The 144,179-nt window shown below is 38.2% G+C and overlaps 2 protein-coding genes across 4 annotated transcripts; both read right to left on the bottom strand.

Moving 5' to 3' along the window:
• Positions 1-9,993: 9,993 nt before the first annotated feature.
• Positions 9,994-19,330, bottom strand: nipal4 (NIPA like domain containing 4). The gene is made up of 6 exons (XM_060891147.1): positions 19,092-19,330; positions 17,355-17,612; positions 15,979-16,035; positions 15,795-15,885; positions 15,327-15,487; positions 9,994-12,139 (listed from the first exon to the last, which is right to left on the bottom strand). Exons 1-6 carry the CDS (start codon positions 19,129-19,131, stop codon positions 11,529-11,531), a joined length of 1,218 nt encoding a protein of 405 aa, XP_060747130.1. The 5' UTR covers positions 19,132-19,330; the 3' UTR covers positions 9,994-11,528.
• Positions 19,331-32,245: 12,915 nt separating this feature from the next.
• gria1b (glutamate receptor, ionotropic, AMPA 1b) lies at positions 32,246-110,619 on the bottom strand. Of its 3 annotated transcripts, none has more exons than XM_060890961.1 (16): positions 110,322-110,619; positions 110,089-110,223; positions 91,416-91,655; positions 77,676-77,860; positions 76,511-76,564; positions 70,765-70,923; positions 69,874-70,041; positions 68,668-68,772; positions 68,157-68,267; positions 66,167-66,373; positions 63,937-64,394; positions 50,160-50,358; positions 47,721-47,962; positions 45,234-45,348; positions 37,957-38,091; positions 32,246-34,011 (listed from the first exon to the last, which is right to left on the bottom strand). In XM_060890961.1, exons 1-16 carry the CDS (start codon positions 110,401-110,403, stop codon positions 33,853-33,855), a joined length of 2,754 nt encoding a protein of 917 aa, XP_060746944.1. In that variant the 5' UTR covers positions 110,404-110,619; the 3' UTR covers positions 32,246-33,852. The 3 variants fall into 3 exon arrangements, with proteins under 3 accessions (XP_060746944.1, XP_060746945.1, XP_060746946.1); XM_060890962.1 differs by lacking the exon at positions 45,234-45,348 and adding an exon at positions 44,618-44,732; XM_060890963.1 differs by lacking the exons at positions 32,246-34,011; positions 37,957-38,091; positions 45,234-45,348 and adding an exon at positions 47,003-47,344.
• Between the last annotated feature and the right edge of the window lie 33,560 nt (positions 110,620-144,179).

Below are 144,179 nucleotides of genomic sequence, written 5' to 3'. Positions count from 1 at the left end.
CTTTATTTTATTTTTATAACTTACCTTAGTGTTAATGAACAATTTTCCTATCAAGGACAGTTGTAAAAAGCATTACACTACATGTAACACTACATGCATGTTGTACTGGGTATATTCAAGATTTTGAATTTGTTTGTGTTTCGTGAGGAGGCACCCCGTCCACAGCATCCCCGGGCTTGTGCCCCAGGCTCTCTACGGCCCTGTGTAGGATAAGTGCTACACAAGTTGGATGGATAGGTGGATAGATGGATGGATGAATGGATAGATGGGTGGGTGTTTGCATGGGTGGGTGGGTGTTTGAATGGGTGGGTGGGTGTTTGGATGGATGAATGGATAGATGGGTGGGTGTTTGCATGGGTGGGTGGGTGTTTGGATGGATGGATGATTAAATATGTAGCTAGGAGATTGTTTTAAAGAGTAAACTCTTTACCACCGATGCTGAAGTAGAGCTTGCTCAGAACAATTCTGATAAATACATTTTGAACATTAATTAGCATATGGATTCTATTTATTCCAAAAAAAACTTGTACATTCATTTTTGCTCTTTCTTTCCTGCTTCTACACTCCACTGAACCCATCACCTCCAACTCTTTAAGCCATTTCCTGTCAATTTACTACCGTCCTTTTGTTTTCACTCTGTTTCTCCATCCTATTTATTCAGCTTGTAATTACAGGTCCACATTTCAAATGATGTCCATAAAATAGAGCCCCTACATCTTGGCTGGCTAAAAGCCCAACAGGGTAGACCTTCATGCTAAGCTGCCCTTAATGACTTTTTAATGGGCCTTTTATGCTTTCGGTTTTAACGATGTACTTACAACAGCTCTAATCATTTTATTGGAAATGATGAATGATTGAGAAAAGGCTAACATTAATTTAATTTACCGCTCAGTCTTCCTGCGTTAAGAGCCTAAGAAAGCATTGTGGAGAGAGAACGGAGGGAAAGACGGTGTGCGTGCTACGCTAGAGAGCGACGGGGTAATTTATGATAGCAGCAGTGTTGTTTTCCCTTATCTCTAATTAGACCCTTTTTGTTGAGCTTCCTGATTTCAGCTTTGAAGCAACAAGCATTGGTTAACAAGACAAGCATGCAGTGGAAACACACAGCCTTCCAGGCTTTCACATCATTCATCATTCACAGGGAAAAAAATAAATAAATAAATCAGTGAATCTTTGGGGACCAGCACATGGCTGTGTTCTAACAGTTTCTGAATGTCCAAATACTTACCAGCCAAGATGCTTAATTATAGACTGTTGATTCATGAGAGAAGTGATTTCCACAACCAGCAATAGCCTGAATGACAACGCAGATTAAGTCATATTTAAAAGAGGATTACAGAAGTCTTTACAAGAACTGTTCGTCTTTGTGCTTAGAAAGGAAGCCATGGAAGGATGATGACACTTTCTGACTACTGTTTGACAAAAGCCTGTAGCATACATTAATTCAATTGGCCAATCAACCAATCATGTTGCATGCAGATGCAGGTCAGGAGCTTCAGGTAATTTTAGCAATATAAAAATTGCATGGCTTGGCTGTTGGTGATTGATGAGCTGCTGTGGATTATGGAATGTTATAGATTTTCACTCACAGCTGTCCCGAGAGTCTGTAGAGTCTCTACACAATGGGGCGAAAAACAACAACACACAAACAAACACACACGAAACAGGTACAAACACCTTGTTTGATGAGAGAGATCTGAAATGAAAGGAGGGTGATGAGTTGTCTTTACAACTGGGTTAAGGGTGTTGCTCAAGGGTTCAGCATTGTCATCTACTGTAGGTGGTGCTCAGATTTGAACTAATAACCTTCTGATACGAAGTCTAATGTATTTACAGTTACATCATTTGACAGATGCTCTTATCCAGAGCAACTTACATTTATCTCATTTATACAACTGAGCAGTTTAGGGTTAAGGTCCCAACAGCAGCAGTTTTGGATTTGAACTACAGTATCGGCTTCCTAGTAACTAGCTCGACGTCTCAACCGCTGAACTCCCACTTTTTACATTTAAAACTCCTTTATTAACCTATTACCTATATCAATAAATATGTCAATACTGGTTTTGTGGGGTCACAGACCAAGGATACAATTAGGCTACAAATGCCTTACTCACTACCTTACTTACTGCTACTTTGAAAGACAGGTGAACTTTACACAGAAGAAGAACACATCAGGTTCTAGTCCTGTCAGGAAAGAACAGGAATCTAAAGCTCCAATGGAAAGGTGGGACTCATTTCATTTGGATAAGGTTAAATTCACTCTCACTCTCATTCATCTTCTACCGCTTATCCGAACTACCTCGGGTCACGGGGAGCCTGTGCCTATCTCAGGCGTCATTGAGCATCAAGGCAGGATACACCCTGGACGGAGTGCCAACCCATCGCAGGGCACACACACACTCTCATTCACTCACGCAATCACACACTACGGACAATTTTCCAGCTTTGCTCACTGTCATGTCCCATAAAATATAATAATATATTTGAATTTAACCTGGGGGGCACGGTGGCTTAGTGGTTAGCACGTTCGCCTCACACCTCCAGGGTTGGGGGTTCGATTCCCGCCTCCGCCTTGTGTGTGTGGAGTTTGCATGTTCTCCACGTGCCTCGGGGATTTCCTCCAGGTATTCCGGTTTCCTCCCCCGGTCCAAAGACATGCATGGTAGGTTGATTGGCATCTCTGGAAAATTGTTCGTAGTGTGTGATTGTGTGAGTGAATGAGAGTGTGTGTGTGTGTGCCCTGCGATGGGTTGGCACTCCGTCCAGGGTGTATCCTGCCTTGATGCCCGATGACGCCTGAGATAGGCACAGGCTCCCCGTGACCCGAGGTAGTTCGGATAAGCGGTAGAAGATGAGTGAGTGAGAGTGAGTGTATATCTCTTTGAATCCATGCAGTGAAAGCTTAAAAACTCCAGAAATCTATTTTATAGATTTATTACGTTTGGTTTATCTATTGTGTATCAGAGCAATTAGAGAGAGGTTTTTGTAGAGGCACACTCTCCTGTGCCAGGTTGGCACATGTCATCACACCTCTGTATCTGACATTTATCTGCTTCCGAGCTATAAAACATATTTTAATTGATCTATACAGTATGTCACTAAAGGTGTTTATTCCATCTTCCATCTTCTACCCACCACTATACCTACAGTAAAAAGACAAACTCCAGACATTGTGCCAGTCTTTTTACGCAGCTCCGTGCTGGATATAAAACACACCACTTCTGGGTATGAAAACAGAAATAATTTGGACCAGATAAACAATTAATCCATAATAAGCTCCTGGTTACAAATCTTACAGATAATAGAAGGTATTCCTGTATGCCATTCAGATGATCTGTGGGTGTAAAAAAGTTTTGAAAGATGTTTTTGTCTTAAAAAGCAAAATAACGTGAGAAAATTCTGTAGAAAGTTGAGTTAGTGGATTTTAAACTCCAGGGCATTTAAATGTGCTTTAAACTTTGTTTTGTTCCAACAGCGATTGCGTGACATCGGCTTGGTGTATTTAGGTGTTTGACCCACCTATGGAAAGGTCTAAGCCAATGATCCATGAACGATGGCCAATGGACTGTTTTGTTTTGTAAGTCTCTCACAGACACAGGAAGTAACAGAGACAATAAGCAGAAGTTTCTTTTAGCGGCAGACAGATTAGATTTTAGAATTTGACTTTATTTTTCTCTTAGTATATAATTTATCATCCTGAAACACCAAAGGTAAGACCAAATTTACTGTCATTGCATGGCAATGTTTTTTTTATTTTTATTTATAATTTTGTGAATGTTGGTCACACAGTGATGATATTTATACGCTGGATTCTGTAAAATCTAAGCTTTTTGAACCAAGGTTGTGTTTGTGTCATGTAATTGATGATCACAGGAGTCAAATTTCATACTTATGAAATGTTTATGAAGTTTTACAGTTTGTCCATTTAATTGCTTGGTGTTGGAATTGTGTTTTATTTAAGTGAAAATAGTGTTTTTAGTCGAAAGGTTGAGTTTTTCCTGTTGTTTCGGTATGCTGCATGTGTACAGTAGATACGTTAAACCTTTATATCGTCGCTGTCGGGCGGAAACCTCGTATGTCCAAATTTGGTCAATTTCATATTTTTTCACATTTCGATGCTATTGGTCAGTCCCCACGTGGGTCTGTTATTTTTACAAGTTATTAACCAATCTAAAGTCTTGAAAATAGCTTGAGCACAAATCTCTTAACTCCATTGGACACTTCAACTGTCCACCTCTTCCTCACTCTGCGGGAGAGATTCGCGGCATATTTCTCCTTAATAAGAGTCGCAACGAATCAACACGTCTTCTGAGGTAAATGTCTTCAAAACACTGGGCTCAAAGAAAAAAAAATCTTGACCCCCGCTAGTTCTGGTGCTCGTCTGAGGACAGGAATTTAGCGCAAGACAATCCACTGCAACACGGACTAAACCCTGTGCACTGCAGATACGGTACGGCGTTTTTTTAATTTCCTGAAAAATAACTGTTTTGGAGATACGAGGGTTCTGCCCGACAGTGACGATATGTTTATGAACCTGATTTAAATATTAAGCTCTCAGGTGAAGGTTGGTGCTTCCAGAAGGGTTGATTGGAGTATTTTAGAAACTGCTCATCTCCTTGGATTTATACTCATTTCCAAAGTTTACACAGAATGGTGCGAAAACCAAAAAAAACATTCTGTGAGTGGAGGATCTGCAGGCAAAAACACCTTGTTGATGAGTGAAGTGTTACAACAGCATGAAACAGATCTCTGAGACTTCTTTAGGTTTTATTCAACTATTATTTAACTACAAGGCCAAAACGAAAGAAAGTTTAGAAACCTCTGTGGGATCGGTAAACGCTTCAGAGGCATCATGCGGCTCTGTAGTGGCATGCCAGGGATTTAACCAGCGTGTAAGTCTAGAGGAAATCATATTCCCCGGAAAGGCCGCCAATCAGCAGATTCACCACCACAGGAGGCAGGGCCAAACACTCAGCAGCAAGCCAGGATTATGCCAAAAATGACTCAAACAACTGCCAAAAGTACACTGGCCAAAACCCAACTGCAGCCAATGGCTGAGCTTTGGGGAAAGACCCTGTAAGGCAGGTACGATGTTGTAGTGGGACTCAAACCTCCAGTATGCTGCACCAGCTGTGACTTCATTTAGATCACTGAGATTAAGTTATTTATACTTGGACTATAACCAGAGTGTCATTTGTAAATCAATTAATTGATACGTACCTTTTCCAATGACACATTCATTACAGGTCATATAAAGTCTACATTCTCCTCTATGAGAATGTGACTTTATTGATGAATACAGAAACAAGAAATCTTTTCTCATTTTGCCCCAGTAAATTTAGTAACGTTGTGGTGTTGCCTGAGTAACAGGTTTGAAGTTTCTCAGCCATGAGCTAATCCATAAAAAGTGGTTAGCTTGCATCTACACTAACAACATGACCGAAACACTCTTTCATTTTAAAGTTTGGAGAATTGACATGACAGGTGCACCTGTCTGCAGGTCACCCCAGCCTCCCACACACCCCTATCTCCATCACCATCACCACCACCTCCACCGTCATTGCACCCCTGCCCCTGAGTGGTAAGTAATAATTCAAGAGAGCAGAGAAAGAAAAGTGAGAGGCCTATTCATTAAAGACCGATGTCACATCTAATGCATTTTGCACTTCAGACCTTGGCGGGAAGTCCATTACGTTCCTCCTACCAGGATATTGCATGCTGGGTAGGACAGAAATTCATTATTCTACAACATGACTACATTAGCTTCATAGTAACCACCTGCACAGTCTTCCTCTCCAATAACAGCAGGATAGCTCCTTCACTTTCTCATCTCTCTAATTTAAGCTCTTGACTCTGCCACCCTTCACATTTTTTTTTTTTTTTTTTTTTTTTTTTTTTGGTTGTCCATGCTTCCACTTCTTCCATCTCTTTTTTTTTTGTATTTCTTCTCTCTCTCGTGTTGGGTTTTAGTGACTGGACAAAGAGGCGTGTGATTGAAACAAACACTTGACATTTATCACAAATGCCATGGCTGTTAATTAGGAGGCTGAAAGCTCTTTAGAAATCTAATCATTACACAAGCAGACCACTGAGCTGACTGGTTTACAAGAAGTCAGGCTATCAGATGGAGACATCAACATGGAAAAATCACTCTATGCTTTCTGATATGTGAACGATGCGAGAAGATTAATCGCTATATTATCCTCAGTGAGGATAGTATAGCATTCAGAATAGGAAAACAGTATTCAAAAAGACGCCTAGTATTTCCAAATGATGCAATTTTCTTGCATTGTGATTACGAGAGAAAAAAAAACAAAAGCTTCGTTCTGCACTGAAGTTCAGCAATGAATATTTCATGACTTAACCTTTGCGATTCAAAGCACTCCTGGCTGGACTTGAACAAAAAAAAAAAGCAATTAAAGGACAATATGTTCCTCTAAAGCAAAGAAGCATCACTTGTAACGGATGAAAGAAAGTACCTTAACCGTGAATTGATTTCGTATTGATTATGCATAGTACTGCAAAATGGAAAAGGTTGAAGGCTGCAACGCCTTTCACTTTCTACTTCATCAACTCTCTAAAATCCCTAAACATGTCTTGCTGTTCTCTATTACTGCAGTTCAACCACACAAGGATATTAAGCACATGGCCTTTTTTCTGAAATGAATGGAACGGCACCGGCACATGTGCAGAATTTGTATGAAGACGCTGACACCTAGTGGTCGCAATAGGAATGACAGTTTTGTAGTATTTCGCTTGCACCTTTACTATGTGAAAAGGTTAATATTGTAACTTACAAACTAATCTGGTGTCCATAAGTGGACCATAAGCACCACTGTTATAGTTTTAATAAGTATATAATGTACATATTCAAGTATAATATACAAGTATAAGTCTAGATTTAAAAGTACTCACAAAAGTACTCACTAATTGTGGAATTAGCAATGAAAACAATGCTAGCTAGCAAATAAGAACCTCATGTTACCTGAGAGGCAAAAGAAACTGTGTAATAATATCTGGTGACTCCAGTAAAAGAAAACTTTGACTTGAAAACTTTCTGCTGTAACTTATATAACCTTCTTAAATCAAAAAATAAATAAAAATAAAAACAAAAACAAACAAAACAAAATGAAAAACTGTTAGTAATCTTTTTCCCCGTGAGAACATTTGTGTTCACAGAGAAACACAATCTGAAGAACCATTAAAGAAGTATATTAATCTTAAAACAAACATTTGCTCTTAAAAGCTGATAAAGAGCAAATGTTTACTATTAATGTATACTATTTTTGTTGATTAATAGTTTCCTACATTACCCACAATGCTATTCGGCTTCCTGCTGATAGTGGCCTACCTTGTGAGTAGCCCCGGCTTAAACTGTTCTAAATAAATCAAATGAAATTTATAAATTTTTTTTTTTCAAAGTATCTTTAAAGAACATAAAAAATATAATACAAAAAGTTAAAGATTAATATTAGACTTATATATAAATATATTTGTATTTATTCCTAATAAATAAGAGTAGTGTGTTCACACAGAAATATTCAAGAAGACATTCAACCGGATGATTCAATGAAGGAAAAAAAAGGGATGTTGTTGACATTTCCATTACCCCATCTTGCACCATTTATTTATGAAAATTTTACAAATGACAAGGTCGAAGATCTTAATGAAGGAGTTACAGTACATGAAGCGATTCGGGTTGATCGGAGTCGAGCAGAATGCAGAAAAAATCCTGCTCGAACATGTTATACTGTTTTTCTTATTTGTAGTTTAAATGGGGTTTTGCTTTAAATGTAAATTGAGTGTAAGAACTAAGTATCTCCCAAACAGCTGGTAGTCTAGCCAGATGTCTTTAAATGCTAATCATGATCGTGTACACCTTGGCTTGGTATCTTTACAGTTGTTATCCCCACCAAAAAGCTGGTTTAAATGGTAATCACGGTCACATCCTTGATGTACAGGTAGTTCCCAGAATATAAATGTATACTAAAGGCGATAGTGCGTTTTCATATTTAGTCTTAAACTTTGGAATATCCTTCCTGACAGTGTTTGGGGCTCAGACACATTCTCCCAGTTTAAAGGTGGATTAAAGACATATCTCTTTAGCCAGGCATAGATGTCATACATAATACATCCTAAAACCGTGTGCTCCAAGTTGATACATTATATTATCTAGTTCTGGTTAATATTATCAACAGCAGCTACGCTAATTCCTCTCCACTAGCTTCTCTTTTTCTACACATCCCGATGTATCCAGAGATTGCGCCAGCTCCAGTTATGTTCCGCTTCATTAAAAATTCTGACCTTCAATGAGAGGAGGCCAACTCTGTGAGGATCCTGAGGTATCTAGAGATGTTCATGAGAATTCAATGAGAAGATGCCAACTCCATGTGATCTTTGAGGATAAATACCTCCTAATCAATACACAACTGTCAGATTATATATAACTGTAGAAATGACATTATTCATAATAAATATTCATAATCATTTATAATCACACCCTCCGGTGTCACCCAAATGAGGATGAGGTTCACTTTTGAGTCTCCTCAGTCACCTCAGGCTTGTTCATTGGGGATAAATACAAACACATTTAAATATAAGTCTAATATTAATTGTATAATTTTTTTTTTGTACTTTTTGTTGTATTTCTTATGTTCTGTAAAGCTGCTTTGAGACTATGTCCATTGTTAAATAACAATGAACATTGAACGTCCTGATGCCACTCCCATACTAACAATTTATCAAGGTTTTTCATTTAGCGTTCTAATCATATTGCTTTTTATAATATTAAGCTTTTTAGGAATGAGCTCTTCTTGCCATGTATGTTGGGGTGAAATCTGGGTGCATGTATGTATGTATGTATGAATGTATGTATGTATGTATGTATGTATGTATGTTCCTTTTCAGCTTATTATAAGGAGCTTTGCAAGAATCAGAAGTTGATATAATAAGGATGTGTTTGCGTATGTAATCCTTTCATCACTATCTACCATGAGCATGTTGCAGCAGCGCTTTAGTACTTTCTGTCCTGCTCTTTCATCTCAACTGTACGCTCTGCCTGAACATCAGTTTCCAAACTTCATCTTTCATGCTAATACTCCACCACCGCTCCCTGAACTTCTACACCTCTAACTAGCCGACTCTATGGCTATAACTCGACACACCTGAGTTGTATTGCAGCGCTGCATTCTGGACCTTTGAGTCCATCATTAGCACCAGGTTCTCCGCCAATATACAGTACATTTAAAACCTCATTATTACTCACTCTCACTCACTCATTTTCTACCGCTTATCTGAACTACCTCAGGTCACGGGGAGCCTGTGCCTATCTCAGGCATCACTAAGCCACCATGGCCCCCAACCTCATTATTACTTTATACCTCATTGTAAACCTTACGTTTATTATTTATGGTTGATATTGTTGAAATTTTTTTCCTATTAAACACTATTGTAGCAGACGATCCATACCTCATGACAGGACCCACTTCTACTGTATTTACACTGTACAGAGCTGATGAATCTATTATTATTATTATTATTATTATTATTATTATTATTATTATTATATATTTAGGAATTTATAACTAAAATAATATAATTTATACATCTGTTTCCTGAGGATGTTTACAGTGCAGTCTAGTGGCACATAGTGTGTATGACAACATTGCATCGCCGAAAGCATTTAAGCATTATAATGACTCAAACAGCTTATTTGACTCGTCATGCCGTGACTTGTCTATTAGAAACAAACAACATATAAGTCACATGACTCTAGTGAGTGTAGCCACATTTGCTTAAAGATTAGGTTATGATACGTATTTGTTCAAGGTGTTACTTGTATTCTTGGTCTATTATTTTTTGTGTTGTGTATAGATCCGGTAAGGATAATGTGAGAATGACATTATTGTGTTCTGTCATGTGCTGTAGCATACTCATAGGAGGAAACATGACTGTTAAGGATATAGTTCAATATAAATAAAAAACAAACGTTGGTTATTGTTTGCATATGGTTTAATAGACATATATTTGCATGGGTGCATGACAGTCATCAGCCTCAGCCACATTCAACTGCTGATGCCATCGTGTCTTTAGCTACTTTACATAATTTTCACAGTTTCTTATACCTTCCCCCCCATTTAAAAAAAAAATCAGACATCTTGCATTGCACTTGTATAAATCCTGCACAAAAAAGGCAATATTACGTAAAGTATTTCATAAAATTTAACAGCTTTTAAGAAAAGTTGTTCAAAATACGAGTAGAGAAATGTACTACTTCTGATATGTTCATGCTCTTCAGTTTCAATAGCTTCATGTAACCTTCAGAAATGCTTTTGACCTGAAACTTTGCACTTTGCTTCCAGGAAGATTTCCTTACATGCAAGTGTGTAGAGCAGAGCAGCAGCTGAGATTTGCATCAAATTGCTTTGACAAATGTGCTTTTTGGACAAGTCGCCCAAAGTGCATGTCTTTTCAAGGCCTTGTGCAAAGTTTTGTGATCACCTGTCTTTATTATCTAATCCATGTGTAGAAAAAGATGATTAAAACCAGCATTATATATTTAAATGCGACATTTAATTAAAGTTGCTTAATAGTTCTAAAAGATGTTAGTAAAATTCCTGAAAAAAAATATTGTATCCAAAATGAAATCTACTGTATATATCATGTGCTTCTGCTTCATCAAGGCTGATCCTCAACAAGAGCTGAATCACAATTTGCCTCCATCACAGAACATAGCACTGATATTGCTAGAGTTTTAAAAGTGTAAGAAAGTTTTAGTAAAAAAAAAAAAAATAAATCAAATTTACAGTTTAACAAAAATATGATATCAGCCACGATCAGCCAAAATGTTTAGCGTTGTTTGTTTAGTGTTTGCTTCTGCAGTTTTGTACTAGAGCTAAGAGTCTAGAGTTCATCACAAGTAATAAAAATAAATCTTTTCTGTTAATTATGATTATAATATAATATAATTATAATATTAGTTATTACACAATTGTACAAGACAAGATGTCATGCTTCAGGACACGGTGTGACCTTGTGTTCTACAGCCATGAATAAAACCTCACTGCGAGCGGTGTGAGCGGCCATCTTGGACAAGCTTGGTTATATGGGGTGATATTTGTAAGCAGTCTGTCCCAAAGCTTTCAAAGTCTCCAAAGGCTGAAAGAAGAAGCTACAGTAGGTTTGAAGCATGTCAAGATAGGTTCCTTTTAGGTTCTCTGGTTTCTTCCCAGCAACAAAAAAACATGTCGGTAAGAGGATTGGCTAGTCTAAACTGGAAGTTGGTATGAAGGAGTCTGTGTAATGGACTGGTGTACTCTTTAGGGTGTGTTCCTGTTTCAGGCCCAGCATTCCAAGGATAGAAAGTCGACGATAATGTCTCCTACATCTAGTAAGCTTCATTAACCTCCTAAAATTAGTGCAGAAATAACTAGAATACACTGAACATTCCTTGGCTGATAATGATGATGTAATTTAGATACGTTTTACCCCACCTAGCTCCTTTAAGCCGTTTTAAAATGACCTCCCGCTCAGCTGATGATGAAGACTCTGGGGCCTTCCTCTCTCATTGGAGGCAGGGTGTCTACGTTCTCGATGAGAATGTGCTTGTCCTCCCTCTTTCCTGGGCTGCCCAGGGCCTGAGGCTGGCAGAGATTACTCCTCAGCTCATCACAAGTCACACGCAGATCTTTGAAAAGATGAAGCATACTCACACCAAACACGATAACCAGGAATCCTCCGATGGTGCCCACGACGTCCACGGCTGACATGGAGCCCCACTCTTTGAACAGGATGATGGAGGTGGTGAGCACAACGCTGGTGAAGAACACGTAGTAGATAGGGTAAACGAGCAGCGTGTTAAATGTGTCCAGAGACTTGTTCAGGTAGTTGATCTGGATTATGACGGAAGCTACTAAAGTCAGCAGGAGGATCCAGGTGAGAGGATTACTCAAGACCGAGGGCTCCATGACAACCGTACGGAGGAAGATACCCAGACCTTTCACTGAAGACACGGTGAAGGCCCCGAGCAGCGAGCAGATGCTTATGTAGATTAATATGTTGGTATGTCCAATGCGAGGAGCAAAGTAAAAGACCATAACCAAACAGGCTATGAGAAGGATGCTGGCAAACACTAGGAAACCTTGAGGAGACAGAAAAATAGCATTTGTTTTTTTTTTTTTCCTTTATTTTCAAAGGTTTAAAGGTTTTTCTTAACTTATAAGCATCATATACAGTACTATCATTGAAAGAACTGAAAGTTAGCGTTCCCCGGTTCCATCAACAGCAAGCCACTAGTATTTTTCCATTGTTTTTTGGATTACTACAAATACTAAACCCTGTGACTAACAACAGTATATGATTCCAACACATTTTGTTCAGTAAGATAATCTTCACAGATGAATCTCTTTTACTTTTATGAATTATGAAGTTCAAAAACAAACGGCAAAAGCAAAAAAGCAATAATTAAGCTACCAACAATCTCCACCACTGTCACATGACTTCGTGTCTGCTTAGCCATTTGTTATATACAGCCTTTTTTTTTTAAGAAAATGCTTTAAAAAAAAAATCACTTGAGCACTTGACAATATCTTGAGCTTATGTTAAACACAGACATTATATCAGGTATTTAACCCAAAACCTATTAAAAAAAACCATTGATTTTGGGACAATGGAACCAGGGATGGTTTAGAGAAACCAGGGCTAGAACATACTTGCGCAATTGTACTTTATTATTATATTTAAGTATTATTTGGAAATATTTGTAACATTTTTCTTTTTTTTTTTTTACTTAATAAAAGATTACTTAATACAAATCTCGAAGGCCTCTTCTTCTCTCATCTAGCCAATAACTTTACAAATCTGAATGAGCGCCCACTCATTTTACTTCCATTTTGGTTCAAAACGTTTATTGGTATCAAAATCCAAGCCAGTTCATCATCTGCCTTCTCTGACCTTCTCAGAGCTATAGCTATGTGTGCAGTGTTGATCTTGGGCATGAGCGCCGCTGGAGTGAAATGTTACTTCAGTTGGTTAAATGAGGCGTCTGAGGCGGTTTAGACATAAACGTCTTCTAGTCTAATTTGAAGAAGCATGTTAAGGCAAGTTTTGCTAACACTGACTGGCTATATTTAATACATATTTAAATTTAATCTGTATTCTTTGCATATTGTAATCAAGGTTTAGCAAGACTAGCATCAATTCCAGTAGCTAACACTACTAGTGCTGGCTAGGCTGCAAGTCACATTGTAGCTAATGATAAATTTTGTTTATTTCCAGTAAATTTTTATAATCGAATTCATTAGCAAAGGCTTTAGCATGAGCGATGTACGTGAGCAGCAAACGTTGGATAACATAAAAGATTAAAAACATTAAAACTCATTTGCTTTTTCATATAAGTACATTTAAAAAGAACAAATTTATGCGAGAACATTTTTGGCTGCAACTTGACACATTATCTATATGTGTATCTAGATAAACCTCCAGATAAATTTGTCAGTATTTTTCCATTTCATTTCAGGTTTCTGTCTACATGTTTTCCTGTCCAGAAATTAGCCGCACCCTGAGCTCAGCTTTGCCTGTTTTTCACAACAGGAAGCACAAGAGTTTATAGTTTCAACAGAGAAGGTGGTGTCTTATGAATTCAATTCACTCACTCACTCATTCATTCATCTTCTACCGCTTATCCGAACTACCTCGGGTCACGGGGAGCCTGTGCCTATCTCAGGCGTCATCGTGCATCAAGGCAGGATACACCCTGGACGGAGTGCCAACCCATTGCAGGGCACACACACACACTCTCATTCACTCTCATTCAATCACACACTACGGACAATTTTCCAGAGATTCCAATCAACCTACCATGCATGTCTTTAGACCGGGGGAGGAAACCGGAAACCGGAGTACCCGAAGGAAACCCCCGAGGCATGGGGAGAACATGCAAACTCCACACACACAAGGCGGAGGCGGGAATCGAACCCCCAACCCTGGAGGTGTGAAGCGAACGTGCTAACCACTAAGCCACCGTGCCCCCCTGAATTCAATTCAATTCAATTCAATTCTATCTTATTTATAAAGTACTTTATATACTTCACAGATACTTTAACATTTACACTTTACATATTTCCAGATATAGATATTAGATATAGATTTCAGAGAAACAGAATTCCATTGTAAATGAAGTCTGTTTCCAGCAGCACACACTAACTCTATTCCCTCCCTGATTACTAACACCTTTATCAGTCTCGATTTACTTCATGAGTCCTAGTTATTATTGTTTCTTATTCAGCCCTTGGCTAGATCTTTCCTAGTGTAATCTCATCTCTAGACTTAGTGTATAAGCTATTACACCTTGTCTTTGTTTGTTTTTGAAGCCTGGTTTTTATGATTAGCTCCTTAGATCTATTATTTTACCTTATAGCATTATTCTTTTTCCTTTTTTCTTTGTTTAGTTGCTTTACAATGTCGTGTACTGAAATGTATAACGCAGCAGTGCTGAATTCCTGATTCTTATTGGTCAGAAGGTGTTGATTCATTTTATATGACAGTAGCTGCCTGGTTTTCTTTTCCATAGTAACAGATAAAGTCTAATAATAAAAATGAGAAATTATATGAATAAAGGAATATCGAATATTGAACAAAATATTCAGTATTCAATTAAATGATTTGTTTTATTTGTTCAATATTAGACAAATAATAAATAAATACTGAATAGACAAAAGTGCTGACATTGAAAACAGATACGATGGTGTTTGTCTATCAATACTACAAGACATTTATTTATTTCTCCAGTTTTGTCGATTTGTAACAAACAAAAGTAAACCGTTGTAAATTCCGATAAAACTTATTTTAATAAAACATATTATCTCCTTTAAAACTGTTACAGGCGTCATGTCAGACTTTGTCACATTTATGTTCCTTATTCCTGTATTAGTTTATTAGTTTTTCATTGTGGTCAGTTTACTGTTTAGTTCCACTTCCACATTAGCGGTTAGCTTCATTCGGGTTTGTTTGTCTGCTTACTTCGGCTTTATATTTTTTTCTATTGTCTGTCTAGTCCTCGAGTAAATAAATCCTCACATGCACTGATACCTGTACACGTATGGGTTTAAGTTACGTTGCTATTATAAAGCTGAATACACCACGTGCTCCCTAATTCAATAAATAAATAAATAAATATAAATATTCAGTCCTAGAAATAAACAAACAGCAGAAACTGAGTTTATATAATATGCACGATTATGCTATGAAGAGGAACAGTAACATTGTGTATAGAAGCATAAAAAGGTGAAAAGGAAGTGTGCTTACGGAAGTCTGTTAGAAACACTCACCTGGGTCCAGCAGTTTGTGTGTCATCTCATTCAGCGTTGTCACAGCTTCCTCTTCTGGTGCATGGATTACCATTATAGTGCTTCCTAAAAGGCTTAGCATGCAACCGAGCTTTCCTAACAGGTTCATCGTTTCCCCGAAGAGGTGAGAGGACAACACGGCGCTGGAGAGAGAGAGAGAGAGAGAGAGAGAGAGAGAGAGAGAGAGAGAGAGAGACTTAAACATAGTGAAACATAAAAATAAGGTATTACTGAAAAGCCTTTAAGCTTTGAGCTTTTCACACTGATTATGAAATAGGATAAGAGTATGTTAAGAGTTCATTCATGAATTAAATATTGAGCAGCTTTGCAAGTTACGCAGCCGCATCATCAGTGTTGTTATTAGTATTGAGCTCTTGATGACTTTACTGAGCAGATAAAACAAGACATGTGTATCATTTCTTCATAATAGAGTGAAGATCAAGTCTTTACCTGAAAAGTACACTTAGCGCTCCGAGAGGGGTGACGACGGTGGCTGGAGCGAACATGTAGGCTGCAAAGTTTGCTGCTTCACCTCCTCCCACTATTATCAAATGGGACAAATAAAATCACATTATTTATTATCATATTTAAAGTTAGAATAGTTAGGTCTGGATTCATAATACAATAAACTTACTGGTCAGCAGTCCACCCCACCACAGCCAGTCCTTCAGGTAGCCATGTCCTCCTTCACCTGTAAAAGATAAAGATATCACATTACATTAAAGCTATCAGACTTTACATTTCATCCCTGCATCATTTATCTGCTCACATTTTTTATTTATTGCAAAATACATACATAACTATGCTATAACTACAGTATTAATGCTGCTCGATATGCAATCAGGTTTAAACTGAGCTACGTTCTTATGAGCACATCAGCGTTTATTTTGACAGCACGGACATCATAGTGGCTTTCGTTTATAGGAAAATAATCAACAGCAAAGTGTCCACAGTTGATTACATCCTAAATTCATGATCTGGAGAGTTTTATTCCACTTATACAACAGCAACTTGCCAATGAGTGCATTTTTATCCAACGATTGGCACATAGAACTTTTGTGAAACTTTAGGCTTCTCCAGCAGTGCACTGTGGCTTTTCCACCTGCTTTGATGGCTCAACAACAACAACTTCTCTCTCCAAACTCCTGTCACCTGTCCTGATTTTTTTATTTTTTTTTTTTTTTTGTGAAAAAGTTTCTGTTGGAATTTACGCAACAGCAGCTATAAATTAATTCCATCATTTTCAATTGAAGTTAATAAGATGTAAAATGTAAACAAACAAAGAAACAAATAAATAAAAACAACCTGTTTTGTTCTGAAAACTTTTATAGCTTTACTTTTTCTAACTCGGTAACTTGTTAACACGTTAAGTGCTTAAACTCCTTTTTTTTTTATAAACATAAAATAAAAGTCTCCTTAATAGAAGGCTTCACCGAAACTCTTTATTATTAGACACAGATTACCAATCAGATTTGAGAACTGAACAGATCAGCGTTTTCAGCTCTGTTGCAACTAACAGCAACGTAATTTTAGCTTACTAATAAATAGCCTAAAATAAATACATTTATTAAACAAAGCCCAATAGTTGTTGATCGGGTGAAACGTGTGATGTTTGATCAGTTGGATTCTACTGTATGTAACTTATTTTGTTCGGAAAGATCTAAAGTTCAGGAAGTGAAGAGGTAGATATATGGATAGATGGATAGATAGACAAAAAGAGACAGACAGAAAGAAGGAAAGATAGATGTACTGAAAGAAAGAAAGAAAGAAAGAAAGAAAGAAAGAAAGAAAGAAAGAAAGAAAGAGAGAGCGAGATAGATAGATAGATAGATAGATAGATAGATAGATAGATAGATAGATACAGTAGATAGATAGATAGATAGATAGATAGATAGATAGATAGATAGATAGATAGATAGATAGATAGATAGCATTCAGTAGTAACATACAGATAAATAATAATAAGTTGTATTGGTTGTTTCCAGTCATAGACCAGTGTGATGTACTGACCTGCCCTGGTTTTCCCGTTTGCAGCCAAACGCAGCAGTGCCTTCTTTTTCAGGATGACGCTTCCTCCAATGAGAACAGCTGAGAGCACTGCTAGCGTCAGACCGATCCAAAAGTCACATTTACTCCATTTGTCCGAAGAAAGAGACGGCACCACAGCAGTGGAGTTGTATTCGCTGATTAAAGTCCAATTGCTGCCTTTTTCTGAGTCAATCACGCAGTCAGACGTGGACGATGGACAAACCAGTTTGATCACTGTCTCTATAACATATAAAAGCACAGCAGTTTAAAGATGTTTGACACTCAGTCAATTCTAACAGTGTTGGCACTACAGGAAGAACGAATAAAACAAATTGAATAAAACATGCAACGATATGATTTTTGAGCTTCACCTCACAGAAACCCTGTTTAGTTTTAGCCCAAATTTCTAAACGATTAGCTTCCTGATATTAGCTTTCTCTGGGGGGTATAAAAGCAGTAGAGCACTTCCTGTTGTGGGGGATGTGGTAAAGTGGTTAAGTTGTTGGATTACCAACCAGAAGGTTATGAGTTTGAATCCCAACTCTCAGTTGCTCAGTTGTATAAAATGTGATATAAAACACGAAGTCACTCTGAATAAGGGGATCTGCCAAATGCTGTAAATGTCTAACTTGTTTGCTTTGTGATTGGAAATATAACTTGCAAAATTATTTTGTGCTGCAATTCTTTATCTGTTTCGATATATTTTGAAGTCGTTCTTCCAGATTTGACAGACAACGATACTTTTATTAGGTTTATCACAATGATATTTTAAAAGAAAGGCAAGTAGTTTCTCTAATCGTTTAAATGGAAATTTTGATTCATTTGGATTAGTGTTTATATTAAACACTCACTTCCTCATGTTTACGTTTGTGACATTAGGCATGGATTTGACTCTAACAAGTGAACACTGTTTCTGTAAAAAAAAAAAAAAAAGAGAAAGTTTGCACTTCCTCAGTAATGAGGTGATGTATTTAAAACCCGTCTAACAGGTTTTGGGGGTCTGAGTTTACCAAGAACAAATTTGGTTGCAGGGTTTGGAGCAGGTTTACGGGCCAAAAAACAAGTAGGAAATTACAAGACAACATTATTTACATGTGTAATATACACTGCGGTTAGGAAGGTTCAATATGAAAACACCTTTAAAAGTCCTGAACATTTTATACACCACTTCAAATATACAAAAAAAAACACACACACAAAAAAAAAAACAACATACTGTATGGCCTTTAAACTGACATAGAAACAGAACAACAGGATAGAAATGGAATTGTGTGAATGTTTTTTAAAATTAACACCTAAAATAAACCTAAAACACACACACACACACACACACACACACACACACACACAAAAGAATCCCCAGTGTGTAAAGTGTGTAAGGTTTTTGTCCATCTGCACATGCTAAGTGGGTATTTATTCTGTACACACACACACACACACACACACAAACACACACACACTTTTTTCTTTTTGTACTATCTCTCACCACTGACATAATTATTAAGATCAAAATTTCATTACTTCACACACAAAGTAAATAAATAAATAAAAAGATAAATAGATAAATAAACTCTATGAGTGCGCGCCGCTCTAATGCGCGTGCACGCGAACCTCAACACAAACACACAACGTCCTTCTTTTTCCCCCTGCAGGTGTGTTATATAATAAAAAAGTAATGATTAAGTAATGATGATTATATATAATGTTCAATTCTCTTACCGTTCCCTTCTGAATCGGACGTTAGGCGAATCACCAGCATGCTGTCTGCTTAAAGTAATCAACACTTAATCAACACGCAGATTAGTTTAATCCATACGACACGATTTCCGTTTATCACCCATGAGCGTGGGTTTTAATTAATGTTCACTTCAGTGTCTAGTTTTACTTAATCTTGTTGCCATCAGACATCACATCCGCACAGAGCTTCAGATGAGTCAGTGTCGGGCGCAACAAGTGTGTGTGTGTGTGTGTGTGTGTGTGTGTGTGTGTGTGTGTGTGTGTGTGTGTGTGTGTGTGTGTGTTTAGTGAGGCTACCGGCACCGCCCAAGCTCACCTGAGTACATCATGAACCTTCCTTCCTGAAGCAGAAACCAAACAACGCAGTGCTCTAAGTCTATTTGAATTCTATTTTATTTTTTTTTTTCTTCCCTTCTAACCAAATTCAAACTAAAACGATATGTATATATATTTATATATATATATATATATATACTTAAAGTTTTAATTTTCTATATTGATTCAGATGTAGAAACTGTTTTATGTTTAACTGTGTTATGACGTCACGACATTATGACGTGGTATGTCCATGCTCCAGTTACCCATATGTAAAGGGAGCTGTCTCGCCTGGAGGAAGTGAATAGATAGGTGAGCCTAGGTCTTAACTATTTAGATTCAAGAGGAACGTGAAACTCCTAGGTGTGGCAGTGAAACTATGCATAAGTCATGGTGTCATGGTGTCATGCCCCGTTAATCCAAAGCATGGCGTAACGGAAAGACTTCGTTATGTAGAGTTCACTGTGACACATAGGGCCTCGATTTTACGCAGTAAAAATCCTCAAAGCATCTCTCATTTAACGTAAAATCACGATCTGTCCATGGATTAAAGATTCTGGAGTGTAAATCCGCAAACATTTCCACATAAGGGACATGAAAACTGACGCCTTAATTAGCCACTGAATATTGCTTACGTTTCATTTTTACACATTTAGCAGGAAACATGTTTTACAGAAACACAACCTTTTTTTTTTTCCTGAGCATTTAAAAAGTCACGGAACAGAAAAACAATTCTTCATTGATTTATTCATTTATTCTGACTGATTTATCTTGAGCAAGGTTGTTGGTGGGTCCAGAATCTGTCCCAGGAATACTGGGCACGAGGTATTCAATTTGATGCAGATGGGATAGTATTTTATTTAAACACACACAAACACGCACACGCATACACACACAAACACGCACACGCATACACACAGACACACACACACACATACACTTAAACCTAGGAGCAATCTATCATAGCCAATTTGCCAACCTGCATGTTTTTGGACGGTGGGAGGAAAACAGAAAACCCAGAGGAAACGGAGTGGGAGGCAATGCAACTGTGCTGCCCAGGATTTTTAACAAAAAAACATTTCTTTATTCTCAGATCAGCCATATTTAACCATTAAATAAAATCTGGAAATATGAAGACAAATATCACACCAATTTATTCATTTCAGAAGTCATTATAAATATTACAAATTGTTATATATATTATATAACAAGACACATGCTTATTATAAGCAGTGAATGAATTCTCCACAATCACAGTGAAAGCAAATCTTAATGTTTTTAAGTCTGCTCTGTACAGAACCTGTGCACCAAACATAATGATTTGTCAGGTTGTGTCAATTGTGTCAATGACATGTCCTTTAGCCACTGGGAATTTCTGCCTATTCAACCATAAGAAGATTTGTGAGGTCGGATATTATTGTCAGGCAAGAAGGCTTGGTGCACAGTCTGCATTCTAGTTCATCCCAAAGGTGTTCTGTATGGTTGTGGTCAGGACTCTGTGTAAGATACTCGAGTTCGTACACTTCCGTCTTGGCAAATACAGTATGTGTTGCTTTGTGCATGTCAGCATTGTCATGCTGGAGCAGGTTTTGGGTCATTAATTCCAGTGAAAGAGATATTCCAGTGATGCAAAAACATCCTAGACAATTGTTTGATTTGAACTTTTGGCTATACTGTACAGTACATACTGTATAGTGGGTAATGTCCTGAACTAGGCCATGACTAAAATTTGTAGCATCATGTAATTTGTACATGTCTTGAATCCATGATGTTATATTGCCTACACCAGCAGTGTCCCCCCGAGAACCAGACTGTCAGGGATCAGCGCGGACTTTTGGACACGTGCTAATGTTTTTGTTATTGTCACGTGTCTGCCCCGCCTTCGTCTGCTCCTCCCTGTCTCCTCACCTGTTCCCCATCGTGTGATTGACTTGTGTGTGTATATATGTGAGCCGCGTTGCCGATGGCAGCGCGGATTCATTAGTTTAGTTACGTTAGTTCCCCGTGTCGTGTGGATATGTTTGTCTGTTTTCCTTATGTATTAAACCCCTTTCATTTGAAGCTATCCTGCGTATGGGTCTGTCTCCATCCTTCCGTATCCGGGGGCCTGACACAGACAGTCCAAAAAATATTTTTATTCATCCAAGACAAAGCATTAGCATTCCCATTCTTAGAACCTAGTACATAAGAAATTTTGAAATTAAATCAACAATAGAAGGCCCATGTGTCTTTTCATGGATTAAGTCTCTTGGCAAGTGGAACAAATAGATGTGGTGCACCATCCAGACAATGTTTCCACTCTTTCAGCACCAATAGGATTGGTAGGAGCTTGTAGAAGGCATTTTGTGAAAAATAAGCACAAGGGAAAGGCTTTGGTTGATTACATTATGACTGGGATTAGACAGTTCTCCCATAAAATCCCATTCATTTTATTCCATAAAGGATGGACATGTCTATCCTTCTTTTATTTTCCATTATTTTTCTTTCATTTTTTTATACGATTACCCATTTGTCTCGTATGTCAGAGAAAACTGTGATAAAAGACCAGAGCACCTGTGCATTGTTGACTAAGCCATATGGCATTATTACATATTCATTGTACCCCCTAGTGGTGGAGACAGTTTGCTATATGTTGTCCTCCTTTATCCTAATTATAGGTACTTTTCAGATCTAACTGAATAATTACTTTCTACTGTACTGTTCTGGGATAATTTGTTGGAGGTTCAGCCAGTTTTTTTTTTTTCCATAAGAGATTATGTTCCCATGGGAGTGGGTTTTGGCATTACAGCCAGAAATTCCCAAGGACCATTCAATATATAGGGAGTTAGTGATGAAAAGGATATTTTCTTATGCTCTAATTATTTAATTTACCATTTCTAGCAGTTTCTCACTGTACGAGTCTAGCAGAGCTGGAAAGAAATGAGAGAGAGAGTGATCATGGCAGTGAATTGTCATCTCAACATGTGAGCCGGTGACAGGAGTTGGGAGAGAGAAGTTGTTGTTGTTGAGCCATCAAAGCAGGTGGAAAAGCTACAGTGCACTGCTGGAGAAACCTATAGTTGATCAGAGGCAAAACAATTCTTGCTGATTATCTCTCAGCAGTTTACCTTCCTTTGAGGCTGCTTTGTAGAGTCTGAGTCATTCGTCCTGTCTGTGTTGCAATACATCGCAGAACAAGCCGTGACGTCTTTGAGACAAAAGCAATGGGGTACAGTCATAAATGGTTTATCAAACAGATCTAAATTTGGAAAGAATTTTAATAATGAAGCTCTGGGTGTGACACATTTACCAGTTGGTTAGGGATGGATGATGGCTCATCATTTTAGACATTGGATTACTGATGAGAAGGTTATGTGTCCAAACCCCAGCACTGCCAAGCTGCCACTTCTCAGCTGTCTTGTCTTTTAGCAGCTCTAAATTAACAGCATTTTGGAAACATAACATCTTGTCCGTGCTTCTAAAGGGCTTAAAAACTTATGAGAACAAGCGGCTGAATAAAAAAACTACAGCAAAAGCGCACATGGGGAACAAATATACCTGTTTTCTCAATCAAGACTGGACTAGCTTTGAAATGAAAGTCTGACATTTTTATGTTATGGGTCATTAAATGAGAGAAAAACAAAAACCTGTTTAAAGGAGCAGATCTTTGTACAGATAAAAAGAAACCTCCCTGTTTATCAGCTCAAGAGAGGAGAATATCAGCTATTACTTTATAATGGAATGTAACTGAAAAGTCGGTTTAAAGGAAAAGGAATAGTCCAGCATTTATTTTTTTAACCTAACCTTAATCCTTGCATCTGTTGAACCCACCAAACATCATAACTCTGGTGCATTTACCTGTACTGGAAATAGCTCATGAATCCTGTTTACTCAAAACTCATGAATAAAAGATTTACTAATGAATTCTACAAAAGGAGTCCTACACAAAAGAAGAATGTTTTACTCTTTGCTTCAAGACCTTTATTGTAATCATGTCTGCAGATAATAAATTGAAAAATCCTGTTAATATTTTTTAAAGATAATAGTAGTAGTAGTAGTAGACATCTCTAGTGGAGAATTTTAAAAGCCCCAGAAGACACATCCTGTTAGTTTGCACTTTAATTAAAAGCTGTAGTAGTTATAAACAGAATGATTCTCAACAGGACTCGCTTCACTTCTATCCAATTCACCACTATTTTTCATTTCACTTTTCATTTAAGTGTCGTATTAGATTCTATGGCAGAATATAATATAAGTGTGGCAGACCATAAAGCGTATATAATGGTATATAAACAGATTGAACTCCATTCAGAAACATTATAAGACAAACAGGTTTTCCACCTTTCTAAGAAGAAACGCAGGCTTTGGCAATGTCAACAAAAGAAGGTGTCAAGTGTCTGGGTTTCGGGCCATTCTCATCATAGGTGGTGCAGACTAATTACACCGAGCTGCTTATCTTGCAGGTCTGTGTGTGGAGAAGTCGAGCCTGGAGACCAGTAACCTAGTGCACGAGCACACGCTAACCTGGAGAGGGAGTATCGAGTATCCCACAGATCCATAGTCTCATGGTGTTGTCCTCCAGACCAGAGAATCCTCTGAGATTTGCTGTACGAGTGCTTGCTTTAAAAGGTTTAAAAGGTATAATATATATACCTTAAGATAAAAATAAAATATTATGTGCACAGTGCACAGTCCAAAATGAACCAATCACATTCAAGTATATGAACATCAAGAAATCCCCATTAACCCCTTAAAAGGTCAGCTGTTTCTGGATCAGGATGTTTCTTGACATCTCCTTGGTTTTATCTGACTGCTGAAGCCGTGGTCCTCAAAAAAAGCTTACGAAGCATGTAGAGGATCTCATTGCTGAAGTACATTGATGAATATTTTTCCAAATTCAGAGCAAGGCCATCTTTAACGAGTGGAGAAAATGAGGCACACCAAGGAATACTGGCATAAAACTGCCAAAATGAAGATGTGCTAAGTTGGTATTCTCTGTATCACATGCTGCATAACAAGGAAAATGTGTTTTAAAGAAAGAGTGGACATTTATACAAGAAGATTAATGTTTTTATTCATCATGATAAATAAAGCAGTCAAAAAATGACATAAAAATATGTACTTTATGTAACCCAACTACTTTACCTGACCTGAATTAAATTCTCTTTTTTGTGATTTGATTTTTGTGTTATTTATCTGATCCAAAAACTCAATCTATATCATTCTAATGCATCGAAGTCGTGTTATTTTATGAACTATTTAATTTTTTTTATTAAAAAAATATTGCAAATATTTTTCATAAAAGGTAGCGGCATCAAATCTTATTTGCAGGTGTTCCTAATAAAATGCTCAGTGAGTATTAGAGGCATTGTGAATGGTGAGATATAAAACCATCAATTTCACTTATTACAATATTAAATTAAAAATCAAATCCAATCCTTAAGTCAATGCATTTCCATAAATATCCTAAAGATGGCAGCACATCACATTATATTAAAATGACCACGTGCATCCTATCATTATATCAAGATATCAAGTCTCTCTCTCTCTCTCTCTCTCTCTCTCTCTCTCTCTCTCTCTCTCTCTCTCTCTCTCTCTTACACTGATTAATAGAAATTAATAAGAGCTGTCCCTCTAATTTCAACCAGAGCAGGAGCAATTTCTTGCCACTAAACCTTACTTGACCAGCTTCAGCTTAATAATAACAGTAGTTTACATAAATTAATTGGAAACACCACCTCAAGACAACCTGAAGGTTGCTTTTGATTAAAGTATTTCACCATATTAAAGCACAACACAGTTAAAAAAAAGACTATATGTTAGGTCCCGAAAATCAATTTTCACTTGGACTTGTTGTTCAGCCAGTGTCTTTGTATCCAAAACAACATGGACGTGTCTAACTCAATGTCCTTCCTCTGATATGTGTTCACTAGAATGAGAAAAGTGTTGCATTCAAACCACAGAGTAATCCAGAGATGCCTTTTGTTCAGAGTGTGTGTTGCACTAATTACAATGATCATTCAGAGCCAAGTCGCGCTCATGCTCATCACCTCCCACACACACACTAAAAAAAAAAAACAATCCACACACTGCCACAAGGGCAGTCTGTATGGTGGCATCATTCCTCAGTTCTCTTTCCACTTGATCTAATGATCTAGAAAGCAGTAAGCAACCAAACCCTGTCATAATTGCCCCAAGTTTTCAAAGTCAATCTAAATGGCTACGCTAATCAATCTTCATCACTGTCTTCAATGACTCGAATGACACCCAGATGAGGACTGGTTTAATTATTGCTGCTATTAGCTTTGAATAATGTACTAAATTCTTTGTATTTGATGTGGGCTCATTATGCACTAATTTTGCTTGAAGTATTGAGTTTCTGAATTCTCAAACCTGATTGGTCAGAAGGGGTTTCATTTTCTATTACAGCATCTCTTTGTCACTGTGGTTTCTATAGTAACAACGCATTCACACAGCCATGTATGGTGGTGCTACACATGATCGAAGACTAATCATAAATAGATTAAAAAATGTCCAAGTGTAAAGATAAGAAATGTATCAGTGTCCATGTGGCCAAGGTTAACGTTTAACATGGAAGGAAGGAGTCTCCAGTGTCAGGCCTTTGTAACAACCCGGAAGTCTTCAAGTTTTTATTTATTTATTTTTATTTATTTATTTCAGTGGATCAATTTTGAGGTAACTTAGTGGTGAAGGCACTGGTTACTGATCAGAAGGTTGGGGGTCAACCCTCTAAACTGCCAAGCTATCAACGTTGGGTCCCTGAGCAAGGCCCTTAGCCCCTCCTGCTCCTGGGGCACCGCACCATGGCTGACCCTGTGCTCTGAAAATAGCTTGATAATAAACTGGGATATTCAAAAACCAATTGAATTTCCCCCGGGATCAATAAGGTATCTAGCTATCTGTCTTATTTTCAAGAGAAAGAAAAAAAAAGAGGCTTAGAATTGAATGTTTGTACGAGATAACTGGAAGTAGTGTGTCTAATGGATCTTCCTCAAGATTAGATACGTTTAGCTGTATTTTTTTCCATCAAGAAAGAGATAAAATGAGGCTGGCAAGCATATATCTGTTTCTAGCTGCTCTAACATAAGTGCCACAAGCATTAATTTGTCTCAACATTAAAGGTAACTTTAATGGACCATGATCATTATCACCTCGGCTCATTTGCTTATGTTCTTCTTAAGTCCTTCATCAACTCAGTCTGTGGTGAAAACACTAGCACGGAGATTAAAATCCAGCCGTCTGACTGTGGACACACTGAGTGATCATGGTTGAACAGATGCCTTAAAAGCGCAGCTGTTTCCTGACCAGCATGAATGGACTGCAGTACAGCTGCCCTGTTTTAGCTAACAGGAAGCTCGAGATGCGCCACTGCAGCACTCCAAAGTTAAAGGCAAAGCAGTGTAATGGCTGGGGTTGGCATGGCAACCGTTTTGGGAGAACTGAAAAGAAAAAAAAAAAGAGCGCAAATGGGAGGACGGGAGTTCTGCTTTCGGAAACGGCGAAGTTGGCGGCAAATTGGGAGGGCAGCTAAAGAGCAGCGTCTCCTTTGAGCTCAGCAGCTGTACAGAGAGCAAAGAGAGCTTCACGTCGAGCATCCGACCTGCTGGAAGCACTGCATTGAAAAAAAACCTTTAAGAGAAGCCTTCACAATATTGTGCAGTGACTCAATGGTGACAGAAGGAGTGGAGCAGAAAGATGATGTTGTTGCACTTTGCTCATGTCTCTGTAAGGGTAGAAGAGAAATAAGCTTTCACACAGACGGCCGACGATCTGCCCACAGATGGGAACAGGAGCTTTGACTTTGTGTGAAACCTTTTTTTTGGGGGGATGTGTGAAATAAATCCCCTGTATGCAGGACTGGAAAAAAAATACCAGAAGAGAGACTTGTGGAGAGAATTGTAGATGTGACGCCTGTGATCGTGTCTGTGTAAAATGAGATAAGTCAGAGAAGAATGTCCAGATCAGCTGGTTGAAGTCCATTCATTAATTTTCTACCGCTTATCTGAACTACCTCGGGTCACAGGGAGCCTGTGCCTATCTCAGGCATCATTGGGCATCAAGGCAGGATACACCCTGGACGGAGTGCCAACCCATTGCAGGGCACACACACACACACACACACTCTCATTCACTCACGCAATCACACACAACGGACAATTTTTCCAGAGATGCCAATCAACCTACCATGCATGTCTTTGGACCGGGGGAGGAAACCGGAGTACCCGGAGGAAACCCCCGAGGCACGGGGAGAACATGCAAACTCCACACACACAAGGCGGAGGCGGGAATCGAACCCCCAACCCTGGAGGTGTGAGGCGAACCTGCTAACCACTAAGCCACCGTGCCCCCCACATTTTTAATTATAATACTAAATCAATTTTTTTTTTTCAGGTTAAAGCAAAAATCATACCAAAAGATATCCATGCAGATATTTTCTATGACTTGCAAAAGCAGAACTGTCGATTAATAGAGAAACTTGTTCTAATTGATCTGCTTTTCACTCGCTGTGCTGCAGTAAAGCGTTAAAACGGCAGCGGAGCTGACTTCGAACAAAACATCGCATCGTTTCAGGACTCACAGTGAATATAAATCTCAGAGTGGTGAACGCTCAGTGAAGATGAGATGACGGGCATATGGAGGAACATGCTGCTCTGTAAGTGTTTTCATCAGAACCAGCATGAGGGGGCAACCATTTGCCGGGTTCAATATCTCCTCAGGCTTCACACGATGCGGTTCCTCTTGCTTGCTGATAAACTTAATCCAACACCCTGCTGTACCATTTATCCAGTCGGAAAGACAGACTCGCCTAACGACATTTATAGATTTGGTAATCGGTGGTTCGTCTGAAATGTTTGAACTTTTGTTCGCTTTGTAAATGATTCGGAAAGGTTTAGATGTTTTGAACCACGGCCCATTGTGTATGCAACAGGGCGGAAAAACAGTCAAACGCGGCTCACAAAGCACTTCACAACGGTCGAGCAGTTTTATTTCCAGACCTCCTTTTACAGTAACTATGGAGACCGTGGGTCAGCTGACTGTGGAGAAATGCAGCAATGGCACATGATAGATAAAGCATCTTGTGTTTTTTTTTTCCTTTTGATGATCTCTACTAAAGGTTTTGTAGTTTCAATGCGATCATACATTGTTTTGTCTTCTCTAAAACAATGGTATGTCTATTTTTTTTATAACCCAATAACATGATGAATCTTTCCCTTTGTAGTGCTTTTGTCCCCTTTAATGCTGTAAAGAGATGAACACAAGATAATTTATTGTTCTCACTTCTCTCTGTGGCACGACGCAAACAGTTTGCTGGATTTTTAATGAAAGAACGGGTGTGTAATGAAGGGACGGAGCTTAATTATTTTAACGCTATAACTCCTGCACAGCATCTCTCTGTGGATTAGAGCTCCCAATAACACCACATATTATGACTGTTTCAACTTGACCCTGGATGATACGAAAGAAGGATCGTGTGGATCTGTGGCTCTCAAAAGCGAGTGTGCACGCTGCTGTCAGATGTTGAGTCTGACTCTGAGCTAAAAGGACATGCAAACTTTAAATCCCAGTTCAATCCGATTTTCGTTTTTTTAACAAAGTGCTCGCTTGTTCTGTGAAGAGTATCGTTTAATAAATAAATAAAATTTAATTAAAAAATGAAGGGATAAGTTGTGGCATGTCCTAGCAAGGTGATTCTTCCAGGTTCAATATACATTTGTTAAAAGTTTTTAAAAAGAAGAAAGCTGTCAGGTTTGTGACAAAAGTGAAAAACTACAATACCAATCATCCACTGCACACACAGAACACATCACACACCACAAGAGCTAAAAAATGTCAATGTCTAAAATGAATCTTAAATTTATTAAATAAATAAATAAATAAATGAACAAATAAATAAATAAGAATAAAATTAATCTAAAAGAGAAAAATAAAATAAAATGAATAAATAGAATTAATTGATTGAATTTCTAAAACAAATCTAAAAGAGAAAAAAACTACAACAAATAAATCTAATCTGTATCTAAATAAGCATTAAATAAATAAATATAAATAAATAGAATTTCTAAAATGAATCTAAAAGAGAAATAAATAAATAAATAAACAAATAAATAAATAAACATAAAAAGGAAAATAATTAATTAAGTAATTAATTAATAGAATTTCTAAAATAAATTTTAAAACAAACAAATAAATATTAAATAAAATTTCTAAAATTAATCTAAATGAACATTAAATAAATAAATAAATAAATAAATAAATAAATAAATAAATAAATAAAAAAGTTTGGACACCCTTTTTAAGTCAGTTCTTAATAACGCCCCCTTTATTCTTGTATTATCTTGTACTTTATCTCACTCACTATTTACTGGAACCCATTCTTTTCTCTGTCTCCTGTGCCACTGGCTGTCAGTCACACAGCCTTGAAGCTTAACACGATCCATCCATATGTTTAACAATGGGCAAAGTGTTCTGATGTGATCAAATGGTGCTCTGTGTGTTTTTTTTTTTCTAATTATATTTTTGGTTATGGACAAAGAATTCCATTTTTAATTCAATTCTATTCACGTTTATTTGTATGAACAGAACAGAACATAAAATTTAACATGTAAATTTATTTGCATTTATCCCTAATGAGCAAGCCTGTGGTGACCGGGTCAAGGAAAAACTCCCTTAGATGGTGTGAAACCTTGAGAAAAATGGAACCCATCCTCATTTGGGTGACAACAGAGAGTGTGATTATAAATCATTATAAACACTGGAGAATGTAAATTACCAGAAACACCAGAGAGTGTGATTATAAATAATGTCCTTTCTAAAGTCACACACAGAGAGTTTGGAATTGTGTAACTCATAAATTAGCTCATCATTTGAGTTTATTATAGATTCAACACCGAGTCCTCTGAGCCGAAGCCTTAAAACGATCACTTATGGAGGTTCAGCATACGTAAAATCTTATTTTGTGTTTTAATTAAAAAGTGGTTCTCCTCAAAGTCCTCATAAGATTGGCAAGGTCTTTTTAAATGTCAGAAATTTAAGAATTCCATTTTTTATTTCATCAGACCAAATTACTTATCAAGTCTTATCTTGATCTTCGCCTTTTACATGCAGATAAAATTCCCTTATAATGACTCTTCCATGCAGATCATATTAGTATAAAGAAATCTGCATTAGCTAAACCTTCCTGCAGATCCATAGTGTCATTTGCCTTTCAGTCAGCTTCAATTCTGTCCACAAGTTTTCTTGGTCGTCCACATGGAAATAGTGAGCTGGAAGTGCTTTGATATCGTTTTCTAGCCTTGTTAACATCATCAGTCAGCTGCTTAGACGAAACAGTTCATGGATGGTGAGTGTTAGCACAAGGTTTCAAGAGTCAGACAATTTATTACACTCTAATAATTCTTGGCCTTCCTAACAAATCTTAATGAGTCAATTAATTTATTTGGAAGGATGTCGAAAGTTTTGCAATACTAAAAATGTCAATTTTATATATATATATATATATATATATATATATATATATATATATATATATATATATATATATGCATTGATACCCACAGAGAATGTTTACAAAAAAATTCAACAATTTACATATATGCAATACTGCCTGGGGTGCTAAAACTTTTACATACAACTTTAAAACTCTATGGTGTAAAAGAAATAAAACACTTTATATTATTGGAAAATAAGCTTTGATGTGGTATGTCATTTTTTGCGGAACAGCACCATTTGGTTTTTCTTCAATTTCTCCTCTGACAAATTTCTCGAGTGTAATGGAATGTGAGGTCTGTGTGTAGTTTGAAATGAAATATCATCTTCACAATCAAGTTCTACACTTTACTGAACTCCACACCAGTGTAATGCATGAAGTAAAAAAAAAAATGTATTCAGTGGTTAGCTCGAGGCAGTGGAGATGTTGCAGATGTGTCAAAACAGCAATATTTCCAAGTGTATTTCTGTACTGTGTAGTAAATGTGCATTAGGAATGGCACGGGCAGGTATGGCTTTAGTCCCAGCAGACAGAACTACGTTATTGAATACTGAAACACACGTGAAAGCCGCAGGCACTTTCTGGTGATTGACTTTGTGGAAAAAAACGAAAAAAAAAAAAACTGGCTACTTTTGCTGAGCGGCTTGTCTGGAAAGGCCAAGTCTATGGGGGAAATGAAAAAGAGAGAACAAATATGGCATTTGTTGAGATCGATAGCGAATTGCGAGAAGCATCAGAAAGAACTCCGCAGCGCAAAGGTCCCGTAAATAGTTATTTTATATGGATGCATTTCGGCGGTGGGAATAAAATCATCTGTTTTGCTGTTCGACTGAGCTGTTGGAGAGGAGGAGGTAAAACAGAACGCCACAATAGGGAGTAAATGAGCCTGAGTGAAGCGCATAACCCTGAGCACCCAAGCACAATCCAGTCTGAAATGAGGATTTGAAGAAGCAATTGTGAAAGAATTACCGCTTTAAATTCGATTCACCTTTCTTGTGAAAATGTGTGTGGCAGAGAAGGAAAGAGAGAAGGAGAAAGAGAGAGAGAGAGAGAGAGAGAAGGAAGGACCTTTGATCCACAAACCCACCATTGTGCTTAGAAAAGTTTATTTCTGAGCAACACATGTCAACATATTTTTTTTGGAACAGTTTCAGAATTCAGACTCACCTGTGCGGTTTCTGAAAGGTATTTTGTAACACTGACATGTGTAAAAAGTTACAAGACAGCCCTGAAAAGGATTTCAAAAGAAATCTACAGCATCAAAATAAAATAAAAAAAAAAAAAAAAAAAAAAAAAAAAAAAAAACAACATGAAGGAAACAATATACAGAGGGGATAAAAACTGCACCATAAATACAGGAGCAAAAATAAATGAAAACAATCTATCAAACCACCACAAATGTACGACATCATATTCTTTTTTCTTGTTAGTGGAAATGACGTTATTTATATGTGTATTTATTTCTTTTCTTTTTTCCTTTTTTAAAAATCAATGCCGGTATAAAAAAAAGGAAACGATCTATTCTACAGGTATCGTAACCACGTGGCCTCCACTGCGTTGTGGCTACAGTGTGCCGTAGAGTTTATAGAGGAAACTTACAGAAGGTTGCTGATGATCTGAGGCTAGAAAGCTGAAAAGGTGACGTGACGTTGCAGTTGTGCAAAATGATCTCTTGTGCTTTACGGCGTCGTTCTATGTAGCACAATTTAAAAAATGTTGAAAAAATAAAGAGCTTTGCTGGCCATGTTGAAAATTTTTTCTCATCCAGCGGCCGTGTCTCCTAGCCCCGCCCCTTCCTCTACGCAAGTTAGGATTTTCTCTAATTATACTACAGAACAGTGTTGAATAGTGAATAAGTATTCGATTTGTGACGCACCCCTCGAACCGTGACCAATTTAAACGTCGTAAAGCATTTGGTTTGAGGTTTAAGGAATATAAGACTTAGGATGCTACTATTAGCCTTTGTGTCCACTGTAATATGTGGGAATAAAATCTTTGAAAAAATTTGATGGAGCTACTTATTTAACTCACATCAATCATTACTCCTGATGCTGCTAAAGGCAGTATTTCCTAAGTGTTTTCAAGGTATTGCATCAACAGCGTCCAATTCATCCCATTTCCTTCAGCGGTTTTCTGCACATCTCCAGTCGCACGCTCGGTCTTTCCAACACATTACAGAGCACTCTGGGATGGACACGCTCGTAAAACTTTGCTCAAGCGTGAAAAAATGTAAACAACACGTGGAAAAAATGCTGGATGAAAACATTTGAATGCGCTGTTTTTTTTTGTCTTTTTGTCTTAGCTTGGGCTCTGACTCTCCTACGCTTTCACATGCTCTCTAGATTGCTCTTTCTCCGAGATCTAATCACAGCTCGGAGACTGCGAGCAGGTGATTCATCATGTACGCCAGGGCAGAAGGAGACAGAGCACAGGATATGACAAGTGCGAGCGATCAGCTCCTGTTTTTTTTTCATTCTGGAGGGATCTCATCGGGGCTTCGGAGGGGGTTTGGCTGGTGACTTTAATGAGGGTGATGAGACAAACAAATGCATCATACTTCATCAGCATGGGGGTTTCAGGGGGAAGGAACTATACACGAGCAGGTCAACAAGAAACAAAATAACAGGATCGTCGTCATCAAGACACTGACAAATCAAACGAGACCAAACAAAAGTCGTACATAGTGTTGTAGTCATAGTGCAAGTGTCACTATTTATCCAGCTTCGGTGTTAAAGTCTCCGAAGAAAACGATGCTTCATACAAAAAAACTCCCATTCAGGTTCCTTATTGCACCAGATAAGCAAAAAACTCATCAAACGTCTATTAGAAAAAGATTTCCGCCCATTCTGTTCTCTCATCGTGAGTTCAGAGTGTAAAACGAGTTAGTCCTTCTTTTGGCTGAAGTTCACGTGTTTTTATGCGTTTTCTGTCCAGGGGCATTTACATGCCGCCAGTGTTGATTCCCATGCCGGCTGCTTGGCCCATGCAGGGCAGAGTCTGTGCCGCTTTGGGAAAATCGTGAGCCACCACACGGCCGTTCTCACCTCCGCTGCCCATGCGGCTCAGGCTGGAGCCCAACATTGCTGCATCGATGATTTGCTACAAGACACAGACCACAAGCACCATTTTTACACAAAATCCAGATTTATCTTTCGATTTAAAGTGTATATGTGTCATATTACATTTTTTGGTTTTTTTTATTGTTAAAAAAAAAAAAAGGTCTAAATCCGGGTCGATTGCCACTCGAAGCTGTATATCTACAGGCTGTGGTGGAAATTCATGCCTCACTTGAGCTGTATACGTCTGTCAATATGGCAGCCTTGCACAATAATTCAGCAGTTAGAAAATAATTAGGACAATAAAAGAAATGATGCTATCCGGGAAGCCACTCGCTCCCGCATTAGTTTCACATAATGAAACCCTGTAGGCTTCAAACAGGAGCTAATGATGTGGCTGTCAGGCTTCAAATTCAAATCCAGCACACTTCACTGCTTCAGAGAGGATAATGTTTCCCCTGCTGATGCCGTCCAATTGGCCTTCTAGGAGATGAGATTTCTGCAATGTTTTAAACTTCGGTGCTGCTGAAGTCTCAATTCTGATTGATCAAAAGAAGTTGATTAATTTTCTGTAAAAGCACGGCTACAGCAATAATTCCAACTGCAAGGCAAATCCCAGGTTCATAATAATGAGTTTCTTCTAATACATAATTGTTTCTATGGTAACAACCGCCTTGATGTAACGCTCCCAGTTAACCTACGTGCTGATACGGTGATGTTCTGGTAAGAGGTATTTGCTTTCATGATCTGTATAACCTCAGTCAGGGATTTCAAGGGGTGATGCTAGCTACTGTAGCTAGTGGCCACATTACACATTAATAGCCTTATATTTACTATCAGATCTTGTTCATATTTCAAATTACTGTAGATTCATACATCTCTATCACATCAGTGAGGGATTTTTCCAGGGTAACTCTTGCCAGCTACTCGTTTATACTTAATAATTTTATATTGACAAATCTGGTTTAGTTATCATTAAATAATCGTTAACCCAACATTTTACAGCTTTCTAGTCACCTTGGCTAGTCTATAAAATGTAAAATGTAAATGTGAGCTTAATGTAAGGAATTTTGCTAATAACCTTGGCCAAAGGTTAGCTAAAGGTTAGCAGTTAGCTTAGTCAAGCTTGCTAGCAACCTTGGCTAATGGTTTAAAAAAATGTAACAATTAGCCTAATGTAAGTATGTTTTGTAGCAACTTAGGCTACTGTTTTCTATATTACAACAGTTAGCCTAATGTAAGGAAGGTTAATGTTTTAAAAACAGGTGAACTTGTTTTAATAAATTGTTGTTTCTATGGTAACAATATGCTCACTTGCATTCACAATTTCTGTACTGTTTGGTTTCAACTTTAGTTAAATGAGTTAATTCCTACTTTGTAGCTTCATCCCTCTCTATCACCCGTGTCAGGGATTTTGACAGCTAACTCATGCTAACTGGTGGTTTAAACTTAAATCATTTTAAACATAATATTAATTAGCTTACTAGAACCTTGCTTTAAGTATATATTTAGCTTAATTTGGACAGGTTTTCTTGAAACAATGGCTAAAGGGTTACAAAACTAATCAGTTAACCTAATGTTATCATGTTTGCTAGCAACCTTGGCTACTGTTATACCAAATGATAACAATTAGCCTAAAATATATATTTGATATGGTGAAGATATTTATATTAAAGAAGCCCATAAATGCCACTAGCTCGAAAAAAAAAAAACCCAAAAAAATCAAAATTGGGGTTGATGGGAAAAATGACTGTTCATAAATGTTCTAATGAACAGTAAGTGATAATCAGAACTTGTTTCACAGATGTTCTGCAACATTAGCCACAACTATGAACTAATTAAATCGTATGTCATGATATTCTTTAATAAATATAATACGGCTAGTGCTGATATATCTGCTGTAGTGTGACAGTAATAAATGACCAGGAGACATTCACAGACTCTGAGAGGATTCAGGCTATGATAAAGATATCAGACAACACGCTAGTTAATGCTAGAACAGTGTAATTACGTCTAGCAAATTAAAACATATCATTAAAATGATTTGGTGAGCACATCACTAATGACTGTTGTCAAATATTAGGGAATAAGAAGCTATTTTCATAAATGGACACTACTGCGTACGGAGAAAATGGCGCTTTTAAGACCACATGGTTCCACTGGTAATTGAATCTAAATTTGTCACTGTTTTTTTTTCTTTTCTTTTCTGATGGCTGAGAAGGAAGGAAGGAAGTGTGGACCACGATTAGAAAAAAAACAAATCACAGCAGGAGGGCTTCTATATCGCACTCGCCCACTGTTACCTCTTTCCTACTAACACCCTGTGTTGAGAATGAGGGCGGTCACGTTCTTATAATCACGCTGTGTATTTCACACTGATGAACTTCATCCAAGATACGGATGTTGGAGGGGATCCTTATTCCGGGAAAAAAAAAATGGAGGAATAGCCTGTGATTTGAGAATTACTTTAGAGTTTAGCTCAGTATCACATTTTAGATTCTGTGTTCTAGTGAAAATAAATTAGAATAAAATAATTAGAAGAAGATTTTTTCCTAGACAAAAAGAAAAAGACAAAAGGTAAAAACAGACATTTGTATGGTATAAGCTCTACTTTAGTCACTGCTAATCCCTCATAAACTCAATCAGGGACTTTGAAGGCTAACTCTTGCTAGGAAGTAGCTACTTTACACACTACTAGCCTTATATTTACTATCAAATCTGGGTTATAGTTCTAATTACCATTAAATCATATTTAGCCACATTGAGTACAATGAAACAAAATGAAGGCATTAAAGTAAGTAACTTTGCTAGCAACCTTGACTAGTGGTTTAAAAAATGTAACAGCTTAAAGTTCTCGTTTGCTACCAACCTAGGCTAATGATTTACAGACTGTAAGAGTTACAGTAGCTCAATATAAGCAAGTTTGCTAGCAACCTTGGCTAATTGTTCACAAATTGTAACAGGTTAGAGTTGGTAACTTTGCTAGCAACCTTGGCTAACAATTTACAAAATGTAATATCTGGTCTAACGGAAGCATGAAAAAAAAAATATTAACAAAATGTCTATAAACTGTAACAATCAGCTTAAAGTTAGCAGGTGTCTTAGTAACATTGGCTAATGGTTTACAAACTGTAACAGTTAGTCTAACGTAAGTAAGTTTAGCTGATATAAGCAAGCAATATGTGACAATACAATAGCCATTAGCCTATAAGCATCTATCTTTCTCTAAAATCCTTGGATTATGATTATTAATGAGAAGATCAAAACATCAACTCAACAACAAACAGACCATTTTGGCCTGGCATTATCAAGGTAAATATTAATATTAAAATGTGTTCCCTTCGTAAATATGAAAAAAAAGTGAGTGACCTTGGAACAACCTTTACATAACTGGCCATTTTATTAGGAACATAATGATCCCTGATGCAATTTTTTAAGCAGGTAATCTCAATGCATAAATTAATGCAGATACAGGTCAAGAGCTTCAGCTTATGTTCACATCAAATATCAGAATGTTTACAAAAAGTGATCTTAGAGATTTTGACCGTGGCATGGTTGCTCTTGCCAGATGGGCTAGTTTGAGTATTGCAGAAACACCTGGTATTTTCACACACAACACTATAGAATGGTCTGAAAAATGAATAATCTCCAGTTCTGGATGTATATACGAGCATGGACAGACTAGTTTCAGCTGACATGAAGGCTATGATAACTTAAATAACCATTGAGAAGAAAATCATGTCAGAATGCACAACATGTCAAACCTTGAGAGTGAATGGGTTACATCAGCCAAACTCCAAGCCACACCATGTTCCAGTCTCAGACAAGATCAGGAATAATGAGACACCAGTGGACATATTTTTTCTCCAATGCTCAGGTGTTCCTTTTAAACTGCACATTATGTAACATATTTGCTATAAAACCTGTGTAGGAACAAAACATTAGGGGTAAAATAAAGTATATGTGTAACACTATTTTCCTTACACACCTTCATTCTCCGAGACTGGATTCTGGACTTGTAACAGAACTCGACCAAGGCCACCAACATGGCTAGCCCCAGTCCTCCAATCAGGATGTAGAAAACCCCTGCCACATTACTGAGGCTCAGGGCACTGGTCTTATCCTGAACAGCACAGAGAATACAGTCAGTACATACAAATACATACAACACACTCACTGACACTGACACACACACACACACACACACACACACACACACACACACACACACACACACACATGCATTCACCAAAGGACACGTATCCTATTTAGGCTAGCAAAAAACATACAAGGAAATTTACTGTTTTGAGATACAATATAGTATATACAGTAGTACTATACTACAATATAATACATATTGTCTTTAAATCTCAGCTACAGATTTGAATAAATAGCTAGTAGTAATAAAACTATCTAGTAAACACTTTTCTGAAGCATGCAGACAGAGACAATCTCATGCACAAATCACAAGCTGGAATAACACATATCACTCCTCAGAACATGACAGTTTCATCTTCTTTCTGCAGACTTAAATGTTTAAGAAAATATCTAACACAAAACATATTTAAACATTTCACCAGTGTACAATTTAAGCAGCCTCTACTTTTAAAGGGCATACAGTAGCTGAGAGGAATCGTTCTAAAGGACTTGGGAGTTGGGAATTAGGAGATAGAGCATACTATATAATGTCTCATACGTAAGCTACGGGCTGTGAACACTTTCTCTGTCCCCATGGTGGTGGCCATTACATGTCATTCCGTTGGGGAAGCAGAAATCAGTGGCATGCATAAGTTTTAAGACCATTTTTTTTGGTGGTCTCATCCATCAGCATGCACATTTCTTTTACAGCGGCTGACATAAGTATTCACCCCACTTGTACTTCTGACATTTTGTAAGGAACTGAAATGGAGACAATTAGATTATATATCTATGAGTCTACACAAAATAAACCATAATACTGAAATAATTGCTTCTTAGAATAACACCCTTCTTAACCAAACATTGATTTTTGATGGACATGGCATTTATGCATCCATTTTCTGTTTGCTTATTCTAAACAGGGTCAAAGGTAAACTGGAGCCTATCAAAGGGGACTTGGGACACAAGGTAGGGGACACCCTGGACACAACCAACACAGTGCACACATCAGACAATTTAGAGATGCCGATCAACCTACAGAACATGTCTTTTGGACTGGGGAAGAAAACCTGAGTATCCAAAGAATGGAGGGCAAATCAAACCACTGAGCCCCAGAGGTACAAAACGCTAAGCAAAATATGGATTCAAGGATTAATTTCCAGATATTTTCCAGAATACAAGAGGACACTAAACCATCACAGTCATATGTGGGTCTGTTATAATGGGGGCGTGCGGACAGATTTATTTGTGCGTCCGTTACTTTTAGATATGCATACAGTATGCTGTTTGTTGACTTATGTGACTAATGGCACTTTTTTTCACCAAGAGTTTCACAGCAACAGGGGTGAATACTTGTGAAACCCCAACATTGTGTGTGTAAATATTCTTAAATCTATATATATATTGTTCATCCCACATTTGATATTATGGGCTATTTTGTGTGGACTCATGTTATATAATTTCAGTTACTTCCAGTTGCGTGTGCAAAATGTGGAAAAGTTGAAGAGGGGTGAATACTTATGCAAGGCACTATAAAACATAGACACGGATAGATAGCATTACTGATCTCTCTGGGGAAAAGCAATCAAGTGAGGGATTTCTCAGTGATTTTACATTACTCTCCAAACTGTCTTTTACTCATATGTAGATGGTGGATGAATCTTCTCCTATATGGTGATCAGACTTGAATAGATTAAGGTACCACGATTAATAAAAGTGCACCTATTAAACGTCACAGGCTTTGACATTAGATCCCAGTGAATAATTTAAGCACATCTGCCCAAAGCTGCCCCTGGAGCTCCAGCACCCTGCAGAGTTTAGTTCAAGCCTCTATCTAACACACCCTGGTTCTTTCTCTTTGTACACGGATTACTGAGTTAGTCAGATTGGATTGCTGATGGTTCGACATGATCCAGGATTTTTTTTTTTCCTTGAAGCAGTTGCCAGAACAAGAAGCCCATAAGATCAAACCTGTGAGATCAGATCATGCTGTTAGGGTGCTTTCTGTTAGTTTTGCCATTGTTCCAATTCCTTTATTGATTATGAACAGTGGATATAAAAAAGTCTACACACCCCCACATCAAAATAAATCATGTCAGAACTTGATTTATTTATTCTGAAGCCCCATTTGATTTTATTGCACCACTCAAGTGTTTTTGAGTAAGAGTCTTGACTTGCCAATATTTTCCTGCTCTTTCTTGCAAAAACCTTCTAGATCCATCAAATTAAAAGGGCATCTCCTGTTTCATATCACTCCAGGAAACGTTTGGGGTCAGTCATTCGAAAATACTGATCTACTTTTGGTAAAGCCGTTTCTTTGTTGATTTGAATGTATACATTGGGTCATACACCTAAAGGACTAAAATCAACTATTATTTGTAGATATGAGTGATTCTTTGTTTTACAACCCATGATTTTAGTAACTGTTGTGTTTACTGTGCTCTTTGTGCATGTTTTGGTGCAGCTCTGACTCCCAGCCAGAGGTTCTGACCTACCCTGATCCCACCTCCACCTCGATTTCATCATCACTGTTCTCCTATATACAGTATATATATAAAATTCTATAATTTTCTCGGCTAAGTCTTTCCTTAGCCCCATTATAAAGGTACCAACTCACTGAATCCTGAGCTATCACTCTGTGTGGCTCAACCCTAGACTGGGTCGTAACACCTGCTACCACCACCATGCTGCACTGTTAGTCTGGCATACCTTTTGGAATTGAAGAATTATCAGAAATTTTTCCACATAGTTTGAGGTGATTTACTTAAGAGAGGATGTTTTTTGTGACCAAGGCTGTCCGTCTAGCCGTCCTGGCCCAGAGCCCAGACAAGTGAAGAATAGGAGAGATTATTGTCACATTCAGAGAGCAGTCAACATGTCAGATATTCCTGCAGCTTGGTGGAGACACCATGGTGCTTCATTTTCTCCGTTTGTTGATCGATACCTTTCAACATTTGAGATACCCAGCATGCTTTGCAGCCCATGGATCCAGCAGTCGGGATGAAACCATGATGATGTGAAGAAAATCTGGCGTGGTTTATTTTGGTTTCAATTTTTAGGACAAATAAACAGCCATTTTAACAGGAGTGTGTAGACATTTTATAACCTTTGTATTCCATAATCGTACAACTCTGTTTATTGCACAGAACTTCTAGCTCTAGTGGCTTTGAAACTGAAGATATTGGGATATTAAGTTTCTAATTCATATATGTGTGGAATAGAATTATTTGATTTACATGTCTACAATTTGCTTGCTCTTATTTTTCTACTTGAAATTTTTCAAATTAGCCGATATTATAGTAGATTTTACTTCATTAGTGTTATTATAGTGTAAGCCAGTTGTTCAGTGGTGCTCTCGTTTAATATGTACATGTGATATATGTGGATTAACGTGAATAAGCAGGTTGCAGCTCAGTTAAATAGGCTGAATCACTATAAGTCTTTGCTATGAATAGGGATCTTTAATTAAAATGTACTTTGGCATGGGAATGTGTTATGAAGGCCTAATTAAGATGTACTGCCTTTAGCTCCCCTGGTATTACGGTATAAAAGTCTCTATATTGAACATTACAGTTCACATTTTTTTTCTGGATCATTCTATATCTGACTTTGTTTTATTTGTCACATATACATTAAAGCACAGTGAATGTCCTTCTTCACATATGGCAGCTCTGATGGTTGGGGTCAGAACGCATGGTCAGCTATAATACAGCACCCCTAGAGCAGTGAGAGTAAAGGACCGTGCTCAAGGGCCCAACAGTGGCAGCTTGGTTGCTTGAACCCCGATCTTCCAAGCAACAACCCAAAGCCTTAATCACTTGAGCCACCACTTCCCCTGCACTATATCCTACTACAACCCAGGCATGTATTCCTCAGAAACGAGCACACGTTAACCAAAATATGGTTATACATACTAATTTCAGCTGAGAAATGAAATAGCAAATTGAAAGCACAAATTAAATAAAGTACAGTATGCTCACCTGTGAAGATTTCATGACCTGGTTTAGAATTTTGATGATGAGTTTGAGTAGTAGCATTTTAATTAGCCATTGTTAATATTACCGATCATTGTTGCTATCTCAATATACACTCATCGTCCACTTTATTAGGCTCGTACACCTGCTCATTTATATGGTTATCCAGCTAAATGCATTACATATTGCTGATGCAGGTCAGAAACCACTGGTCTCCTAGGATTTATTTTTTTTTATTTCAAATAAAAAATAAAAATAAACATCAGTGTTAGTATTCATGAAAATTCTTAGTACAAAGAGTTTCTCCTACTGACAAAATTCTTAGAAATGTGGCCGTTTCCACTTAGAATTATAGAGAAGATCAAAATAAAGTAAGGATTATTTTTGTGCTCAATCATTTTAGAGACACAGCACAGAAATATATATATATATATATATATATATATATATATATATATATATATATATATATATTCTGCCGCTATGTCATTTAGAGATACTCTAACATCTCTGAAACAGAGCCAAAATGCCACAGCGGCAGAAAATTGTCTCTATGACATTTCTGTGCTGTGTCAGAGATGTTTACATTTACATTTATTACATTTACAGTATAACATACAGATGTTAGAACATCTGTAATATGATCGGTCACGAACGTAATCCCTACACGGTATAGTCTCAAATATCTTAACGTAGAGACAAAGTGAAGGTTTATAATAGACCAGATTTTAAAAACGCTCCTTTTTTTATTATTGGCCAACCAATCACAGTGTTCAAAAGAATGTGTCATACCTAGTAACAGGGTTTAGCCCCGCCTCCTCTCTAAGATAAAAGTTGTTTTTTTCCTAGTTAGAAATTTTGAAGCTAAATCGGGAGCTCTCTGAGATCATTCTGAGACTCTTTATGAATACGGGCCCTGATATGACAGGTGGAAGAGAGAGGTCAAGGGAGAAGAGCCAGATTGTTCCAAGCTATGGTAAACACTCTTTCCAACCATGGTGAGCAGAAAAGTATCTCAGGTGTGTATCACAGGTTGAACCTTGATTAATATTCTGCTACAAAAGCAGCAGATCACATCTGGTTCCACTTCTATCAAGCCATCAGATATCAGAGGCTACAAGAGGTAAAGAAAAACATCTGTTGGTCTTATTCCAGTCCTTAAATATCCAACTGTTTTCCTAATACAGTGGTCCTTGAGCATATATGACTTTTCCAATCACATTTTCCTGGTTGGAATGATCACGATTAGTAAATCTAGCTATATTAACTTGAATTTATGAAGTTGGAACAAAACTCTGCAGGTTCTTAGATCTCTAGAAAGGAGCAGAGGCATCTCTGATTAAATAAACAGTGCTGATGATTTCTAACTTGGTAGTCGATAGGCATCGACGATACAGTGACGCTTTACTAATATCTGAATTTGTAGCCAGGTTCGGTTTCGATTTTTGCAGCTAACTTTGATCAAAACGGATCGACATAATCCAAATTCAATCAGAGTAAATGAATATAAATACAGATATAGATTATTTAACCCTCGTGAACAGTGACTTAACATTGGACCCAGAGCTTTGAAGTTTCTACAAATCCAGTGTAACTGTATAAATGATTTTTAAACACTCTGGTTGTTTATTTATCTATTTTTAATCTGTTATCAGTAACTTTTTTTCTTTACTGACCATACAGGCTACAATCTTGTGCACTTTTCTGTTGGCTCCTAAGACCGTGGCTCATGAATTCAAAGCTCATATTTGATTGACTAAGTCGTCAGGAAGCCAAAGGAGGAAAATAACTTTTTTTTTTCATGTCCTATATCCTTCCCCCTTTTGGTGAACGGCTTTTTTTTCTACCAGTTGAGTCGAGTTTTATTCACGGTTACAGAATAATTTTTTTGTTTTTTCCTTTTATTATTTTTTTCTTTCCTCGGCTGTTCCTCTTTAGGGGTCGCCACAGCGGATCATGTGGACTGCACATTAGATTCGGCATGTTTTACACCGGATGCCCTTCCTGACACAACCCTCCAATTTGTATCTGTCAATGAGAGCACGGGATCCTGACGCTGGAGAATAATTGCTGATTTGAAACAGCGGAGCAGAGAACTTTTCTGTAACGTCTCGTATTACCATTAGCAAGACGCCAAAAAACAATGATGTAGCAACCCAGAAAACCCCTTTCCGTGCTTGGGCTTCCTTCCTGGCAGGTTATGTGAACACATATAAAGGCCACTGGGTCATTTTGACAGCACAGTACATAAGGGTTAAACATCCCATGATGTGAAAATCTGCAAATGGCTACATTTCCAGAGGTGCTTATCTAACACACACCTACCTAGAGTAGTGTATTATTGAAAATTTCATTACCGTGAGCGATGAGACAGGCTAAAGTGTGTGTGTGTGTGTGGTTGTGTTAAGGTAAAGGGCAGATTGGAGACAGAGAGCAGGCAGTTGCTGTGTACCAGGGGGTGGGGGATGAGTGGGCTTTCTGCTTAAGCTCTGAGGCTTGTTCACTACAGTGAGGCAAAGCACCAATGCTGGAACTAACCTTTCTTCCGGAGTCCTTGCTTCCGCACTCGCCTTTATCGTACCACCATTTGTTTTTCAGTTTGTCTAAGACGGCCTGCTCATTGAGCTTCAACACCGCTAGGTTTACGGGGATTCTTCAACCAGGGAAATAACATAAATAACATTACCCATGTTATCTTATGTTATTCAGCATTTAAGTAAACACACACCTATACAGTATGTACTAGTGTTCTACATGGCTAGAGCTAGATTGAAAAAAAAAGAGGAAAAAAAAATAGCTTAATCACAAGTTTGAATAAATGTGTCAGTGCCAAAGTGATATGCATTAATACTCCATCTAGCTTTGTTGCCTTTCTCCCTAGTGCAAGATGTGTATTACTATATCACTTTGGGTAACCGGCAAAATGTGGAAACACTCGGATAGTTTTTCAGGTGGTTGCAAAATATTCAATTAGAATTTGTTTAATTTTTTTTTTGGAGGATGATGTGTTTGTCAGATCCAGATCGGGTTCAAGCGAACAGCCCCGTACTGCATGAGTACGGGTCTACGGATGTACGAGTGTTTGGTGTGCGTAGTTGCCGGTTACCCCTCCACCGTAGTGGTTACCCGCTGGATAGCTCATACTGGGGCTGACCTTGGAATCACCTCCCCCGCTGCCGCACTCGCCCTTGTCGTACCACCATTTGTTTTTCAATTTGTCCAACAGGCCCTGCTCGTTCAGTTTTAACACTGCCAGGTTTACTCGGTTTCTTGAAATGATAATAAAATAATCGGGGTCAGCGTCAGTGGTGAGAATGGGACAGCGAGGCAGAGGTTGTAGGAAATGAAACGTGAGTCAATCATAAATTAAATAAATAAAAAGCAAACTGATTGTCTGATCGTGTGCCTGTTTCTACAAGACCTTTTTCTTGTCTTGTGTTGTGTGATGTTCAGAAAAAAAAAATGTAGTGTGAACAGATTTTACCAAGCAAGACATGGATTCCCGGGAAGGTTAGAGGAGGCATTAGCAACGCTCTGGATTTAAGCTTATTCTGATTTTTGATTGTGGTTGTCGAATTGCTTCAGCAGGTCAAAGGAGATTCTTTTTGATGAAATCCGATCAAATCCGTGAACTGCGGCAGAGCGTTGTTAATACCCCGGCTCCGCCCTTTACCCAGACTTCATGTGCTCCAGCTCCGGCGCTGTTACAGGGAAGCCCTTCCACTGCGTGGCAGAGAGTGCCGCTGGGAAGGAAAGCGAACAGACCACTCAGGGTCTGCTCTGCTCCCAGGCAACAGTGTCTTTCTCAGTAAAACCTCTCTTTCTGAGCCCTCCCTGTGTATGACAGGGGGGTTAGAAAGAGGTCGGCTTATGGGTGACTAACAGAAAGCCAGACTGCATTCATGAGCGTTAGATTCTGAAATTCACTGCTTTGGAAGAAAGAGTAACAGGCGTAGAGGAGAGGAGTCAAACAGACGAATTTTACAGACTCTTTTGCCCCGTAGCGAGCGCCTAGTTATTAGTGCTTTTACTGTAGGCACTTTTAGCATGACACTAGCACAACAATTGGACCCTAAATAGCTTAACAACAAAAGTCAACGAGAGGATTTAAAAAATTTAGCATCAGATTTTGTGAGAATTTCGGGACTTGTTTATCAAACGAATTAAATGACATCTGATTAATTCAAAGGAGAATTTCCAGAAAAATGTTTTAATACCTCAAGAGCTCCTGTCTTTGTGTAAATTTACACATATAAAAAAAACCCTCACTAATGCGACCTGTTTTTCCTTCGATTTATTATTTATTTAAACCGAACCCACAAATTTAAGTTGGTCATTCCAAGGTCATATTAATGGCTTAAAAGGCTAGCCAATCGATCGAGACAAAAGTAACGGCACCCCATAAAAATATTTGTTCCTTTTAATTTGGAGGCAATCTTTAGTTTTTTTCTATGCTGAGGAGTTTTTCAAGCGTCACTAAATGGAAATCGCCTGAGCCGTAAATGTGCTTTAAATGTACTTTAAGTTTGGTGTAAATATATTACAGCAATAACTTTTTATAAATTAAATTTTTAGTATGTCAAAACACTTACATACAACTTTATTAAAAGATAAAATGAGGGCTTTTGTTTAAAAACATGAATAAAACCCCGAATAAATTCTGACCAATCCTAGATTTCAGCTGCAGTTATTTTGTTCCTCCTGACCATATTTTCTGAACAAAATCTGGTTTTATTTAAAAAATAAATAAATAAATAAATAAATAAACACATTATGATCCAGCACAGAATAAAGCAGTTATTGAAGATGAGCGAACGAATGAAATAAATACGCTCTCATGGTAATCCACATGAATAATCTTCTTTATCCTGGAAGCTGTGAACACCTACAGGACTCGCATTTACGGAAAATTAAACCGCCTGATACTTTATTCCGTCTTTAAAGCAGTGCTGATTTACAGCGCAGACACTTATTGTCCAGAAAAAAGTACAGTATCTGATGGAAAACACCATACTACAAAGAAAAAGACTTGGTGAGGAGACATGAATGAGGGTAATGGTCAACAAATGAAGGTGACGAATTTAAAAACATTTCCGATTTTCAGATCTACGCTAACGTTAACGCGTTAGCCAGGTTATAAGTTTTGCTAGATGCTTTCTGTGCGATGTCTGTGAAAATGACGTTTGGCTGAACGCCAGGGAGAGTTCAGCATACTGCCATGGTGGAAGTCATGAAATGGGATGGAGTGACATCATAGAGTGAATCCTGAAGGAATCGATAAAAAGAAGAGTGTCAATGCGGCATGTTAATGTATGAAGGTGTGACACGTAAGGGATAGAAATAGGTGCGTGAGGAATGGTTGTTCACAGGACCAGATATGAGGACAGTCACAAATATTCCAATGTATCAAAGTGTAGAGAGATTACTCAGGAAAACAGGAGATCATACTGTAGCTAGGGTTAGGATTCGATTTCAGAGATATCGTTACATAAGGATACAAGATTGACAGTCATTTGGAAATGAAAGCAAAATGTTTTCCAGGGAAATCTCTCCAGTTTTCAGGATTATAAGACATAATACTACAGAACGAAATCTACTAGCACTTTAATTCTGATTAGTAAATATGAATACAAGTTTGTACCTTAAGTCAGATCCTTTAGGAGTGGCGACCCCATACCCCTTTGAGTCAAGGTTTCCGCCCACCTTCATGGTATCGCAGGGTTTACGCTGCTCGATGTACTCGTTCATGGTGGACTCCAGCAGATAAGCGTATTTGGACTTGCGCACTCTCTTCACTCCCTCGTCGGTGGTCTTTACAAACACTGAGGGATCTGCAAACTTCATGTAGGACCACATCTTCTCAAATACGGCTATTTTTGATCTCTGGGGGCAAAATGTTTTTTTTTATTAAACCTTTTATATATAAGAGTGGAAAAAGTGATTTAGGACTAGTACAACACTACTATGTCATTATTCAAATGTAAAGAAGAAGTGGGCGTGGCTTAACCTGGAAACACTGGATGAATCTAGAGATCTAGAGGCAGCAGTTCCTGAACCTTAACTACATCACTTGGTGTTTAGAATCGATCCCAGAAAATGGTGCGGTGTTTGTAAATACCTGTAATGCTGTCTAAATGATGTAGTTGGTCAGTGTGTCCTAAAATACACCCAGAATATTCACCTTTTCCAGTGTTTAAACTACAGAGACTCTGAACAGACAGTTAGTAAGGATGAATGAACGAACGCTGTACATTTACATTTTACATTTACAACATCTGGAAGAGGGGGCACGGTGGTGGCTTAGTGGTTAGCACGTTCGCCTCACACCTCCAGGGTTGGGGGTTCGATTCCCGCCTCCGCCTTGTGTGTGTGGAGTTTGCATGTTCTCCCCGTGCCTCGGGGGTTTCCTCCGGGTACTCCGGTTTCCTCCCCCGGTCCAAAGACATGCATGGTAGGTTGATTGGCATCTCTGGAAAATTGTCCGTAGTGTGTGATTGCGTGAGTGAATGAGAGTGTGTGTGTGTGCCCTGCGATGGGTTGGCACTCCGTCCAGGGTGTATCCTGCCTTGATGCCCGATGACGCCTGAGATAGGCACAGGTTCCCCGTTACCCGAGATAGTTCGGATAAGCGGTAGAAGATGAATGAGTGTGAGCATCTGGAAGACGCCCTTATCCAGAGCGATGTACAAAAGTGCTTTTAAGTCTTTATCAGTGAATACATTAACACTGGTTCACTGGGTTACACACTTAGGATTCAATCAAACTCAACCCTAAAACGCTGTTCAGGTTTTTTTTTAATATATACATAAACCAAACAGGGAAAATAAGAGCTAGTTTAAGTGCTGAAGAAGTAGGTTTTCAACCGTCGTTCGAAGATAGACGTTCGGACATCTAGTGGAAGTTCATTCCACCACCTCTGTGCCAGAACAGAAAAGAGTCTTGATGTGTGTCTACCTCTTACCCTGAGAGATGGTGGGACCAGTCGAGCAGCGCTGGTAGATCTGAGGGAGTGAGGTGCAGTGCGAGGAGTGATAAGGGCTTTGAGGTAAGAGGGGGCTGGTCTATTTTTGGCTTTGTAAGCAAGCATCAGTGTTTTGAATCTGATGTGTGCAGCTACTGGAAGGCAATGGAGGGAGCGCAGCAGTGGGGTGGGGTGGTGTTGGAGAACAAGTTGCAAACAAGTCACGCAGCTGTATTTTAAATCATTTGCAGGGGACGAATTGCGTTCAGAGGTAGACGTGCCAACACAAAGCTGCAGTAGTCCAGTTTCCAAATGATAAGTGACTGAACAAGCAGCTGAGCAGCCTGTGTGGGAAAAAATGGCTGAATCCTTTTGATGTTATAGAGAAGAAACCAACATGAGGGTGTCACATTAGCAACATGCGAGGAAAAGGACAGTCGATTGTCCATGGTTACCCCAATGTTACGAACCGTGACCGAAGGCGTGATCAGATCGTTATGTATACTGTACATACTGTATTGCAAAATCCTGACCTGGTGATAAATACCTGACCTGGTGATAGGGGGCACGGTGGCTTAGTGGTTAGCACGTTCGCCTCACACCTCCAGGGTCGGGGCTCGATTCCCGCCTCCACCTTGTGTGTGTGGAGTTTGCATGTTCTCCCCGTGCCTTGGGGGTTTCCTCCAGGTACTCCGGTTTCCTCCCCCGGTCCAAAGACATGCATGGTAGGTTGATTGGCATCTCTGGAAAATTGTCCCTAGTGTGTGATTGCGTGTGTGATTGCGTGAGTGAATGAGAGTGTGTGTGTGTGTGTGTGTGTGTGCCCTGCGATGGGTTGGCACTCCGTCCAGGGTGTATCCTGCCTTGATGCCCGATGACGCCTGAGATAGGCACAGGCTCCCCGTGACCCGAGGTAGTTCGGATAAGCGGTAGAAGATGAATGAATGAATGATCAGCAGATCACATGTATGTTCGTGTTAATGTGTTTTTGTTTATGTTCAATGCATTTTGTTGCATCCCACAGGATCCCAATCTAGTCTCAGCCACATCTAATATTGTAATATTATACTGACCTAAAGCATGAAAATAAGTGTTAAATAAATGTGCTTTATTTCTCACCATGAAGAACTCTTTGGTTGATCCTCCATCCAAGGTGCCGTAGGCGATCTCTGTCTGCTTGGCCAGGTCTTCTGCGCTCTCGATGGGTGACACCATCCTCTCTACAGTCAAGAAGGCAGCCAGGTTGGCCGTGTAGGAGGAGATGATGATGAGGGTGAAGAACCACCAGACGCCTCCAACTATACGACCAGAGAGTGATCTGAAGCACGAGAAAGAACAAACTCTAGTAAGTAAAATCAAGGATCAGGGCCTGAGGTATAGAGATACATACAGTCTTGTCTTAGCAAACTGCTTTCCTGTCATAAGTACACTGATAAACCTGGACTATAGGTGTGTGAAAAGGAAGTCAGTCGTACCCTTCGGCTATACCTGAGAGTCTCTTCATTTATTTATTCGCTGTCATACGCATTAGCGTTCACACACTTCTTACACTTCATCTAAAGGTGCAAATCAGAAAACACCTGAGCAAGTCAAACAATAGATGCTGAAATGTTCAGGGAACCAGAAGAAATGGTGTCAAAACACATGTGGCCTGGTTCTGGGTTTCAAAGGAGACTTATGTCTCTTAATGAGAGAGAGAGAGAGAGAGAGAGAGAGAGAGAGAGAGAGAGAGAGAGAGAGAGAGAGAGAGAGAGAGAAAGAAAATGGGGGGATTTAAGGGGCAAAAAGACAACACACAAGGGTAAAAATAGATGAGTACATTGTTTCATGCTAAGCAGCACAGATAAGAAGGATCCTATTTAGGATTTGCCTGGACACACACATACACACACACACACACACACACACACACAGACACTCACACAAAGCTGAAATATGCCAAAAAGAAAATCCTCACCCACAGACCTAATTCCAAAGCCTTATGGCAATCATTATTCTGGAAAGATTTTCCTTTATCACTCCTCGCTTCAGGGCTTCAACCCCTCCAACACAATGCAGTGAAGGAGCAAAACGAGGCCAGACATGTGTGTGTGTGTGTGTGTGTGTGTGTGTGTGTGTGAGAGAGAGAGAGAGAGAGAGAGAGAGAGAGAAGAGAAGAGAAGGGAAGAGAAGAGAAAAGAGAAAAAGAAGAGAGGGAGCATGCCCATGTGACACTGATAACGCCAGCCAAAAGGAGGCGAAAAACAATGAGCCATAGCCTTCTTCTCCACTCTGCTGCTGACAGCTAACAGCCTCCATCCAGTCCTCACACCTCCCTCTCTCTCTCTCTCTCTCTCTCTCTCTCTCTCTCTCTCTCATTCCTGCCCTTTATTCTCAGTCTGTGTCTGCTTCTTCCTCTTTTTTCAGCTCAGCTACTGTGAGAGCACAACAAGTGCACTTGTGTCTCCATCCAAAGAAACCAATCTGTCAGTCATGCAGCATCGCCCTGCTGACGGGAACAAAATCTCGGTTGTGTTGAACAGCAGGTTTCCACAAATGACTGCAAATCTTCAATCTTCTGCAGCTTTCAGGATCCAGGCTGCAGGGGACTTCGAACTCCTGTGCCATTATAAACAGTTTAGACAATATGATGGCACTTCTACTATCAATCATTTACTCAATCAGTCAATCCATCCATCCATCCATCCTTCCATCCATCCATCCTTCCATCCATCCATCCATCAATACTATTGCAGGAAGCAAAACAAAATCATAAACTTCAGAATACAAAAACATAAAGTTTGTTCTAAATAAATAAATAAACAAACAAACAAACACTAAGAAAAGCAGACAGACAGACAGACAGGCAGACAGACAGGCAGACAGACAGACAGATAGATAGAACATTATAACAAGCAAGCAAATAAATAAATATATTATTAGAGTCATTTAAGCATCAACTGTGGCATCTCCATGGCAACGTAAACAGCAGGTTGCCAGCGCTAGTACTAGAGAATCAGAGAAGAACGGAAAGTGTTTACAATGGCACATATAGAAAGGTACGATCTTGTTGTGAGCCTGAATAAACTTAACCACTGGCTAATAAGCCACTCGTTCAGAGCTTCAGACTGACCGCAGAAGGTCTGGGCCCTTATAGCAGCTTTTTTTGTTCAAGGACCTCTGACTAACATGTAAAGCAACCAATTACAGTTCATCTTGTTCAGTGTCATGTTTAGTGGCGTGTAAATGTAAAGTCGATGTTTCTACAAAAACAGACTTCATATCATTTGGAAAATCCAGTGTTTAGCTGATCCTCATAGATCCTCATAAGCACTCATTGTCAGCTATAAACAAGATGGCTTTCTTCTTCCACGAGTGAGATAGAGAGCCATGACGGTTAAAAAACTCCACATACACACGTCTACCAAAAATCCTGTAGTGTCCAACCAATCGGATGACGACTTCCAAACACCAATGTTTCCAAATTTGCGTGCCATGTGCCTCAAACGTTCAGTCAACACTCTGTAACGTGACGTCTGATGCTCAGACCCATGAGCTACAGGCAAACTTACCAGACGCCAATATTTTCTAGAACTGCAACACATCGAGAATGACGGCTTAAAATGGCTTAAAGACATTATTGTAGTCGCACCTCTCTGCTCCATTCTGTTCGTTTCCCACTCTTGTATTAGGGAAACAAAGATGACGCAGATGACGGCATGCTGCGGCAGTTCGTTTTGGAGGTGTAATGATGACTTTGTTGACCTTTTACGAACATCATTTTGCTCATAACACTGTTATATGACACTGATGTTGTGAACCACAATCGAAGTTTTTGGAAACCCACAGTAAGTGAAAATGTGAAGTGATAGAAATGCTAGCTAGGTGCAGTTTGGCTGATTGGATAAGAAGTTGATTGTTTTTGCTGTTGTCTGATCAACAACCCAGATCCTTAACCACTTGAGCGACCACACATGTAGCCTATGTAGGTATTTTGTACATAGGCAACACAAACATACCAACATGAATACCGATATCAACAAAAAAAGACTTTATTAGCATGAGAAATTACATCACAACGCAGTCCTGGATCTTCTCTACACGATCTGTTCTACTCATCTTTGAATGGCTTCAGAGTCTTTAAAACCCAAGCATGTGCGTATAAAACATACAGGGTCGAATCCGTCTAAGTGATGGACCAACAAGCTTCAGAAACAGTGACGACGCATGTCTTACTTCTCAGCATCATGTTCTGCACCATCACTTTTGCTTCCTTCTTTAAGGAATAAAAAAAAAAAAAAGGTCAGCTTCATTTGGTTGCCAGAACCATGACAATCCCCACAACAAACTGTCAAAAATGATCACTGCTTAAAATGAATTTATTGTTTGTGTTTTCATGCAGAAATTTCTAAGGTGCCTGGTCCTGGCTGAATCACGTATCGAGCGAATACCAGGAAAAAGAACGTATGAATCATGTATGAATCAAACATATGAATCAAATCTATGGAGCAAATATTAGGAAAAGAATAAACGAATCACGTATGAATGTGAGAATCAAACCTACGGAGCGAAAAGAACTAATGAATCACATATGAATCAAACGTATGGAGCGAATATGAGGAAAAGAACGTACATTATGACTCATGTATGAATCAAACGTATGGAGCGAATATTAGGAATCCAGGGAAATCATTGGGACAGGGTTTTCAGCACCTGATATGCTGATCTATCTGACACATACACTACAACGTGTCATTGCTCCCATGGCTCGGTTAAACTCGGCATATCTCACCGCTTAAACCCTCTAATGAATCACTGTAATTAATTAATGGAGTAATCCTTAGAATATGGGTCACTGCGATACTCTGAGCCCAAAAGCTTTTAGGTTTTTAATAAGATATACAAACTCCATGGAGACACAGTACTTCATCCTTTCAGCTCATATTCATCTCATGTACTTCAGACTCGCACTGGTGTCTTTACCGTTACGGACATCGTAAAAGCAAACACATCAAGTGCTGTGACAAGCTGTCCTCTCTGGAGAGCCGGCCGTGTTTAACAGCGCTGAACATGCCCATACTCCGATGGTGGAAGGGTCACCTCTGCATCGAGAGAGGCCCTGGGCTGTGTGTGAGTGTGTGTGTGTGTGTGTGTGTGTACAGTACGTGTGAATGGTGGTGCGTAAACAGGGTGTGAATATTTTTAAATACGCAAGCATGTGAGAAGCAGAACTGAATCAACAGTGTGTCTGTCTGGTGGGGCGTAACAAGGCCACAAAACACACAGACACACGTACGCACACACACGCACGCACACACACACAGACACACACACACAGTGGCTTAAAAAAAACTCACACACACTTAAATATGCCTACACCTAATTCTAATTTTAAGCGTACATTAGCTACCAGCAGAAAACATCGTTTCTTCCGTCCTTCTTTCCTTCCTTTCTCTTTCTTTCTTTCTTTCTTTCTTTCTTTCTTATAGTACTTTCTTTCTATTTACATTTAAAAATATCCCCTCACTGGAACCAACTAAAGGTCCTCACAAGTTTACGTCACGTAACGTCACGGACAAACATCAGCCAACACCAGCACTCCCCTGTTCACGGTCACCGGACGTTTAATGATACGTACCTGTTACTTATTGTCTATGTTTGTTTGCCTGTTTTTTCCCTGGTTTCTGTATTCAGCTATTCCTATTTTTGTGTTTTTTTTTTGTTTAAACCCTACATTTTCCTCCAATCCACTGAGTCTGCCTTGTGCGATATTCCTATCCTCATAGGCACCTCTTTAAGGACCCATTCATATTCAGGTAATGGCTTTTCTATTTTACACAGAACTGTCCTTGAAGTGACATGATCTGAAGGCTCAAAGGCTGAAAGGATCCTCTTTCTTCCAGCCCTATACATGTATACACTTTATTTGAAGAGCCTTACATGAGAAAAAAGCTCGCCGCTAATGAGTTAAGGGTTCGGGGTGTAGCTCAGACGATGAGTAGTTGACCTTAAAATGTTAGGTATGTATGTAAGTCTAATTAAACGTGTATCTTAACTGCTGTAAACGACAGGTTATGCACGTAATTTCATCTTGGGCTACGTTCACATTTTAAAAATACATTTCTTTTTCTCTGTCTGCACCAGTGAGAACGATAACGTACTTATAAGTCATGTGACCCATTCAACTCAAAACAAACAAGAAGGTGGATAACGTTGTACTGCACCGGTTGTACCTGCTATCCAGTTTGATAAAATTTGAAAAGATGTTGCTTTGGTCTTTGGTTGCTTCTGTACAACCTTCAGAGTGTTTTCCGCCTCCTCGTCCATCCCTCAGCATTGCCGCATCAACACTCAGAAAAAACTGATTTATTAGAAAAGAAACATAGGGTTTACATTTCTACATTTATTATCTCACCTCCTTACACTATTATTTATTTATTTACACCTTTGACATTTAGGAAACTCTCATACAAACCTCTCATATTAAGAGATGTGGTAGCTCAGTGGTTAAGGTGTAGGGCTGCTGATCAGAAGGTCATGGGTTCGAACCCCAGGTCCACCAAGCTGCCACTGCTGGGCCCCTGAGCAAGGCCCTTAACCCTTAGTTGCTCAGTTGTAAGTCACTCTGGATAAGGGTGTCTGCTAAATGCCGTAAATGTAAGAGCCTTGGAATTGAGGATTAGAATTAAGGGCCACCAGTGGCATATTGGTGGACCTGGGATTTGAACTCACAAGCTTCCAGTTGATCAGCAGTCCAACACTTTGACCACTACGATACCACATTTTTAAGTTAATCCTCTCCAAAACAATTAGAAAAAGGCTTCCAAATTCACTAACAACGCTCACTACATAGTATAACACTGGCATTTGAGACTCTATTATTATTAGCGCACTCACTCACTCACTCATCTTCTACCGCTTATCCAAACTACCTCGGGTCACGGGGAGCCTGTGCCTATCTCAGGCGTCATCGGGCATCAAGGCAGGATACACCCTGGACGGAGTGCCAACCCATCACAGGGCACACACAAACACTCTCATTCACTCACGCAATCACACACTACGGACAATTTTCCAGAGATGCCAATCAACCTACTGTACCATGCATGTCTTTGGACCGGGGGAGGAAACCGGAGTACCTGGAGGAAACCCCAGAGGCACGGGGAGAACATGCAAACTCCACACACACAAGGCGGAGGCTGGAATTGAACCCCCAACCCTAGAGGTGTGAGGCGAACGTTCTAACCACTAAGCCACCGTGCCCCCCCTTTATTAGCGCACTATAACTATAAAATAGATCTCGAAACAAAAAAAAAAGCAAATGCAAGAGGACAGAGATTGGTCTAGATCGCTTTAGCTTCTTAATTTTAGAAAACAACCAAGAGCCTTTTGGAAATGAACTCATTACTATAAGTCATAATGTGCTTTGTTTTTCTGTTTATATGAAAAAAAAAAAGCAATAAAAACAAACATATTTATTGAGTCATTTAGCCAAAGTTCAGCACCGACATTTTTACCCAGGCTTAAGCAGAAGATGAGGTATACTTTGCCTTTAGCAGGTTAATATACAAATAAATGCTTTTAAATGATGCAATTCGTTGTGATGGTGCACATTAGTGCACACTGCGCTGTCATGATAATGCCCACGTAATGCTTCACTGTGTGAAAATGTCAGAATAATCTAGATTAATAATGTTATGCATGCGCACATTACCATAAATCACACTGTATTGTCTTTAGTCGGAATCGATAAATCATATAAATCGAGACCTTCCCCGTCACAATGGTTCCTTGTGACTCTGACATTTAAATCTGCACCAACCGTTTTGTTTAGTGCTGAAACCATTAACATCAGGCTTAGTCCATTTGCATAATCTAATATCAGCCAGTGTGAGCTGCAAGCAAGGAGAGGAAGTAGAGACTACCACAGAGGCTTCAGCCACGTACGAAGCATTTCAGTATTTCCACAGTATTGTGTGAGAGACAGCCGCCGTCTCGTAGCCACGTGACAATGCCAACATCAGATCGCGTCAGATAAACAGCGTAAAATCCTGAAGCATGAACAGTGACGGAAAAGAAATACGAATCAATCTTTATAGAAGTCAGTCGATGAGATAATATATAGATATAGATATGGACATAATCTCCATGTGCATCAGTGTCGCGCTAGCAGAACCACGCCAGGCCGATCTGCTGCGCTAAAGACTTAGCACTAGCTTGCTAATCAGCTATACTACCTTCTCGCGACCTCGCGTTACAGCAGCTTCCAGACAAAACGACCCTGATTGCCTTCTACTCCGTTTGTCATCTGTCTCCAAAAAAAAAGATGAATGGGACGAGCTCGTTTTTTCTTTTCACCATTACACCTTTATCAGTGCAGGAGAAGAAATCCATTCACGTGTCTTATCAGATTAAACAGCTGCACAGAAAATCAGACAGAGCTAACTGAAGTAACACAGCCAGGAGGAAAGGGTCGTTCTTTTAAGATGATAAGGCCCACGTGTGCATGAGCCGACATGAATTTCCATGCGAGCGCTGAGCGTTTGAGTGGCAGCCCTGACATTTATCAAGGACAAACACTTTTGTACTTCAAATGGAGGGAACCGATTTCCAGAATTTCATACAAGAGATAAAATATTGATGTGTGCTTAATAGATATTTTCAAATTGCAACAATAATAATATCTAAATAAATTAATAATAAATACATAGCAAATGTGATAACTGTTGATGTTTACTCTGATTTGTGTAAAAAAATTACCATCAGAGTTTGATACTATGAATTATTATTACTGGCATCATTATTTAGATGTGTGTATGTGTGTGTGTGTGTGTGTGTGTTCCTTGCAATAGGTTGGAAGGTCCCATTGGATATGACTCAGTGTGAGATACATTTTATAGAAAATGAATGAATCGATAGATAGATAGATGAATGAATGGATAAATGGATGGATAGATGAATGGCTGGATCGATGGATGGATAAGCAGACAGCTGGATATATGAATAAATAGATGAGTGGATGGATGGATGGATGGATGGATGGACAAACAGCTGGATAGATGAATAAATAGATGAGTGGATGGATGGATGGATGGATGGATGGATGGATTGAAGGATGGACAGCTATATAGATGAATAAATAGATGAGTGGATAGATAGATGGATGGATAAATGGATGAATAGATGAATGAGTGGATGGAAAAATTCCCTCAAGTGCTTTGAACTCTCCTATATTAACTGACTCTACCTTCAAGCCCCGCCCCCTTTTCCTATCTCACATGCTTATGACTGCACTTGAAAAGCATTAACGTTTTGAGTTCATTAATGAAATAAGATCTGTGTTCACTCTGTGTAGTCAGTTTAGTAAGTGATGTCACAGAATATTTCAGGCCACAATGATCCAGAACAACGTATAAACATGATATAAATATAATATACTATATATAATACATTTGTTTGGTTTCCTTGCTCTCCTGTTCTCCATCACTCAGGTGTATTCAAACACGTCACAGCAGTGAGAAAAGCCAAATAACGTTTAAGAGGATTATATCACAAAATATACTCACAAGTTCTTGTATCTGGCTGAGTTTTAGCGATGGCCACCGCCAGCAAGCAGCTCCTGACCACACAGCTGTTAATCATGATCTTAATCACCTAGCTCTATCTCCTAGCTCTGCTCTACTCTCCTTAAACCTGAAACAGTGGAAATGCTTGTCTGCGTGTCTTCGGTTATGGATAATTAAACTGTTTAGCAATTTTTTATTCTATTTTGCAGGAATAGAAAACTCAGTTGCCATGGAGTGGATAAAAACCAGTTCCAAGTGCGGGGATAACAAAAAAACACGCACTCACACACTCACTACCGCTTATCCGAACTACCTCGGGTCACGGGGAGCCTGTGCCTATCTCAGGCGTCATCGGGCATCAAGGCAGGATACACCCTGGACGGAGTGCCAACCCATCACAGGGCACACACACACACTCTCATTCACTCACACAATCACACACTACGGGCAATTTTCCAGAGATGCCAATCAAACTACCATGCATGTCTTTGGACCGGCGGAGGAAACCGGAGTACCCGGAGGAAACCCCCGAGGCACGGGGAGAACATGCAAACTCCACACACACAAGGCGGATGCGGGAATCGATCCCCCAACCCTGGAGGTGTGAGGCGAACGTGCTAACCACTAAGCCACCGTGCCCCCCAAAACAAACACAGTTTCTTAACAAAATAACATCAACAGGGCAGTTGCCTACACCAACTATGCTGCAGTGTAAACAACATAACACAGACAACCCAAAGACGAAGAAAAGATGAGGACTCCGTGAAGCCCCATAGAAAGCAGCTAAAATAAATAGGTAGGGTAATTAACAGCCCACGGGACCTGGTGAGTACAGAAAAACAAAGACACGTGACACTAAACATGCTGCCGTATCGCCCCCTATTGTTCTGGCAGGGAATGTCCAAGCATGACCATGACAATACTGACAGTACAAGCCTGCACAACTGCTTCAAATCTATCAGGACCTTCTTACCTAACAGGAGGTGCAGTGAAGCAGCATTTAGCTTCCAATTCTCATCCACAGGATCTTACATATTTAAAGTAAAACCTCACTCACTGTTGAGTATATAAGCTATTATTTCTGAAGATTTTTTATATTGTTAGACTGAGCTGTGGTTTAAACATTAGTGCCTACAATGACCGTCACACAAAGCACCACCGGAATTCAAACAAATACGGTTTCAAATAATCTGGCTTCATGCTAATAGCAGCGTTCACACTATTGTGCTGTTGCATGTACCACATACTGGCCTGATTTTAGTTTAGTAATTTTATTGAATATTCTCCTAAATGTACGACACTGCGGCACCTAACGTTTGCTGAACTGAACGCAGTGTGTGGACTGGAACAAAGGTGTGTTTATAAAGAGCATTAAATTGTATATACAGAATTAAACACAGGTGAAAATGACGGTGACTGAGCGCAGGAGTACGGGAGGTTGAGTCGGAGGCGGACACGTTCGTGAGCAGTGCTGAAACAGAGTTTGTGACGTGACAGGAACTTTGCACGTGTTCTTAAATATAATATGATGGACAACGTTTTCATGAGGTTCATTTTCCGGAGCTTGTGCAGACACCGGGACAATATAGCGATTCGGTGCCTTATTTTGAGTTTATACTCTCAAGCCTTTAATATGCGCTATACTTGATATCCAACTACACATGTTCATTCATTCATTCATTCATTCATCTTCTACCGCTTATCCGAACTACCTCGGGTCACAGGGAGCCTGTGCCTATCTCATTCACTCATGCAATAACACACTAGGGACAATTTTCAAGAGATGCCATTCAACCTACCATGCATGTCTTTGGACCGGGGGAGGAAACCCGAGTACCCGGAGGAAACCCCCGAGGCACGGGGAGAACATGCAAACTCCACACACACAAGGTGGAGGCGGGAATCGAACCCCGACCCTGGAGGTGTGAGGCAAACGTGCTAACCACTAAGCCACCGTGGCCCCCCTACACATATTCAATTCAATTCAAATTTACTTGTATAGTGCTTTTAACAATGCACACTGTCTCAAAGCAACTTTATAGAGCATGGTACAAAAAGTTAGACTTATATTATTAGTCTTATAATGAAATGTGTTTGTGTTTATCCCCAATGAACAAGCCTGATGAGATTGAGGTGACTGTGGTGGGGAAAAACTCCCTTAGATGGAAGAGGAAGAAACCTTGAAGAGGAACCAGACTCAAAAAAGAACCTCATCCTCATTTGGGTGATGTGGGGAATTTCAGTTTCGACAAGTTTCACTCTTTTTCCAAACGACTTCTGACTTCTCCCGAGCTGAATTTTTTCACTACTAAAATCTCCCACCCTTTTCCCTGTTCCTCGTCTTTCTTTTCCCTTGACGTAATTCGTGCAAAGATTCTCAGTAAAATCACCCTCGGCGCGCATAATCCGTCTGATTCTGCATGCAAATTAGAGCTCTTTATTTTGGATCTTAGGAAATCAGGGCTCTAGAGTGTTGATGACTCCATACATACAATGTTCTAGTGATTGAACTGTAAAAACAACACAACAGACTGGCAGAATATGTAGAGAGCCTGATTTAGTATATTCATAAGCAGCTGCAAATCATCCTCTCAGACCACTGCCGAGAGCTGAGATTTTCATTAGGAAAAAAAAAAGCCCTGAAGGACTGAAAAGATGATTCATGTCACGCTGCTGTATTTTCTCTCATTCCCTCAGATTTACCTGATATAACACACGTCTCAGTGGGTCACATGGGGCCGGAGCACAGCCCGTCCTTCTCCCTGTGCTCCTGTGTGTAATTGCCCGATAAGAGCAGATCAATGGCTTCTGTGAAGATTTTCATAAGGACCTTCTGCTTGGCAACGAGTCTGACCTTAATTAGCCAGTCAGAGACGGACAGTGGAAACGTCTTCTGCAGCTGTTGAGCGAGGAGAACGACGGCAGCCCGAGTCTCTGACTGAGAGCGGAATCTAATTTGAGTCGAGGCAGCTCTTCCCTCAAGCCAAGGATATATTTATATGTCGTATCTAAATGTCAAACGACAGTTGAGGAGCCGCAACTTCCAGAGGCTCGGAGACCATCTCGGGTATAATGAGGGGAAGAGAACAGACAATGGCACGATGCAGCAGCCACACAACACGCTAATGCTCTCCATAATGACTAACGGCAAGAGAAAATAGTACGACAAGTGTCAGTTCAGACGAAGGAAAGAGACAGCTTCGGTTCAAGAGAGTGGGAAATGAAAGGTCAGGGAATACATAGCTGCAGCAAGACGCACACCGTTATACAGAACTGGGTCAGAACTGACATCTCACCACAGACCATGACACGAATTCATACCATAAAAAAACAACCCAAAATAAAACACTACAGCTTAAACCTACAGCAAATCAGATTGGATTTGTTTCACAAGGTGGTGTGAGGTAACGTAACGATTACCAGAATATCGCTGTGAACGTCTCGTCGTGTCCGATTTTTTTTAGACTGTGTGCGCGCAAAGCTGGATAGATTTAACCAGACTGACATGATGTCAGGGGCACGGTGGCTTAGTGGTTAGCACGTTCGCCTCACACCTCCAGGGTCGGGGTTCGATTCCCGCCTCTACCTTGTGTGTGTGGGGTTTGCATGTTCTCCCCGTGCCTTGGGGGTTTCCTCCGGGTACTCCGGTTTCCTCCCCCGGTCCAAAGACATGCATGGTAGGTTGATTGGCATCTGGAAAATTGTCCCTAGTGTGTGATTGCGTGAGTGAATGAGAGTGTGTGTGTGTGTCCTGCGATGGGTTGGCACTCCGTCCAGGGTGTATCCTGCCTTGATGCCCGATGACGCCTGAGATAGGCACAGGCTCCCCGTGACCCGAGGTAGTTCGGATAAGCGGTAGAAGATGAATGAATGAATGACATGATGTCATGATGGTAAAGATTCGATATCTTGCTAAACGTATTCAGGAAAAACAAAAAAAGAGTAGAACAATAAAATACCGTGGTACTGAGTTCCTAGCACAAGTACTGTATAACTCTATTTCCCAGAATCTAAAAAAATAAAATAAATAAGTTTTTCCCGGTTTGTTTGTGTCTATGTTCAGTATTGAATGTCTTTATCACGTCTCGCTCCACAGCGGTGATTAATAAGAAGCTCAAATGAAAGTAGACACTCAGGACTTTTAGAATTTGTAGTGTTTTATAAGTATTTTTGTTTTTTATCTAGAGGCAATAGATTCATAGAAAAGTTCCAAAAAAAACAAATACTGATATTTTTTTTTCCTCACAAATGTAAATGTTGATATCGAACCCATTTCTGCTCTCTGAGACGCTTCAAGTGTTTGTTCATAAGAAGCTCAAAATTTACCTTCAACCTCAAAAAAATTCTATGTAAAGTTCTCAACAGAGGGAAAAAAACACACGTCTAAAACACACTGAAAGCCGACATGAGTCCTGACTCATTTTATATAAGACTCACAGCCAAAAAATCATCCATTTTGACTGAAAATACAGATTGAAAATGTCCCATAAGTCGATTTCGATTCCACCGACAAACTCAAATGCCAGCTCTGTGATTTCAGTCTGAATGAGTCGTGTGCTGATATCTGGCAACGTTACTTCACAGATGCTCTGTATGTTCAGATCTTTTCCCATCCAAACGGAACTTCAGACGGAAAACTAGGTTAACTTTCACGGTACTCGCTCGCTCGTACTGTATGTCCACGTGGTTTAATGCATTAACTTCCTTCTCACCTTGAATTTAAATTGTTATTTGATCAGAAATGTACAATTTTTTAACAATGTGGATTTTTTTGCCCAGCAATCTTTTTTTGACTGTTATTGATTTCTTCTAGATTCACAGACTTAACTTTTAAGCTTTGTTGGAATCGAAAGTTGAATTCAGCATGAGAGATTTTTCCATATGTAATCAGAAATAAAAAATAAATAAATAAAATAAATAAAAATAAAAAACTCTTAAAGCTCTCTCGTCCCCAGGTGCTTCTCACGCTCCAGATTTGGAATATCATCTCTGCTGATGATTCATAAATCTTTCATTACTCTCTCTCTCCCTCTCTCTCTGCCTTTCTCTCTCTCTCTCTCTCTCTCTCTCCTCCCTTCTTCCTGATTTCCCCTTATTACTCTATCTGGCTTTTTCTGTTTCAGCTTCATTTGCTTTATTGATGTTTCCCTTTTCGTTTATATTGAGTTGGATTTACTGTTGTTTTTTTTTTTTTGCAAATTTAAAAGGATTACGTAACTTGACGTTATTGTGTTTTTAGTTATTGTAGTAATTTTTTTTTATTCGCTATATTTTTATTGTCTTATTGAGTTTTACTGAACGCCTTCAATGCTTTCATTCCTATCTTGATCATAGAAATTCAAAGAACTTACCTTGGTGAAATATCGCAGCCTTGCTGCATGAAGGCACCAAGAGAGAACCACAGACTGTTGAAGATCCCAAACTCATTGTTGTATTCGGGTGCTTTCTCCTGCTTGTCTTGCTGGCTGGGGCTCTGGCCTTGTTGTCCCTGCGACTGTCCGGGTTCCGGAGACGGCGTCCGGTTCTGGCTCTGCTGCTCGCCACTTTCTTCTGATTCATCGCCGTGATACTCATACGGACTGAAGCGGCTCACCAGGAACAGGACCACGCTAACGCCGATGTACGCAAACACGATACACATCCAGATCTCGTACGCCAGCGGGTCCAGGAAGGAAAAGACGCCTGGTTTGGATTTGGTGGGTTTCTTGATCATTATAGAAATGCCCAAGCTCATGAAGGGCTTGGAGAAGTCGATGACCTCCTCACGGACCAGGGTGATGGTGAGAGGCGCCACAGCTATGTCAGCTTTCTGTACGGCGAAATAGCACAGAGAGCAACCTGACATATTGGATTTGCTTTTAAAAAATCTAAGAAGATATTACTTCTATCTTATAGATAAAATTCATTCTGGCTGCACACACACACACCATATAAAATATATATATCAGAACAGCATTATATGCATAAGTTCATACCCCATTCATTTAAATGACTGATTGTTGTATTCCATTAAGGACGCGCGAAAAGAGCCTGTTCCCACCGAGCGAAACACGTTCCTCTTATAGCACCACTGTCCGGACTGAATATTAAATAATATCCATACAATGCTCACATTCCCTCAGTGAGTCACTAGAGATATACAGATCTCTTAAATCCAATTATATCTCAGTTCTCTTAAGACACAGCTTTTTCTTCTCTGACAAGATGGAAGCCCTGTCACTTTTAAACCCCTTGAATCATTCCCATTCTTCTTTCTGTCAATCAGCCAGTCATTAAAAAGCGATGGCATTGCTAGGGAGCTCCCAGGGATGAGTAACAGACGAATGGAACAGACACTAAGAGAGACTAGAAAAACACGACGCTGTCAAAATGTCGTTTTTATAGCTCGGACATCGGGTTGTCGAGTCCTCGACTCTTAGGGGCCACCTATGTTAGCGCATCGTTATCCTTCTCACGAGGGATTTGTGTCAACGTTGGAGAGAGAGAGAGAGAGAGAGAGAGAGAGAGAGAGAGAGAGAGAGAGAGAGAGAATGAAGAAATTCTCCCTACAGGCAACATAAAGGAACGTCTAAATGCACAGTATAGAGCAAATATAAACCTTAAAAACACACCAGAACAAAAAAAAAAAATCTGCATACAGTATAAGACAGAAACCGTCCCAGATGTACAGTACACAAACACAACAATCTGGAATCTTCTTGCATTTCTATTTTATAAAAGATTTTTCCTCGGGTTTGCTCAAACTAAAGCATTAAATGAACTCAGTGCTGATTAATTTAAATAATTCACGATTATTTTATTATACAATATCGACTGAAGGTTTTGTGTTCAGTTGCAAACCAAGCTGAATTACTGTACTAATCAGCTCTAGGGAGAATTCTATAGTTTCCACAGTAGCACGTAGTGAATATTTTGCACTTCTGTCGTAATACATATGCAATCGGGAGCATTAACATTTACATGCGCAATATGCAAGGCTTTGTGTGTGTCTATGTAAACAGACTAATATACTGTAGCGCTCACAGTGTAATTTAGTGCAGCCCGGACTGAGGGTTGTGTGTGCAGATTAATACGACCCGAGGGCGAGTATTAAATCTGAATAAGGCCACGTCCGCCATTTTAAAGACGAAATTAAATCGTTACTTTATTAAAGTTGCTCAAAATTACAGGTTGAAATTACTGCAGTAAATTTTTCAGTCACGATAAATGTTCCCACCCGTGACGCTAGTAGCACTGAAACAGCACAAACAAAACACTCATGTGTACAAACATGTGTACAAACGTTAATTTGCGATTCGCGTCATGTTGTGTTCGTAAATCTGCAGCATACCTGAATCCCAATTATGTGCATGTGTGTATTTCTATTATTCTTCTTTAGTCTGTAATCAAGAATGTTTGACATTTAACGTGAATATTGTTTCTAATGTTTTTATGTGACATTTTTTGCATTTTTTTGCTTCTCTATGGGATTTTGGTGAATTTTAATGAATTGTAATGATTTAAGCTTATATACATGGAAATGTCCTTATTCCAAGAGCTTCATATTCACTACAATATAAAAGTTTTTAGATTTGAACCTACCCCGTACACCAGCTCTCCAACCATCCCGTTCCACATTTTGGTATCGGGGTCTCGGGCTCCGTACTTGCCGTCTGGTACGAGTTCCAGCTTGTAGGAGTAGCCTACGTGTTTGGCGATCTCGGCAGCCAGCTCCACACAGTATCCTTCATACTTATCGTTCCCTGACAGGTGCTCGTGATTTTTCTTCAGCATCACATAGGGAGATTCCTAAGGTTGGAGGAAAGCAGTGAATGGACATGTTCAAGCCACCCAAAACATCTAAACCAATTTGGCATCGTAACGAGGCGGCCGTCTTTAACGTGCGATGAACCCGCGTTAAGGAGAAATAGATTCGTCAAAATGCTTGCGGTGTAAAATCGAGTGGGTTGAAAACGAGGATGTGTAATGTCCCTGAACACCAAAATAAGGCCAACAGACTGTGCTCCTAATGAGCGGAACAGCATCCTCGACAGGCCACAAATGGATTTCCGCTTGTTATAAGGGCCTTGTGAGGCTGGTTGCAAAACAAGTAGGGGAGAATTCCGCTCTATCATCCTGCTGCTAACCTGTGTGTGGTGCAAAACTGTTGGCCCCTGAGTCACTCATCCAGTTAAAGCCCTTTGCTATTCCACTAGAGGGATGAGCCTCGACGGCTGGGGGTTTGTGAATAACAGCTGTGGCCTGCCCTTAGAAAATACGGTCAGCTTATTTGTAAAAAAAAATAAATAAATAAATAAAAGACAGACAACAGGGTTCTTCCTTTTCTCCTTTCCTTCCCTGTGGAACAGCATGCTCGCCGGGTTCTGTCTGGGATGCACTTACCGTGTTGTGTCAGACACTCGACATTCAGAAAGGTGACGTGGGCCTGGGCCAATTATTTTCTGATGGACTCGAAGCCATGTATGGCTGTAGATTTGAACTTTCTCTGCGTCACTCGACAGGATTTAGCCACTCTTATGGAAGAAAAAACCCTACATTTGAGTGTACTACACGTTTATTGCGGGACGAGAAGTCTATAAAGTATGTTCACTTCTCACATATTCACAAGTACTTTTTATATATAAACATATCCAGGTATAACTGGGGATAAGTACAATGGATTACTTAGTTTAAGCAAAAAAAATATGAACTGTGTTTCTAAGCAAATTAAATATTCAATCTCCTAATGCACTGTACACTGAAGAACAAAGGTGTGCAATACTTTAAATATTAACCCTATATTATATATAACATAAAATAATATGAGACCCATAAACACTTCACAATCATCGTCTCTAAGGTCTCGCTCGCTCTTATGCAGAATGATGTTTGATGGCGTTATATGCATTCGGCTGCTGCTTCGTGATTGGCCGATTAGGTATTAGCATGAATACACAGGTGTTTTCCTGATAACATGTATGTTGCTATGAAATTTTCACAACGTTCACTGGCAGTAGTGAAAAAAATAAATACGACTTCAGCAAAATGCAGTTCTCTCTAAAGCCGAGTCCAGGACTTGAGGGAGACCAGGCAAATGTTGTTTCCAACATGCAGACTGCAATGTTATTGGCAGGGATACCGGTAAAGAAAGAGTCCTTCTGCCTTTCTTTAATACACACAGGCAAGCTCCAGACAGACAAGCTCTGCTACTAACAAACATAGTTAACTAATAAGTCCCTCAGAGGAGAGCTGCACCCTTCAAACAGAGTGAAATCAGCACAGTAAGCCGTAAGAGAGATTCGCTTCGGTGCTGAGTAACACAGCCACGACGATACAAGCATCAAAGGAAATTAAATAGAATGTAACAGGACAGACCTCAGTGTCATATGATCTATCACAATACAATCTAGACCTGCCAAAGAAAATAAGAGGTATGAAGCCTAAGATGCGTTAATACCAAGCCGCCTGACCTGTGATCCTTTGACAAAACGACAAAATGTTACCTGTGGAAGTTAGCTCCTGTCTATATTAAGCTCTCGAACGGTACATTGTGTCTAAATCAGAAATAATGACTCTGACAAGAGCCACTTACTAGAATGGTGGTGACTATGTACGTCCTATTGTGCATGCCGAACGTCTCGTTGAGCAAGGGGGCGTACGTCGCCGTGCTCACATACTTCTCGTTTTCGTTCCAGTAGCCCACCTGCAGACAGAAGAAAGAAACAGCGCAGGAACTTTGGTGCCGCTATTTTTAGGATGATAAATATTCATATTAAAGGCTTAAGAAGAAGGGAAAGCGCTTGGAAATGCATGCACACCCTTTTCACCCCTCCAGCGACTAACACTTCACTCTCGCTGTGTTCCTGAGATAAGGTGGAGGCACCAGCTACAGCTAATCACTTGCACTGGCAAACTTTGAAGGAAGAACATAGATATTCTGCAAAGCTACAAATAAATACGAGTGCAATTGTGAGCCTAGAGTAAAGTATCTCAAAGAATAAAAAAAATGTCTAAAAATATATATTCTGTGTAGTGGGGAACGATTACTGACAAGCGGAAAAAAGAGAAATCATCATGTGGGTGTTTGGAAACCAGAGGTTTACCTTCTTGGGTCCACTCTGGACGAGCTCCATTACACTGACTGTAAAGTTAGTTCGATGCCCTTTCTCGTTGAATTGGACGTGTCCTGTTAGACCTTCAAACTGCACCTATAGAGAATAACATACAGTATTTTGAACTCGAGTGTAAAAGTTTGTACACCACCCCACCTACACCCCTTGAGTCCCTTAACATGCATTCTGAGATATTAAAAATGAGTGAGAAAGAAAAAAGAAAAAGAAAAAGAAAAGAAAGAAAAGAAAAAGAAAAAAAAAACACCAGTTATCCCTTTTGTATGATTTATTTTAAATAATTCCACAAAAAAATGACATTTAGAATCCTCTGATATGTTTAATAAACAGATTAATATACAAGTTTTAATATGTTTTCGTTCCTATACCAAGTAAAATCATTTAGAGGGACCGTCTATATAATCACAACCTAAGAATAAACGTAATAATGTGGTGTTATTTATAACAAAGGCATCAGATAAGTATGAGAGTTTCTCTAATCAGGTATGAGATTGTGTCCAGTTTTAGTGTCAGTTTGATTTCCACCATTAAGTGGAAAGTCTTCAGGATAAAGGATTTTGTTTATAGCTGCTATAGGATAAGGTACAGTAAATAAAAACACTTTTTAAAACACAAGTATTTTTACTATTAATACTTCAGTTACTGTGAAACCATAACATGTTAATTATATTAGTATAAATATCATGTTTTTGACTTTGACTGTATATAAAGGTTGGAGGTGAATAACAATCTGTGTCTGAAAATAAAATGTTTATCATCGGTGTTATGCTCTGCTATCGAGAGTAAAAATATAGGTTCAAATGTTATTTCTGATGAATTTTCAAATTAATTGCGGGATTTTAAAAAATAAAGAATAAACAAAGTATACACAGAAAAATCAGAGAAAGCATTTCTGGATTGTTACATGCTTTTAATATAAATCTAATATGATGCTGTTGTGATGTTACAATTAATTCAGTGATCTCTTTGAAAATGGGAAGCAGTAAAATCTGTAATATTATACTGCTGTAATAGTATGAATCTTTTCCATACTTTCTCATCCCTAATTTTATCTTAATCCACCATTTTGTATGCCTCATGAGTTCCAAATCACATTTTATCAGACTGTCCAAGAACTGATTAAACTGCCTGGTGATTAAATCAATGAGGTGTGTGTGCGTGTGTGTGTGTGGGTAAAACCTGTTGGAGGGCTCTCTGGATGTCGATGCCTTGGCCCCACGGTGCTGGAGGATTGGCCAGACATTCGCCTGCGTTCCCCCGCCGGGAGATGTCGATACGCTGCTTCCTCAGGTTTTGAAAAGCAGTAGCCATGACGCTCACACCATCATAGGTGAGAGCTCCTGTGTACTGTGTGGGTTTAGAAAGACACAAGTGAGTGTTATAGTGAGCAAAGAGAGGACTTTGAATTCTACATTCAACAACAGATTCCTGATTAAACTTGAGTTAAAACTTAATTGGGAAAATTAGTAGTTTATGTTGTAAACGGTTATATAATCAGTAATATGCTGCCTTTGTGCTAATATACTATATTTTACTAGGTAACATTAGCACACAGCTAACTGAAGAAAATAAGTTAGAAAGTCTAGAAAACTAGCTAAAATTTGGTAAATCCACATACGTAGTCAGGAATCATGAGTTTCATTGTCATATATTACTAATTTATTTAATACTTGAAAGCTAAACGTTTAAAATATACCCTAGTGACCAAAAGGTTTATAGATATTTACTATGTTAGCTAGCAGGCTAGCTAGCAGGTGTGGTCTGTAGCTTAAGTTTTCTGTTTACCTCAAGATTTTATTTCTCTTTTAGTAACTGGAAAATAAAAAATCTGTATTAGCACAAATCCATTAGCACAAATTCACATAAACCCAACTGTCTGTTGCTCAATTCCCAACTGTGCACCAGGTTCATTAGTAGATAAAAAAAATAAGCAAATTAAATTAGACCCTGGTAATTCTGTAAGAAATATCAGACCAGACACACATACAGTGCGTTTACAAACCCAGCACTAATCAATATCTGTAAGAGCTTGCTGCAAATCCTCTTGTCACTGATAATACAGTTCTTCACCTTGAGTCTCCTCTTAGGGCTCTTCAAGTCTTTGCTGTCAAACTCCAGCCAGTCGTCGATGGTCCTGCTAACCCTAGGGTCTGTGTAGTTCATTAGCTGCAATCCTGTGATGTTGGCTCCACCTTTCCTGAACTCTGTTAAATTCAGGTCCAGAAAGCCCTAAGAGCAAAATTGTTTAAAGCTTTAGCATGTGAAATTCAATTTCAATTCGATTCAGTTCAATTTATTTGTATAGTGCCTTTTAACAATTCGCATTGTCTCAAAGCAGCTCTACAGAAGTATAGACAGAAAAAAAAAAACAGAAAATTTTTTTTTTTAATTAAGTTACTATATATCTCTAACATCTACACCTGTCCCTAATGAGCAATCCAGAGGCAGCGGCGGCAATGAAAAACTCCCTGAGATGATATGAAGAAGAAGCCTTGAGTGGAATTAGTCTCAAAAAGGAACCAATCCTCATTTGGGTGACACTGGGCATTAAATAATATAAATGTAAATAATGTCCTTACTATAAACAGTTTATAAACAGAGAGCTTCTGAGGAACTAATGGGTTAGTGCAAATTATGAGTTCACTATAAACCCAACACTAATTCCTTAGTGGTTAGCACGTTCGCCTCACACCTCCAGGGTCGGGGTTCGATTCCCGCCTCCACCTTGTGTGTGTGGAGTTTGCATGTTCTCCCCGTGCCTCGGGGGTTTCCTCCGGGTACTCGGGTTTCCTCTCCCTGGTCCAAAGACATGCACGGTAGGTTGATTGGCATCTCTGGAAAATTGTCCGTAGTGTGTGATTGCATGAGTGAATGAGAGTGTGTGCCCTGGGATGGGTTGACGCCTGAGATAAGCACAGGCTCCCCGTGACCCGAGGTAGTTCGGATAAGCGGTAGAAGATGAATGAATGAATAAATGAATGAAAGACCAGACCATACAAATCACAGCATCACAGCAATGTCACAGAAATGTACTTTATACTATACAGTTTAAATCCTGCTGTAAAGGAGGATTTAAAGCAGCAATTCTCAGACTGTTAGCTGCAGGGAGCAGGGTTTTATATCTCTACTTTCTATCTCTGCTTAGTTGTACCAGTACTTAGTAATTATTATTTTCTTCTTTAGCCAAATATAAAAAATAAAGCTAAAAACCATAGACGATATACAATTTAATAAGAATAATTTATATGCAAAACAACCACAATTTACAGCCATTCTGCACCAACTTAATAAGTTGGCTATAAAGTAATTGTAGCATGCTGTGAGAGAACAGAACACAAGCGTGTATACTCGGAATAAGCTTATTATTCTTAAAAAAATAAAAAATCATAACCAGAGTTTAATCACAAACAAGCTACATTAACTAAAGTTAACGTATTTGATGAAGCAAGGAACATCAACTAGTGTTGAAACAGGAAATTACACATATCATATACATGGAGGAACTAGAGACTAACATAGAACAGGTGGACACAGTGGGGTAACAAACCAACAGTCTCTGTCAAGTAAAAATTGACCCTGTTGATTGATTTATTTTTCAGGGTTACGACATCAAACATATATTGAATGGGTAGTACCTTTAGTTTGTCACATATACATTAGAGCACAGTGAAATTCTTTCTACAAAAATATTTAAAGTTTAGTAAAACTTTAGATGTCTGGGTCAGAGCACAGTGCCAGACATGATACAGTGCCTCTGAAGCGGAGAGGGTTAAGGGCCTTGTTCAAGGGCCCAACAGTGGCAGCTTGGCCGTGCTTGGGCTTGAACTCCAAACCTTCAATCAACAATCCAGAGCCTTAACCATTTTAACTAGCACTAAATTCCAACTACATTTTCACTGAATTCCACCAATTTGATTGAGGAAAGTAAAAAACAAATCCTTTCTTTGGCACACAGTGATATTTACCATCCTCTAAGGAAGCCTTAGAGGACTAAAGACTAAGAAGTGCTGATTTAAAATGCTGATGAAAAAAATACGTTGTTTAAATTCCAATAAGGATACGTAAGAATTTAGCATGAAGCCCAGCATGTTTTAAATACTGAATAATAAGAAGAGTAGGTTTAGACAGAATGAAATCCATTCTATTAGTGGAGCAGATGCAGACTAATCCTACTTAGGACTTAATTATAAGGTACGTTAGTCTTTAGAGATAAATTTCTTCAGAGAAAATACCACTGAGTCTGCAGCGGTTCAGGCAAACACAAATACATAAGGCTCCTAACTCTGAGCTTCCATAATGGATTTTTTATGCACTACTATCCATCTTGGTTAAGGTTGAAAGGAATGAGCTTGAGGTAGAATCAGTCCCAGAGAAAATAAACGTTATAAAATGTAATAGTTAATCAATATGGTACTGAAGCACTGAATAGCATGATGGTAGGCAGGTGCACAGTTCACCATTTCAAAGATCGGATTTTTTTTTTTATAAGGATACGGTTATTTCCACATTGATAAAGTGCGCTGATTACCTTTTAGCCTTCGTGAGCTGTGTGTGTGTTTTTGTGTGGGAATCCTGAGGTGACTGGCTCAGACTCAGATATATACGTACAGCATAGGTCTCTCTCACTCGAGTGTTGTATTCTTGCAGCCTTTCTTACTATGATTATTTATAGGCTGATATCTTTTTATTATTGTTGAGTGTAATTACATGCTTCGTGTGGAATTACAGTTTCTGTGCTCCTCTCATCTAGCCCAATTACAAATTTCACAATGCTTCTTATGAATTCACAGCTTGTCGCTGCTGAATGACTATTTGTCCAAATTTGCTGTTTGAAAAATTGAACATTGCTAAGACTTTTCCTACTCTAATTAAAATGTCTGACTTTGGATTTTAATTTTCCTTCTCCTGAAATCTGATAGGATCAAGATCTGCAGTCAGCTCTTTGGGTGCATGGGTTTATTTAAGTTTTTTTAACCAACATTTTTATTAAATATCCTCTTATGTTAATTAATGTGACTACCATCTGGAATTATGATTAAAATGTTTAAGGTTAGCACATGTTATCTACTTGGCTAGCATTAACAGTAAAGAAAAATCCTCTCAGGAATTGTGTCAATTTAGCTTGCTTTTGTTAGCATTGAAGATTACAGACATCTATGAGCACAAATCCTGTCAGGATAGCTCCGTTTAGCTAGCTAAAATAAAATATGAAAATACAATGAGATTGTATATATATACAAATACAAATACATATATATGACTGTCAATGACTTCCTTCTTCCTACTTTTAGACTTTCAAATACAGACTCATGACAAAAGTCTCTGTTAGGACTCCTGAAATCCTATTGAAGTCAGTGATCAGGACACCTCTTTAGCTGAATGGATTTATATAATACATTTTTAACTAACATTTTATTTTATATCCTGTCAGCTTAAAAAATGTGAGTCATCTAACTATGATCAGTCAGGTTAGCATATGTCATCCATTTGCCTAGCGTTAGCAGTAAAGATTACTGACATCTATCAAGATTGAAAAATCCTCTCAGGAATTCTGTCAGGTTAGCTTGCTTTTGTTAGCATTGAAGATTACAGACATCTATGAGCATAAATCCTGTCTGGTTAACTACATTTAGCTAGCTATCTAAAAATTACAATGATATTTATCAATGTCAATGATTTCCTTTTTCCTACTTTTAGACTTCCTTATTTAGACTCAACCCAAATTCTGACTTATACTTTTAAAGATAGGAGTATGCTCAGAGTTGCCCTGCTTTCTGTGGAGTGAATGTGACAAATCTACCTTTTCACATTTGCCATTAAAGCAAATGAGAAAAATGCATGTAAATTCTCTTTTTCTGTAGAGATTTTTTCAGGTCCTTCATACGGACATTAATAGTACACCAGGGTGACCTATGTCCTATTTTTCGGATCTTAAAAAAAGTCGTCCGCTAGAGATATTACATTTATAAAAAATATCCAAGATTCTGATTTAATTTCATTGTGTACATACAGTATTTGCATTGCGTGTCCTCTTTGCACACCAATTGGTCAACCAACTCTAAAAGGACTCTCAGAAGGCACAACTTTACAGAACCATGTCTGACATGTAAAGCTGGAACTTTACTACAGTATGTGTCAATTGAGGATGAAGGAGCGACTGATTTAGAAACCAACATTAGGATAAAGAATCAGGTTATTCAGCTCAACTGATCGAGCTTAACTTTGTAACACCAGGTAGAACAGTGACTATTGATGAGGGAGTTTGTGTACTTAACACTGCTAAGAATCACAATAGCCACATGTCAGTGGTTTGCATAACGGTTTGCAAAACATCTGAGAAGGTTATTCCCTGAACCCAGAGCAACCTGGAAATTTCAAGCACTGTACAGTATGAACCGCATTTTGTTGACGTTGCTCTGAAAGCGACAGACGAAATACTTTACTACTGTATGAGGGAAAAATAAAAAGTGTGAAGAGTGAGAGGTATTCTTTTGTCTGATTTAAGTGGTTATTTTTTATTTCTTTTGCAACAAAGCACTTATTGAGCTGGTATTTTCTGAAGGAGTGACACACAGAATCAAAGCATGAAGATTTGATAGTATTCCATTGAGTTTAAATCTTGAAATAAAACGTAATGACATACTGGATTCACTGGAGTTGTGACACGGGTAATATCCCATTAGCCCCTTCATGTCACCTTGAGTGAATTTTCAAAACGGATAAAGAATAATAATTCATGACAATTCATGGTCAGGACATTGGTATATTGTAGCCATAAGAGAGACTTATTACATGGCCTCTAAATAGTAACTAATGGCCTTGATATGTTTATTTACTGGTTTATAAAATATCTTATAAAGAATAACCATTCACTTCAGCGGCTCTGTTAGATCACAATGATTTTCACAGAAGAAGAAAGTGAGATTTTTTTGTAGCAGGAGTTCATCACTGTGCATCATTGTGAAACTGACAATAATTTGTGCTCAAAGTGGAAAAAACTGGAGACTGACACAAGAGAGCTTCATTTTCATGGGAATAGATTAACTTCTGGAGCACATCCAAAGGTATGGGATTAGAAATCAGCAATTATTCATGCAAATTTATGGAACTGATGTTTTGCGGGGCTTCTGAATGTATAATAAATCAGTAGTACACTATTCAGAGCTTGGTGTGTTAAAAATACTGCAGTAAAACATTTTATAGCAGGCAGGAGGGAACAAAAAAGATTTAATATTGACTTGCATTTCTGTAAAGACCATTTGGCTAATGATATAGAAACACGGCCTGCTGTGAAACCTGCATCCCCCGTCTCACTGTGTCACACGGTGTTTCATCAGATGTGCGAAACAAAGTGAGTGAACACAATGTCTATTTGAATATGACACCTTATCTAGCACTATTCAGATTCTAAGAAAGGTTGCATAAAGTAAAACTGTGCTAGAGGAAAAGAAAATCAGATGCTACATGCTTTAAAACAAACCACAATCTACCATCACTCCTACAATCTCACACTCACACCAACACTCCCACAGCTGCAGATGAAAAGACATCTGACATTGATGCTTTCCATGCAGAAGTAGGGATGATAAGTCTTTAACTCAGCAGGCAGTCAGCAATCTGTCTGCATTGTGTTCTGCATTTAAAAGAACATGCGCTCTGACCAGACAAAAAAACAAAAACAAAACAAAAACGATAGGGACTACGTATAAGATAAAGGTGGTGACGTGCTGCAATTGATTTCTGGATTTATTAAAGATAAGGCTGTTCCGCTCCAAAGCAGACACTGGTTACGTGTCCGGTTACATGTCTGACTTACCAGGTTTGCCAGGATGAAGTGATAATTCTTTAGATTCTTTCTTTGTGCTGCAATCTGAAAAGAGAGACATAAAACAGTCCATTACACATGCTCATATGCATATACCAACATTCTGTTGTTTATAGCCTAAATCTCTGTAGGATCCCCAGACAGAAACTAATTAGTCCCATTTTTTTAGCAATTAATTGCACATCGTCTTCTATTCCTCCCTGGGAGGGTGCGAGATTGTGTGATTTGACATCTGTCACCATGGGAACCCCAATTATGGGCCTTAATGACTACATGCGCTCCAGGACTTCACACACCTGTGAGCGATAGTAAGCCTCTGGCAACTCTAAGACTTAACCGAATGAAGGCTCTTACCCCCCGAGCATCAAGATGACTGCCAAATGTGACAAGTGAATAGATCATGCTTTTTGACTGCTTTACGGTTTTATACTCCAAAATCTCTGGGGATTTTCAAAAACGAAAAAAACAGTGTTCTGCTAGCAAAGTTTAAGAACTGGCTGGGGATCTGGCAACCACATTTGACAAATCCCTTTACAGTAATATTCAAAGTTTTAGGCATTACATGGTCCATAGCTTTGGCAATTTGATTAGGCTTTATAAATCAACTGTTTGAGAAAAAAGACCCAAACAGAAGAATTGATCCTTTAAAACATATATTTGTACTGGACAGTGACAAGTCTGTTGTGCCTCATGGATTTGATATCTTGTGGAAGATTGCTGATCAGTGAATATATATATATATATATATATATATATATATATATATATATGGGGGCACGGTGGCTTAGTGGTTAGCACGTTCGCCTCACACCTCCAGGGTTGGGGGTTCGATTCCCACCTCCACCTTGTGTGTGGAGTTTGCATGTTCTCCCCGTGCCTCGGGGGTTTCCTCCGGGTACTCCAGTTTCCTCCCCCGGTCCAAAGACATGCATGGTAGGTTGATTGGCATCTCTGGAAAAATTGTCCGTAGTGTGTGAGTGAATGAGAGTGTGTGTGTGTGTGTGCCCTGTGATGGGTTGGCACTCCGTCCAGGGTGTATCCTGCCTTGATGCCCGATGACGCCTGAGATAGGCACAGGCTCCCCGTGACCCGAGTAGTCCGGATAAGCGGTAGAAAATGAATGAATGAATGAATGAATATATATATATATATTTACCAGGTTAAGAATGGAGTTAAGTCTCTCAAGCTCACAGTCCAGAATGATCTTGTTTTCTTTTTTGGTGTCCAGGTCCTGAATGGAGTTAAGGAATGCTGCCTCTGTAAGAGTATCAAAGTTGATGGATGTCACTTGCCAGCTCTTCTCTGCAGCAGTGTCCAGGATCTTCTGTAACACAGTCAGTCCTACAGGAAAGAAGACAGGGGGGAAGAACCATTTAAACTTTGATTCCCATAACATAATGTTACACTGCAAAGGATTGCAATATGAACCTTACTCAAAAATAAAGTTTTATCTACTCTATACACTTTCTATAAACCACCAATTTACACGTTTCTTACATTTCCTATTTCACCTTAGTACAAATATGTACAAATAGATAAGTTTAATAGTCTAAAAGTCTTTAATATTCTAAAGATGGTTTTCTAAATTTTATAAAGTTATTTTATTTTTTGACAAAAAAGTGCATGTATCTATTACATACCCATATTGGTCTTTTTTTTAAATCACACAATGATATAGATGGCTCAGAGTGACTAGTGTCAAAGCTGCTATTAGGGAAGTGTTAGCTCAATGGTTAATAATCAGAAGGTCAAGAGTTTGAATCCCAGCATCACCAAAGTGCTACTCTTTGCCCCGGAGCAAAGCCCGTAATCCTCAATTGTTTAGCTGTATAAATGTAAGTTGGTCTTGATACTATATTGTTCTAGTTATAAACATAATCGACTGGCCACTTAGAATAAACTAGGTTAATCTAAAACCTACAAAAAAAAAGCAAGTATAAATAATATTGCTACTATTGCTTTTAAAATTAAAATCAGGTCCACGATAAAAGGGAAATTATTCTACTACGGAAAGAGTCTGGTATGTAAGAAGTCTGAAAGCCGCACTTTACAGGGTCTGAGCTGCTTCTCTCTAGCAATCATAAATGTGCTCTTGAATACCAGCCAAGAATAAGAACAAATGTCTGCTGATTTTGAACTTGAAATGATTTAAGGGTCATATTTTTGGGTGGGAGGGGCAGCATTGTCTCACTCGTCACAATCCAGCGACGCTAGACAAACGTGGACGTATGAGAGCTCATGTAAATGAAAGAGGATAGATAATATGCTGCTCTGTGGTGCAGTATGGGCAGGAGTTCAAAAAGATTTTGTAAAAATGTGAAATCAATCCAGAGAGTTGAGGGACATTTAGTTCTTCTAGCAAGACGAGGCTACGCAGCCACACAGGCTACAAATGATTTTCTCATGAATTCCTAAACTATTTTCATAGTAAATTACTTTAACTTGTGATCTGACGTTGAAGCATCTTGACCTGACAAGCTGTAAATTTTACCAGAGCCTGAAATTGATTGGTAATTATAAAAACGAATCTTAGTGTTTGGCAAGCGACATGGAAGCAGCTTGACCTTGTTGTGCTTGTTTCCTGGAGAAATACTTGATGTTAGACTTCACACTGTGATTTTGATTGGGACTTCATTGCTCTGTGGATTCTGTCTCACACTGTGGCACAGGTGCTAGAGAAAAACCGAGCCTGCTTTAAATCAGCTATGTTTATCTTCCAGCTGCTTAATGAACTATTTGTTCCTGATCTGTTCAGGTTAGGCATCTGATGGCTTGCTCCATATGGGGAAGAAAATGAGAGAATGAATTGACTGTTCTTTGGACAGAAGTTATTTCCCAAACATGACAGCATGTCTGCTGTGGAGCAGACACATGGGTCTAATTAGGTTTATTAAAGCAGACCTGTGAATCAGGGTCTGAAGGGAACAGAGATGATGAACCTTCATGAAAATGTAGAGCTGTTGTTGCTTGGTCTGAGTGACAAAAACAAACGTTGGGCAATAAAACCAACCCAAAAATAAAAAAAGCCTGATACCAAAAATCTGCACAAAAAACATCGTAGCTGTTCTGGTGAAATGTACTATAGCCTTTACAAGTAACATACAATACATTACACTACATGTACAGTAGTATATCCGAAGAATATTTTGTTGAAAATATTTCACAAAGTTCTTATACATTTAAAAGTATGATAAAGTATGATATCCACAAATAAAAGAGACCGGCTTCAGATTATACACTAATTATAATTTGTATTTATCTCTCTTTAACTAAGGAATCAAGGAAGGGGGAGAAAAGCTTAGCTAGCATGCTAACAATCCTGGCCATGCAAACTAGCTGAACAGTAAAAGCTAGATTTTACACTATTACTGTCGCTAACTGCTTTGGTTTCATGATTGCTGATAGTTCTGTTAAATTTTAAATGTGTTAGAAATTGAAGACAAATGCAACGTTGTACTGAGCTCTTCTAGAAAGAGATTTGGTTTTAAAAATGAAATATGTAAAAGTCACAAGTAGAAGTGAAAAGTAGAAGTACAGCAAAATCGAGTTTACTTTTACGTCACATCTGGTAAATTATACAAAAAAAAAGTCTATCATAATTTAGTAAAACCACTTCATAACATAAGGACAAGGATAATAACAAAGGATCCTGTGAGCACTAAACCGTAACCAGAGCTGATCCTGACCTCCCTGGGGCCCTAAGCAAAATTCTGCTAAGGGGCCATCCTACCTGACCCGTGAGCCATGTAAACCATTAGCCACACATTCACACTTGCACTGGCAGAACTGCACAGCTAATTTAGCTAGTCAGATAGAGACTAGAGACAGAATCACATCAACTTAACTTTACTGTTATCGGCTCTGACCGTAACATTGTTTAACATTTACAGGAATTAAAACCAACTCAGGACAGCAGTTTAAGTAGCTGGAAAACATAAACCTGCTAAGCTAAAGGTGTGAGCTAGGTAGAAATTCACCAGAGCTAGCATCTTCAACCACAACTGCTTAGCATACTGTAGGCAAAGAATAGCAAAGAAAACAAAAAAAATTTTTGTTACTTGTTCTTGTGGATCTACAGATAGGACTTAATGCACCCACATAGCAAAATAAGATATTGGACTACAATTGGAATTGTAAATAGTATCTGAAAAATTTGCTATCAAGTCCAGTAGCTATAGGTAGCTATAAACACACCAGAGCTAGCATCTTCAACTACAACTGCTTAACACAGACATTATCAGGGCAACGGGGACTTTTGTTAATCGTTCATTTGGATAAAATCTTGTCAAACAAATCTAGGCAAATATTCCAGCAAATTATTAAAATTACAAGCTGCACAATCTAGATCTTTAAACATATTTGCTATAACTAAAAAACAAAATATAATTCCTTTATTCAATTTATTAACGGCAGAATTGTTTATAGTGTCCTCAGTGGCTAAACTTCAATATAGAGTTTGACTAAAAATGTAAATAATAAGCTAGCTCCTTAGCCAGTTTTGGTTAGCTTAGCTGCTCGTTCTAAATAAACTGGATGTTGGTTTTTTTGACTGATTATTTGAAAACAGCATCAACACTTCTGTATTTTAATAAAATAAAATAAAAATCTTTCACACTGACAAACCCTGTGATTCCTGATCTTGTCCAGTGCATTAATGAGAAACAAACTGTCCAAAATGATAAATGGCAAAAAAAAAAAAAAAAAAGAAAAAAAAAAAAGAAAAAGAAAAAATCTGCTTAATAAATCTACCTGAGGCAGATTGCACGGCACCTGCAAAGCTGACAGCTGATCAATAACAGCACAGGCTGTATCCATAGAGCAATATTTGTAAGATGTGCCATCTGAGCAGCCTAAAGATGAGGAATACAAATGATCCAGCCAATCAGACACTTTCTCCCCGAACGCTGACCTCACGCCTGTTGATATATGAAGGTATACAAATTCAGCGTTTGACATAAATCTTCCCCGTCTGGCCCCCGTGATCAACTGCCTCTGAGTGTAATTCATAAACATGACATACACCGACTACTGGAGAAACTAAGAGAATCAATTGATAAGCAAATTTATGCAATGAGATAATTCGGCATTTATCATGGAGCTTAGACAGCACTTCCTGTTGTGGAAATGAATAGTGGCACTAGTAGTAGATAATTACAGCTGTCGTCTTCTGCTGCTTGCAAATCGAGCCTGAGTCTTTTACAAGCTCACGGAGAGGAGTCCCATGGTTTATAGCAACAAACACAAAGCTGATCTGATCTCCGATAGGATTTTTGGTCAGATAATATAATTTTTAATACATTAACGGTGAACGACGAAAGGTGGCTACTGTTCCTGTCCTGCTTTAGTTCAGGTAATGAATAAAGCACTAAGATGTATGTTGCCATGGGGATGGGGATGTGTGTAGCTCTGTGGTTAAGGTGTTGGTCTACTGAGTGGAAGGTGGAATCGCAGGTACACCAAGTTGTACACTGCTGTGCCCTTGAGCAAGGCCCTTAACCCACAGTATAAAATGTGATAAAAATGAAAGGCTTTTTGGATAAGTGTGTCTGGAAACTTATATATGCTGGAAACGTAAAGCTGGGTATTTTGAAATGTTCTGAACTGAACATCCTGAGGTGTTTTATTGCTCTTATATGACGGCAATTTGATAACAATGGATTTTTTTTGAGGACCTTCTCAGCCACATTCTTGTCATTCATTTGTAGATAGGTTAAATGTTGAGGAACGTCTGTGAAATGCTTCGTTCCTGTTCATTTCGTCATTTTTTTTATTGATTTTCTGACAAGCTTCTTTTTTTAAGCTATCATGTTCCTCAAAAACAGAAAAATCATTCATACTGAAGACTTCTTCATGTCAGGAAAGATATGTATATACTGAAACTTAGCAAAGATGCTGAATGTGTGTGGTTGCGTGTGTATTTGTGTGTATAATATGTATAATAATCAGTTTCTATGGAGCGTTTCTATAGAAACGATAACATAATAAAAAAATAAGCACACTTATATAATCTGTGCAGCTGGGGTTCATGCCAGATCTTCTGGTATAGAAAATTTAACATGTTCAGATCTGCACATTAACTAGTGCTGTCATGTACCAATGTACGTCATTAAAAACAATCTAGGTATATCTTTCAAAAAGAAATATGTAAAAAAAACAAGGTATAACTACGTATAAATATTCAAGTCAACTTAGTTCATTAAAACTAAGCAGATTTTTTTAAAAAGAACTGAACAAGAACTCTAGTTCTGATGATTCATATACACCAATAACTTTTTGGAACATTTGAAAAAATCTCAAAATGAAAAAACTTAATTTTCTGCGTTCCAGGACACAAAAACATTTCCATAATCTATTTAATCATTTAATCATCTTGGAAATGCACGCTGACCTAACGCTGATGCATTTAGATAGCTAATTATCATATGTTACATATTCATTTCATTGGTTCTAGTTTACTAAATTCATTCTTCCATTTCCAAACGTCTCTCCTTTCAAATTGCTTTGAGAAAACCGTAGACCATTTCATATTACGCTCCAAAAAATGACATCTTAGCAAATGAAATTATCTTGAAGATAGTCCAATTTGTTGAGGACTCGTGAAATATAAGATTATTAAACCTATTTCTAGAGTGTGTGTGCCCTGCGATGGGTTGGCACTCCGTCCATGGTGTAATCTGCCTTGATGCCCCATGACGCCTGAGATAGGCACAGGCTCCCTGTGACCCGAGGTAGTTCGGATAAGCGGTAGAAAATGAATGAATGAATGAATAAACCTATTTCTGGTCAGAGAAATTTTAATACTGGCAGATATGCTTCTTTCCAGAAATGTTTAAAATGACTAGAATTATCTTTCAGCAGAACCCGACTGTTACAAGAAAATGTCTAGGATTAAGTTAAATAATCTTATATTTGAGTCATTGTACATTTAGAAAAGGAGAAGAACAGGGGGCATAAAAGCCTTTATTATCTATTATATTTATATGTATATTTATATTATATCTTTATTATTTATTATCTATTATATATTTTTCCAGCACAGTGGAATTCTTTTCTTCACATACCCCAACTGAGGAGGTTGGGGTCAGAGAGCAGGGGCAGCTATGATACAGCACCCCTGGAGCAGGAGGGTTGAGGGCCTTGCTCAAGGGCCCAGCAGTGGCAGCTTGGCTGTGCTGGGCCTTGAACCCTGATCCTCAACCCAGAGCCTTAATCAGTTGAGCCAGTCTCATATTATGAGACTATATTTAAGATAAAAGTACAATATGTGAACACCTGAGTATTTTTTGAACAATTTATTCCCCTTTCCTGTTATAATAAGTTCCAATCATTTTATGCAAGCTTTCCACTAGATGTTGGAGCGTGGCTATAGAGATGAGTGTTTATTCAGCTACAAGAGCATTAGTGAGACCAGATACCGATGTTCATGATAAGTAGGAGGTCTGGGGTGCAGTCGGCGTTCCAGTTCATCCCAAAGGTGTTCAGTGGTGTCGAGTCAGAATCAGGGCTCTTTTTAGGACAAAGTGAGTTCTTCCACTCTAACTTTAATGTCGTCATGGAGCTTGTTTAGTGCACGGAGGAATTGTCATGCTGGATCAGGTTTGGGCTTCTGTATTCTAGTGAAAGGAAATACTGTACTAACGCTTGACATGTAATGGTCATTTGATGCCAAGAGATGCCTTTTTTTTAGTGTAATCTGCATGGATTAACTCTGCATGGATCATTAAATGACTTAAGTAGACCTTTGTTTGAGCATTTGATTGACATGCGTCTATGCTTTACTTATTTATTGAGTGATTTATTTACTGACTGTGTAGCTGTCGCAATATAATATATTAGACCTATTATATCATAATATAATATATTAGACCTCAATAATAAATAGTAATTTCAGCATATGGACGTTGCAATTTTTCCAAAATTCCCCAGTTAACTAAAAGACTTCATCCAGGCAACAAATATCCAACCTGGTAAATGGTACCTTTTTTTCATATAAAAATTTTTTTTTTTAATTTTTAAAAAGAGAAGAACAGTGAGTTTGCAACCGCTCAACGTGGTTCATTAAAAGACTGTGTCAGATTGCACTTCAAAATGCCTCCCCAGTTTTGGCCATGCCTGTGCTTTCTCCTCTCCAGTCGTCTGTGCACGCCGGCACATTTGGGCAGATCTCAGCAGCTGTGAAATTGTTTCACACCGGAGAGCAGCCCGGCTTTATCACCCACTGAGCAGCACTAAACTGCAGATAAGGACGGGAGAGAGAGTGAGAGAAGGAAAGAGACAGAAAGCAAGAGAGAGAAAAAGAAAGAGAGAAAGAGTGAGCTGGGAGCTTACGAAAAAGACGATACATTCTATCTGTCTCGCGTTAGTTTCGCGTCACGTTACTGCAACAGGACCGATAAGACAGGAAACAGAAGGAGATGAGCTAAAGAACAGGTCGAAAAAGAACAGGTCTGCACCCGTGTCGTCTCCTCGACGTGTCACTCAAACTCACCTTCTCCTCATATATTCACTGAATGTCGTGCCAAATACCAAATAAATGTGCCTGAAGCGGATTCAGATGCTGTTTTCGTTCCTGTGAACAAAGCCGGCTCTGTGTTTAAAGCCGATTTGGCCAGAGCACGACGTCTGAATCTTTACGGCCATCCGATTTACTGCAAATGTACTCAATAAACAGAGCTGGCAAGTGGACATCGACAGCTTGTTTAATTGCGTTCGGTCTGCATGCAATATTCACTTTCCATTCCATTATTGACACATACCTTTATATAAGTACTGACATTTCACTCTAGCTCTCTACTTGTGAGAGTTGGGAAGGAGGGGGAAAAAATCTGGTCAATAGAAATGCTTCGTTTGAACACACACACACACGCACACACACACACACACACACACAAACACACAAACACGTGTAAACAGAGGACTCACTTAAAAGTTTGAAAATAGCCGTGCACCGGAGCACTGCAGTATCTAGGCAACAGGAGAGCAGTGGGAGGGGCTCCAGAGGTGATTTCTAGCTCAGTGTCATAGAGCGTTCTCGAACCCTGATCAGTTCAGTGATGGTGAAAATTAGACACACACATCCGTTAATAATTAACAGATTGTATTAATGCTTTCATATGCAAATGTAAGAAATGTATGCTATTCAGTCTCCTTTATTTCGTATTCTTGTGTGTTGGAAGGAGTTCAGTATTCGCTCACTGCAGCGGGAACAGAGTGAATCCCAGATGGAAATTTTCTATAGTTGTATATTGTACCTTCTTGATGAGATACAGAGTCACAAATCAGGGTTCCAGTCTTCAGATGTATGTAACACAACGCAAGGCTGCATATCTCAGCCTGTATATCTGCCATTTTCAAATACGAAACCAAACCTATTTGGTTGTATTTTAATGTCATTTTAATACGAGTTACAGTTTTATCAGTGATTTAAACGACAAAGCTACTACATCTAATAATCACAGTTTTAAAATAGATCATTTAACTTCATTGTTTAGTATGTTTTCGAGATTACAACAGTGTCTGATGCTGTTTTTCAGAAGTGTGCCGGCATTACAGAATTCCTGATTATGTAACGCGAGACAGCCGTAAATTTGGCAAAGTGTGAATCCGCATCACATTCAGTCATAAGTGTGATCAGCTGACTTAAAACCAAGCTTGCTGAGACAACAGAAGTGCACGGCGCTAATTCCTTCTACTACATCCCATGCTTTCTGATGTACAGACATACTATACAGAACAGGATCTTAGTAAAAACTAATGGAAATCTATTTTCTGTCTGAAATCTGTACTTTAGCCCTACAGCTATCCACAGGCAAAAGTTGCTTCTGAAAAGTCCTCGGATGGGAGTTTTTAAAAATGATCGATGGCAAACCAGTCCAATTTGCACCAAATGTTTCTGAATTGTCTGTATCAAGCAAGTCTGAAAAGATACGATTCCATTTTAATCCATGTTCAAACCTACTTCTATTTTTTTTAGCACTTAAGTCAATCGTAGAATGATGGATGCTTCGTAAAGCTTAAAGGTGCCCTTCCACACAAAACCGCTTTTACTTATATTTTTTGATATGTGTTAGGTCCAACTCCGTCCAGGGTGTATCCTGCCTTGATGCCCGATGACGCCTGAGATAGGCACAGGCTCCCTGTGACCTGAGGTAGTTCGGATAAGCGGTAGAAAATGAGTGAGTGAGTGAGTGAGTGAGTGAGTGAGTGAGTGAGTAAGTGAGTGTTAGGTCCATATGTGTTTGTGTTGTGTCGTGAATTTCAAAACGAACTGCTACCTCCCCGGTCAGTTCTAGCCACAAAAGAAATAAGGAGAGAAATCAGGTCAGTTGGAAAAGCTGGTCAGTGTGACGTAGTAATGATTGAGCTCATTACTATTCATGAGCTCTCCCACTTGAGACCGCGCCCCCAGAATTCGTGTAGCTCAGTGAGTTTCCTATACAGCAAGGATGGCTGAACGTCAACGGGCTTGTGAAGAAGTCATTCTGCCGCAATTCAAGGTGATTGTAAACAAATTTCCTCTAGCCTAGGCTACTTATTGTGCTGGGTGACTGAATAGTCATGCTCTCATATCCTAGCGGTTAGCCAATCGGAGCCAAGCAGCATAGCTCATTTGAATGCTTTCTATACCACACTAGAATGGCTTGAAACAAGGTAACCAAGGCATTTTTTCCACAAAAAAATGTTACAGAGTCCATGGTAAACTTTAGACATTACCATAAAAGCAATGAAATACGTGTGGCAGGACATCTTTAAAATCCAGTTTACATCATATACATACTCACTACACTGATCCTGTTACAGCAAAAAAGAGAAAGAAACCAGAAGACCATGAAGCTGCTAGATTAGATAATTAAACTGTCCATTTCCTACATTTCCATACATTTCCTCCAAACTCATTCAATATTCCTCAACAGAACTGTACACCTTATCACTAAACCTTTCAGTTCGTTCAGAGCAGACACCAAGTGCCTTATCATATTTGCGTCACTCTTTTTTAGATTTAGTTCTGCACCTTATTATAGTAAATTCAACATTTACACCTTAATTTAAGATAGCTCGAGCGAATCGAGGCAGATAAGCCATTCGGCTAATGCAAATTAGCAACCCCTCTACCGTGGAATCTCAGCGTAACTGGGGAGCCATAACTGAAGTCACTACACCAGAGACAGTGGCAGTATTACACTATGCCACGGTCTAACGCCGGCTCTCCGTGCCAAGCCGAACAGCTCCGAACAGCATCATGTTCCTCCTCACTTTCTACATTACACAGTCGTCACTGCAGGTTCCGAAGAACCTCTTTATTATAAATCAGTGTATCCTCTACTGCAGCAATGGGTTTCATTATTCAGAAAAATAAATAAATAAATAAATAAATAAATAAATAAATAAATAAATAAATAAATAAGAAAAACACTCCATCTTCTATCATATTAGGTGATACCTAAAAGCAACACAGTAACACGAGCCAGCTTCAGCGTCTTTAAAGATGATATGCTATACATATATACATCATAACACTACCGCATTAATAAGGTAAAGGCATGAGAGGGCAAATACTGTACAGTATATTTAGTGGTATCTTTACAACCATTTTGTGACTGTTTTTAAGATCTGTGATGAATAATGATGCTAGAGTATCCATCAATATCAAATCAATAGCTATCATTTTATTTAAAAATATGTGCAGTGTAGAGAGCTTTGGACTCTGGAGCAGAATTAACCTCAAAGGCAGCCAACTGGTGGAAGAGACTTTTTGCCATTTCATGCACCGCATCACTGAGAGTCACGACAATGGATAACCGACCCATCGGGGAGGGATACATCACCCATCAGACTTCCTCAATCACCCACGAGGTTGGACTGTTTCATGTTGAGAGAATGGTACTCTTCATCATTTCTTCACCTACCAATGCTATCATCCTGGGATTCCCCTGGCTCCAAGATTATGAACCACAGAACTCCTGGCAAGGTAAAGAACTATTAAAGGTGTCCCCTCACTGCCTAGAGGACGGTCTCTCACTGAATGCCCCCCTGCCCTGTCATGCTACTTCCATCAAGAGCCTGGGTCCCTCTAAAATGCAAATCATTCCCAAACAATATCATGACCTCTTGGTGGTGTTCAGCAAGAAAAGAGCCACAAAACTACCCCCACATCGACCCTGGAACTGTGCGATCGATCTGCTCATGAACACCTCACTACTCAATGGTCGGGTTTTACCCCGTCCAACCTCGAACCCCAGGCAATGGAAGCATACATTGAAGAGGCACTAGTGGCAGGTTTTATTCACCTGTCCAATTTAATAGCAGCTGGATTTTTTTTTTGTTTTGTTTTTCTTATAAAAAGGATGGCAGCTTAATTCTATCACTCTATGCTACCCATATCCCCTGCCATTGGTGCCTTCTGCCCTGGAACATCTACAGGAGGCACATTTCCTTACTAATCTAGACTTCAGGAGCACCGATAACATTATCAGAATACAGGAGAGGAATGAATGAAAAACGGCCTTCCACACCTCCAGGGGGCACAATAAATACTTGATGCCATATGGCCTGACTAACATGTCCACAGTGTTCCAATCATTCGTGAATGAACATTTCCATAACCTACTGGGCAACTGTGTCATTGTCTATATAGATGACGTCCTAATATATTCCAAGACTATGATGGAACATATTGAACAAGATCACACTGTGCTGTTGCGTCTGCTCCAACATCAGTTAGAGGACTATTTTTCTAAAGCCTGTTGATTGGTGCTCCTCAAGGGTCTCCCCAATGCCATTAACACTGCCAAGGTCCTCGTCATAATGTATTCTGTTTTAGCCTCCCCTAGGACATTGTTTCTAATAGAGTAACTCAATTCATCTCTCAGGTACGGAAGGCAATCTGTTAGAATCTGGGGTAAATATCAGTCTTACATCCAGCTATCACCCCCAATCCAGCGGCCAGGTGGAACGCCTCAATACTTGTCAGATCCTATTGCTGTGACGATCAACGTGAGTATGAACATCCTGCAGCACTCCTCTACTGGCATCACTCCATTTCAATGTGTATTAAGCTTTCAGCCACCCTTGTTGACATGGTCAGGGTCCCATCCGACGTGCCCAACATAGACAACTGGTTTCGCAAAGTAGTGTGGAAAAGTGCCCACATTCACCTTCAGAGGGAAATCAGGCACAAATGCCTACAGGTGAATCGACACAAACGACCCCATTCCCACAACCAACCAGGCCAGTTTGTGTGGCACTCTACTTGAAAACTAAAACTCAAGCAGCCCTGCTGAAAATTCAGTCCCATTTAAAATCATTCACCAGATCAACACAATGACTGTCACCTCCAACTCTATTGCATCTCTCCATCCTTCCAGGTCTTGCACCTCAAACCTGCCTGAATAACACACGGTTCTGACAATCCAGATACTGCACCACCCCTTCACTCAAAATTAAGGGATCTTCTACCTATCTGAAAATTTTCCCAGCACAAAAAAACTTATCTATAGAGAAGTTTATGCTTTCCATCATCTCAGTTAACTGACAAACTAAATGCATATTTAAAGACAGGAATAAAAAAAAGCCTTAAACATGAGTGGGAACAGGGACTTGTGTCTCATTTGCATTCCAGAACATTGTACATATGTAACTACAGGATGCACCACAAGTCTCCACTTTTTTAGCAAGTTGTACCTTTATTTAAAAAACATGTTCTTGACTCTCGGATAAGCGGTAGAAGATGAATGAATGAATGAATGAATGAATGTTCTTGACTCTATGTTCTTGACTTTTCTGTGTAAACACATATGGAGCTGTCTCTCCCACTCATGAAGAACTCGTGTTAACACATCTGTGTTATGCATGTAACTGAACATTCATCTCAACCCCCAATCAAAATCAAAGCGGATTTACACAGTTAACAAAATGAAGCCAACTAGTTCAAGGCTCGACAGTTTTCAGTCTTGACCTTGACTCTCTCTCAGTTTCATCTAAACTTGACCTTGACTTGGCCTCAGCTCCCTTAAGACTCAGCTTTGAATCGATCTTGGCTAGTCCCGGTCAAGATGTTAATTCAGAAAAGCGCAAAAGCTTCTTGCTCTTATACTGTACTGTAGCTTACTGATGGATGGAGGATATAATGTATAGAATGTTTCTGAAGGTTTAGATTTCAGACTCAGTAGCATCCAAGAAATGTGTCAGCATCTTGGAAAAGGCATCACTACTGATCTGTCTCTCAACTGGCTGAAAGCGATTGGACGGTGATGTGCAACCTGTGGCTCTGAAAGCACTCTGGGGTGTAGTACTATATAGGTGGCTGTAGAATTGACTTCATCTAGTCTCATATATTTTTAAACTAGCAACAAATCCTGTTTTTATTACCTGCCTGCACCTCATTATCAGCTTCTTCTCTTCCTCACAGCATGACAAAATGGCACAGTCATAATCCAACTTGTCTTTACTAGCTTATATGTATTTATTTAAGTCAATTTGATTTGTTTAGAATTTCAGTAATGTATATTAAAGATGAGTCATAATAGTGTAAATATTCAACCCTTGGAAGCTGGAAAGACATAAATTTGGACTTTGCTTACACCACTAAAAAAGTACTATTTTGGCTTTGCCAATTACCCAAGAGTGGATCAGTAGGCAGTAATGTAAGTGCAATTTTGGACCGGACCATCTGATGTTGGCTGTCGCATACCTTGTTGAGCTTCTCGACCAAAATGCAGTACAGATGGAGCCATGAAAATAGCGACTGGGCAAGAACAAGAAAACATGGCAAACATCCTACAAAACTAAATTAAAAATACAGCAGTGTTCTAGCACAAAGCTGCATAATAAAAAAGCCCAAAGCTATTCTACTTAATTCTCACTCAATTAGATGTTGACCTTATTGGAAATTATTTACCTGAATCTGAACTATACATGTAGACGAATTTGGTCCACTTGTAGTGATCCACAAGGCCAATCAGAGCATCTTGGAGCTGGGGCCGGAGCTGGATTACAAACTGATTGTTGGTGTCGATTGGGAAGCTGGGTGTGACGAAGCAGACGTGCAGAGCCCCACAGAACGACATCAACATGTTCATGGTCTTCTTGTCGTACAGACCGATGATGGCGTAGACTCCTTTAGAGAACTGGGAACAAACTGTGAGGGGAAAAAACAAGAAGTTTACATTGGGTAGAAGTAGGTGTGATAGTTCTGTAGTTGATCTGGAGCTAAGGCAGGCCAAATATTTCAGATTTTTTACCAATCCTATATTTAGATTTATTCAAAACCCATGCTTTGGTAAGAATCATTACACATTGTAGTATCCGTTTTTATTCCCAAGTCACCGTAAATAACAACGGTTATCCAAATTTATCCAAACATTGACCCCTGCTAATACTTATAATGCTGAAAATGTCCATCATGGTGTTTGTTGTTTTTATATCATGCTACCTAAGTCCATTGTGAAGTTTACATACCGATATTATATTATTGTGCTGTCTAACCAAATGAATATGCATGTCTAATGAATATGCATACTCTGAAGTAGTGATGGAATCTAATACAACAGGCAGTTATTTTTTATCAGTTCGTTCGTTTCTTGGAAAATTAAGATTACATTTGTTTGGTTTAATTACTTCTTTTCAACAGAGGCGAAAAAAATGTCTTGCAGCTGTATTGCGGTGCCCAATATTTTGCTGGATTTTTTGTCACGTCCCACGTCCCACAGTGGTGGTTAATGGCTCAGATGAAAGAAGACACTCAGTGAATTAAGAATTTTCAAATTAATTCTGTTTTTTACCTAGCATACTGTATTAGAGGGGAAAAAAATCATAGAATAGTTCCAAAAAACAAAAATGGTTCCACTTCTTTCAACACAATTTTTGTTTTTTTTTAATTTCAAAGTAAATGCTGATATCAAGGTGGGGCACGGTGGCTTAGTGGTTAGAACGTTCGCCTCACACCTCCAGGGCTGGGGGTTCGATTCCCGCCTCCGCCTTGTGTGTGTGGAGTTTGCATGTTCTCCCCGTGCCTCGGGGGTTTACTCCGGGTACTCCGGTTTCCTCCCCCGGTTCCAAAGACATGCATGGTAGGTTGATTGGCATCTCTGGAAAATTGTCTATAGTGTGTGATTGCGTGAGTGAATGAGAGTGTGTGTGTGTGTGCCCTGCGATGGGTTGGCACTCCTTCCAGGGTGTATCCTGCCTTGATGCCCAATGACGCCTGAGATAGGCACAGGCTCCCTGTGACCTGTGGTAGTTCGGATAAGCGGTAGAAGATGAATGAATGAATGGTGATATCAAACCCATTTCTGCTCTCTGAGGTGCCCCAGGTGTTTGATCATAAGCAGCTCAAATTTATCTTCAACCACTAAAATTCTGTGTAAGGTTATCAACAGAGGGAAAAACACACATCTAAAACACACTGAAAGTCAACAGAGTCCTGGATCAAAGATGCAGCCATAAATCATTCATTAGTTTGTTGATTGAAAATATCTGATAAGTCAATTTCCAGCATCAGTGTACTGGATAAAAGGGTTAAACACAAAGCACTTTATAAAAAAATAATAATAAAATAACCCAGTGGATACAAGTCCAAGTGCTTTAATGAACCGTGATGGCTCCTGGACCAGCTTTACCCAAAGGTTTATAATCAGTGCACTGACACACGATTTCTGCTAAACCTTCATAGTAATTAAAACATAATCATATGTAATGATGATAATATAATAATATATTATCATTATGAATCAGAAGGTGTCGATGCATTTTCATTAACATCACAGTTCAGGCATTAGTTCTGACTGCAAGGTTTATATTAATGCACTTGTTCTAATATGGTGTTGTTTCTATAGTAACAGCCCAAAAACACAGGGACTTACATGGTGAAAACTCCATATAATCTACAACTAATAATAAAGGGATGTAGAAAACGTGTTGCTGTTTAACAAAGAAAAACGTACAGTGGTTGATGTGGGAATGTTTTTTTTTTCTTACGAGACATTTATTTAACATTTATGAACGATGCCATCACTTTGTAATAAAGTGCTTTGAAAAGTTTCCTAACACGCAGCACATGAAGCTCTTCAGGATAAAGAAATCTGCTTTCTGGGTTCTCTGGGAAATGACAAACTGTATATTTTAAATGCTAATAAGAGTATTGCTATAACAGGGACATGATTGTCTCATGGACTTTCCACAACATTGTATGTAACTATGAAATGTACCACAACTAACCATTTACAGGAGAAATTAACACTTTTTAGCAAATCTTAGCAAATCTTCTGTGTGTGTCACATCATTTCGTAATAAAATAAAACGCCTTTTCACTGGCAAACTGCTGTGATAGAAATGAAATAATACACTCCAGTTCGTAATGTTTCCATCTTCGGGCTCCATAAGCTGCATTGTTCAAATGTTTATAGCAACCTAAAATTTTAAGCTATTTTTTTCTCACAAACTGATGTTTTAATCTTGATCATTAAAAGTCATGTGATGTGTCTGATGTGTTGATGTGTGTTGAAAACTTTTGAAGAGAGAATTTCAATAGTTTTTAATCATAGTTCTAGACAGAGATTTTACGCAACAAGTTGTTTTAAGAAAATCTACTTGCATTATTCCATTCATTTTTCCAGTACAGGATTTCTAATCTCGCATAAAGCAAAGACATGACAAAGACATGATGTCTTGGTCTAAGTAATTTTTCAAAATTGAAAGCTTCTTTCTCATTTTTCACAAAATTGCAAAATTGTAATTTTGTAAATTTGTTACATACACAATCATATGCAGTATGAAATGCTTTTTATGACTGTCTGTGTTATTAATATAGGCAACAAAAAAGGTTAAAAATAGAATTTAATAATAAAAGGAAAAGAAAATTAAATAAAAATAAATAAATAAAAATAGAACTAAAATAGAATTAGCTATAAAATATAAATAAAAAATATCTATATATAAAAAAAATCTATAAATACAAATAAATAAATAAATAAATAAATAAATAAAAATTATTATTTTTAAGAACAAATAAATAAGACAAAATACGGAAAATATGGTACACGTATACAATGACTGTTGATATGAATAAAGTACTGCTGTTTATAAATAATGTGCATATTTATATTGCTCTATATTTGCAGTGTGTTGTGCATACAGTAAATAAATATGCTGTTTACTCCAAACCCATTCAATCCCTCATATCCTTGATCACACCGTATCAGTACACAGACCCTGACCTCGTCTTAGTATTTGTTTTAACTTCTCAAGTATGTAGGCATCGTGCAGTCCATCATTCTTGCCTTCACAACCTTCACACATACAAAGTTTGAATTCTTATCTCCAGGCGAGCTTACTTTCAAACATCACCGGTACATCCCAAGCTCCTTTGGGACGACTGGCTCTGCAAGCAACAAACCTCTACTCTTTCACTCACCTCCCGCTCTGTGTATTCGTATATCATTGTCCATACATATCATCAACTTTTTTACGTAACTGATTGCACGGATTAACAAATGTCCCATCATTACAGTACTTTGAGATTGATATCTCGACGCTAAAGATAAAACACTACAACACTGCATGGCTGCACAAAGCCATTACTTCTATCATTTGAAGAGATAACAGTACATTTCCAAGTGCATGTACTGAGGATGGGGTGTGTGTGTGTGTATATATATATATATATATATATATATATATATATACATATATATATATATGTATATATATGTATATATATATATATATACATATATATATATATATATATATATATATATATATATATATATATATATATATATATATATATTAGCTTCCCACTTCTAGATAAAAAAACATGGGTTAGAAAGACTTTCTAAGGCAGTGGTGCTTGGTAAGGTTTGCGAGGTGTGATTTTGGCAGTGTTGTGCGCATATGGGGTCCAGAGTGCAGTGGAGTGAGAGAGGAGAGAAACAGCTTGCTTTTCAGCCTCAGGCATTCTCACCGATGCTGAGATGTTTGCGACAGACTGCTCCAGAGGAGAGCAAGCCTTTTTGATCTTCAGGCTCCCTTGTGGAGATTTTAGGACAGGGCTGTATGAATTTGCTCTGGCAACCTCGCCTCTGTATCCGCTGTCTCTTTCTTTTTTGTGAATTTTTTTTTTAGTCATAGCTAATTCCCACCTGCTAAATCTCAGCTACTACATGACAACTACCAACCTTGGGAAATCTGTTTCCTGAGAGACACATCAAGTCAGCCATTGTATCTTTTCATACTGTTGCTTATGCCGCATCACCTCAGAACAGCAGTTCTCCTATTCTCTATAGAGTTCTGCCCAAATCTTATGATTTCTTCACTGATTGTTTTATAATGTCTCATACACAGGGATGGATGGATCATACAATGGACTCAATACACAGTCCATTCATAATAAACATTCACAACATACAGCATACAGCTGCTGAAGAGGAAAGCTTTATAATATCACATCATCTCAGGGTGTTTGTCCTTGACATTGTCCAGTTCCTCTCAACGTTTCTTCCTCCTTTCTTCTCAGGGGGTTTTCTTGACACTGTCACTGATGATTCTGGTTGCTCTCAACGTTACTTCCTTATTTCATCTTATGGTGTTTGTCCTTGACACTGTCCGGTTCTGCTCAACGTTTCTTCCTCATTTCATCTCAGTGTGTTTTTACTTGACACTGCCACTGATGAGTCCGGTTCCTCTCAATGTTTCTTCCTCATATTGTCTCAGGGAATTGTTCCTCCTCACCGGTGCCTCTGACTTGCTCATTAGAGAAAATATAAATTCAAATATTTAACTTTTTATGGTATTTTTTTCTGTAAAGCTGCTTGTGACAACGTCCAAAACACGCTATACAAGAAACATTGAAGTAAACTGAATTGAACTGATCTTTCACTTCTGGCTTGGTCATTTGGATCTAAATCTACACCCAGATTTTGGTAAAGCATTAGGTGACAATGTCTATCGCTCTACAAATAAATCTGAATTGAATTTAACAGAACACAAGTGGTTAGAGCTCAAGATTGACTCATTTTCATCTTTCTCAACATGAGAGACACGACAGGATGTGCATCCGCAGGACAATAATCAACACCTAGTATGTGTTGATTATTGTCCTGCGGATGCACATCCTGTCGTGTATTATACCTTATGTAACAGTTTAGTGATGTCTTTGAACACGTGAAGACGCAGACATTTTTGACGACAGACCCAGACGTCATTGGTGTCATCGGTAATGAATGGCGAAAGAAATAAGAAAGATTTGTTTAATATCGTCTACTGTTGCGTTTTATAAGGATATGAGAATGAACAGAATGTACTTCATTACCCCCATTGAATGAACTGTCCTGTAACTAGTTACTCAGTAAAATGCTTGTTTGTGTGTGTCTGTGTGTGCATGTGTGTGTGTGTGTGTGTGAAAATATATATCTAACAAAATAGCTGCATTAGCCTACCGACTTTCTACATTTTTGAAAAGTCCAAGAACTGTTAGTGCTCATGCAAAATGTGCTAATTAACATAAAACGTCTGTAGAAATCGAGACAGGCACGAGCATTTTTAGTAAAACGGTAGCCGGCCTTTATAATGTAGAGGTCTAGTTAGATTTTATTCATATTTATGAAGTAGAGAAGCATGCGTAAGATTAAAAAAAAAACATAAGTATAGCAAAGTTTAGGAGTCAGTAGCAGTGCTTTCAAGTGTCACGCATTTGGGTCTTTTATCACGCTCTCCCGCCACACATCGTATTTCTCACACAGAAAAACCTGTTGACTATTTATCATATCGTTGCTGTCAGGCGGACACCTCGTATCTCCAAAACCGTTATTTTTCAGGAAATTAAAAAACCGCCGTACCTTATCTGCAGTGCACAGGGTTTAGTCCGCGTTGCAGTGGATTGTCTTGCGCTAAATTCCTGTCCTCAGACAAGCACCAGAACTAGCGGGGGTCAAGATTTTTTTTTTCTTTGAGCCCAGTGTTTTGAAGACATTTACCTCAGAAGACGTGTTGATTCGTTGCGACTCTTCTTGAGGAGAAATATGCCGCGAAGCTCTCCCACGGAGTGAGGAAGAGGTGGACAGTTGAAGTGACCAATGGAGTTATGAGATTTGCGCTCAAGCTATTTTCAAGACTTTAGATTGGTATAATAATAACTTGTAAAAATAACAGACCAATAACTGACCAATAGTATTGATATGTGAAAAAATATGAAATTGACAAAATTTGGACATACGAGGTTTCCGCCCGAGAGCGATGATATATTTAATATGCCGCAGCGCCCAAAATGTATCAGTCCGCACCGCTGTCTCTATGGAACCGGGCAGGAATCAAGCGTGTCTCCCCTGGAGTTCTTAGTCGAGCCTGACACTTATCAGCCAATCAAAAAAAGAGGCTACACAATAGCCAATCAGAATACAGCACTATTGTATCTGGGTAAGATTTAACGCAACAACCAGTGAAAAAAATATATATATATTCATTTGAGAGGATATTTTCCATGGTCGGTTTGAACAAAACCTCAACACAAAACTGCTTGTCTCTGGACGGGGCATTGTCCTCAATCATGACCCTAAAAATGTCTGGGCTTGTGCTGAACTGTTTTATATGGGAGCAACATTACAAATGATCAAGGAGTCCAAAAAGGCAACAAACACTTACAATAAACAACACCAGTCATAATCTCATAATCTCTCTCTCTCTCTCAAACACACACACACACACACACAAATTAATAGATGGAAATTAAACAAATAATTAAATAGGTCTTAAATGCCTGTCTTAAAAACTTGAGAGCCCTGCAGTAGCGTTTAAGCTACTTTATTCACAATAGCTACAAATTCAAATTAGTATATAGATTGTTTATATTTTCTTTATAGATTGTTTGTACAGACTATTTTATATAAAAAAAAAAAAATTAAATTTTTGTATTCTTCCTTTTGCACAGATTTTTATTCAAATTTGTGTTATCACAGCTATTTATTTCCATTTTGGGGTCTGCATTTTACACGCTATCAGCTTCAGCCCTTCATCAACAGCACTTAAAAATCATATCAGTTGACCACTAAAATGGATTTAAACAAAAGATCCAATCTTTTGTCTGTGTAGTCAGATTTTGTGTCGCAGTGACATGAAATCACTCATCATGATTAGATGGTCTGTAGAAACAAAACAATGCAGACACAATAAAATTTAAATATGCTACTTTGACAATAAATCATTCAGAAGCATATTAAACAAGGCGTCTGTCTATTAAAATACCACAAATGGATTAGGTGTTAATTCGAAATTGTTTGCCCCAAGTGAGCATCAGATTAACGTTATTCTCGTAGAGCAGACAAGAGTCTTCTGTTTTTGCTGATATGGACTGCACTGTGAAACACATTTAGGAAAGCAGAATCCATTCATCCTTCCATTTTCTATAGTGCTTATCCTACACAGGAACCCTGGAGTCAATCCCAGGGGACTTGGGAAAGAAGATGGGGGACTATGGGCAATTTAGAGATGCTAATCAGTATGTCTTTGGACTGGGGAAGAAACCTTGAAGCAGGGAGAGAACGCCACACACACACACACACACACACACACACACACACACACACACACAGGGTGGGGGCAGGAATCAATCCCTTAAGGTAAGATAGATTGTATTTACATTATTTTGTAGACTTAAAATTTATCTCCTTTTCTACAATTGAGGGTTAAGGGCCTAGCTCAGAGGGTCAGCGTGATGGACCTGGGATTCAAACTCACAACCTCCCGAGGAATAGTCCAGCACCTTAACCACCAAGCTACAGTACCAGTGATTTGTTGGGAACTGCTAAGCCCCGAGAGACAAAAATCAAAATCAACAAAACACTGATAAACTATTTAAATAAAGGAGCAGTTTGTAATTATCTGCGTCCCGTTGCTGCCTGCAAGGCGAATTACAATCTCAGTGAAAACACTGTCAAGTCTTTCCTTTTGCTTTGTATGCCTTTGGTTACAATGATCTCTGCCTAGCGCATAGCATATGTAGGGACTGAAACTGAGCATCTTTGTTTAAACTGGCTTGAAAAGTATAACACAGAAGCACAAGAAAATATGATACAAAACTCATTTGAGTACAGTCGTAGTACTGTAATGTACTAATGCAAATCACAGTTAGGTATCTGTAGAAAAAACTTTTACATCCTAATCAATATACAGTTTGCATAGCGTCGTCCCATCTAGGCTACTTTTGTGGGAATCACAGATTTACCACAGCTACTCAAGTTCCTTGTGAGTGGGAAGTTGAACTCATCGTATGTTCAAACTAGCAAGCTTCCAAAACAAACTAGCTATAATCATTTGTTTGATTTAAATGCATACGCTTCAACTTAGCTTTCTTGGAAGATTAGCAAAGCGAGCTAAGTGTACGATCTACAGTGATCCTAGAAAATACTGAAAATTCACAGCAGATACTGAAAGCAAAGGTTCACTTTTTTTCACAGATATGTACAGATATGTAATAATGGATCGTTTTGGGCCATATTTATGTAGAAATCTAAAAAATTCTCTATAAACTGTTAATGAGAGGTCAAATACGACACGGTACAATTGTAGGAAGATCCGCACCATAGAAAATAAAATCTAGGTTTAATATTTACTTGTCATGACTGCTTACTGCATGCTACTTAGGGAAACATAGGGAAAGACTTCAGATCACTGTGCTCCTGCTCGGATGCAAACGTACCACATCATAGCTAATCAACGAGAACATTTGCAAAACTCTTTTATAATAAATCCTCTTTCTGTAATTACATCCAATTCCCACACAGCATTATTGTGTACGCTAGCCCAGCTTGCTGCGAGCTAAAGCATCTCGCTCATCTTGTGCTATTAGTGAAGGACAGAGGTCATTCAGGCCCTCAGAGAAGCACATCACAGGAAGAAAAATATCAAGGCAAATCCCCAGCTGCTTTTATCATCCCCTGGGGTGAATTTCCTAGTGACCAAGCACATCAGGCTCATGAAATTTCTGTCCTACACAATCAACAATGACACTCTTCTAGCCAGACTATACTGTACAAACTAAAGACAGTCAATGCCTCAGTGCCTGACAGGGAGATTATTTAAAACCCTGGAAGGGCAGGAAGTCCTTGCCAAAGGACTGTACAGTTGATCCAAGACCTGAGATATGTCATCTTGAGCTGAGGACAGAAATCAGCCTTAACTTATATTCTTACGTAAGGACACATTTTCTTATCTGGTAGGTTTGCACAGGTAGCATCTCCTCCATCCCCCTCTGAAGAGCCATGTAATCCACACAGAGGATACACAAAGGTCTTTTTGTTTTGAAGCTTGGTTTGATGAAAGCTGACTCAATGAGTCTCTTTGGAGCCTGGCTGATTGACATGCTGCAGACATTTGGCCTGGCTGCCTGTCAGGGTGATAAAAAAGGCTGATATTCGTAAGAACAAGCGCCTTAGAGGGCTTGATCACGTGGTCATCGAGTGGACTCTCACAAAGCCTTACGCCAATGTGTGCACTGCTCACGATCCAACAACTTCATATTCGCAGTAATGCTAAAATCGTATGATAACTTATGTGCTTTTTAAAATCGACTTATTGGATATTCACAATCAGTGTAAACAAAGGAATTTTTCTGGCCACAAGTCTGATCTAAAATAAGTCAGGTCTCCATTGGCTGTCAGTGTGTTTTAGATGTGTTTTTCCCTCTGTTGAGAACCTTACACAGAAGTTTAGTGGTTGAAGATAAACACCTCCAATTTTTTTTTATGCTGCGTTTTACATTCATTCATTCATTTTCTACCGCTTATCCGAACTACCTCGGGTCACGGGGAGCCTGTGCCTATCTCAGGCGTCATCGGGCATCAAGGCAGGATACACCCTGGACGGAGTGCCAACCCATCGCAGGGCACACACACACTCTCATTCACTCACGCAATCACACACTAGGGACAATTTTCCAGAGATGCCAATCAACCTACCATGCATGTCTTTGGACCGGGGGAGGAAACCGGAGTACCCGGAGGAAACCCCCAAGGCACGGGGAGAACATGCAAACTCCACACACACAAGGTGGAGGCAGGAATCGAACCCCAACCCTGGAGGTGTGAGGCGAACGTGCTAACCACTAAGCCACCGTGCCCCCTGTGTTTTACATTTGCTTTGAAAATACTTTTTGTATTATTTGGAAAAAAATTTTTAAATACATGGAAAAAACAGAAATTCTTATGAATGGCTCTTAAAATCCTGAGTGTTTACTTTCGAGTTAGTGTTAATAGTGAGACATGACAAAGACATTTAATGCTGAACAAAGACACAAACAATCAGGTTTCAGATCTTGTAAACAAAAAAAGACAATAAAACAAGCTAATATACAAATACAAAGAATTTCCATGCTAATTGCTGCTCAAGAGTCAAATATGAATATTTAATCACTTAATCACTCATAATTATTGTCACCATAATGGTATTGGAAAAATGTCACTGTGTCACAATTGTGGCTCTTTATTTAAATCTTTTAGATCAAAATCCAGGTTTCTGTTCTGTTTAAAGATGCAGTTTCTGACCGGCATTTTATTTTATGCACCAAAACGTTCTGCAATATCCTTAATAAACGTAATATACCTTTACTATATCCTTAATAAATATATTACACAATATCCGTAATAAACGTATGAAACCTAATGTTAAATATATTCTTATGTAATAACAGCATATATTGGACAAACCCTGAGAGATTTTGTTTCACATTAATTTATCTTCTCCAACTTTCTCATTAACCTTTTTCGAGAAAGCGAGGGAGCCCAAGGGGGTCTAGTCAAGAGCCTGTGAGATGGGGAATAGGGGCGGAGCTTCCAGGCAGCATCATAAATATCTAAATATCTTAATCATGTCAATTGGCTACTTTGCTATTTTATTCGTGGTAGAAAAAAAACAAAAAAAACAGTTTGTTAAGGGCTTCCTTGCAAAATGCACAAAGTTTAAAAAGGTCTGGTTATATAATATCCTAACTTGAAATCATGTCTTTATAATATCATGTACAGATATTATACAGTTAAATCGTACAAGCCATTGGAGATTGAGATTTGACGCTGGATGTAATTAATTTAGTGAAATAACGCATGAGTACAGTAGGAAAACTACAGTGACTACAGTGACAGTGATTGTGAGCTTATGAAATCTATAATCTTCCAAGCTACAATGCTCATACTACAGTACATACATCTCCAAGGTGTGTTAATATAAGAGATCGTTCATTCTGGCAGTTTTTTCCTTTTTATGAGAACATAAATAATAATAGATGATGTTTTTACAAAGGTTTAAGAATTATCTACTGCATCTTTGGTACATCTTTGGTAAAGATTATTATTTTCATAAATCTTGGTTTTTCTTAACACGTGTGAATCTGTCAGGCTTTTTATTTATGAAACACAAAAATAATTATATAAATACACACACACACACACACACACACACACAAACACATATATATTTATACACACCGTTTTCTTTAGCGCTCCATTACACTAGCCGGCACTGCTCGCAGTCTGGAGCGGTAGGAAACCCGTGGTGTTGTTTAAAGACAGCACAAACTTTATCTCATACTGTGGTACACATACGTGCCTCGTTTATCATTTATTCCCCATGTTCTGTCAGTCAGTTTATCATTTATCACTCACACCGCAAAACTACATTTAACATACAGGGTAGTCACATAAGCATGAAATTAACAAAGAAAAAAAAGCATGCAAATTAAAAGCTCATTAAAACTGATGGTTTTTATAATCATCTAAACAGTTTAAGCTCTTTAGATTTAGATAACAAGGTGATGTTTAGTTCCATAGAAAAAAGCTTTTTATATGATTTGTATTCTTCTCCAGATTTGCTTTAATTAAATAATTATTATGAATTAAGTCGTGGGTTTTTCTTAACACATTACATTATCGACATTATCTAACTTTAGAGTTTCTGATTTTGGCTACGACGATACGCGAGATGCTGAAAAACTATTCTTTGCTGCTTTCTAATCTATGTAAACACTCATTCATTCATTCATTCATGTATGAAGATTCATTCATTCCTTCATTCATTCATTTTCTACCGCTTATCCGAACTACCTCGGGTCACGGGGAGCCTGTGCCTATCTCAGGTGTCATCGGGCATCAAGGCAGGATACAACCTGGACGGAGTGCCAACCCATCGCAGGGCACACACACACTCTCATTCACTCACGCAATCACACACTACGGACAATTTTCCAAAGATGCCAATCAACCTACCATGCATGTCTTTGGACCGGGGGAGGAAACCGGATTACCCGGAGGAAACCCCTGAGGCACAGGGAGAACATGCAAACTCCACACACACAAGGCGGAGGCGGGAATCGAACCCCCAACCCTGGAGGTGTGAGGCGAACGTGCTAACCACTAGGAACAGACAGTTGACTAAAGAGGAAAGGTGGCATTTTGATGCTGGAATTAGGGCCAAAGATGGTTCCCAGCACACATACAGTACTCACAGTCACGTTCCCACTGAGCCGACTAATAATTATTCAATTAACCACTCAGCCTATAACGACAGACCCTGGACATTGACTAAAGGTGAAGTATTGCTCAGTGTACTCTTATTTGATGTGCCAAGCTTTTCTCTCTGATACTAGAGGTACTGGATTTTAATTGCGTTTTACCGCCGTGAAAAAAACGCAAATTCCTCTGTCTGGAAGACTCTCGGATGGTTTTCATACTGCTGTGGTCCAAATCCGAGTGTGATTGTTTGGCGCCTCTGCAGCTGTGGTCTCTTTCAGTCTCACTGGATTCTATTTAACCCCGGTGCATTTGCGTTCATCTTCCATCATCACGTGTGTTGTGGGAACTAATCATGTCATCATCGAATAATACACACTGTACTTCGAGTTGTATGTAAATTGCGTTCACATTCACAGGAATCGCAGCAGTTTCAGTGCAATCAAACTCTCACCACCTCCTACACTTTGGTACCACAGTGCGTTTCCTGTTCCACATGACAGCTTTCACTTTACCAAATTTTCATCCAAACTGTGATCTGTTTCAGACTAAACTCTCTTAAAATCTCCTTAGTCAGGCATACACATAATACATCCCTTAACCTTGTGCTCCTTTAGATATATCCTTTAATATTATGAACAGCAGCTACGCTAATTCCTCTCCACTTTGCTTCTCTTTTTCTACCCATCCCGAAGCATCCAGAGATTGTTCCGGCTCCGGTTGTGTTCTGCTTCATGAAGATTTCAGACCTTAAGTGAGAAGAGCCCAACCCTGTGAGGATCCTGAGGTATCTAGAGATGTACCAGCTCGGGTTTCATTCCACTTCATTGGGATTCAGACATTCAAGAGAAGATGTCAATGTACATGCAGTGTTTGAGGACAACAACCTCATCAATACACAATTGTCAGACTGTATCTGACTGTAGAAAGGACATAATAACACATTAATAATAACACTCTCCGGTGTTTATGTCAGTATATAATCACACCCTCTAGTGTCACCTAAATAAGGATGAGGTTTCCTTTGGAGTCTGGTTCCTCTTAAGGTTTCTTCCTCTTCCATTTAAGGGAGTTTGTATTAAATTAATCTTTGTACAATATTGTACAATATTAAACTTTTTGTACTATATTTCGTATGTTCTCTAAAGCTGTTCTGAGACAATGTTCATTGTTAAAAGTGCTCCACAAATAAAACTGAATTGAATTGAATTAAACTACAGTACCAGTGTGAAAGCCTCCGTACTAACAGTTACAAAGCGCAGACACTGAAGTCTCCTTCCATACGTTACTAAATGTCTCCTAAAAGAGAACTTCACTGTACCACATCAATGATTATACATTTTATATTAACACCAACACCAAACTGATATTTAAAATTTATTAAAAGGTTGTAGATCTGGCCTACAAGTCATATGTATGAGGTGTTACTATAGAAATTATATCGTATTAGTTGTACAGCATTATTATTCGTCTTTTCCAGGAGGGAAACATAGTAAGTTTCAGTGCTCTCTGGTTTTTGTGGTGGATTGTTGGATTTTTTTTTAGAAAAGTAAAGGTCTTTGCGATTAAGAGGGACAGCTTTTAAAATGGCCGACTCCACGATCGGTACTGATTTAAGAGCTGCTTAAGAAGCATTCTGTGGTACGTGACAATAATCACCTCTGATATGCATTATTATATTCTGTAATGTGCTCCTTCTTTAGTGTGGTACATATAAATATCGTCAAATGATTGTAAACAACATAATCACTGCTATTCCTTCTACAAGGTAAAGAAATGTCTCGGGAGAATTACACTCCAGAAAATGCACTTCTGCCCCTGTCCTGATGTTGTCTTTCAATTCTGCCTTCTTGCTCCATCGTCTGAAAATGTTTCTTGAAATGGCATTTTTAATCACTTCTCCAGAGAGCCATGTCCTATTCCAGCACAATATCGCCTGTGTGCATAAATGGATTTTTAACAACTCTCGTTCTACGTTCTATTACGACGGCGAGAACAGGGGTACCGCTACTCGAGAATAAACTTCGGAAAAATAATCACGTCGCTTACGAGACGATGAATAATAGATTAAATGAACGTGGCAGACGCAGGCTGTGCAGAGCGATTAGCGCAACTCCTCTGGGACGCAGACACTTACACAGGCCTTTAAAGCTGCCATTGGAGCAAAGTTGCAGCACACTGTGAATAGTTAGTATAAGTGGCCTCCTTCGTCTATGTACATCCTGTTGGCCTTCACATGCTGTAAGGGTCTTTTTTTATCATGACAAAGCCAACTAAGAGAAACATGAAAAAAAAAAAAAAAAAAAAAAAAAAAAAAAGGTTAACGTATCTTTCTCCCAAAGCTTGTTGTCAGGAAAGAAAAATGGATGAATAAAGGATGAATAAAGAATATGAACCAAACCGCTTATAAATTAAGGGTTTAATGCAAGGACACTATCTATATAAACAGTTGTGTTTTTTAATGGAAACTTTTTACCGTTGAGTGGTTTTCTGCAAGAGATTCATATCTGAACTTTCTCTATATAGCCAATGGTTTGTGTAGGTGTATCATTGTATGTATCACTGTATGCATAGCTGTACTGTAGCATTAAGATCTCCACCATTGGAAATAAGAGTCCCAAACCTGTTACAACATGACAATGCACCGGTGCCCAAAACAAGCATCACAAAGTCATTAAAGTACGAACACCTTTGGGATAAACTAGAACACCAAATGCACCCCAAACTTCCTCACCATCGTCACCATCGGTGTCTGATCTTACTAATGCTCTTGTAGCTGAATGAACACTAATCCCCACAGCCATGCTCCAACATCTAGTGGAAAGCTTCCCAGAAGAGTGGAGCTTATTATAACTGAAAAGTGGGACTAAATCTGGAACAGGATGTTTAACAAGCACAGGTGTAATGCTCAGGTGTTCACATACTTTTGGTTATGTAGGATTAGTGTAGGATTATTTCTTGCTATAAATGGTATAAGCAATAAAAAAGCCATTTTTTTATGGTTTGGTTTCTATCAGGCAGCCTCAGAGAGGCAATTTGTGGAGTGACAGGAACAAAAATGGTATTTTACCCCAACCGAATAAGTTAAGGAACTTCAGGAGATAAAGAAGAATTGTCAATCATAAGGAAAAATGAGAGAAGAGGAACTGAGTCAAAATATAATAATAAATTTGGGCAACTTTTCAGAAATTAAATAGAAAATGCTCATGGCTAACTAGTTAGCTAGCTAGTATTTAGACTGAGAAGTGCTAGGCTAGCACACTTCAAGTTGTTAGCTCACTACAACTAGCTATGACAACAGCAGCTTTTTCACTCATCCAAGACAAAAAATCATTAATTCTGTTTATTCTTGGATATAAAATAATGTCTGGTGCAGGAGTGTACGCTGTTGCACTGGACTACCAAATACACACTTTACACACCTGCAGAAGTGTTAGAAACCATCAATACACTAATATTCTCTTGACAGTTCCTCAACCTTAAGCTACTTTTCATAGTACAAACTAATATTCAAATATTATCTTTGTTTGTACTCATCTGTGATGAGTTTCTTATGAATTTATTTGGTCGTGTTTCCCCAAAACAAACTATTTAAACCATGTGACTCTGATCAGGAAGTTACTAAAGATGTCCTGCATCATCCTAGTCATGGATGCATACCTATAGTATTGTTCTGGCAAATTTTAGAAAGAATAGTGTGCTCATGCCTTTTATCCATTTTAAACACTTGGTCTATTTATGTAGGTATATATAATATAAGCAATATCCTCGGGTGTAACAAATAACGGGCTGGACAGGTCATCAGCTACCTATGATTGGTGATTATTTTCTTTTAATCACCTCCAATGACAGATTATGATAATGCGTATCTTCATTACAGGACATCAGGACTAATACCCCTTCATTTGAATCTGCATGTCTGTTTAATTTTCTGCTGGGGATCAGGAGTTCAGGAAGGACGGCAAGTGACGAGCACATCATGCATATTACCGTCATACACTCTGCACTGCAAGGTTGACATTTTCAGGACATGAATTGGCATTTTGAAACTGTTTGGAACTTGCAGTGAATTCCTAATAAGGCCAAACATCTCTTTAATAGCACTTTCCTTTTGGCATTTGTAAAGTGTCCTTTTTTTTGACAGGAAGTGTAGCTTCCAAACAAGTAAGCACAAATGAGCACAGAAGATTCGTCTTTGCAAAAACACACTAAAAATGGCACCCTTGTCACAGACGACAAACATCCCATTTATCAAGGACTTGTACTCGTTTCTCACCACAACAAACAGACAAATGTTTGTGGACATGGTTGATGAGTTCATAGTACAGTATTACATCAGCCAGCCTTCTAATCAGGCCTTCAGAAAACATTCAAGAGTCTCCCCCCACACCCCCACCAGCCCCCCGTGCTGCTTTCATACCAATTTTTAGACCATGCCAAATGAAGTAAACAAGATTGACATCTTATTTGGGATCTTATTATGGAGGCAAAGAATTCATTTTGATGGTGTTCAGAGCAGACTCTTTCATCATGTTCGGTATGATGAGTTGGGCCAGAGAGTTGCACACAATCAAGGGATGAGACTCAAAGCAGGTAGCGCAAACACGCCCTGATGAGAAGACTCTCTGGTCGTGCAGGTAATTAGCTCTGTATAATTGCTTTCACTTTCCACAAATGTTAGACGCAGGAGCCCACTTTGAAGTGCACACTCTCCCAAGATGCTCCACATTCACAACTAATGCAATCATCCCGGGGATCAATCACAGACGCTTCCACAGTACTGATGGCCAATTATGCTGCGTTTCCAATAGCTTCTCAGGGCATCCTCAACGTGCAATGAAAAAGCATGGGGAGCTTTCAAAAAGCAATTGAACTGCTAATAGTTGGTGGTGATGCCTATAACAGGGATTGATGTTTAATCCTAAATGCACCATCTACCAAAAAACACATTGTAAAATATTATACAGTATATCACATCTTCCAAATCTTCTCCAGGACCTTTTGCAGTGTGATGATAAGGATCGAATACTGTTCAGGCTCTCTGTCTAGAGCTGACATAAATAATGCCAGTTCCCTGAGTTAACCTCAGACTTCAAACAAGAAGAAGACGCACTTGCGAGCAAGTGAGTCGAGGTGAGGATTTTCTCATCATCTAAGCTGTCAGCGGGATTTAGAAATGCACCACATGCTGAATGCACCTCTCGCCTTCGCTGTGAACGCAGTCACTTTTGATGTTCAAGTAAATCACTGTAATCTTGTAATAACATAAAAGAAAGCTTTGTCTCTTGTTTCTTTGTCTTACTTTGCTTTGTTCTCATAGAAACAACATGCTTAATGCTTTTTAGTGCATTTCTTCCAATTAAGCATGAACTTTACTTTTATTAAACAGCGCTTTAGGGTCGGATTGAGATGATACAGTGTATGTGTTCAGAGCAAAGTGCTGGATCGGTATTTTCTGTCTTTTAAGTCTTGAACTCAGTGGAAGAATTGTATGCTGTAAATTTGAGCATGACGCTGTCAGACGTGACACAGAATACACAACACAGATTGTTTTGCATAACTTGTGTAACAGATGCTTGCAAAGATGACTGCCCAGTTATAAGCAGTATATGCAGTAAAAAAAAAATGGAAAAAAATGGGATTGTGCATTGTGCAAAATGTGCATTCTGGATCTAACCATCCTTCATATCATACTGCATCCTTGAAAGAAATATCTAATACAAGCAAAATATCCACATTGGGAAATAGAAAGGAAATCTTTTGATTGATATAAACCCATAGTTTAAGAAGAGCATGCACCTTTAAATCCTCACTGCACAACTTTGAGTGCTGCAACAGATTCCGAAGTCATGACCATGGCTTTTTATTCCCTATTCTTCCCTAAAGGCTGTCTGTGCTCATCTGTCCTCGTTGCATGCTCGTCTATCCAGAGACCATAAAGACACGCTTCATTTCTCATTTTAAAAGGCGAGGAGTTTGAAGTCTCCAGCGAGCGAACAGGTGCTCGAGTCAATGCATCATTCATGTGCTTTTTGATCTAGTCACGTTAAGGTTCGAGACAGAGACTGGGACAGAACTTACATGCGTATGTCATGGCGAAACTGCTGCCCACGTCCACCATGTCCACTTGTGGCACCAGTTTGGGGAGCTCATGCTGCTGAGAGAGCGCAAATCGGAACACCTCATATTCGTGCGAGTCGGTCGGGAACAAACCGCCTGCCAAGACAACAAAAGAGAACGTTTAACATTGCACAAGCTTCTGTAGTAAAGATAAAAACTTCATGCGCTATAAGGACGCGCGCGACTCCACTCACCTATATTAATGTTACTTGGGAAACTCGAGCACGAGCACCAGCCGAGGAAGCTGGTGAGCAATAAGGCCAGGCTTGGCTCCATGTTTCCTTTTTCATTTGCGAAAATGAGCCGAATTCCGAATATATATCCCTCTGAGCATCCGCCGCTTCACTTTACAGCGCGGCCGTAAGCGCGCGTCGAATGAACGCTATAACGTTAACGTGCGCTCCGCACCGCTCCGCACCGCACACCACAACACCGCACCGCACCGCACAACACCGCACCGCGTACACTGTCTCGATACGCAGCGTTATGAGCGAGAATGGCAGAGCTACGCACGGATACAGAGATTTAAACACGTCAGCAGAGACCTGAACACGAACACACACGCTTGCGTTTTTCACCCAACAGGATGAGTGCGCTCTGGTGGACAAATTCCCCTCCCGGCTTTATTCTCCGCGGCTTCTGGAAACCACAAATCACAAGTCGTGCGTTGTGCGCTGTGCGCTGTTTTGGATGATGGATCCTCAGTTTGCGTGTCTGCGTGTAAATAAATTAGATTTAGTTCATTAAAGCAAGACTGTAATTATAATTATAACACAAATATAAATAAAACTAACAACAAATATTTAAATGTTATTATTGTTGTTGTTGTTAATAATAATAATAAGATGAAGAATATATTATTATTATTATTATTATTATTATTATTATTATTATTATTATTATTATTATTATTATGTAATGTTGGTGGTGTTGCTGCTGTTATCATTGTCATTATATTTATTATTATGACTATATTATTATAGTAGTCCCACTCCACTTGCGCACATTGGCCCGTCACAGGCAATGTGGGACACGCGGAGATCCCAAAATGGCCAAAGGGTTTTTTTTTTTTTTTTGGTTTTGTTTTGTGCGTGTGTGTGTGTGTGTGTGTGTGTGTGTGTGTGTGTGTGTAGCCCACACTTTGGCATGCTCACACAATTCTAATGTGGCCATTATTATTATTATTATTATTATTATTATTATTATTATTATTATTATTATTATTATTATTATTATGGTCCAACAATGCTTCCATCCAAGTCCATGTTACTGTCTGACTTGAGTTTTGCATGTTCACATGAGTTTCCTCTGGGTTCTATAGTTTCCTTCCTGTATAAGTGACACTAAATTGCCACTAGTTGTAAATGAGTGTGCAAGTAGTGCCCTTTAATAGATTGGCATCTCATCCTATGTGAAAATCAACTGACAAACCCAAGATAGCTGGTGATCTTGAATCAGTTCATAAATACTCTATATAAACAATGGCATCCTCATTTTTTTTACATTGCAGCAGAAGAAAGTCGTGAAGGTGTCTTCAACGACAAGCCTTCAAACTAAAAACCTCCTAATCATTACACTTCAATTGTCGGACTGTATTTGCTATAGAAAGAACATTGTTCATAACAACACCCTCTGGTTTTTATAACAATTTATAAGCACACCCTCTAGTGTTACCAAAATGAGGATGAGATTTCCTTTTGTGTCTGGTTCCTCTCAAGGTTTCTTCCTCTTCAATCTAAGGGAGTTTTTCCTTGCAAATCGAAATTGAATTAAATGGAATTGAATTTCAACACGTTGTGATTTCAATATGGCAAATATCACTTGCTTACTATAAATGAGTTTATTGTAGTATTTACTTTAGTTAAATCAACATACACACATTAGTTGTTTAAACAGTGACTGTATAGTTTTCAGAGAATAAAAATACTCAGGAATTTTAGTTCATATTTTGTACCACGTAGTAGTTCATACACTTAGAACTCAAAAAATAAATATATTCAGTTTTTTCCTGTTTCAAAACCAAGAAGAAGTCAAATGCAAGCATTATGTGTAAAGTACCACTGTGTTTTGTATTTGTGTTTGCTGAGATATATGATTTGTCGACAATATCTACAACCTATAATTGTAATCAGCACAAGCTAGAAATGAGTCATCAAGTCTGCATGAATTGCAAAGAAAACAGACCACCCAGAGGTGGGATTTGAGGTTGGTGTCAGGGTGGCACATGGGGTGGCTTAATTCGGATAGGCAGCTGCTACCCAGTGCGATACCACTGTGTGACCTGATACAAGTGCTCCAAAGAATGATTAAATAATTCCCTTTAAATGCTAAATCCAACTTGTCACCCTACAGTCCACTATTCCTTCTTCTACTGTTTTTCCAGACTCAATTCACCAGTTAATTACCAGGATCAGTAGGTGTTCTGGAGCAGGGATATCACAAACTCCATCTCAACTCCATCCCTCCAGGGACGAAACGTAACTTCATAAACCCACAACTTGTGGTTTGAAAACAGAGTGGTGACCGAGCATATTTTTGCTATGTAGGGCAATGAATGTGCAGGGAATAGGTTTCTCAAACTTTAAACTAATAGATGCAGTCATTAACTGGAACCTGCTGTAGTGGCTTTGTCTCTGCTGTAATTATTTGAAAATAAATTTCCAATTCTTCAGGGATCCGTGTAGAAAACTCGTCAATTCGTAAGGGCTAACTTTAAAGCTCTCTTCGTGCAGTTTTCAAGACTTTTAATGAAATGGTTATTTTATTGAAAAATTCCTCTGTTGATGGCAAAAAACACCATTCAGTTGTGCAGGGCTACGATTCTAGACAAGATATACTTCCGTGCACCACATGGGAAATATGTAGTGTTTGTGGGTTGAAAGTGTGCTTATACCCAACACAAGTAAATTGATTTTCATTGGTGCGCACAAGCCTCCCATTGGCCACATTGTGGAGGTCATAGGTTGGTTCTGAAAAGCCCAAGAGGTTTATTTCCTTACTCATGGTTGATCACACTAAATACTAACCAGAGAGATCTTCTAAGCAGGGTTCATAGCTGGCTTTTAATTAAAAAAGTGATAATTACTGCAAATGTAGATTCAGATCCCAAAGAAATATTTTAAAGGCATGCAGTTTCTCTTCCATGCAGTTTCTCTTCCGGTTCTGTATTCCAGGACATAATTCTAATTTGTTAAGGTTAAAGTTCAGACTGTTGGCTTGAATTTTAATGCATTCTTACACATCAGGGAGTTTTCAAAGTTTTACCCTGTCACAAAGCCTTTCTGTCTAATTCTTTGAGAAAGAACTTTTGAAATGGTGCATGGTGGAGCTGAGTTTTTCAAAATAAAAGGACCAGGTGAGAAAATCTTCCCTTTGACATTGCTTTTTCTTTTTTTTTTAAATAAACCTTTTTACCAGTACATAGGTGCACCAGTCTGCCGGCAGAAGAGAAATCAACTTATGGGACATTTTCAATCAGTATAAACAAATGATTTATTTTATGGTCACAAGTAAGATATAAAAGGACTCTTGGCTTTCAGTGTGAGACGTGTGTTTTTCCCTCCATTGGATGACCTTATATGGAATTTTATATGCTCATGAACAAACACTTTTGTTCTCTGGGGCATCTCAGAGCAGAAATGGTTTTGATATCAACATTTAATTTGAAGATAAAAAAACATTTGTGTGAATGTTTTTTTTTTTTAACTTTTCTATAAATATATATCCCCTATTAGGCTAGATACAAACAGAAATACTACAAGAAACTACAAAGTCCTGAGTATCTACTTTCATATGTGCTCCATATTAACCACCACTGTGGAGTGAAATATGACAAAGACATTCAACGTTGAATATGGACACAACCAAACAGGTGCAAATTTCATATTCTGACCTCTGGGAAAAGGAGCTAAGATTCACAAGTTCAAAATTACTTTCAACAATAGCTTTAAAATGAGTTCTTTTCAATAAAATTACCACTGCTGATGAGGAAGAAGTTACTTCTTTCACTAATCCACATCAGATTATCAGAAAGCATTCTGTTGCATTGCCACCCAACAGCTCCAGGGTCTAAGTCTTGGGCTTGGGTTACTGTCTTTGTGGAGTTTTGCATATTCTCCATATCTACATGGGTTCCTCCTGGGTTCTCTGGTTTCCTTCCACCTTCGAAATATATACTGGAAGGTGGATATGGTTTAGGTTCAGTTTTATAAATTCTTGTCACTAGAACTAAGAAGCCTAAAGCTGTTTCAGCATAACAATGCATATGTATACAAAGTAAGCTCCGTGAAGACATGGTGTACCAAAGATGGAGTGAAAGAAGTTCAGACAGAGCCTCTGGGATGAAATGGAAGACCAAGTGCACCCCAGGCATCCTCGCCTGACTTCGGTGACTAACCTCACCAATGCTCTTGTGTCTGAATGAACAAATCCCAACAGCCACGCTCCAACAGCTAGTGGAAATCTTTTCCAGAAGAGAGATGCTTATTATAAGAGAAAAAAGGAAGAAACCTGGAATGGGATTTTCAACAAGCACATATACAGTAGGTGTGATGGTCAAGTGTCAACAAATATAGTGTAGATCACCCCAATTGTAAATGAGTGTGTGAACGTGTATGCGTGTGGTACCTGTAATAGACCTGTTTCCTATATCTCATTTCGAAAGTTCTCGGTATAGGATCTGGACATTTTCATTCAGAAAACTTTAAGAAGATTTAGAAGACTTTTTCCATAAGACCAGTCCAGTTTGTATTTACTTCAGTTGTATTTACTTGTATTTACTTCCGGTAGTCCTCCTTCTCCAGCATCATGCTGAATAACACCCTGTGGTCATTGTTCCAAAATGGTCTTGTTTATCTTGTTTGGTCTCATTAGTCAGCCTGGATTTGCCCCTTAGTCTGTGTTTACGCAGTCCCCAGCTTGTATGTGCTCTTTCTGAAGTCCTGCACTTGTTTCTCCAGCATGTCTGTGCTATAGTTTCCAAGTGATTTCTTCTTCCTTGTTTGTAACCATAGTTTCCAAGTTGCTTTGTTTTTGTTCTCCGACCTATTCATGGTTTGTTGTCTCCTGATTTTAAAATCTCTGCCTGCCCTTTTAGATTTATGAGTCTGGAGTTACCTTTGATAAACATGCGTGGATGTCTTTGGCCTAACCTCTGAATGTTTCCGAGATAAGACTCGGTAAAGTGATTCTCTCACACCCTGACTTTAGGCTTCTAGTTATTGCAGGTCTGATAATGTGAAACAGTTCTTCTATTTATTTTAAATACAACTGTGATATTTTTATGCAGCACTGTATGGCTGAAGTCCCATTTTTTACATTCGGATTGAGGTATACCAACATTCTAGCAATAACTTTTCCAACTACAGTAAATCTCTAACCCAAATAGTGGAAACCTCAAGAGTTTAATTTTGACCAATTCTGAGTGTTATGAGTTGCGTATTACAATAACACCAAAATTTTACTGACTCATCTAATCGAACTGTGTAACTAATATAACAGTTTTTCAAGGTGCACTAAAACTGAGGCAAAAAAATCAATGTATAAATAAAATACACTCTACAAAAGCACAAGTGTATTATACAGTATGTACCTGCACATGTTACTAACTGAGCGGAAAGATGCCAGTGGGTGACATTTTCCAAATTAGCAGTGACATTATAAAAAGGTATTATTTCAATTTCAGCTAATTTCTAAGAAAGATTGGTTTTTGAGTCTCGGACTTGCAACTCAAGTCACCCTCCAAATTCCTGTGTACTGACCTGAGAGTAAATCAAATTGCATGCAAATGCTATTCATCCATCCATCCATCCATTTGTTTCTTGATTTTTTTTTAATCAGTAACTGAATTGGTCTTCGACAGGAATACAATCTGTATGAGGCACCAGTCCATCACAAAGCAACACCCACCCACACACACACACAAACACACACACACTATCGGATGTGGTGCCAAGTGGTTAAGGTTGGACTAGTGACTGAAAGGTTGTGAGTTGAAATTCTGGGCCCATGCACTAGTGGGCCCCTGAGCAAGGACCTTAGAATTAAATGCAATTAAAAATATGATGAAAACAAGGAGGGGCACGGTGGCTTAGTGGTTAGCACGTTCGCCTCACACCTCCAGGGTCGGGGTTCGATTCCCGCCTCCACCTTGTGTGTGTGGAGTTTGCATGTTCTCCCCGTGCCTCGGGGGTTTCCTCCGGGTACTCCGGTTTCCTCCCCCGGTCCAAAGACATGCATGGTAGGTTGATTGGCATCTCTGGAAAAATTGTCCCTAGTGTGTGATTGTGTGAGTGAATGAGTGTGTGTGTGTGAGTGAATGAGTGTGTGATGGGTTGGCACTCCGTCCAGGGTGTATCCTGCCTTGATGCCCGATGACGCCTGAGATAGGCACAGGCTCCCCGTGACCCGAGATAGTTCGGATAAGCGGTAGAAGATGAATGAATGAATGAAAACAAGGATAAAGTTTATCACTCTGCTTGCATTATCAATCAGGTTGATCTTGGTTTATGCAGAAAATGAGATCAGTTTAAAAGTAACATCTTAAACTGACTTTGAGGTAAGAGGGATTCGTTTATCTGTATGGTTTATGATTTGGTATTATATTTATAGCCCGTTCTGTGAGTTTTACTTGATCATATGTCATAAGATTAACAGTCAGATTATCAGTAGATTAACAACTAGCATTGTTAGCACTCTGAGATTTTAATAAAAATACTCTGACATCACAGGCTGTCTTTAAGAGTCACTAGCCAGAATTGCTAGAGGAATTGCACAGTGCTAAAACTGAACCTCAATCTGAGTCTGGAACTGTAGAGATGGCAAAGCTAAAATATCAGAATGTTATCAAATGTAGACGCATGCCTTAATATGAATAGCCAAAAAAAATACTTTTTTTTGCAGCAAAAGTTACTCAGATGGTTTGATACACACTATGAAAGAATGTGTGTTTTTCAAGACAATTTTAAGACATCAAAAACGCATTGGGACGTAGAATTAGACTCACTTAGACTTGTAGAAGACATTTACTCCTAATTTCACTCTAAACACTCGCAAGCAACTTTTTTTCATTTGTTTCATTTGATTATTTAAGACGTCATTGCTTCGCAGAAACCTAGCCGCTAATCACCAAGCCCGACGTTACAGTGCCAACTCCCTAAAAACATCAGTAGGAACTCTAGTATTAAAAAATATCGAAAAACAACAGTTGTTAATGCTAATGTGTAGCTAATTAAAAATCATAGCATAGCAGGAGGTTAAAATGGAGGTGCTGATTGTCTGTGACGTCTCCAGGCTATTCTTTGCATTGATTGCATAATGAAAGCACAGAAACATAAAACTTTACCCGAGTTTCATCTCAGGAAAATCTGTAAGCTTTACATATGGCTTTGAGATGAACGGCGTGTCCCTCCGGCTGCGGATTACCATTAACCATTTCGTGAGTATGAGTGCTTGAATACCCTAAGTTAATGATGATGATGCATTATTAGACTCAAACAGTTGAGATATCAACACATTCAACATGACACAACTGTTTTTTTTTGTTTTTGTTTTTTTTAACTCTGTTAATTCTTGACTGAGTAGAATATTTTGAAGGAGAGGAGAGAAAGCTTTGAGACTTGGGATAGTGTTATAATGCTTAAAAGTTGTATTTTTTTTTTTTTTTCTTTTCATTACACCACTATTACAGAACCAGGATTTTGAAATGTATGTGTATTTTTTTTATCTATGTCTTGAAAAGTTCATAAAAATTCCAATATTGCATATTTTATAACATTTACCCATTTCCAGCCTTCATCAAATCATAAAATAAATTGAAGTGCTGAAATAATATTGCTTTATTTTATTTCGTTAAAAAGGGAGGGAAACAAGCCAAAGTGCCATTTTTTGGTTCTCTTGAGGTTTTAGAGGGTTTTAGTGTCTCATGTGGTTGTACTATAAATGAAGTAATTTTATGTATTTAGACACTATATATCATGATCATATGGTAACAAAGATATTTTTTTCATCACACCTTCTAAGATGGTTGACGGCGTTTATGGTGTGGAGCAGAGAGCTTTTTCTCTCCACTTAGCTAAGAGGGAAGTGTAACGAGGCATGACTGAGACTAGAAAAATGACATTGTATAATGTTGTGTATAACATTGTGTATCATCAGTCACCCCAGGAGTATTTTTTTGATTGTTGCAACCAAAAGCACTTGATTTTCCTTCAACTATTTTCAAAATTGCCGTTTTTGGGGCTACTTGAATTTGTACAATCGCAAGCACAGAATTCTTCTCTTAAATTCCTACCAATGAAGACACATACAGTACATAATGACTTTCTATGAGAGCTGTACTCATGTTTTACACAAGTGAATTGAAGAAGGGGTCAGCTAAACATGTTATGATGACTTCAGATGACATCTCGGACCAAATCTGCAGAAAATCTGCATTAATTCTAAAAAGAATTACAGAATTTGTTTGATTTTGTTCATTTTTGCACCCAAAAAATCATGAATAATGTTGTAGCTAGATCAGAAAATGTGTTGTGATGGTGTCTTGATACCCATATTTTATTATGTTTGTAATTTAGCCTTCTCAAAAATGAAGAGACATAAGGACATGGTGTACTTCTTCGTGCAGAAAGTCAGATAGAGCCAGACGATTCAGGTGGGGAGAGAGCCAGCAGGAGAGGAGAGAACGAGAGAGTGCAGAAAGAATTGTCAGATGGAGAGTTCAAAGAGTAGGGTGAAGGTGATGGAGAAGCTGAGTGTTGGACAGAACGAAGACTCATGTGTCCAGTTTGTGATCTTGAATAAACCTCCGTTAGTCTGTTCATACAGACAAAAATCTCCAACATAACTGGCTTCTTGGACAGAATCACTTTGGAAATGGTTGAAATATGAAGTGTACTTTTATGCAGCTATTATTTAATCAATACCTAGAAAGACCAGTTGTTAAGGTAAGTAACATTCTGGAGAAAAATCTAGCTTTTTTATTCCTTCTTTTCAAACAGGACATACAGTATAACATGGTTAGTAAATTTAGAAAACTGATCATGCTGGAAAACTAGAATGATGTTGGGAAAACAACAGACTATTTCCATGTGGGAGACACAGTCAAGATGGCAAATGGAGCAGAAATTACCTGCTGTAGGTCTATGATAAGGTGTAATTTAAAAAAAAAAAATTAATTGCTGCAAGCTTCTCTCTATAATGGAAGAAGAGTACATTCTTATAATTGTCCAGTGATTCATGTAGCAACAGAGTAAAAGCTTTAGTTAATGTTCACGTCAAACCTCAGAACAGAACAAGAAAAATGCAATCTTATCGACTTGGTTGTTGGTTTGAATAATTTAGAAAAAGTGCTTGGATGGTTTTATTTTTTTGTTTGTTTTTTTATTTTGGCCACTTTCATTACTCTGGCTTTGTTGTATCTCATCTACTGTGGTAGTGTGTGCATTCTGAGATGCTTTTCTTCTCAGCATGTTTGTAATGTTCATTCTCTTCTGACTTTCATGCTGTTTTTTTAACAACATGTAATCTAGAGACTGTTAAGTGTGAAAATCCTTGGAAATCATAGGTTTCTGAAAATGAAGGTAAAGTTCTTTACATACAAGAGTAAAGAAAGTAAGTCTGATGATTTTATACATGGGTTACTCCTTCATACGTTCTGTCCTTTGTTCCCTTCTTCTCTTTCCTCTTGTCTTTGTATGTTTTAGCTACAGTTCAGCAGTGCGTGGTATTAACGTATAAAACGGTAACTATTATTTGTTTACATTTATTTAGAAAATGTATTCCAGTCTTGAAGCCTGTCTTGTTGAAGTCACTCTCCACCGCTCTTCACTGATGGAGACCTGAGTTCAAATTGCAGTCCAAAGCTATCTTCATGGTTTCTAAGTGGTTCCATGTAAATCCTTTGTATCTCTAGGCTGTCCATGTGGAACCATCCTCAGCAGCAGCCCGAGGCCTCCAACTGATGAGATTCCAACCAGATGTAGGGCATCAGGATGGATCAGGCAGATCCAGAGACCAGAAGGGGTTAGGATGACTGGTATCTCAGGAGCAGCATGTGAATCTTGACAGAGAGAGAGAGAGAGAGAGAGAGAGAGAGAGAGAGAGAGAGAGAGAGAGAGATCCTAGGACTGGAAGAGGGAGAGAGAGAGAGACAAACAGATATTAGGAGGGAGAGAGAGAGAGAGAGAGAGAGAGAGAGAGAGAGAGAGAGATCCTAGGATTGGAAGAGGGAGAGAGACAAACAGATATTAGGAGAGAGAGAGAGAGAGAGACAGAGAGAGACAGAGAGAGATCCTAGGACTGGAAGAGGGAGAGTGAGAGAGAGAGAGAGAGAGAGAGAGAGAGAGAGAGAGAGAGAGAGAGAGAGAGAGAGAGAGAAACTGAGATTAAGAAACACAAACAGAGAGAGCGAGCGTAAATTTTTCCCTGCACCTACATTTTTGAATTTTGACACAATACTTGATATATGTTCAGTACTCATATATTATTATTTTCAGTTTGATTTTCTTTAAAATAATACAGTAAGGTCCAGAGCACCTTACATGTATACAGCTGAGCCCAAACTAAGTTGTGTTAATTTAGCCTCGCTAGTCTTTGCACTGCTCTTGCTTCTCTAGATTTTGAATAAGAAATTGCTTAATACTTGATTCAGCATTCAACAGAAGATCAGCTGCTCTCTTATTTTCATTTTACACAGAGTGGGATGGCAGGATGCACCAAATAATACATAAAAGTAAGAAAGGAAGCAGTAGGCTGAGAGAATGAAGAGGAGTATGAGGGACACTGTGAGACAGAGAGTGCAGATCAGGACAAGTCTTTATCATAGAATCACTAAAGTTACAGATCATTTGACTTGCTTACAATCATTAGCGTTCATAACATGATCGATAAAAAAACAAACAAACAAACAAACAAAAAAGCATTTTAAATAATGCAAGTTTATTAACCTGAGCATGGATTTGGTGTCATAGAAATGAAGTGAAGTCTAAATTGCTTGTGGTTAAGACGCTGGACCACTGATAGGAGATCAAATCCCAGGACCACCAAGATGCCACTGTAAAGCTCTTAACCTTCAACTGCGATTGTTGTATAAATGAGATGGATGAGTGTGTCTGCCAAATGCTATCAATGTGAATGAATAATCGTGCGGAGGGTTTTGAAAGAAATAAATGAAATAGAACTGGTGGAAGTGAGGCAGAAAGCTAGAACGCTAATGAAACAAAGAGGGAGACATATAGATTAATAACATACTTCGAGACCCTGAAAATAAAAAAAATAAAAATAAATAAAAAACAAGACCCAGACAGGCATGATAAAAATATATCAGAAGAAGGAAGACAGGAGTGATAAAAGAGAGACATTTTAAATTTAGATCAATTAACTTAAAACATGCTAAATAATGTAAATAATAACATGGATATTTCACATTTATTCAATTGCCAGAGACTTACATATATTTATATATAACATATATTTGAGACATTAAAATTAAAAAAAATGACTTTTACTGCACAGATTGTTGCACGTTATTGCATCATAACATATAACAGCCTATCATGTTACAATATGCAAATTTCCTGTTATTACAAAGTTAAAAACAAAAAAAGGAGGATTTCAATATTCATACAGTCTGGAGCTTGTGAGCCGTTTTCCCTGCTGGTTAATAGCATTCTAGAAATACCATGGCAAGCTATTTATTATTCTTTGTAGAAGTTTTCGAAACAGAATATCATGAATATGATCATGAACGTGATGTTGGACTGCTGCTAAATTCTCCAGGCTACTCATTCCAGAAACAGTGGTAAAGTGAATTTCCTTTGGGGGAATATTTCCTTGAAAATGACAGTATGCATTGCTTTAGCTGTCGGATTTATTATGAATCAGGGCCAGGACACACACACACACACACACAAAACTGAACTGAATAAATGTAAAGAGTATGGAATTGCTGATGGTGCTAAGAAAAAGAGGAAAGTCAGAATAACAGGTTCCCTGATTTAATTGGCATTGCGGTATTTCTTGCAGCGATTAACTGTCGATGATAAAATATTATCACTTTTACAGTAGAAAACTTCTCCTTCTTCATCTGGAACATAATATTTCTACTTTCATTTTAGAGGTATGACCAAATATGAATACAGATAATGTGTTCTCAATAAATACAAATACAGATACATGTGAAATGGGAATTTTTTGAACAGATACTGCAATCCTGAGGGATACAACAAAATAAATTTCAGCCACTTTTATGTGAGTGCATTCTTTATAACTGTGTCTAGGAGGGTCATGTTTTGGTAGGCAGCAAAAATAAAAAGTATGGGGAAAAAACACAGTCCTACATTTCTAGTTGAGACCCTTTATGAACTTAAGTGAGGTTGAAACTTTCAGTGTTGCCTGGAAAAAAGGAAGAAAATAAAACTTTAAGCCACACCTTAATCTGGATTAAATTCAAATTCACATACACTCCCTGAACACTTTATTTATTACTCACTCTCACTCACTCATTTTCTACCACTTATCCGGACTACTCGGGTCACGGGGAGCCTGTGCCTATCTCAGGCATCATCGGGCATCAAGGCAGGATACACCCTGGACGGAGTGCCAACCCATCGCAGGACACACACACACACTTTTATTCACTCACGCAATCACACACTACAGACAATTTTCCAGAGATGCCACTCAACCTACCATGCATGTCTTTGGACCAGGGGAGGAAACCGGAGTACCTGGAGGAAACCCCCGAGGCATGGGGAGAACATGCAAACTCCACACACACAAGGTGGAGGCGGGAATTGAACCCCCAACCCTGGAGGTGTGAGGCGAACGTGCTAACCACTAAGCCACCGTGCCCCCACTTTATTTATTAACACTATACAAATACAAGCTAGGGCTTGTCTTTGCTCTGAAAACGACCTTAGTTCTTCATGATTCAGGTCCATGTTGACATTTACACCATTTGGCAGAAATTCTTATCTAGAGTGACTTACATGTAATCTCATTTTATAAAGCTAAGCAGTGAGGGTTAAGGGCCTTGCTCAAGGGCACGGCATTGGCCGTTTGGTGGACTTGGGATTCAAACTCACAACCTTCCAATTGGTAGTCCAACACCTTAACCACTAGGCTACCACATCACCATCACACATGATTGTTTCATGTCCCATTATGCACCATCCCAAAGGTCTTCTGTAGGATTCAAATCCCATATTTAAGTGCCCAAAGTGTGTCAAAAATCAGTCCTCTAACTATCACACCACCTTCACCAGCCTGGATAGTTGACACAAGACAGGTTGTGTATATACAATACCTCAGTACCTCAGCAGAAATCAGTTCATCAGACCAAATTCAATTTTTCCAGTCTTTAACTATCCAGTTTTGGTGATTCTGCCTCCAGTTTAGCCTAAGGTTTCTGTTCTTGACTGACAGAAGTGTCCTTCTGCTATTGAAAGGTTCATTGTGTTCTCACCACAATTGTACATTATTGTTATCTGAATTTCTGTAGCCTTTCTGTCAGATTAAACCAGTCTGGCCATTCTCTGTTGAGCTTTCTTATCAACAAAGCATAAACTGGATGTTTTTCTTTATTGCACTGTTCTGAGTAAACTATCAGTGAAAATCCCAAAAGATCAGCCGTTATAGAAATATTCAGTCTGGCACCAACAATCATCTCACAGTAAAAACAAATCACTGAAAGCAGTATTTTCCCTTAATTCAGATGGTTGATTTGCACATTAACCTGTAGTTGCCGCACTGTACTGTATGTGCACTGCACTACTGCCCAACGATTGGCTAATTAGAAAATTACATAAATTAATAGCTGTACAGATGCTGCTCAGTGATGGAGTGCTTAATGATTGTAGATATGTGGGTCAGTAAACTTATACAGAATGCATCATTGTTTGTCCTCAAGATGACCTTGAAATATGTCTTGTGATAGTCATAGTAAAAGTGTTCAAACAAAACAATTATTCTCAAATGTATTGATGGTGGAAAATGGTCGTTTGGACAGATACATAAGAAAAAAATGGTTTAGAAATCTTTTTTTTTAATGAAAGAAACATTTCTGGAATGTTTCTGCTCTGCCCAACATTATCAGTGTGAGATTCTGAGTCACCTTCTTTGGAAGCTATACATAACCTTTTCAGATTCCAAAAAGCTTCATTGGGGATTTGGGAGGAGGGTGAAAAAATACTTTTAAGAGCAGCTTCATCCAGATGGAGAGGTTCTGCCATGTCTCTGCCTTCTCTTGTGGTCAAACAGCTGCTCTGAGAGCTCAGAATATTTCACCAAGTACATACATTCCCTGTTAAGAGTGCCAAGGCAATGCTGGAAATATTCAAAGAGAAAAAAAAAGCCTTTTTTTTTTCCAATCCTATTTAAATCGAGGGGGAAAACTGGCTGCATGGAAAGGTCATTCTCAAAGTCTGTCCAGACTGAGGAGTCTATGTGGACAGCAATGTCTGATTTATTAGATATAGGACATTTCAACTGACACAAGGGATGTGATTAAAATATTTGGAAACACCACTTGACCAAAATGAGTCCTGAATAAATATGCTAATTTAAATGTGACTCTCTAAACAAGCATCACCAACTTTATATCCTTCAGGATGCTTTAATAGAGCAATTATCCTACTGTAATGCTTTTATCATATTTTTGTTTGTAACCTTACATGGAGATTAATGGAAATTCAGATATTACAAAGTTTATGAAAATTATGCAAATCTGAAGGAATATCGTTGAATAGCACTAGAAAGTTTTACAAAAATATTACAACAAAAAAATAAGGTTGGCACTTACTTGTCAGGATTCTTTCCACAGTACAGTACAGCTACAGTATGATATTTGATATGGGTAATTAATTAATAGTTGGGTTAAGATTAAGAATCTATCTTAACTATATATACTATTATCTATTTATCTTATCTATATATACTGTATATATATATACACACAAACACACACACACACAGTGGTGTAAAAAAGTGTTTGCCCTGTCCTGATTTTTTAATTTTTTGCACATTTGTCATACTTTAATGTTTCGGATCATCAAACAAATTTAAATATTAGTCAAAGATAACACAAGTAAAACAATGTTTCTCCAGGACCACGATGCTACTTAAAACAAAAACAGAGCTACATAGAACAACAAAGAGCTAAGGACGTAAAGTAAGTTAGTCCTGGCCACATAAAGTGCATCTGTGCAAACTAGTGCAAATAGTGCAGGACAAAAGACAGTGAAAACAAACAATACAAGACATTACATAAAAGAAAATACACATAAGCAGCACCCAGTGTATATACTGTATATTCTATAGTAGATGCGCAGAAATACTGGAATGAACGCTAACATAATATAATATATTATATAAAAGAATATAATAGCAGGAAAGGTAGATGGATGGAGGATTTGTGTAAAACTTTATCTTGCATCAGGACAAAATAAAGGAGGCCAAATTTTATTTATTAACAGGAAATTTAGTGCTCCATTTTCATTCTAGCACAAGCTTAATATTCTGTAAAACACCAATGTTTTGTTACTTTGTTTTGTTGCAGGTTAATATTTCCACTTTTAATCTTTTCATAGTCATAAATTAATATGCTGATTCTAATCCAAATATGAGTTACCACCTTTCAAGACCTTCTCAACAAAGATTCAGAGATAAGATGCTATTTTCTTGGCTTCGGGTTCAGAGATAGAAGTCCAATGCCATTTCTTACAACCCGGTACTATGGATGACACCCTCTTCCAAATATGAACTAAATACAGCAGACTTAAATGTCTTAGTTACAAGAAATAAGAACAAAAATGCTATGTGTACTAAAGAACAGTTGTCAGGAATTTATAGACAAAACATGGACATATACAGACATCATAAACCTTAAAAACATAAACATGAACTATGATCTCTAGGGAAAACAGACACAGATTAGAAGGTCCAAGTCACAACAAACACTAAAAAAGACAAAACCGTGGTTCAAGTGGTCATTAACTCAAAACGTGAATCAGCTTTAAATGGTCATGTGACATAGGACTGAGCTGAAGTATGGCATAAGTTTATAAGTTATACAATTGGGCAAATATCATATAGATGGAGTTGTGGTGACAAATTTGGCCCAATCAATAGCCATAAACCATTAACTACTAAAACAGAGCATGAATTGTGAGATATTAAACATTGATTGAAAAGCAATACACACATTTACAGCCTGAACCACAAGTTATGAAGAAAAGCTGAAGTCCTGTTTTGACTTAGTAGCTATTTTTTTTTACACCTTATTATACACCTTATTTTACACCTTATTACAGTTATTATCTCGTTATTTTCACATATTATTTTGACCCTGATGGATGAATTGATGTAACAGCCATATATGCTATGTGTGGTTAAATTTGATGTAACATACATGAACACATTTAAGTAAACTACTGATCATTTAGACAAACAGCATTTGAGTCAACTAGATTTGAATAATTATTCACAAAAAAAATTTATTGTATTGTATTGATATATGGTGGGGTGCAGTTTAGCCAAAGCAATAAGACAGTATGGTGAAATAATGAGATAATTACTCAATATATTGATTTATTAAGTTAATACAATGACTTATTTTGTGAAAATAATGAGATATGACAAACAAAACAATGAAACAATATCGAGAAACTATGAGTTATTAAGTCAAAATAAGGGCAATGCACTTCTAAATTCTTTTGCACAACTTGCAGTTCAGGGTTTCCTTAATTTATATCCATCATCCCAGTAAAAGTTTTTATATAGCTCATAGCATTAAACTGGGTGGTGGTTTTTTAACACTTCCTGGCAGTTTTATGTAAGGATCTCAAAGCGAAAAGTTGCTACTGATTTTTTTTTTCATCTTAGTGAAACAATAAATAAGGAGTGTAATATTCCTAGGTGAAGTAAATGCTCCTGGCACTACATAACTCCGGGAAAATGGTTTTGTCAACACTGTTCTGGTCTAATGGGGATGTATAGTTTTATTTCTGATAGCAGTGCTCGGGGAAAGTCAGAACAGAGACAACAGTGATTTCTTCATGTTTGAGATGAGATATTTTAGCATTTAGCAAATAATGTATTGACATCAGATATTGAGAGTATTTTTTTAATGAACCTTAGTCCATGCTGACGACATCATGGCATATGTCAATGAATATCATTAAGTTTTTGGGCATCTGCCCATCACACCTATTCCCAATCTAATAACATCCCAATCCAGGTATATTCCCACTTTTGGCTGTTTTTATAAACTCTACTCTTCTATATTTTTAAGATTTGTTTTCATTCAGCTACAAGAGCATTAGTGAGATCAGACATGGACGTCAGATGGGTGTGATGGTCAGATCTCCACAAATCTTTGTCAGTATAGTGAATTTTCATGGATGCTCAATCTCAGTTTCAGTACTGAAGTAGCAAAAGCTCTTGTAATAGTCTCTAGAACATCGGCTGGAATCCTCTTTCTTTCTTTCTTTCTTTCTTTCTTTCTTTCTTTCTTTCTTTCTTTTTGTAACCAGTGCTGTACATACAGTAAAAGACAACAACAGTTGCTTTGATTATATTGGTCTGAGGAGAAATGAGAATAGGTGTATTTGATGGTTTTGTTTAACCAATTATGATGTCAGCAAAGAAAAATAATGCTGAAGGTAATTGGTTTCTTTTTTCAGTTATAAGCTATTGATTTTTTTCTGGAATTTGGCAGACATGCTTTTCCAGAGCGACTTACATTTTTGTCTAATTTTACACAACTGAACAATTAAGGGCCTTGCTCACTGACCCAGCAATGGCAGCTTGGTGGACCTGGGATTTGAATTCATAACACCAATTCATTTGAATTCATAATTCCAACACCTTAAACAATAGGCTACCACATCACCGTTTGAGCCTTAGTTCTTTGAAATTAAAGTGTGATAAAAATATTTACAGTAACTCCCTTCAACTATACAGAAAGCCATATAACTATCACTTGGTTGATATAAAAATCATGCACAATATACTGTTAGTCTCCTCTTTTATTAACTGTATGTATTTTGGATTTGCTTGCTCAAGAGCTGGTCCCTCAGGCACAGTTAAAGAAGGACTGTGTGTAATAGTTGTATAATATTTTATATTACATATGCTATGATACACTTAAAATTCATCACATTTTTGCATTGAAAATTCCATACGGTAAATAGCTAGAAGATTTTATTCACACTATCTTATTAAAGAAAAGTGAAATTAAAATTAATTAATTAATTAATTAATGATAAACACTTCATATTCACTACATTACAATTTATTGAATTTATAAAACTGTGAATTCGTTCTACACCATCTCTACTTTCAAATTTGCACACAGGGCTCATGGCGAGTCCCTTAATTATTCTTTTTAAAAACAAAGACCTAAACACCTCTTTCTATTCTATTTATACTTCATTATCATATGCAGTTGGTTTCGAACTCCTAATATTCCCTCAAATTAACAAATGCTGAAAACACCAAGCAATAAACTTGCTCATAATGCATTAAATTATATGACCCATTTTAAGAGAAAACAAAACAGCTCTGTGAACGATCGGTGCCATCAAATTAATGTCCATGATGATTGCTAGTTATTTTGACGGCCATCTGACGTCCCTTATGTCGTATCTCATGCAAGAAATATATTATTGCTTATTATGTTCTCATTTTGAATTACTCCCTTAGGTACGAAACAATGTCTTCTGCAAAATGGCCATATGCAATGTAAGATAAAACGTAAATGATAAATCAGATAATAACTAATGCATGAACGTTCTAAATAATTGAGTACAACATAAGTGTTCCGGCTGTGATTGGAAGGTGTGGTGGAAAATATCAGATTGCTCGGTCATGGTCTCTGATTTGCTTAACATTGTTACTTAATCAGCTTTCCAACGCCAACACATGAACTTGTCTGTAGTGAAAAACGAGGGTCCAACCATCCAACCATATATGGTACATGTATCAAGCATTTAAAAAAAATATTCATTTTTATTGCCGTTACTCTCAAATTTTAAATCCCACTAAATTTCTCATTCTATCTTTTAAATGACCAACAATTAATTTTAATAGAATATTTCACCGTCCCAATGATGACCTTCCTTCAGATACGAACAGGTATGATACGAACAAGATCTTCAATTTTACAATCCAACAATAGAAAGTTAAGACTTTTGGTTGTCAGAATGTTTATGCAGTGGTAGTCCATCAGAAAAGTATGTGCACCACAGTGACCTTGTTTTCTGACATGAAACCTGAGGTAAAGTCAAAAATGTGCTTTTTTTCAATGCCCAATTTTGTTCAATATTTAGAGGCTGCTTGCTGAAACATGGCAACCCTGCTTAACTATATTATCTCTTCTGTGTGCGCCTCTCATACTGAACAGTCGTGGCCAAAACTTTTGAGAATGACACAATTCTTAATTTTCACAAAGTCTGCTGCTTCAGTGTCTTTAGATTTTTTTGTCAGATGTTACTATGGTAAACAGAAGTATAATTACAAGCATTTTAGACATGTCAAAATATTTTATTAACAATAACATTTAATTTATGCAAAGAGTCAATATATGCAGTGTTGACCCTTATTTTTAAAGACCTCTGCAATTCGCCCCGGCATGCTGTCGATCAATGTCTGGTTCGCATCCTGACTTACGGCATCCCATTCTTGCATAATTAATGCTTGCAGTTTGTCAGAATCTGTGGGTTTTTGTTTGTACACCTGCCTCTTGAGGATTGACACAAGTTCTCAAATAGGATTAAGGTCTGGGGAGTTTCCTGTTCATGGACCCAAAATTTTGATGTCTTGTTCCCCAAGCCACTTAGTTAACAATTATACCTTATGGCAAGGTGCTCCATCTTGCAGGAATTGCCATTGAATATCACTAAACTGTTCTTGGATGATTGTGAGAAGTTGCTCTCGTATGACGTTTTTGTACAATTCTTTATTCATTTCTGTGCTTTTAGGCAAAATTGTGAGTGAACCCACTCCCTTGGCTGAGAAGTAACTTTACACCTGACTGGTCTCAGGATGCTTTACTTTTGGCATGACACAGGACTGATGGTAGCGCTCGCCTTTTCTTCTTCGGACAAGCTTTTTTCCGGATGCTCCAAACAATCTGAAAGGGGACACATCAAAGAAAATGACTTTAAACCAGTCCTCAGCAATCCCATCCCTGTACCTTTTGTAGAATATCATTCTGTCCCTGATGTTTTTCCTGGAGATAAATGGCTTCCTTGCTGCCCTTTTTGACACTGGGCCATCCTCCAAACATCTTTTCCTCACTGTGTGTGCAGATGCACTCACACCTGCATGCTGCCATTCCTGAACAAACTCTGCACTGGTGGTCAGTCGATCCTGCAGCTGAATCAACTTTATTTGTCTCAACATATTTGCCTCATTCTAAAAGCTTTTGGACATGCCTGTATATCAAGTAGAGCTAATGCTATGTAATACAGTGATTTTATAGCTGCAAGTCACCAGTTTCTGTACTATAAAGTCACCATTAGGCGTTCCTACATTACAATGGTTGAAATATTACTGCCATAGTAATATTGTTTATCAGTGAGTGGCACATTTGAACAAGTGTTCAAGTGTTGCTACTAATATAAAACATAGGGTCACGGTGGCTTAGTGGTTAGCACGTTCGCCTCACACCTCCAGGGTTGGGGGTTCGATTCCCGCCTCCGCCTTGTGTGTGTGGAGTTTGCATGTTCGTGCCTCGGGGGTTTCCTTCGGGTACTCCGGTTTCCTCCCCGGTCCAAAGACATGCATGGTAGGTTGATTGGCATCTCTGGAAAAATTGTCCGTAGTGTGTGATTGAGTGAGTGAATGAGAGTGTGTGTGTGTGCCCTGCGATGGGTTGGCACTCCGTCCAGGGTGTATCCTGCCTTGATGCCTGAGATAGGCACAGGCTCCCCGTGACCCGAGGTAGTTCGGATAAGCGGTAGAAAATGAATGAATGAATGAATGAATGAATGGATAAATATAAAACATTCTGTAGTAAGATTTGGAGTTTGTGTATAAAACTGTATACCGTATATACATCATGTCATTCAAGATCATACAAGAAGAAGTAGTGTGTGCCCCAGATCACAGGCATATTACTCTCATTCATAGTCATTGCACCAGGTTGCGCCATATTTGAATAAAGTTTTCTCAACGTTGTTGTATCGCTGGACAAACCCATAGCTAGTAATATAAATTATGGTAATAATGTACAATAAATGGTCTCCGGTCACTTTAGAGCTGTGAATCGCTGTATGTGTAACATAATAACGGTCATTTTAACACCAAGTATTTTTTTCTAGTAAGGCTATTACTAGTAAAATAAACCAGAGAAAAATTTACCTAAGTTTCTGTAAAAAGTTCTGTAAATTCAGTTATATTGGATAATTCATATGGTCAGTAGACTCCATACTGAAAAATACTCTGAAAATCATTCCAGGTTCCTGTTATTTAAGCCTTGTTTTGTAATACTTTGTATAATTAGTTATTAATGATATTTTCCATATATTATAGTGTAATAAGGTCCAAAAAGTGACTTGTGGCTAGTTCCAGATTTATTTGATGGTTTTCTAATGGGGTTCAGAGTGCTGATGATTTAATGGTAATTTAATGGACCTAACTGATGTCTGTAATATTCAAACCTATAATGAGGGTACACTACAGGAAGTCTGCAAGAAAACAAACCGTGCTGATCTGATTTTAATCTAGCTAGAACTGAAAAAATTCCATTAAGATACAACAATGTGGCTAATTACAGCCCAGATTCATCTTGGATTTGGAGATGTGTAGAGAAAAACTCACGGTTTTTTGAAAACTAAAACCATTAGAGCTTGGTGGGAACATCTTGGTGGGAAGATCACATTTTTTTCTCATTATTGAGTTTGATGTGAATATTATCCGAAGCTCTGGACCTGCATCTGCATTAACATCTGCATTACATCGCTACATAAATGAATAAGCTAATAAAGTGTTTCTAATAAACTTGCCATTATGTGGACATCGATGCTACGAATATAGTTATGTTACGAATAAAGAATTCTTTATATCTTTTGTTTGCTTGGCACAGATATTGAATTCTAGTCTACAAGCATCAGCTGCTGATTTACTCCCAAAAATGCAACACATACAGTATAGGTCTCTCTGTAAATTGTTTTTGTCTCTGCAAAGACCTGTCTCTGCAAAACCCCTCAATGAAATGTCGTTAACCCGGTAATCATTCTCCTCTGTCTGGGCTTCAAAGAACCACTTCAGCATTGACTAAACCCCTGCAATAATCCATAACTCAGGTTTTACCATTGGGTTAATGCTAATGTTAAAGCAGGGGCACAAACATCAAAGATGAGCTTTGCTGATCTGTCTGCAAACAGCAGTGCAGCAATACTGAGTATAAATAGCTCTGGAAAAAGCTCACAATGCCTACGTTCATATGCTTATACACGTAAAGTTTGATGAAGTCGTCGTCAATACCGATTAACGTGCAAACAGGTGGATAAAACATGAATAAATATGAATAATGAAACACAGCCTTGAGCAAGTCAACTTGCATTATAAAATGGCCAAAGTTCATTTGAATTAGTGCAAAGCTGCTATTCAGGAAATATCCTCTAACTATACCTATCTCCTTTTTTTTTTTTATCTGATGGTTAAAGGTGCCCAAAGCACGTCTACCTTCTCAGTGCTGGCTGAGAACATTTGCATTCGCATTACACCTTAAAAGCCTTTCACCTTTGAAAGGCAGACGGAGAGGCAGCAGAAGGTCTCGGAACAGGAAGCAAGGTGGCCATTACTGTCATTATAGCACAAAGCCGTGTGGACTGACGCGAAAAATAACTCCATTCCATTCATGTTAATTTTTCCCTCTTTGTGTCAGCTGTCAGATCTTATTTATTACCGGAGGTGACGGAAGACGCGAATGTTTATTTGGAAAGGTGGTAAGCAGTCAAGGGTAGACTAAGAGGGCTAAGGAAACAAAATTATCTTCATGTAAAAACCGCAATGCTTCAGCTTTACAGAGGGGAACAGTTTAGACTGGTGTGATGACCTACTTCAGGGGAGGAAAAAGTGCTTGACTAATTATAGGATTGGAAAGAACATATAACTTGTATGAATCTTGAAGGTCTTTTTTTGTCTCACATTCATCCAATAAATGAATATGGTATATCAATCTAAAGGGTTTAGCATCATACCCGTTCCGTTTAGTAGCTAAATGTAAAAGATCAATGTAAAAATAACTATTCACTGTTATTTGTGCGAATTCATTTTAATGCTACACAAGCTAACGGACTGCAGTGTTGTGCTTAAGGATAAGCGTGTAAAATACTTCAGTAAAATATTTCAATACACTGAAGAAAGCAAAAAAACTTGTACTAGAAAAAGGTGATGTCTCCTTTGCCTTTACTCCTTTTGTAATTTCTTAACAAAAACTAGTTATTTTTAACAAGCTAGCTTTTTTCTGTTTTCTTTGCTAACACCTGGTTAGACTAGCATCAAATTCAGTAGCTGACATAACTGACTGGGTTGCAAATAATATTTTGGATAAATTATACAGTACATAAATGTTGATGTTTCTTTATTTTTCAATATATTTTAGTTCAGATTAATTCAATAACAAACTATGTAGCATTTGTTATGCATTTGGCTTAAATCTGAGCAAATGAAATGCTGTTTTCAGGCAAAACGTTGTAGTTGTTCAAATTCTAACCTTTATTATGTACAAACATAAAAAAAGTTAGCTTTCATGACATTAACTTCATTTCATCAGGTTTTATTTTTAACTGTGTACATATTTGACTGTATTTTTAAGACAAAAAATTGAGACAATATCTTTCTTGTCATCTTTGTTTTCCAAACTCTGACCTATTTATCTTTTATCTTATCTTCATATCATTTTTTTTTTTACATATAGAGGCAAATAAAGAGGTCCAAAAAGGTTCTGGCTACAGATATAAATTCAAGTCATTGTTGTAACTAATCCAATAAAATATTTTTTTTAACAATTCCTTTTATATTTCACAGACAGGTGTGAAACTATTCATAGTATAGTTTTGCCATAAATGCTTACAGTGTACCTGAAACCATATTTTCTTTTATTTCTTTTACTCTTTTTCAGCATCTTTCTGCTGCTACATGAGTTCCATTCCAAAATTTTTCAAACTGTCACTAATGTAATAAATAATTCAGAAATAATTTCTCTCCAGTCCCCTGATAGCTTGCGACACAATCGAAACATGAAAAGGAAAAACAACATCCAGGCATAACCCAGTGTACACTGAGTGAAATTTACACTCTTGTTTGTTTTATTTTCTTATATTGGAATTTCATAATTTATTTTCTAGAGATCTGCTGTACTGTCAAATATAAATATAAAGTGGTGTGTGTGGTGTGTGTATTAGTCACACACAGGGGTAGGTGTGTGTAAAAATAGTCAGCAGTGAGCAGGTTTTACACACACACATTTTTATTTTTTTTTTTTACAAATTACTCAATATTTATATAGGACCAGCATGTCAAATTGATTTTAATCCATAGTTTCAGTATTAAGAAGCTACAAAATGAGATGAGGATAAAAAAAAGCAAAAAAACATTAAGGATATGAACATACTAGGAATGAAATCACATTAGATGTATTTGTTTTTGCTGTTTATTTGTTTGTTTCTTTGTTTACCTGCTTTTATTTTTCTGAACTTTTTTAATCTGGACCATTTATTATACTCAATCTGTAACTGATTCTAAAAAACTTTACTGGTTTGTTAACTTAGTCTTAACGGTAATTTTGTATTATTTTATTAATTTAGCTTACATCATTTTTATTGAATTTTTGATGTATTTTTGGATTTCTTTTTCTGTATCATTCCTATTATTTATCATGTTATTAAATGCATCTTTGGTTTGTGAGCTTTTTGTTTCTATATTTTTCATGCGCTTTATTAATATTTCTTAGTATTTGTGTTTAATTATTGTTATTATTAGTAGTAGTAATATTCAATAAACCGTAAGTGGACATTAACATAAGTTTCATTTAATGGAATCCTTTATTTTGTCAGCACAGTGAAATTATTTCTTCACATATCCCAACTTCGGAGGACCGAGCACAGTCAGCCATGATACAGTGCCACTGGAGCAGAAAGGGTTAAGGGCCATGCTCAGGGGCCCAACAGTGGCAGCTTACATCCCAATCTGCAGAGCAACAACCCAGAGCATTTACCACTGCCCCAGCTGTAGTAAACCCCAGTCTATAATTAAATTATTCTACTTAAAACATATTATTCTTTAATTATAGTGAAACTAATACTATTAAAATGAAAATGAAGTCATTCTACAATTAGATTGAGAAGAGGGTTATGATGCTATGTCTCATGACAAAGGTATTTAGTGCCAACAAATAGGCCTTAAAAGACACATTTCACAGGTCACACTCTACAAGGTTAGAGCTCTTGAAGTGAATAAAACATCAGGGTGATGATTCAGAGTCATGACTGCAGTTGAAACTGTGATATGACACACACCATAAGACCTGCTGATGAGAGAATCACGTTTGGTGTAGACCACTTCAGAGCAGATGGAGCTCTTTTTTTTCACTTTCTCTTTTTCAGATTAATTTCAGGTCTTTGTGTGGTTTCTGTGATGTAATTAGGTGGGACATTTTTTTGGAATCTGACAACCCTGGTTAAATATATTGCCTGTTTGGTGTTCAGCTTTACTGCCAATAGGAATCATGCCTGCTTTATAAAACCCAGTTGAACAAAGGTATGTCTATTAATCACACAAAACTGATGTTGTCGACTCTCATCGGCCTGTTACAGGATTACACTGAAATCTCACTCTATAGCAGCTAATAACATAAGTCATATCAAGTGCAATGACCTTTCGACTTATTTTTGTATTTTAGTCTGTCATTATTAATGTCGTCCTGTTCAGACAAAAACTGGTCACGAGTCACTGCTGAAGCTCAGAATCATTTTCACTATTGATGGTGAACTTGTGAGGAGGAATCAACGTCATGGGACTGATGAAAGAAGACATCGCTGTCAGTACTTGTACATAGAGTGTGGAGATGAACTGGACGTGTACAGGAAGCGCCGTGAGCAGAGTTTCAGACCTGGCTTTCTGCACTAGTCCTACACACCCTAGATTTTTTTTGGGTGATGCGTGAAAGTGATTTTCTTCTAGTGATAAGGGTCCGAATGTCTAGATCTAATAGGATTCAAAGAGCTATGCTATGGTTTATTGGTGATTTGTAAATGTTGTTTTTAATATTCAAACATGATATTCAAACAAGATATATAAATATGATTGGCTTGAAAGCCTAGATTCAGAATGAATCTCCACTAAGACCATTAGAGCTTGATAGAAACATTTAATAGAACTATAACTATATATATACTTATTAGCATAAATATATTAGCATAAATCGAATACTACGTGGAAGGGAAATCGTATATGGATGTTTTGCCTTCCACTTAGTATTTGATTTATGCTAGCTATCTACTGTAGTTAGTAAGCATTGTAAACATTGTAATACAATTATAAAACATTGTAAAGGTGATTATTTAATTATTTTGTAATTTCATAATTTGTCCATTTTAAAATGATTTTATGAATTGTGTCCAAAACATGTTGTAATTCTGAAAATTACAGCACCGTTTATATCAGCTTTTAGTTCCTACAAATTGAGCGAACGCAGAGCAAAAACGGTATTGTAGCTGCTTTTTGTCATTCATTTAAATAAGAATTCTTAGTGTGCTTTCACACCTATTAGTCCATTAGCGGGAAAGTGATACACCTACACTATATCCTTCGTGCTTAAAACAAGAGTGTTTTTTTTCCAGGTGGCCCAAGAGCGAAGGGATTATATAACGCACGCTAATGACATCATCTGCTATTCACTGGGGAAAGTATGTTGTTCCTGAAACAACAATGGCACGTCCTATGCAAAGAAATCATTCTAACCCACTACGGAGTTATAAGGTAAAGTTGATAAGGCCACATTAAAAGCATTTATTAAGAATGTCATGCTAGCATAGCAGCTCTTTAGGCTAGTGACAGCAAATAAGGCTGGCATGGCTGTGGCTTTTTGTCCAAGCCAAAAAAGGAGACGAATCTTAAACTTGTTGAAGACAGATAACTATGTTTAAAAAGTGGAATCAGCTGTCTGGATCAGAAGCCTGCAGACACGTCAGCCGTTTTTGCGCATCAAATTAAAGACCCCTGACTAGTGGACTTGAAAGTCAGCATCATTCATAGCAAATCCAAAAGAAACCTCCTTAAGCAGTCCTTTATTTCTGTAGTGAAACACAGCACCAAAACATAAAATCCAAGTCACGAGTGAGCACTTGAACTCCCTATAGTCTACAAAACTGCAGGAAAAGATTGGAAAAGGATAAATGATCACATTAGTGCTTGGCTTCTTCCCGTTCACTCTAAGGACTATACATTGAAATTATGGCTTATCAGCTTTTTTCCTCCTTAAAGCAACCTTAATTGCTTTTATTTCGGTCGTCATAGCAACTGTAGCAGTGCCATGAAGTGCTTTTGTGGGTCGTGCGGAGGAGTAATGAGTCTTGGGCTGCGTCCCAAACCTCACGCTGCTGTACTAAATGGTATGTCAAAATACAACGCCACCTATGGTGGCATGACAGCTGGATGCGGAAGCAGTCTGCATCCTGTGGGAAACATAAACCCAGGGCAAGGAATATAGATGCAAGGAACAGAGGAAGCTGTGAGGGAACATTAAAGGTGGGCTCAGTGATTTTTATGTTTTCCTCACATCAAGTCAGATGTCAATAAAATATCTAATCAGAGTAAAAACAGTGAAGAAATCTGTATCCAAGAGAATCTATTTTTGACATTTTTTGTTCTGCTCTTATGTGAACTAGCCATGCTATGCTAAAGTAAACACCACCTCCATTATCAGCAGTATACAGAAAGGTATAGGAAGGCATCTTAAACGCTTGCTGTGATTGGACAGTAATCTTTTTCCAGGTGTTAATGGCGATGCTTTGCATTTGGTCCCATCACACCACCTACAGATACAGTTCTATTAATTAATGTTTGTCGTAATCACGTTCAAAAGAATGAATGAATATAATCACAGGATATACTTTGTTCTAAACCATCACTGCCTTGATGTTACGCACAACATGCTCCTGACATTTGTTGTAATTCAGCTCATTATACAGGACCGGGACTGAGTGTCAGTCGAGTTCTGATCAAAATTGGATCAAGAAATAAAAATCATGTCAGTCCTTTAAACAAGGTGACAAACAGAAAAACACCTCTGAAGACTCATTAATACTGTGAGATTCAGCAGTTTAACCACAATCAGTAACAAAAACGGTCAATTAATTCAACAACAGCTGCCGTGAATGATGGATCGTATAAAATGGAAGCAGATGGAGAGTGGTTTTCCAGCACTACAACGCACACACACACACACACACAATTACTCTGTGAACACATTATGTAGGAGGACAGATGATGACCAGTTTAGCACTTGTTTGTTGGCAGGAACAAGAATGTCAAAATAGCACCAGCTGCAAGCTGCACAGCTCTACGCAGAAGATGACTTTTGCAGCTTTGCTAACTCCTTATGTAAAATAATCTTATGTAAACATGGACATTCAATTTGCAATGCTTCATATCACCTTTAGACAAGCCCCAGTTGGTAGATCATTGTCTCAGATGAATTGAAAAAGCTATTATACTTCATCTGGTCATACCACATTTTTAGTAGTTCAGCATTCAGCCATTATTTTTGTTATTTATTATTACGACGATATTCCGGTAGTGCATATATTATCTCTGTTATCGCTAGTACAACAGGTTAAGTAGCTTATTATTTCATTGTTTGCATATAAATACACCGAAAGACAATCCTCACTGAACCGTTCTATTTTTTCTCCAGCGTACTAGAACAGGAAAGATATTTAGGCCGTGTTTATTCTTTTCGCTTTTTTATGCTCTGTAATATTTCCAAGAGTGATTTCCATAAAAGAACAACTCAGTGTAAGCAACCCAATTTTCCCAGAGGCTCCTTTATGTGTCAAAGCCTGGCGTGGGCCTCTGCAGCACAGTTGAACCAACGGATAAAAAACTCCTCGGTAAATAAACACAGCATTTACACAAGTATGGGCAGCTTGTATGTTTTTTCTTTTAGCTTTTCCAAGATATTATATATGACACGATTTTTGTAGATTTAATAGTAGTAAAATGTGTTTATACCTCATAGTTCCACTTGATAGTGATAAGGAATGATAATAGAGTATTCTCTACTACATTATCTCAGGTGTGTGCCTAAGTGGCGAAGCCGCCATGTTGGTGATGATGCTTGGGAGTTCAATTCGGCGCTTGGGTTACTGTTTTAGTGTAGATTTCCAACGCTCTACACATGGCCACATGGGCATCCTTCAAGATCTCCAGTTTCCACCCACATGGCAAAAAAAACATGCTTGTAGGTGGAGTGGCTCCACAATGGTCTGCCTATGAGTATGTGTGAGAGAGAGTATTTCTGCCTGGGGTTTACTCCAGTTTAGATTAAAGCAGTTTGATGGATGTATGTATGTATGGATGGATGGATGGATGAATAAAATACATTTTTATTGTTATGATGTACAGCTGAAAAGGTTTAACTTGAACAGTACATGTACTAATAATGCAGGGTAGGAGGGGTGGCCCTAAGGGTAGGAGGGATGGCATACTCATCCTTTTCAATCACAGTGACATGATCCAGAGTGTCTATGAGCTCATGTATCCGGAAGATTGTTAATAGTGTTTTTCTGTGTGTTAGTTACACTGTCCTGTCATGCATCATGAGATGAACAGAACAGATGCACTTGTCTGGCTTCACATGTCACATGTCAGGCTTCCTGTTCTCCAGTTAGTATTTGTCGTACTATGGGAGAACTGGTAGCTTGGAGGGAATTGGCAGGTAGCCAAAATGGGGGGAAAACGTTAGAGAAATTCTTCTGTTTTAGGTCACGGCCACTAAATATACGTTCAGAGATTGATTTTATCCTTGCAAGTCGCTAGTCACCAGGAGTTGTTTCTACTAATGGTTGCCATAGCAACATATATCAGGGGGTGTCACATTTTAACTACCATTCAAAATATTTTTCTTGCCTCTAAATTAAAACATTCCAGTATATCTGCAGCATATCATGAGATACGAGATGAAGAAAAAAGCAGTGTGTGATCTTCTATCCAGATCAAGTAGGCAAGACAGATCCACTGTCTTCATTCCTATTTGTCGTTATTGCATTTGGTAAGTTGCTCCAAATTTGTGTAATGTTGAATATTTCCCAACGTAGCCGCATCAACGTACACGCCCACATCTAGTCGCTAATGGTCGCTGTCAATCGTGATGCCAGAAATTGCCAGCTATTACTCAGCTGAAATGGAATGAATGTTGTGTTCCACTTCATGAAGATTTTCGACCTTCAGTGAGAAAAGGCCAACCTTGTGAGCATCCTGAGGCATCCAGAGATGTACAGTACCAGCTCCAGTTCTGCTTCCTGAAGATTTCAGACATGATGGAAGCCATCTACATGTAGTCTTCGAGGACAACAACCTCCTAATCAATACAGAATTGTCAGACTCTATCTGATTGTAGAAAGGACATTATTCATAATAACACTCTCCGGTGTTTATAACAGTTTATAATCACACCCTCCAGTGTCACCCAAATGAGGATGAGGTTCCCTTTTGAGTCTGGTTCCTTTTAAGGTTTCTTCCTCTTCCATCTAAGAAAGTTTTTCCTCACCAGAGTCACCTCAGTCACCTCAGGCTTGTTCATTGGGGATAAACACAAACACATTTAAATATTAATCTTGAGACTTCGTGTAATATTAATAAACTTTTTGTACTATATTTCTTATGTTCTGTAAAGCTGCTTTTAGACAATGTCCATTGTTAAAAGTGCTCTACAAATAAAATTGAATTGAATTGAAGAGTCGCTGTATGTGTCAATTTAGCATTAAGGTTAAAATCCAAATACACATCCTAATGTTTGTGGAAACAGAGACATTCATTGTGACGCTTGTTAAATCGAAAGGCTGCATTTTAGAATGTGAAGCGCAGACCTCTCGGCTGCTCTCAGTCTGAGTGTTGTCCATGTGATTCAGATTAGATGTAGTCCAACTAATACATAACATCCTGTTCCACACGCAGACACACGCTGACCTCCTAATGCTGTAGTATTCTAATGCATAATGCATTAAAAAACGCAATGAATAATTTGTAATCAGAGAAGTAGCAAAGTATTGGAGTACCAAAAAAAAGTGAAAATGGAAAATGGTGGACATTATGTTATTTATTTATTTATTTATTTATTTATTTATTTATTTATTTATTTATTTATTCACTTTTCTAACTGATCAGGCACATGATAGTGTATAGTAAAATCATACACAAGAATAAGACTTGTGAAGAGAATGAGACCAGGGGATGTGAGGCCCTTTGATGGTGTGTTTGAAGCATGGCTGATGTCATAAAAACAGCACAGGCAAGAACGTTATATAGCTCACGGAGTAAATTATGCATTAGTTGGCTTACATGTACAATGAATAATAATTTGGCTCTCAAAAGCATCCCTCATAAAGTGCACACCATAGCTTGTGCTGCACAAGCGTCGTGCTGCTTATACGCTTTTTACTTTTTAACTTAAACTTAAATGTTTTATCATTTGTATGATGTTACTGTTTATCAAGATGTAACATCATTCATATTAATGCATGAAGTGATGAAATGACACCAAAAAATAGACTACATGATGTTTTTGCCAGTATATTTTTGATTTTTCTTTAATTCACTTTTACTTTATGCCTAACTTAATTTAATTTAATTTCCATTAGCTTATGTTTTGAAGGTATATTAACAATGAACGCAAAACTTAACTAGCAACAGAAAATAGTTATATAAGAAAGTATAACTAGCTCGCTAATATAAAAGGACTCTGTTACGATGCATAACTAGCTCACTAATATAAAAGAGCTTCATTGCAAACCTTAACAAGCTAGCTAATTTACAATAACATCATTAAAATCTTAACTAGCTAGTTGATATAAAAGAGCTACATTGAAAACCTCAGCAAGCTACAGTAGTTAATTTACAATAATATCATTACAAAACTTAAGTAGCTAGCTAATATAAAATCGCTATATTACAAAACTTAATAAGCTAGTACATTATATAAAATGATATAATAAACATGACTAGCCATTTAAAAAAATCCATCCTGAATAATTAACTGTAATACATCATAGCATGTGAGATTTGTAGAGAGAAGTTCACATACAGTAAGTAAGAGAACAATTTCAATTTCAATAGTAGTATCTGCTGGAAAAAAAAATAATAATTAAAAAAAAAAATAACAAAGTACAATTACTCAAGTTTTTATCAGCCCAAGTTAAGAAGCATCAAAGATTAAAACAGTCTTTAAATTAATCATGTAACATTTTCTCTGGGCCAGCCATCCATTTTAATTTCATTGCATGCATGAGGTTATTATTAGTTAATAAGAATTTGCAGGGCTCTGAATTTTGAGTGGACACGAAAATACTCATCTATATAAAATGTTTTAGTGTGAATTATTTAGCGTGCCGTCTGTGAGCATGTGCCCACATTGTATTCAAGCATAAGAGATGTTTTATTGACCCAAAGCATTTGTACTGAACAGTGTGTACACTTTTATTACATTTGTAGAATGTGTGTTTAAAAATATTTACTTCTTATGTGAGCTTATATATGTTTCAACTTTTTTACTTTTCATTGAATTGCTCATCAAGTATTGCTCATACTTTTGCAGAAGGATTTTTGCCACTCGGGAAAAATAGTATATAAGGATAATAAAAAAATATGGATTGTAGGTGGAGGGGCATGACTAAATACCCCACAAAGACTGATATGTTTAACAGTTTTGCCCTTAATCTACTAAGTAGGAAAACTATTTTTTACCAAAAAAAAAAAAAAAAAAACTATAGCTTTTATTTCAAAGCGTTTATTAGCTGAATGGTCAGTGTGTGTGTGTGTGTGTGTGTGTGTGTGTGTGTGTGTGTGTACTGCTTTATAGCTAGCTGGCAAAAAGGAGGTTTCTCCCAGGTGTAAAGTTTTGACAAACCCCAATGCACATCTACCTAAATGGTGCTATTAGAGATAATTGCATAATTATTGGCTTTTGATGGATAAAGCCTCACACACACATGAACACACACATAGAAAAAATGTTCACATGCCTACACATTAAATGCTGCACCTGGGCTTTGAGCTACTGTACAAACACTGTACAATGGCTCTACGGTGGCTTTGTACCTAATTCTAAGCATGTATGTAAATGCCTCTGGTTTGTTCTCGCTGAACAGAGGCACTGAGGTGGTGATATTTTCTTCTCTAGCGCATTAGAGCAGGCTGGATATTTGTGTCACTGTTTATTCTATTCTTTTTCGCACCGTGTATCATATTCCTAGAGTGATTTCCATAAAAGCACAGCTCAACTTCAACGTAAGCAAGCCAATTTCCCCAAAGGCTCACTTATGTGTCAAAGCCTGGCATAGGCCTCTGCAGCACGATCGAACCCACAGACTGATGGATGAGAAACTCTTCGGTAACTAATCGTAGCATTTACGCAAATTTGGACAGCTTACATATTACATCCGCCAGAAAACCTTCTGCCTTTTCCGCACTGGTGAGCGAGCGAAGCAATGCATATGGTAGTCTCAACTCCGTCTTCTTTGTGAGACTGCGAGACTCCTGAGACACAATGAATCAATCTTAGCAGCTTCACGCCAACCATTCAAATAAAGAATCTCTTCTGAATATATGCGCTAATATTGACCCTGACACAGGCTCTTCACTGTAGTCAGGTCACATCTCCACAAGCCCACAACAATCCATGACCTTTGTATTAGAAGGTTTTATTGGTGATGAAAAATACTAAGATCAGGAAATCTTCAAGACTTTTTTTTTTGTCATGCAAATATTGTAAATGTGTGGTATGTCTTGTTTTTAAAATAAAGTGAGGCAACAAAATATTTTTTTTTTTT

This window comes from Tachysurus vachellii, chromosome 17, assembly GCF_030014155.1.
Source record: "Tachysurus vachellii isolate PV-2020 chromosome 17, HZAU_Pvac_v1, whole genome shotgun sequence".
In the NCBI taxonomy this organism is placed as follows: Eukaryota; Metazoa; Chordata; class Actinopteri; order Siluriformes; family Bagridae; genus Tachysurus; species Tachysurus vachellii.
This window is presented reverse-complemented; position numbering and strand designations above follow the sequence as displayed.

Excerpts from the sequence above, each read along its gene's own strand:
- gria1b (XM_060890961.1), bottom strand. The coding sequence starts at position 110,403 with ATGGAGCCAAGCCTGGCCTTATTGCTCACCAGCTTCCTCGGCTGGTGC. Across the intron at positions 68,773-69,873 it reads TCCAGAGAGCCCTCCAACAG|GTGCAGTTTGAAGGTCTAAC; the intron begins GTTTTACCCACA and ends TATTCTCTATAG. Across the intron at positions 38,092-45,233 it reads GCGGGGGAGGTGATTCCAAG|GATAAGACCAGTGCCCTGAG; the intron begins GTCAGCCCCAGT and ends TGTGCTGTTCAG.
- nipal4 (XM_060891147.1), bottom strand. The coding sequence starts at position 19,131 with ATGCTGGTGATTCGCCTAACGTCCGATTCAGAAGGGAACG. Across the intron at positions 17,613-19,091 it reads GTCCGATTCAGAAGGGAACG|AGACAGTGATCAAACTGGTT; the intron begins GTAAGAGAATTG and ends TATATGTTATAG. Across the intron at positions 12,140-15,326 it reads ACACAAACTGCTGGACCCAG|GTTTCCTAGTGTTTGCCAGC; the intron begins GTGAGTGTTTCT and ends TGTCTCCTCAAG.